The sequence below is a fragment of the Arvicola amphibius genome, chromosome 3, assembly GCF_903992535.2.
Source record: "Arvicola amphibius chromosome 3, mArvAmp1.2, whole genome shotgun sequence".
NCBI classification, from domain to species: domain Eukaryota; kingdom Metazoa; phylum Chordata; class Mammalia; order Rodentia; family Cricetidae; genus Arvicola; species Arvicola amphibius.
In genome coordinates this window covers 166,639,370-166,783,548 of record NC_052049.1, presented here as the reverse complement: position 1 = coordinate 166,783,548, position 144,179 = coordinate 166,639,370, and the positions used below count along the sequence as shown (strand labels likewise).

Here is a 144,179-nt window from a genome sequence, read left to right as displayed (position 1 = left end):
ATTCCAGAGCTTTGCAGAAAAAAACATTTTTCAGTCCCGAAAAATGTGGATAGTGCTGTTTGGCTCTGCCTTGGCTCATGGATGTGTGGCTCTCATCACTAGGCTTGTGTCTGACCGTTCTAAAGTTCCATCTCTAGAACTGATTTTTATCCGTTCTGTGTTGCAGGTCTTATCGGTGTTAGTTGTGTGTTATTACCAGGAAGCTCCTTTTGGACCCAGCGGATACAGATTACGACTTTTCTTTTATGGTGTATGCAATGTGATTTCTATCACCTGTGCTTACACCTCCTTTTCAATTGTTCCTCCCAGCAACGGGACCACGATGTGGAGAGCCACAACCACAGTCTTCAGTGCCGTTCTAGCATTTCTACTTGTGGATGAGAAAATGGCTTATGTTGACATGGTTACCGTGGTTTGCAGCATCTTAGGTGTTTGTCTCGTCATGATTCCCAACATCGCTGACGAAGACAACTCTTTGTTAAATGCCTGGAAAGAAGCCTTTGGGTACACTATGACTGTGATGGCTGGACTGACCACTGCCCTTTCTATGATAGTGTACAGATCCATCAGGGAGAAGATCAGCATGTGGACTGCACTGTTCACCTTTGGTTGGACTGGGACAATCTGGGGAGTATCTACTATGTTTGTCCTTCAAGAACCTATTATCCCTTTAGATGGAGAGACGTGGAGCTATCTCATTGCTATATGTATCTGTTCTACTGTAGCATTCTTAGGAGTTTATTATGCCTTAGACAAATTCCACCCAGCTTTGGTCAGCACAGTACAGCATCTGGAGATTGTGGTAGCTATGGTCTTACAGCTTCTAGTGCTCCACATATTTCCTAGTGTTTATGATGTTTTTGGAGGGGTGATCATTATGATTAGTGTATTCGTCCTTGCTGGCTATAAACTGTACTGGAGGAATGTAAGGAGGGAAGATTATCAGGAAATACTGGACTCTCCCATTAAATGAATACCTGGTTATTATTACCTTGTTAATGTCTAGTTATTAACATGTACATTGCCCTTTTAATATTTACCTGTAGATGTCTTTTATGTTATATAATTGATAGAGTGCTATATAGTATAAATAATTATGCAGATGCAGGAAGATATTCCAGACCAATATATTAAAGCATAAATATTAAATAGATGAAATATGTCATGAACTTTGTGTATTTATAATTATTAATAAAAGTAATTGTGGTAGAAGGGTATCATTCTCCATCACCAAAGACACAAGACTAGGAGTCTCCAGTTGAATTTTTGTGGTTATAAACTTCTTTTTTTATAATTTATTTTAGGTTATAAACTTCTAAAACTTGAAAAATGTTTTTTGTTTTGTTCTGAGAAAGGGTCTTTCTGTGAAGTCTTGGCTATCCTGGAATTTGCTATGTAGACTGGTCTTGAACTCACAGAGACCTGTCTGTCTCTGTCTCTCGAGTGTTGGCATTAAAGGCATGAGCCACTAAGCCTGGGGAGAAATATTTATTCATTTTTTTAAGACAGGGTTTCTCTGTGTAGCCTTGGCTGTTCTGAAACTCTCTCTATAGACCAGGCTAGTCTCAAACTCGCAGAGATCCTCCTGCCTCTGCCTCCTGAGTACTGGGATTAGAGTCACACACTACCATTGCCCAGCTGAATAAAAGTTTACTCTTAATGTTCTACAAATGTGCAGCAAGCATCCTTCAATATTCAAAAATATTCATTCATGAAAATTACACATAGGATAAAATGTTGGACACCTAGCTAAAGTCCATCTTTCCACTAAAACACTAAAGGCCTTGAGTTGAGATAAGTAAGGGGAGTAAAGAAAAGGTGGATTTTCAGTAGCTGGAAAGTTTGTCTTATAGTAGGCCACATTAGGCAATATATAGGGAATGAGTGTAGGGTATAATGAATTCTGCTCCTGTTTATGATTCTATGGTAAGTATGTAAGTAAAGCAGACATGCCACACTCCTAAAAAAAAAAAAAAAGAAAAAAGAAAAGAAAAGAAAAAGCCCAGCAACATGTCCTTTGCACTGAGGAACCAAAGCAGATGTGGTTTCTTGTGCAAGAGCTGCACAAGATGAAGCCAGCCACAGTTGCAGCACAGATGGAGAGGGGCTTTCCATGACCCATGCCTTGTGTGTGTGTTATTGGTGGTTGAGACCTGCTGGGGAGGAGAATAATTTTTGTTCCTATTGGTATATTGTGTTTCAGTGCCGTACCCCACTACATATGGACAGCACTAATTGGATTGGATTTAATGGGTTAAAAAAAGTGTTTTCCAGGATAGCCAGGGCTACACAGAGAAACTCTGTCTCAAAAAAAAAAAAAAAGTCATTAGTTGGGAGGGGGGACATGATAAGGGGAATATGGGCATATGGGGAGAGAGTCAGAGGAGGGAAATGAGGTTGGATATGATCATATTTTATTGTATACATATATGAAATTCTCAAGAATAAAGAAAAATTAAAACTAAATTGTTTTTAACACAGTAGCACTAACCATGTTATAGCAGAAAATTGACATGGTTTCCTGAGAGTCTCCATTAATTTGGGCCATTATTAATTCTGCACAAGGACATGTTGATGTGATACTGATTACTGAGGATCTGTCTCTTAGCTCCCAACCCACCCATCTATACTTTCCTATGTGATGCTAAGGCTCAGACCCTAGACATTTCATTTTTATGGTGCTAGCTAGTGTCTCTCACACTAGGTTTGCCTACAAAGGACATTACCAAGGGGCGGAACCTGCTGGCACACGGCTGTAATTCTAGCTACTTGGGAGGCTGAGGAAGGTGGATCATAAGTTCAAGGTCAGCTTTGGCAACTTAGACAGACCTGTTTTCAAAAAGGGGAAGCAGCTACTGGGACTAAAGCTTGGTGGCATAGCACTTACCTATGAAGTAGCAAGGTGTAGATTCAACCCAGTCCTTCAAATAAGTAAATAAATAAGAAAGCAAAAAGTTACTAGAGAAAGATTAGAAGGCAGAAGAAGGGATTTTTCCTCTATTTGCCTTTAGTGTATGTACGTTGCTGTTTTACCCCAACAGTCAGCAGGAATTAATGTTACCCTTAAGTTACTTTTGACATTATTCCTTCCTATAGCATCATTCCTGCCCACAACATCGTTCCCTCTGAGCAGAAGAAGGGCCAACTGCACAGTTTCCTCCTAGATATCTGAGCTATATCCCAGCTGGGTCATGTCTCTGTGTTTCTGAAATCCTATAGTCCAAGCCTGATTCTCCCTTTCCCTAGCCCTAACGGTGGCGGCTGATCCATGAAGCACATGTCTTTTGTCCCTCAGTGTTCCGTGTCACCACTGGTCTTCCGTCCCTGACCTTTTTTGGGAGGGGTTTGAGACAGGATCTCGCTCTGTACCCCTGGATGGCTTTGAACTTGGGGTGACTTCCTGCATCTGCCTCTCCAGTGATGGGATGACAGGCATGAGGCACCAAACCTGGCTTCAGTTTTTCCAGTCCATTAACACATAATCTAAATCTCCATTGTGATATCTTGTGATTTCTGTTTTCCCCAGTGAAGGGTCCAAATCATCTTCAAACAAATCCAAAGGCTCTAATAAGATACCTAGCTTTGGGGAAATGTTGACATTTAGATTTTTCAGGTATTACTAGACGTTAGTTCCCAATAGACATTATGTAACCTGAGCAGGCATAGAGGTATAAACCTATAATCTTAGCGTCTTAGGAAGCTAAGGCAGAGTGCTCCTAAATTTGAGTACAGCTTAGGTAATTTAGCAAGATCCTACATATCAAATCTTAAAAAGTTGAAAGGGTTGGGTATATAGCCTGGTGTTGAAATGCTTGGGCTGCATACAGCAGACTACAGCAGACTCGGGTGCAACCTGTAGTGGATGCTCACAGATGCAGCACACACGCAGAAATGAAAGCACAGGAAGAGGACCTGGAGGCCAGTGGTGGGGATTGGCACGGAGAGAACAGAGACTGCACTGAGAAGTGCGGCATAAATGTTGCTGCTGTCTCAGAAGAGGAGGAAAGAAAATCAGGTGGGAAAGTTTTGAAGAAATATTAACCGGAATGTTTTCAAATTTGATTCAAGGTGGAAAATAAGTACCAGTGACTCAGAAATCTGGGGAACTAGATGAATGTCTGGCAGGATAAATGGAAAGAGACATTTGGGAACAGTGTGACTTAACAGTGCATCTTTGCTGATGAGGATGGAGTTATAGAATCTTAATGAAATAACCAGAGCAAAAAGACATACCACACAGAGAAACAACAAGAGCTACAGTGAGTGGCTCAGTGGAGAAGGGCTCTTGCCACTAATCCTAATGACCCAAGTAGGATCCCTGGAACCCACGTGGTCGAATGAGAGAACCAAATCTACACAGGCATGTGTACACACACACACACACACACACACACACACACACACACACACAAAATAAATAAATGCTAATGTCTTAGTTAAGGTTTCTGTTGCTGCAAAGAGACACCATGACCACAGCGACTCTCATAAAGAAAACATTTAATTGGGCTGGCTCACTTGAGGGTCAGTCCATTATCATCATGACAGGAGCATGGAGGCATGCAGGCAGATGTGGTGCTGGAGCTGAGAGTGCTATTGATGGAGGAAACGAAACAGGAAGTCAACTGAGACACTGGGCAGTAACCTGAGCATAGGAAACATCAAAGCCTGCCCCTCAGTGACACACTTGCTCCAACAAGGCTAAACCCACTCCAACAAAACCACACCTCCTTAATAGTGAAACTCACTATGAGATTATGGGGGCCAACTACATTCAAACTACCACAGTTAATAAATAAAAGATTCCAAGAATTACAGTTTGGAATTGGAGATATGATTCCTTCATTAAGAACACTTGTTGCTCTTTCAGAGAACCCAGGTTGGGTTCCTAGCACCCCTAAGGCAGCTTACAACTATTAGTCCAGATCCAGGGGATCTGATGCCCTTTTCTGGTCACTGAGGGACCTTCAGGCACACAGTGCACTTAAAACACTCAACACACAAAAGAAAGTTTTTAAAAAGTGAATTGCAGCTTGCTCCTCAGAAGAAGCAATGAAGGCCAGAAAACACCGGAATGATTGCTACAGTACTGAAAACATAGGCAACAACTCTCTAGTGACTTCTCATTCCTCATGGGAGAAACTATAAGCTCCTCAGCTTTCACAACACATTGCTTAAATTCTAGCCACCGTCTGCTCCATCAATATTGCTTAATGTCTTTATATTATGTCACCCCAAACCCTTCCTTTTGCCTCAATAGTCTTACTACACATTTTCCCCCTCACTGTGGCTTAATGCCTCTCTGTCCCTAGATACGACTGTTGCTGTGTTTGGCATATTAAAAATAAATACAGGTTGGTTTAAATCTCAATGCCTGACACTGGTATGGACTCTTAAGACATCCGGTACCTAATGTAGTAGCTACCATAAAAAGTGTATTCTTTCCCATAATAGCATAACCATACTGAATCCAGAAATTAAATTTAGTTAGTAGGTCCTACTAATTTCTACATGACAATATAAAGCCCGTGATAACTTCTTGCTATCAGATAGGTAGGACTTTCTTCCCCCTACACATTCCTGTCTGATTGGTACACTAAACTACATCATTCTAACTATAAGTTGTCAATAGCTCCCTGGGAAAGACCTTAAGATATGGAGGGTTCATATTTTCTTTCTTTATCACCACAAATCTCTTCCTTTGGAGTTAATGGTCATGAGCTGCCTGTATGGTTTTTGTTTGCTTTTGAGACTTGCTCTATGTAGTCCTGGATGCTCTGGAATTTGCTGCATAGATCAGGCTGGCCTTGAACTTTCAGAACTTGAACCTGCCTCTCCCTCTCAAGTGCTGAGATAAAAGGTGTGGTGGTCTGTATGTTTTATTTTTGTTTTTGCTTTTGTTTTTTTGAGACAGGGTTTCTCTGTGTAACAGTTCTGGCTATCCTGGAACTCGCTTTGTAGACCAAGCTAGCCTCGAAATCACTGAGATCTGCCTGCCTCTGCCTCTGCCTCCTGAGTGCTGGCATCAAAAGCATGCACCACCACTGCCCTGTCTTTGTATGTTTTTTTTTTTTTTTTTTTTGGTTTTTCGAGACAGGGTTTCCCTGTAGTTTCTAGAGCCTGTCCTGGAGCTAGCTCTTGTAGACCAGGCTGGCCTCGAACTCAGAGATCCGCCTGCCTCTTACTTTCGAAACTATCAATAGAATGTAGGCAGAGTATCCTTTGCCCAGTTTTATGATATACGTTTCTCAACTAAACTCAGGCTAAGTTGGGGCCACAAGTAATCTGTAGTTTACCAAAGGCAGGCCAACCCATGTATCCTTCAACATGCAATTAAGTTAAATGCAGAAAAGTGAATTTTTAGGACTTACAGGTAGGCTCTGTATTACAATGCAAGGAAGGAGCTGGAGAAATGGTTCAGTGATTAAGAGCACCGGTTGCTGCTCTTTCAGGGGACCTGGGTTTGATTCCCAGCACCCATACACGGTTCAAACCCACCTGTAACTCCCGTTCCAGAAGATCCTATACCCTCTTCTGGCCTCCAGGGGCACCAGGCAGCATATGGCACACAAATACACAAGAAGGCAAAGCACTCGTACACAGAAAAAAAAATATTTTTTTAAAAAGTGAAAGGCAGATGTAGTAATGCTTTGGTTATTGACGATGATGTGGTAGACTTGGAGTGGGGATGGATGAACGCTGACACAGTTCCCCATTTAAGAGACTTTGCAATCTAAGTATATGTTATGGGTTGTAGCTACCCTGGAGGCAAAAAACACACGTTTCAATCGAGTTGCCTAACCTAGAGAGTTTCTTGAGGCGCCACACCTACGCTAAGAAAACAAAGGTGGTTAGGAAATAGCGAGGGCAGTTTGGGTGGCTGCAAGGCTTGTTAGGAAGGAGAACTGATTTAACAGATGCCTTGGCAGGTGGCTGGGGCTGCGCCAAGGCCATGCCCAGCCCAAGGGCAAAGGTAACTGTCCTTTTCAGCAGGGCTGGAAGCCGGGAGTGAAGGCTGCCCAGGCGCCAGGGCACTCGGAAGTTCCTCAGACAGCTGTTTTTGCTCGTGGTTTTAATTAACAAGCATCTTAACATTTTTCTCCCGGGCTTGTTTTTCTTTGTCGCCCCCCTGTCCCTAAGACTCTGCAGCTGGGCGGCCCCTTCAGATGCAGGAACCAGCGCAGTCTGGGATGAACTCGGGGCCAACCTTAATGAGCGATCGTAATGACAGGTTTCAGCAGCGCTGAGAGAGGGCGGAAAGTAAGCAGCCTTGGAGGAAGGTGGGGGAAGAACCCCGCGGGCCGACAAGGCCCAGCGCTGCACACCTTCTCCTAGATGAGCGCCGCGCAGTCTCAGCTCACAGACCACTCAGCGCCGCTCCGGATTGACAGGCCAGTTCGGCCAATCCCGGTGCGGCGCATTCCGCTGTGGCGTCAGGGGCGGGCGCCGCAGGCGATGAAGCCTATCCGATTGGGCGCGGAGCGGGTTTCCTGCCCGATCGTCCCGCCACCGGTTGCTCTCGCCCCGCCTCTCTCTGAGAGCTTCGCGGCGGCGCAGCGCAGGGCCTCGTGCGGTAACGGCCCTCCGGGCAGCCGCGGTGGCGTCGGGTGCAGACCTCAGGCGACGGGAGCTGCGGGCTCGGCGGGAGAGAAGGTGAGGCGGCCCCGCCTGCGTGCAGACACATGCACGGTCCTCTCGGCCTCCCGGTCCGTCCCGCTCTGTCTGTTAGTCTCGGCGCTTCCCCTTCCCCCGGCGAAGTTAGCCCGGGGGCGCCGTCTGCCGGCGGCGGAGCGGAGGGGGGCGGGGAGGCGGCTCGGTGGAGCTCGGGTGTCCGCCGGGCACCCCCGGTGACCCCCGCGGCCTCTTCGCCTGAGCTGGGAGCGCCGCTCGGAGAGGCGAGCGGGCAAGTGTGCGGCGCGCTTCGCAGAAAAGCCCCATCGCGGTCAGTGGTTGTGTCTGTCTGGGGCTGGGAAGGTAGGGACGCGGGCCGGCAGGAAGGGCGCTCTCACCTCCAGCCGCCAGCGGGAGGAAGCCGGTCGGGGGGGGGGACATCCTCGGGGCGCGCCCTCCCCTCCCCCCTACCGCTCCGGAGCTGGAGAGATGGGGGTGACTGGGGGCTGCCGAGTTGGAGGAGGTCCAGGAAAACCAGCTTGCTGGGTCGGTCGTGTACCGTTTCGCACGGGTTTCCGCTCGAGTTCGGTTTAATGTTAACAGCTGGTGAAGCTGGGTTTTTGTTCTTGGTTGAGGACCGTAACATCGTCGCTCGGTTAATGTCGAGCAGAGCTGAAGTCACCCAAAGAAAATTCTCCCCCTTATGTTAGGTAAGAATTCTCAGGAGTTAGGGAAGAATGAGATGAAGAAAACTTCCTGACCCATCTTGGGGTGGGGAGCAAGGTCAGTGCCCAGCCAAACGGGTAAAGTTTTGCAAGAAGAGTGTTCATTTTTAAAAGCTTAAGTTTGGTAGCTTTATGATCAGCCTTAACGATTTCTTAAGCACCTGGAAATCCGTTGTTTGCTTTCAGCCTTTAGTGAGGTCACAAAATCAATAGAGAAATAGTCCCAGAATAAAGTTTTGTTAGGTAATTTTCAGTCTCGTTTTTAAATAGAAAATTCTATTTACAACTTGATAATAAGTCAAAGCATATGCATTGGTTGGGTTGAGTAGTACTTTTTACATCGTGGCCAACATTTTGTGCTTTCTGGAGAAAAATTGATCTGTAGGAATTGGCTAGAATATCGTGTAAGCGTGCATAGTGTTCAGATCTCAGCTGTATGTATGAGTATTAAGTTTTTAAAAGACTTGCCTTACCCTCAAGCATTTTTTTGTTGAGATTTTTCTAGGTGCTTACAGAACCATGTAAATAGTTGACTCATTATATAATGGTTTATTAAACACTCAGTGATAGTTTATGCTGCTAGTGTTCATATTTTGAGAACTTTTCTTCCAAAGTTCATATTTTGATGTGATGTTGTTATAAATTCCTCTCAGAAAAACTTGGAAAAAATTAATTAACCTTGTATAACACGGAAAAAATGCGTGTTTTTCAATGCCAAAAATTTAAATGGTTATTTCACTGATTAGTAAAATTGAAGGAAACACTTGACATTACTGAACATTTAACAAATCAGATGGTTTTGAAGACAATTTGACAGGCCAGGATGATTTTCACTTAAACCTATCTTGGAAGATAAACTTGTAAAAGTCTTCCCTTCAGAACCAATTCCATGTGCTGTCTTTCTTTGCTGATTGCATATGTAACACACTTTGAGTAACCCAGACATAAACCTTAACGTTGACCTATTTTTGCAGTCATTTTCTTTAAAAAAAACTCCTTATCTTTGTATTCTTAGACTGTTTAATTTCTGTCTCTGAGCTGCTCACTAGCTCTAACTGGGTTTTCTGCCTGGATTGCTCAAATATGTTCTGCCTGAGCTGATCTTAAAAATAATACTTTGAAAATATTTTCACTGCTTAGGAACCAGTAATACCTTTCGTCTAGATTCACAGCCTTTTAAAGATGTATTTTTATTTTATGTGTTTGAGTGTTTTGCCTACATAGACGTACACCATGTGTTGTGGGTTCTGGGAACTGAACCTAGATCCTCTGCAGGAGCTCATAACCACTGAGCCATCTGTCCAACCCCAAGAAAATAGTCTTGCAAATTACCAAAGTAGCACATAAAATTCTGTTAACTTTACCTTTTTTCTTCCTTAATTTCCTTCCCCTTTCTTCCCTGCTCCTCTCCTCTACTATCATCTTTTCCTTCCTTCAGTTTTGGGATCGGACCCAGAGCTTTTCATAAACGACTAAGGCATAGCATCAATCCAAAGTTTTATTGTTTTTTTTAAAAACATTGTCTATTACATTTTTGTTTATCGTGTGAGTGTTCATGCATATGTGTGGGTGCACGTCCTTATGGCCCACAAATGGAATCAGTTCTTTCAGCTCCCACACGGATCCTTGAACTGAGTATTCACTTGTCAGGCTTGCAGCAGGTTCTTTTACCTTGAGAGGCATCTCCACCTCCCAGCCAGGGTTTTATGTAGAATTAAAAAAAATTAAAAATGATGAGTATGCGTGTATGTTGAGGGCATGATATGTGCACACAAGTGCAGGTGCCTGGAAAGGAGGCCAGGAAGAGGGTGTCTGATCCCCTGGAGCTGGATTTCCAGGCAGTTATGAGCCTCCTCATTCATACAGGGGCTGGGAATCAAACTTGGGTTCCTTGCAAGAGCAGCACTGTGCCTCTCCAGCCCCCAGAATTTTAATTTTGATCCTTGAGTAAAGTCTGTCCAGAAATTCTGTTACTTATGTTTGCTCTTTTTCTTTGAACTTGTTGTTGTTGTTGCCCCACCTTTCTTTTCTAGTTAGCTTATAGAGTAATGGGTTTTGTGATGCATCTGCATACATATTTATTACTGTGCTTTTTTCTTAAACATTTTTTCCCCAGCTGCCTTTTCTCTTGCCCTTGCTCTTTAATTTTATAGTGAATTTATGTTAATGATATCATGGAACATTGCTTTTAAAGTACTGGGATCCAGCCTTTTGTTTTTTTTTAGATTGCGAAAGTGAAATCCATAAAAAATAATCTCTAAAATTCACACCTCTTGATGTGGCAAGAGCTGAGACTCAGACTTCATTCCATGTCTTTCAAATATTATGTATTCTCTATGCTGGCCGTACTGCTACCTTGTACAGTATATGGTATTTGCTTCATATTATTTGTTTTGTGTACTCCTTCTCATATGGATTCAATACTTTTGAGGTAGGCTTTCAAAGTATTATTCTAATATTGTTGCTCACGTTATGTTCTACTTCCATCTTCTTGAATCAGCCCCCTGGCTGGTTGTCTGGCATATTGATGATTTATTTTGTATTTTTTGGTCTTCATGTATTAGTAGCATTACTGAAGTCAATTGTCTTTGTAGTTGAGCCTGGAGCCCTCAGAAGTGTGTGGTGGTGCTAGGGATGGTAACTGGTGGACAGAGGGCTTAACAGGCAGATTGGATCCTCAGCACTGAAGGGACAGAGAAAAAGTCAGGGGGTGGGGTGGGTGGTGGGTGACTGTCTTACAAGTTTTACTGTGTGAAATTTAGTTTGCTTGATTTATTTGGTTAAAAAGGAATGCCTCTTGGAGGACTTTGAAAGGAGATTGTAATGGTTTGGTGAATGAAGCTTAGAGAGAGGGTTTATCATGAAGACTAAAATGCAATGTACTAGCTAAATGTCTTTTGAGTGTTTAAAAACAGTAACATTTCACACATTTTCTCAGTGAAGTCTGCTTGTTAAGCACATTGTAAAAATCACTTTCCATTTTGTGAGTTAGAACTTTTATTGCGTGTGTGTGTTTTGTTTTTTTTTTTTTGGTTTTTCGAGACAGGGTTTCTCTGCAGCTTTTTAGAGCCTGTCCTGGACACTAGCTCTTGTAGACCAGGCTGGCCTCGAACTCACAGAGATCGCCTGCCTCTGCCTCCCAAGTGCTGGGATTAAAGGCGTGCGCCACCCATCGCCCGGCTTGTTTTTTTTTTTTTTTTTAAATCTAAAGTTTGGTCACCTTTAACAAAAGTTCAGTGGTGCAAGACTGCAAGACCGCCCAGAAAACTGCCAGGTAGATTTCCTGGGGAGGATTGAGACAGGGTCTCACTGTGCAGCCCCTGTTTGATCTGGAACTTACTAGGTAGATAAGTCTGGCCTCAACTCACAAAAGATCTTCCTGCCTCTACCTCCCAAGTGCTTGAATTAAAGCTGTGTGCCACTAAGCCCCATTGAGTGCTTCCTTTTTGGTCTGAACAGGTTAGAAATGGTGTTAGAAGCTGTTTTTCTATTTGTAGTTTGGCTGGTTAATATGGCTTGTTCTTTTATTTCAATAAACTGCCAAATCTCAGAACTCAGTCTGAGGCGGAGAATTGCTAGATTTAAGGTCAGGTTTGGCTACATAGAACACTCTTGTCTTAACAAAACAATATTACAAGTTAATAAATATCTATTGAAATGCTGTGGTCTTAGTTTTTTTATTCCCGAAATTATCTTTAGTGATTGGCATATTGGATATAAATATGGTATATTGGTGTTACACGCCTTAATCCCAGCACTCAGGAGGCAGAGGCAGGTGGATCTCTTGAGTTTAAGGCCAGCCTGGTCTACAGAGCGAGTTCGAAGACAGCCAAGGTTACACTGAGAAACCTTATCTCAAAAAAACCAAACTCAAACCAAAACAAACAAGCCAAAAGAGGTATGAGTGATTGCCAGCTTCTCTTTAGACAGATGGTTACACCAAGGGGAACATGTGGGGTTTGTTTCTTTCAGGCAGGTCAGTAACCGAGGGTGATATTGGACCTCTGGTCTTCTGTCTCCAAGTCCCGTAAGTGTAGGTCATCTTTCTTTGTGCATTGGTGCTGCATCTTGTACTTGAGGTTTTGTTCTTGTTACACAGAAACTCTACCAACTGAACTAAAATCCCTAGCCTGGGAATTTGTTTTTTAAGAATAGGTGTGTCTTAGTGTTTCTATTGCTGTGAAGAGACACCATGACCACAGCAACTCTTATAAAGGAAGACATTTAATTGAGGTTACAGTTTCAGAGGTTCAGTCCATTATTATCACGGTGGGGAGCATGGCAGGGTGCCCCTAGACATGGTGTTGGAGAAATAGCTGAGAGTCCTACATCTTGACTCAGAGGCAACAGGAAGCTGACTTGGCAATATCCTGAGCATAGACAACCTCAAAACCTGCCCCACTGTGACACACTTCCTTAAACAAGGCCCTACCCACTCCAACAAAGTCACACCTCCTTATAGTACCACTCCCTAGGAGATTATGGTGACCAGTTACATTCAAAATACCACAAGGTGCTTCCTAACATTTTTTTTAATTTGTTTAATCAGTCTTCCAAAACTTTTACCACATATTTCTAAACCATGTTGCTGTGTGGAGGCAAATCAACTAAAAGATATAATAATTTGGCACAGTGTGGTACCCTTTATAAACATTCTGGCTCCACTGTAGAAACATTTTAATAGGGCATTGGAAAATTTTCCTTGGGAAATGCTTCATCATTTTCTGTTGACTGAGGGTTTCTGTCCTTCCAGTTCTGCAGCCAGTTAGTCCAAACAATCACACAGAGGTCTACATTAGTTATAAACTGATTGGCCTAGCTAGGCTCAGACTTCTTATTAACTCCTTATAACTTATATTAGCCCGTTATTCTTGGTCTGTGTTAGCCACGTGGCTCGGTACCTTATTTGGTAAGGCAGTCACATCTTGCTTCTCTGGTTGGGTCACGACTCTAAACTGCGCTTCCTTCCCCCTTCCCAGAATTCTCGTTTGCCCGCCTCTGCTTCCTGCCTTGGTCACCCCCGCTTGTACTTCCTGCCTGGGCTACTGGCCAGTCAGCATTTATTTAAAATATAAGTGACAGGGTACAGACCATTGTCCCACAGCAATTTTCAGCTACTACAAGTTTCATTTATTTATTTTGAGTTTTTCGAGACGGGTTTTTCAGCGTAGTCCTGACTGTCCTGGAACTCACTCTGTAGACCAGGGTGGCCTCAACTTAGAGATCCGCCTGCCTCTGCATCTCACATGCTGTGATCAAAGGTATGAGACACCACCACCCTGCAGGTTTTTTTTAAACTTTTTAATGTGATTTTTGATTATTTGTGTGTCATGTTCAAGTTTGCTTTCTGTTGCTTGATATACCTATCACGGTAACTTGGACAGCAAGGATTTATTTGGTTTACATGTCCTGACCACAGTTCATTGAGGAAGGTCAGGACAAAAACTCAAGCAGGAGCAGACAGAAATTACGGAGGCAAGCTGCTACTGGCTTTTTCTCTATGATTTGCTAATCTTGCTTTAATTTTTTTTAATCAAACTAATAACTGAATAGTTTTCCTCTACCCACCCTCAAATTTGTACATTTATTTATTACATGTATGGATGTTTTGCTTGCATGTATGTCTGTCTGTTACATCATGCATATCTAATGCCCAAGGAGGTCAGAAGAGGGAGTTGGATCTCTAGTTGGAGTAGTTAGTTGTGAGCTGTTTTGTTGGTACTGGGAACTGAACCCCGGACCTCTGGGAGAGCAGCCAGTGCTCTTAACCATAGAACCTTCTCTCTAGCTCCTCCTATACTGGCTTTTTTATGTGTCAACTTGACATAGCTAGAGTTATAAGAGGAAGGAACCTCAGCTAAGGAAATGCCTTGATGAGATTAGTAATCAATGGGAGAAGGCCTACTCATAGTGGACATTGCCTTCCTGGGCTGCTGGTCCTGGGATTTTATAAGAAAACAATCCAAACAAGCCAGGGGAGGTAAGCCAGTAAGCAGCTCCCCTCCATTGCCTCTGCATCAGCTCCTGCCTCTAAGTTCCTGCCCTGTTTGGGTTCTTGTCCTGACTTCCTTCAGTAGTGTACAGCAGTGTGGAAGTGTAACCCAAGTCCTCCCCAACTCGCTTTTTTTTTTAGTCATGGTATTTCATCGCAGCAATAGAAACCCTAACTAAGACATCCCTTCTTTGCCCTTAACCCTTATTTTTGTTTATGGGTGTTTTGACTTTTTGTTCACCACATCCATATAGTGCCTGCAGAGGCCAGAAGAGGGCATCAGGTCTGTTCCCTCTCCCCCCCCCCCTTTGCACTGGAGTTACAAATGATTTTTGCCACCCTGTGGGTTCTGGAACCCAAATCTGGGTTATCTGGAAGAACAGCCACTATTCTTCACGGCTAAGCTGTCTCTCTACCCCCCCCATATTGCTTGCTTTCTTCTACAGCCCAGGACCACCTGTCCAGGGTGTCTGTGCTCCAGGGTGGCTGTGCTCAACGGTGGACTAGCCTCACACCCATCAGTCGTTAATCAAGAAAATGCCCACAGATGTGCCCACAGGCTATTTGATGGAAGTGCTTCCTTGAATGAGGTGTCCTCTTTCCCAGTGACTCTGAATTTGTGTCAAATTGACCAAAACTAGCTGGGGTAGGGGGAGTGTACACAGTATCCGCAAAGACCAAAAGAGAGTGTTTAGATCTGCTGTAGATCAGGCCAACCTCGAACTCACAGAGATCCGCCAATTTCTACCTGCAGAGTGCTGGAATTAAAAGTGTGCATCACCACTGCCTGGCTTAGGTTAACATTTAAATCTTAGATCCATTTTGGATTTTTGTATATGGTGAGAGATAGGAACAGATATTTTTCTGCACCTACATATTCTGTTTTCCAAGAAGTATGCATTAAAGAGACTTTCTTTTTTTCAATGTGTGTTCCTGCCCTTGTTGAAAATTCAACTGTAAATATGTGGGTTAATTTGATTTTTTCTTAGTTATTTGTGAATTTATAAAACATTAAGTTTTGTATGTTTATATTCGTCTTTTTGCTTTGTTTTGTTTTTCCAAGTTCCACATGGAAAATTTATTTTCCTATATATTTGTTTCCTTTTGATTTGTTTTTGTTTGCTTGTTTGAGACAGGGTCTCTCTTTGTGACCCTAGCTGTCTTGGAACTCACTATGTACATTAGCCTTTAATTTATAGATTCTGCCTGATTTTGCCTCTTTAGTTCATTTCTTTTTCTTTTTCTGTGTAACAGCTCTGGCTGTCCTAGGACTTGCCTTGTCCTCAAAGGCCTCAGATGTACAGGGATCCTCCTGCCTCTGCCTTCTGAGTGCTGGGATTAAAGGTTTGAGCTACCATACCCAGCAGAATTAATTTTTGTATCCTGTAGCTAAATGATTTTTTTTCCTGTTTTTAGAATCTCTAGATTTTTTTCTTTTTTTTTTAAATATTTATTTATTTATTATGTATACAATATTCTGTCTGTGTGTATGCCTGCAGGCCAGAAGAGGGCACCAGACCCCATTACAGATGGTTGTGAGCCACCATGTGGTTGCTGGGAATTGAACTCAGGACCTTTGGAAGAACAGGCAATGCTCTTAACCTCTGAGCCATCTCTCCAGCCCTCTAGATTTTTTCTATATAAAAATTATTTCCTCTGTTCTGATTACATTTCTGTTGATGTGATGAAGCAGCTCAGGGGAGGAATGGGCTCATTTTGGCTTATGGATTACTGCCATTATGGAAAGGTCAGGGCAGTAGGAATGCTGCTTGATAGATAGCTCACTCACTGGCTCATGTTTAGTAGTTCGTTTTTGTTTTTAAAAATAGCCTGGACCACCTGCTGCCCACAGTAGTTTGGGCCTTGCTATATCAATTACTATTTAAGATAGCTCCCCATAGACATGCACACATGCCAGTTTGGTCTGGGCAGTCTCTGCAGAGCAACAGGTGCTCCTAACTGCTGAGACATCTTTCTAGTCCTTAAAATCTATTTTTCTTGATATACATTGGCACTTGCTATAAACATTACTCTTACTTTTATCTTTAAAAATAATTTTATTTTATGTGTATGAGTGTTTGCCTACATGTAGTGCACCATATGTATGTCCAGTGTCCCTGGAGGCCAGAAGAGGGTGTCAGATTTTTAGAAACTGGAGTTAGCAAGTGGTGTGTACTGCCGTGTGGGTTCTTTTAATGAAACTTGTGTCTTCGAGAGTGTCTTAGTTAGGGTTTCTATTGTTTGGATAAAACACCATGACCAAAAAGCAAGTTGGGGAAGAAAGGGTTTACTTAGCTTACACTTCCACATTGCTATTCACTGAAGGAAGTCAGGGCAGGACCCAAACAGGGCAGGATCCTGGAGGCAAGAGCTGATGCAGAGGCCATTGTTTGGTCTGCTTTCTTATAGAACCCAGGACCAGCAGCCCAGGGATGGCACTGCCCACAATGGGCAAAGTCCACCCCAATTGATCACTAAATAAGAAAATGCCTTACAGCTGGATCTCATCAAGGCATTTCCTTCGCTGAAGCTCCTTCCTGTCTGATGACTCCAGTTGTGTCAAGTTGACACAAAACCAGTCAGTACAAAGAGCTTCAAGTGCTTTTAACTGCTGAACCATTTCTCTAGCTCCAACATTGCTCTTGTTTTTATGTTTATTTATGTGCCTGTGTTTGTATGTGAGTGAATGCCAAATGTGTTCAGGTACTCAATAAAGGCAAAAGAAGCTGTTGAATCCCTTGGAGCTGGAGTTAAGGTGGTTATGAGCCACTAGATGTGGGTACTGGGAACTGAACTCAGGTCCTGTGACAGGAACAAGTGCCCTTAACCATTGTGTCATCTCTCCAGCCGCCACATTATTGTTATTTATGATTAAAAATGATTATTGCATGCATGTCTGATGTGTGGGAGGTCAGGATGGTGACTTAAGGAGTTAGTGCTTCCTTTTTACTTTGACTTTTTACTTTTTTTTTAGGACCCTTGGGTCCTAAGGATTGATCGAGTTGTTGGGGTTTTCATAGCAAGAGCTTTTATTTGATGAACCTTTTTCTTCATCTTTTCAGAGTTTTCTCTGTTGTATTTTGTTTGTTTTTGTTTTTGGTGCTGGGGATTGAACCACTAAGGATATTACTCTATTGCTGAGCTATCTGAATTATATGCCTTAACCCAGGTTCTATTTTAGATAGTTTAACTACTAAATGCTTTGGAGAAGGATTTTTTGTTTTGTTTTGTTTATTTAGAGTAGGCTTTCTGTTTCCCCTCTTCTCCTAAATACACAAGACTGTAAATGTTTGCTTACTTAGTGGTCTCTAAGTCTGGAAGCCTGTCTTTGTTCTTTCCTTTATTGTTTGTTTGCTTGTTTTGTTTATGTCTGACTAGATGATTTCAAAAGGCCTGTCTTCAAGCTAAAATATTCTTTCTATTGCTCCTTCTGTTGAATGTAGTGGGGAGCTGTGGGCCAGCTTCCCGCCGTCTGGGAAACCCCTGGCCACCAGCTAGCTTTACCCCGAAATAATTACACAGAAACTGTATTTTTTTAAATACTGCCTGACCCATTAGTTTCAGCCTCTTACTCACATCTTGATTAACCCATATCTAATAATCTGTGTAGCACCACGAAGTGGTGTCTTACCGGGAAAGATTCAGCACGTCTGACCTGGTGGCTGGCTTCATCGCATCTGGCTCCCTGAGGAGAGGCACCTGGCTCCCTGAGGAGAGGCACGGCAGTCTGGCTCAGAGAGCAGAGGCATGGTGATTTATTAACTTCCCTTCCCAGCATTCTATTCTGTCTACTTCCGCCCACCTAAGGGCTGGCCAATCAAATGGGCCAGGCAGTTTCTTTATTAGCCAATGAGAATCCTCCATCAATTGAAACTCTCAACTGTATTTTATTTATTGAGTTTTCAATGCCAAAATTTGAGGCACTGCTTATGATTCTGCCTGCCTGCCTGCCTGCCTGCCTGTGTGTGTGTGTGTGCATGTTTGAACCTATGTGCTAGGCAAGTGTCCTACTACCATTGAGTTACATTTCCTAGACCTGATTTTGTTTGTTTTTGTTTTTCGAGAAAGGGTTTCTCTGTGTAACAGCCCTAACTCTGCTGGAACTCGCTTTGTAGACCAGGCTGGCCTCAAACCCTAGCCCTAATTTTTTAAAAATGATTTTTTTGTTGAATTTTTCATTTATTAAAAATTTTCTTTTTTTTAACAGTTTGTTGGTTTCCTTTTTTGGTTCTTTTTAAAGAAATATTTTTGTGTTCCTTTAGATGTGTCTTGTTAACATGTTTATGCTTCTGTGTTCCTATGTTGGTATTTTTGTGCATCTGGTAGGTTATTTGCCTCTGCCAATTTTGTTAAGAGTGGCTTTTATAGTAAAACATTCTGTTGGCAGTTTTTCCTAGTTTTGTTTGGGTAGACTGAGTTGGCTTTGGTTTCGGGTGGGTACTTTAGCGTTGTATTATTGTAGTTTTCTTCAGTTATTATTAATTTGAGAATGTCTGTAGATGTTTGGAGACTCTGCACTTTGGGGCTTGTGGGACTACACCAGCTAGAATGTAGCAGGTAGATTTGTTTGCTGCTCTTGGTTTGGTTACATCTAGAAGTTAGTATGGGGTGCCTGCTATTTTCCTCTAATATTTGAAGGTAAGCATACCCAAAGTAGGTTGGTGATATAGCACAGCATAGTTTATAGAGGGTAAGGTGTAGTGCCTCCCAGTGTGTGAGTGCTGTCTGGTGGCTAAGACTGACCAGTAGGTACAGATGAATCATGTATAGGTCCCCTTGTAGGACCACTGCTTGGGGAACTCTGCCCACCTGCTTGCCAGGACTAGAGTTGGCGGGATAGAGCTAAGCATCAGTTCCTTAGGGCTAGTTTTCTGATTCACAAGTGGAGGCAGAGAGAGAGAGCTCATTGGGAATGAATGGCCTTTGAGCCTCAAAGCCTGCCACCAGCGACAAATCTCCTATACTGCCACACCTAATCCTTCTCAAACAGTTCCACCAAGTAGTGACCAAGCATTCAACTATATGGGCCTATAAAGGCCATTCTCATTCAGCCACCTCAGCTTAGTTCCTGTTTTCAACTCTGCAGTATCTTTCCATATCCCCACTGTACTTCAGCAAGTACTTCAAATACTTCAGTGACGTAGTTTTCCTCCGGTACCCCCTACTCAGCCATCCTGATTAAATCATCTTAGAGGCTAAACCTTAGGCTTAGCTAGTAGGAAAAGCATAATGTTGAAGAACTAAATCACAGAATACAATAAATACTGCTCTTTGCTTTGGTCATCTAAATGCAGAAGCAAGAGGCACGTATACTTTCAAGAATGGAGAAGAAAGGAGCTTGGGACAATGAAATATACTTTGAAAACCCACATACTTGGGAGGACAATCATGAGTTTGGGGTTAGCCTGGGTATAGTAATGAGATTCTATCTCAAAGAAAACAAAATAGGGAAAGGAAGCTAGAAGCTGTGGTCCTTGCCTGTAATCCCAGCTGTTTTGAGTGGCCATGGCAGGAAGATCTTACATATGAGGCCAGACAATAAAACTCACATAGTGAGGGAGAAATGGGGGAATGAAGGAGTTGGTGTGTGTTTTGTTGTATTTGGTCTGCACACCCAGGACCTTAAAAGGCTCAGTACTGTTTTGAAATATGGAAGAATGAACTCACTCTTAGGACTCATGAGAGTTTGTGTATCTTTTTTTTTTTTTTTAAACACATTCCTGGGTGAATGCTGGTTGGGAACAAGTGTTCTCACAGCTCCTTCAAGAGCAGCAGTATTTATACATAGGCAAAACAGAGAAACAGTCCTAGTACCTAAAGACTATTTACTAACCTATGATGGGTACACTTTACTGTTTTCAAAAGGACTGGCCAGAACTCTCCTCCCACATAAGTACTCACCATTACAGTCTGTAGAGGATCTGCAAAGACAGCAGAGTGTTAACTAGGCCAGCTTCAGGGATGAGTCTCACAATATTTATTTTTATGATCCAGTGTGTAGCCCAGTTTGTCTGTGAACTTTTCTTCTCTCTCTCTCTCTCTCTCTCTCTCTCTCTCTCTCTCTCTCTCTCTCTCTCTCTCTGTGTGTGTGTGTGTGTCTGTCTCCCTCCCTCCCCCTCATTTATTTATTTATTTATTTATTATTTATTTATTTTCGAGACAGGGTTTCTCTGCAGCTTTAGAGCCTGTCCTGGAACTAGCTCTTGTAGACCAGGCTGGTCTCGAACTCACAGAGATCCGCCTGCCTCTGCCTCCCGAGTGCTGGGATTAAAGACGTGCACCACCACTGCCCGGCCCCCCTCCCCTTATTTATTGTGTATACAATGTTTCTGTCGGCATGTATGCCTGCAGGCCAGAAGAGGGCATCAGATCTCATTACAAAGGGTTGTGAACCAACATGTGGTTGCTGGGAATTCAACTCAGGACTTCTGAAAGAACAGTCTCTTAACCTCTCATCTCTCCAGACCCTTGTGTTCCTTTTCTTGCTGGATTCCTAAATGTTGGGTTTATAGGTTTATTCCTTGATATCTGGCCTCAAGTCATATTTTTTAATAAACTATTTTCATTATTCTTCTTTATTGTTGACATTTGTACAGTAGGAATGAATTGGTTTAGAGAAGAAATTGCTCCAGAAAGTAATGCATCTCTACATCTCTCTGTATAAACACACACACACACACACACACACACACACACACACACACACCACACACAAACTCTTCCTCTCTCTTTTTTCATGTATTTCCCCCAACAGCTGTAAGACCTGAGAGAGAATTAAGTGGACTATAAATCAGCAGAAGAGACAGCAGTATGTCTTTATAGGAGATTTTGTTTTCAGGGGATGGTGAGATGGCTCAGCAAGTAAAGGTGCTTGCCATCAAGTTTATGACCTGAGTTCATTCCCTAGCAGAAGGAGGGAACTGACTCTCACAAGATGTTTTCTAACACTACCCCTTCACCATGAAACGTCCTTCATTTCCCCCAAATTAAAAAAAAAAAAAGAAGAAGAAGAAAAGAATGTACCGACACAGTGTTTTCAGGTAAGCTCCAATGTTAGAAATTGTTGGACAACCCAGTGGAGAAGATTCTGGAGAAAAGGTTCCCTAGTGTAGAAACAAGTATGAAATAGAGGTGGCTTAACCCAGAGAGGTCTATCAGCAGTAGTAATTTGGCTGCAGTTCCTACCATTGAAAAACTGAAGCAAAAGAGGTAGAGGTCAGAGAAGTACACATTATGGGCAGAGTTAGTACAGCACTGGCCATCAGAATAAGTAGCAGTTATATTGAAATAGCAGGGATACTTGATACCCCACTTTATTTGGATATGATGTAAACACAAGTATATGTAGTATATGTCAGACTTAACTTGGCAAGCTTTCTACAGCCTGTCTTGTGTGCACATTACTTTTATAAATTTCCCTGAAAATTATTCTTCCCCTGTATTCCAAAGCTCTCTGTTTTTGTTTTGTCTTGTTTTGTTTGTGTTATCTCAAAGGACAGAGCACTGTTAAGGGCTGGTTTTATTGCGAGGTTACCTAGTGCCAGATGGGAGGGTCTGCTTCCTGTTGAGCTCTGCAGCCTAGACCTCTGGATCCTGCTTGTAAATGGTAAACTGTATCTCAGGAAACAAGTACCACTTTAAAACTTTTCTAGAACGTTTTGCATAACATCTCTAATGGAAGTGTTGATTTTACTATACTTTTTGGGGAATTAATAGAATATATTTTCATGAGTCTTGAATTTGCTATGATATTTATTAAAAAAGTTATCTAAGGTTTTAACAAAATTTACCCCCTCAAAATAGCTGAAATTATAATACCAAAATGTAGAAGCATCTCAGATGCTCATCATCTGATGGAGTTAGTGAAATGTATATGCACACTATGGAATATTATTCAGCATTAAAAAGGAATGAAGTATTGATTCATGCTATAACATTTTGAACAATGGGAACATTGTGCTGTGAAAAACCTCGTCCCAAGACTGGAGAAATAGCTCAAGAGTAAGTGCACTTCCAGTGGTCCTGCCAGGATCAAGTCCTAGCAACCACATGGGGTCTCAAAACTGTAGCTCTAGTTCCAAGGATCCAGCTTCCTCTTCTGGCCTCCATAGACCCCAAATATACAAGTGATATATAAACATAATTGCAGGCAAAACCATTTATATAAAAAAATTAAACATAAAAATTGAGAAAAAAGTCCCCAAGCTACATTGTTTGTTATGTGCTTTAACTTAGATGATCCTTGAAAGCTGTTAATAAAAGTTTCCAACAGATATAATGTGGTGGCTCTGTAGTCTTCCAACAATACTAAAATTATTATATACTTTTTTTAGTTGAATTATTTATTTACATGTATATATGTGACTATGTGTGCCTGTGCATGAAGGCCAGAAGACGATGTTGGACATCCTTCTATAACGGTTTTTCTGTTGTTAGGCAGGGTTTCTCCTTGAACCTGGAGTTTGTATTTTCTCATCTAGGCTAGAAGCCAGCATCAGTTGGAATTACAGGCAGGTGTGGGATGCCCAGTTTATTGCATGGGTGCTGGGATGCTCATGGTTTTACACAGCAAGTGCTTATAACAAAAGTGTTCATAACGACCAAGTCTTCTCTTTAGCTTCCATTGTACATTTTAAATAGGTGAGTTTTATGTGTGAATTATATATCTGTAAAGTTATTACAAAAAATAGCTTCTCATCACTTGGTACAGATGAGTGACAACCTGCTTTAATGCCTCAGCAGAACTTAAAATTTATCCTCCACAAATGGTTTAAATGTATCTTTGGGAGAGAAGATAGGCATTAAACATACTTGAAGACCAAATGTCCTAGAAAAACCTGATTAAATAAAAGTACCCAATACTGTAATCCTTTTTGAGACCTCTTTCTTTTTGCTCCTGGTATTTTGGCATCTAAGTAGTAATTGAAAGAATGCATTCCAGGATATGATTATGCATGCCGGTAATCCTAGCATCTGGAGACAGAAAGATGCCAAGATCAAGGCCATTTTGTACTATGTAGTGATACCTGCCTAAGGACAGGAGAGAGGGGAGGCTTCTTTTATTAATCCAAAGGGAGAAACTAGTTAATAATACTTTTTAGGGCCTTCTGTTTAAATTTAAGCAACAGACAAGGATTGCTAGATATATGAGGAAAGCTTCACAAATAAAACAAAGCAAATAGGAAAGAAATTAAGATCAATTAGAATAACAACAAAAAGCTGTTGAGATTGTGTAACAGGGACAAAACAATAAAACGATGAAGGTTAGTGGTGAACTTTCACAAAGGAAATAGGAAACAGATGATAAAAGATAAAATGTCAGCCAGGAAAATCAACTTCCAAATAATAGAAGTGCTAATCATGTCATTAAAACCAAGAAAAGAAATTATCAGTAAAATGTTGAAGAGTTCACTTAGTTGAAGAATAAGATTTTATATAGTACCCAAACAGAAGTTGTGACATTTAAAAGACAAGTTGAAAATTGGAATATTTTACTTTTGTTGTAGTTAATGAGAGGGACATCAACTGCCCACCACTAATAAATTATGTCTAAGTCATATAGCAAGTACTTTTAGGATGGGGACAGTATCATGGCCATCTTTTTATTTTTTCAACTTTTTATTGATTCTTTGTAGATTTCACATTATGCATTGCGATCCCCACTCATCTCCCCATTCCCTTGCTTCTGCCCTCTGCCTTTGCAACCTCCCCCCTCCCAGAACAAACAAAATTTAAAATAAAACCAAAAACCAAACCAACCCCGACCCCCCAAAAAACCAACAAAAATCTCAGCATGGAGGCTGTAGTTTGAATCCAGTGAATCACATAGTATACCCTTTAGTTCATACATCTTTACTTGTAAATATTCATTGCATTGTGTCTTTGATCTGGTTTGAGGCTGCTGGCTTTCTGGTACCCCCATTGATACTGGGTCCTTATGGGGACTCCTCTTGGATATTCTGTTATTATTCTGTATCAAGAAGCTCTTGTAGCTTTGGATCTGCAGGGGCCCTTTCACATGCTCCAGCAGTTCATAGATGAGGTAGATATTGGGGTGTGCTGACTTTTAGCCTTGGTTCTGGGCCTGGGTGGTAGGTAGGTAGCTGGATTGATTACTCATGGCTATCTTTTAAAAATACAATTTGTCATACCCTGAGTAGTATCCTTGATGTTGCCATTTGAATATTTTACATATGTCTTAAGGTAATTAGGACAAACTCTTATTTCTTCAGTCTTTATGATTTTATTAAATGTAATTTCTCTCTTTACCATGTCTGGCCTGGAACTCACTATGTAGACAAGGCTGGCCTTGAATTTACAGAGATCTGCTTGCCTTCTACCTTCAGAATGCTGAGAATTTGTAGACAGAAGTTTCTGTCTGCCTGGTCCTGTACCTGTTCAGTCCCAAAGAAACACACAGAGGCTTATATTAATTATAAACTGGTTGACCTATTAGCTCAGGCTTATTAACTAGCTCTTACAACTTAAATTAACCCATAATTCTTATCTATGTTTTAGCCACATGTCTTGGTATCTTTTCTCAGTAAGACATTCTCATCTTGCTTCCTCTGCATCTGGCTGGTGATTGAGTCTCTGCCTTTCTCCTCTTTCCAGAATTTTCCTAGTCTGGTTTCCCCTGCCTATACTTCCTGCCTGGCTGCTGGCCAATCAGCATTTACTAAACCAATATGAGTGACAAATCCTTACAGTATACAAGAGCATTATCCCATAGCAGGAATTAAAGGTACAATGCCTCTACCACTCATCATTAAATGGTGTTTCTGTCTGAAAAAATCATGTGCTATACCTGATGCCTTTCTTTTCCTTATTCTAGTCTTCAAATTCATCCTCAATTCTATAAAAATGTATTAGCATGTGTATGTGGGTGGGTGAGTGTGGGTATATGTACATGATAGTTTTGTGTGGGCACATACGCTACAGTTCATGTGAAGAAGTCAGAGGACAACTTTGTGGAGTAGATTCTTTCCTATCTTTACATGGTTGTGGAGTATTGAACTCAGGTCTCTAGGTTTGCATGACAGGTGTTTACCTTCTGAGTCTTTTTGCTGGCCTTTGGAATCTTTTTTTTTTTTTTTGGTTTTTCGAGACAAGATTTCTCTGTGGCTTTGGAGCCTGTCCTGGAACTAGCTCTTGTAGACCAGGCTGGTCTCGAACTCACAGAGATCCGCCTGCCTCTGCCTCCCGAGTGCTGGGGTTAAAGGCGTGCGCCACCACCGCCCGGCTCGGAATCTTACTTTTTGTTTTAGCTTGGGTTTCATAGCCCAGGCTGACCTCAAACTTAATCCAAGATAAAGGATTACAGGTATGTACCACCACACATACTTTTATGTGCTTCAGATCAAACCTGGGTCTTACTACATTTTAGGCAAACACCTCTGAATGGCTGCCTTTTCAGCCAGTGAATTATTTCCTATTTACATGAGCGTACCAGTCAACTGCAAGCTACCACCACAATTGATTGCTTCCCTTGGATTGTTGGGCCTTCTGCTATTAAGGGATTTTTATTTTGTTTTAAATAATTTTACAACCCTATACCTTCCCCTTTTCTTTGAATTCCCCCCCCCCCCCCCAATTAAGCTGGGGTTTCATTAGGCTGGTCTGGAACTCTGGATTCTTCTTTTTTTTTTGTTTTGTTTTGTTTTTGTTTTTTTTGAGGCGAGGTTTCTTTGTGTCTCTTTGCTCCTGGGATTAAAGGCGCATGCCACCACGCTGGGCTTTTGCTTCAGTCTTAACCATTTTTAGGTTTATAGTTTTAGTATTATCAAGTATATTCATGTTGTAGAGTGGTTGTAGGTCTCCAGTACTTTGTCCTATTGGTATGAATACTCTTTATCTATTAAAAAAAAAAGTCCCCACTCTCTCCTAACCCCTAGCAAACCACTCTTTTTCTTTCAATAAATTTATTTGTTCAACTTCGCAGTGGAATAATAGAGTTACTGTCTTTTTGTGACTGCACTTTGCTGGATCATATGGTAATTGTATTTATAATAATTTTGGGGAATTGTAAATTGTATATTGTTTTATAGCTACTGTATTTCATGTTACTATCAGTAGTGTTTCAGAGTTCTAATTTCACCACATCCAAATTAATGTGAGGTGATAACTTCTTGTACTTTGATTTGCTTTTCTCTATTATTTCATGTTAGTTGGACATTTGTGTATATTTAGAGAATATAATTCCTCTGCTCTTTTAAAAAATTGGCTAATATTCTTAATAAGGTTTTTTTCTTTTTCTTTTCTGAGACTAAAGTCCTCTAGGGACCAGGAGGAGGGAATGGGGACTTAATGGGAAAATAACTTTCATACCAAGATAAAAAAGGAGAGACCTACTGCCCTATGGTGTGAATGTATTTTTATTTATTTGTGTGTTTGTTTACTTTAGAGACTCTAGCTTAGACTGACTGTAACTCATTGTAGCTCCTGGCTGGCCTTTAAACTTACTATAGTCAGTCTGCCTCAGCCTCCCAAGTTGATTATAAGCATGAGCTTATAATCCCAACGCCTAGTTAAGTTTTACTTGAAATTTTTTTTTTTGTAAGTTTCTGTTTTTGTTTTTTGAGACAGGCTTTCTCTGTATAACAGCTCTGACTGTCCTGGAACTCACTTTGTAGATCAGGCTGGCCTCTTAATCACAGAGATCCACCTGACTCTCCCCTTCCAAGTGCTAGTATGAAAGGCGTGCACCACTACTGCCTTGCTTTAAGATTTCTATATTAGGTATGATTTGTTACCAAGTCCATCCAGCCACAAATCTTAATGACAACCCAGGAGTTTGCATTACTTTCAGATATCACTGTTCAGGGTGTGGTGTTGGGGTACTTTGTTTCATGTAGTCCCTTAGGGACATGAACAATCTTTTTATGTTAACAACACAGTCAGCACATGGCTTCTGGGATTGAATTGAAAGGGAAATGTGTATAGGAAGATTTAAGGTTACATATTGGAAGTAATGTATATCACTTTTACCTATATTGTATTGGTCATAACTAAGTTGTGATTTCTTTATAGAAATGTGTACAATTTTAAGAAGTGTAATACAGTAGTTAGCTGATGAAGAGAGCTCAGATATTAGTGAATATCTAATATTGTCATAACGGGTATTGAGTTTCCATGCTTAAAATCCTTTAGTTTTCGTGTGTGGTGTGTGTTGTGTGTGTGGTGGTGTGTGTGTATGTGTGTAGGCTGGAGGTGACATTGGATAGTTTCCTTTATTGTTATCTTGCTTATTTTTTAAAAGATTCTTATTACTTATTATATATACAATGTTAGGCTTGCATGACAAAAGAGGGCTCCAGATCTCATAATAGATGGTTGTGAGCCATCATGTGGTTACTGGGAATTGAACTCTGGACCTCTGGAAGAACAGCCAGTGTTCTTAACCTCTGAGCCATCTCTCCAGCCCAGTTGCTTATTTTTTGAAATGGGCTCTCTCCACTGGACCTAGAACTCACTGATTTCAGCCTAGACTGACTGGTCAGCAAGCCACAGAGATCCTTTTGTCTTCACATCCTCAGAACTGAGATTATAAATACTCACTGCTGCTGGGCAATGGTGGTGCATACCTTTAATCTGAGCACTCTGAGAATCAGAGGCAGGTGGACTTCTGTAAATTCGAGGCCAGTCTGGTCTACAAGAGCTAGTTCCAGGACAGGTTCCAAAGCTACAGAGAAACCCTGTCTCAAAAAACCAAAAAATAAAATAAAATAGAAATAAAAAAGAAAATAATAAATATGCACTGCTGTATCCTGATTTCATATGAATGCTGGGGATCTGAACTCGGGTCCTTTTGTTTTGTGCATCTTACTGAATGAACCATCTCTCCAATACCCAATCCTTATTTTTTAATTAGAACATTATATCTGCAGGGTTGTTACTATTAAAAGTTGTGGTCTAATTCCTTGTTTGCTTTTTTACTCTCCTTAGAAGTTTGCTGACTTACCTAAATTAAAGATGTATGGTTCTTTGTTGCTATACCTTCTTGGCCAAGAAATTCTATAGCTGCTTTAAGCTGGTGACTACTGAGGGGAGGACGTTTGTCCACTTAATGGTGGTGGGTAGGAGCATTGGTACCTGAATTAACTCTTCTGAAGTCTACAGTAGGTAGCTGCTGGGAGGGCAAACCCAACATCTGTCAAGCGTGGACCTGAGGAGGGACCTGAGATATGTATAGATGTGTAGTGATGACTACAGAGGCTTGGGGTTGTAAGCCCTCTCTGATGTGGGAGTCCCCTCTGTGTGCTGTGGATTACCATTAATGAATAAAGAAACTGCTTTGGACCTATAACAAGGCAGAACTTAGGTAGGGAGGGAAAGCTTGGCTGAATGCTGGGAGGAAAGAAGGGTGGAGTCAGGAGATGCTGGCAGAGATAGACGTGCTGAAACTTTGCTGGTAGGCATGACCTTATGGTGATACACAGATTAATAGAAATTAATAAATTAATATGTAAGAGCCTATAGTGAGAGCACTTCACTACATTAGCCATTAAGAAGCTAAAGCTAATGGGCCAAGCAGTGATTAAATAATACGGTTTTCTGTGTGATTATTTTGGGGCTAAGTGTCCAGGAACCAACAAGCATCTCCAGCTGAACAGCACCAAAAGCATGCAGCCAGGCAGGGTGTCTGTAAATGACCATGTGAATTGTTTGGTGAAGTGGACACTTTTTGCTCAGCAGTATATTCAACAACATCTATGGCAGATTGCTCCATTATTGGCAAAAATTCTTAACCAGAAGTATACAGACATATGAACACCTGAGTCAATTCTGCTGTGAAACTAAATAAATAGACTTGCTGTAATACATCAGAGTGAATTTATCTGGATACTTGAACACAAAGGACAGCAACTAAAACAATGGGTGTGGGTGTGTGTGTGGGTGTGTGTGAATTCATAACTCCAAGAGTGTTCTCCTATAGGCTATATGAGAAGACACTTGATGGATGCATGTTTTATGAACAAGAAAACATTTTCTAGCAGGGTAGCATAAAGAAATAATCTGTATCAAAACAAGCATCAGTATAAACTGTTTCACATGCTTATTTTTATGTCATTTGTCACAAAATTTGTGACAATATAATTTGATGTCCAACTTTAATCCAGTGTTACCATGTGTGTGTACAACCTGGTGGGGCCACTTCCCCCCACCTTTTCATGGTGCTGGGCATTGAGTTCGGGCTGCCAGGCTTGCAAACAGGTGCTTTAAATTTGCTTTGTGCAATGATTGAAAACTTAATTTCCCAAAACTTAATTTTTCATTTTTATCTATCTTAATCATGGTAGGTATTTTTGTCTTGCTTGCCTTTACCACTTTTATTGTATCCTTGGCTAGCTTGGAATTTGCTATGTAGACCAGGCTAGCCTCAAACTTAAGAGGTCCACTTGCCTCCAAGTTACAAAACTGCTCCCTCCCAAAACAAAATTTAAGTAAATCACTTTTTCTAAGTGATGAAATACAACAAATATATCAATTTTGGTTATGTCTGCCTGTAGTTGAAATTTTGTTTATGTTTTAACAAAGCTTGCCCCGAATATCAGTGTAGAGTGAAGCCACGCCTTGAGTCCCTGGACCCGAGAGACCCAAGGCAGACGGATCTCTGTTAGCTCAAAGCCACCCTGGGCTACATAAGACTGAATCTGTCTAAAAGAGAACAGCTCAAAGAAAGGTGATCCCAGCACTTGGGATCCCACACCTTTAATCCCAGCTCTAGGGAGGGTAGAGACAGGAATGATATGGCTGGGCAGAGAGAGGAATATAAGGTAGGAAGAGACAGGAGCTCATTGTAGTTTGAGGTTTGGTGGAGACAGTTGCAGTCTGAGGCTGCATTCTTTGAGGACAGGATCACCCTTCAATCTGAACATTGATGGAGGTAAAAGGTCTCTAGTGGCTGGCTGCACTGCTTCACTGTTCCTTCAGCTTTCCCCTCCTAATATCTGACTCCAGGTTTTAAGACCAACTAGAATTCGTGCTACATCTGTCCTAACTCATATTGATTAATGACCAGTGGAATCAAAAGCCTTTTAGTTTGATGTGTATTATTTCTTAAGGGAGTGGGTCTAGTGGTAATCAATTTCCTTCACTTTTGCTTATCTAGTAAAATTGTTCTTTTCTGTCTCACTTCTGAAGGTCAGTGTTGCCAGATAGAGGACTCTTAGTTAACATGGTATTTTCCTTTCAACTTTTTCCAGAATCTTGATTGTCAGTCTGGCCTTCAGCTTTTCCAGTAAGAAATCTGGTAATGATCTTACTGAGATCCATTGTGTATGAGGAATTTATTCTCTCTTTCTTTGCTTTTGGCAGGTGATGATGTGGTTTGGTGTAATAATTCACTCCTCAGCTCATTCTGCTGGATTCTTTTGAGCTTATTAGATGAATATGTCTAATCAAATTAGTAAAGTGTTTGATCGTTACATGTTCGGTCTTTTTTTTCTCTCTCTCCTCTCTCTGCAACACACACACACACAGAATTCTCACTTTTCCCATGTGCCAGGTCTCAGCCTTATTCCCCAGGGAAAGGTGAGTGCCACAGCCCCACCATAGCCCCACCATGCAGGACAATCAGATGCAACAGGGAGTCAAGTCAAAGCAGGAACTCAGTTTATTGCTGTGAGCACCAGCTTTATAAGTGCTGTTGTGTGATGTGGAGGTACCTCCAGCCAATGAGAGACAGCCAAGCCTCCATCTGGTTAGAGGGGCACCTACCTAGATTTTTTTCTCCTTCCTCCCCCCTTGGTAGCTTTAAGACTGTCCTTCACACTCAAGCCAGGCTTTTCTCTGTCCTACAGGCCTCAAGGTACAGGCAGGCCCTGAGATAATTTTGACCCAACACCATATCTTTGGTTAGTTCTCTTGATTGTATTATATAAGTCCCTTTCCTTAGCTCACTTTTCCTCAGTCTTTCTTCTTCCCACCCCTCAGTTTATTACCTTCAGTTGTTATAGCTTTTCACATATGCTGATTTTGTTTTATTCCATCTACTCAAATTTGCCTTTGAATGTTTCCAGTGAATATTTCGGCTCCAGAATTACTTTCAGTTTCAATTTATTCTCTGTCTCTTCCTTTTGCCTTTCTTCATGTCTTCCTTTAGTTTTTAGGGTATTTTTGAGGCAGCTGTTTGAATACTCTGTTTCTTTTTGTACTTTGTGCGTATGTGTTTCCTCGAGTATAGCGTGAGTGTCATGGTCAAAATTCAACCTGGGTGTTGTTTTTTAAATTAATTAATAATTAATAACTTCATTTTTTAAAAACTGGTCTCTTGTTTGTTTTAGCTGTCTTGGAGCTTGCTATGTAGACCAGATTGGCCTCAAACTCAGAGATCCTCCTGCCCCTGTCTCCCCTAGTACTGGATTTAAAGGCATGTATCACCATGAACCGGCTCTAGGTGTTATTTAAGTGCCATCCACCTTGGTTTTGAGAAAATCTCTTACTGGACTAGAGTTTGCAGATTAGCCAAGCTTGCCCGGTCACTGAGTCAGTCCTAAGCACATGTACCTTGTGTAACTCCTCAAAAAATTTATTTAGTTTGGGTTTTTTTTGGACAGGTTTTTCTGTATAGCCTTGGCTGTCCCGGAAACTTGTTCTGTAGACCAGGCTGGTCTCAAACTCATAGAGATCCATTTGCCTCTGTCTTCCAAGTGCTGGAATTAAAAGCATGTGCCACCACTTCCTGGCGCAATTTTTTTAAAACATAGGTTCTGGGGTCCAAGTTCAGGTCTTGATGCTCATCACAAGCACTTTACTAACTGACCAGTCTCCACAGCCTTCTTACACTTTTTTGATGTTGAAAACTGTGCAGATTTTATGTGGTGGACCCTAGGAAGTGGTGTGTGCACGGCCTCCTCCATGCCTTCTCACGCGCTTGTCAGTACTCTGTCCATGTGAGCTCTTCTCATACCTTTTTCTGAGTTTCGCACCTTTTCCGGAACATTCACACTGCCTTTCCTAACTCTTCAGTTCATGTTTTCTTTTGAATATCTTGATGTATTAGTGGCTCCAAAAGAAGATAAAGAGAAAAATGAAGGGAGAAGGAAAAAATAAAAGACAATGGTTCTTTAATCTCCTTCAGTTCAAGAGGGAAGGTTTACACTTGGGAGAAACAAAAATATTGGCAGCATGGTTATGCCTGAACGCTGGTGATGAGAAGCTATAATCAGTTCTCCTTATACAGATTTCTAGTATTTGGAGGACAAGATTTTTATTCTCAAATTGTCTCTCACAAGCATGCATGACTGCTGACGTGTTGAGGAGTTGTTGCCTGCCAGAATGAGCTGAAACAGACTCAAAGTAGAGCAGCATCTCATTGCATAGCTTTCCACTGAACTTGCTTAAAGTGGACTAGGAGTCCCTAAGTAGATCAGACCAGGCCCAGATATGCTAGTGCTGTTGTTTTCTAGGTTTAGAGACATTCTTTGTGACTTCTTACTGTGGTGGTTTGAAAAAAAAAAAGGCCTCCAAAGGGAGTGGCAACTGTTAGGAGGTGTGGCCTTGTTGGGGGAAGTGTGTTACTATGGAGGCACACTTTGAGGTCTTATAAGATAAGTCTGGCCAGAGTGACACAGTTTTTCCTTCTGCCTGCAGATCAAAATGTAGGACTACCTCACCTCTTTCTCCAGCACCATGTCTGTCTGCTTGCTGCCACTCTCCCACTATGCCTAATAATGGACTAAGTCTATGAAACTGTAGCCAGCCCTAATTAAATATTTTCCTTTATAAGCAGTTGCTGTGGTTATAGTGTCTTTGCAGCAATAGAAACCCTAACTAAACAGTTTTCTTGTATTCCCCCTCCTCTGTCCTGCCTTCCCACCCTTCCAATCCATTTAACCTTTTTTATTCCATTATTCCTCCCCTACTTACCCTTGTTATTATGTATTCTATCTTCTCTCCCTTTAAACTCACCCCCCCCGTTCCCTTAGTAATTTCACAGTCAGAACAATTTAATTATGGTTATAGTCAATTGTGATCCCATTTTGTTTAATGGCCACTTGGTAAGCTAAGGGTTAGAAGAATAAGTTATAGCTCCTGTCTTAATGAAATTGTTTCGTTACACATTTTTCATAGTTTGTATTGTGATTGTGTGCTCATAATTTACTTTGACATGATTATACTGTTTTAGTGGTTGCTTCTTTGGGTCTTATAAATGTAATACTCTTCAGATTGTAGAATGGGTGTGTTCTTAATGTTATCTTGAATCAATTTATTTCAATTCAAAGAGTAAAATTTTTTGTGATGCTTTGCAAAATTGTAGTCTTTTGTGTTGGTTATAAAATGTTAGTATGTTTGAAACAGGATTATAACTGAGAATCCCTTTGTGTGCAGTATATTTGCACATTTATCTTTCTTTGTTCTCAGAACTAGTTTCTTTTAGCCTACATTTATTCAGTTAACAGTTTTGAATGAAAAAGTGATTTTTATATGCAAAGTACCTATTTTTTTGTTCATCCTTCTTGTTTTCTCATATTGGTTATGTATCCAAAGTAATTTTCCAAGAATGGATAGAATATCATGACATTTTGTTTTCTTATACTTTAAAAATTATTTATATTTTATGTAAGAGTGCTCTGCACATATATCTGCGTGCCAGAAGAGGGCATTAAACCCTATTATAGATGGTAGTGAACCACTATGTGGCTGCTGGGAATTGAACCCAGGTCCTCTGGAAGAGCAGCCATTAACTTAGGCATGCTCTTAACCTCTGAGCCATCTTTCCACCTCTGTTACCCTATCCTTAAAAGAGCCTAATCTTTCTGAACATAGTGATATAGATATAACATTCAGTATTTGGGATTGGAGGTAGGAGAATCAAAGTAGTTCAAAGCCAAGACCATCCTCAGCTACATAATGAGTTTGAGGTCAGCCTGGGCTACATGAGATTACAACTGACCAACCAGAAAATAAAGCCAAACCAAATCCAACAAAATAACTTGATTTTAATTCTCTTTATCCTGATTTTTTTGGTTTGCAAGTAGTGGAATATTTCATTAGTTTTGTTAGTAAGATTATCTAGCAATATAACCTGGGATAAGATGTCATGACTTAAAATGTCGACTATAATTAATCTTGTGAATTGCCTTCTCTTTTTGTTTACTTACAGCATATCAGTTATTAATTTTTTTCTCCTTTCATTGTTTACTATGAGATTTGTAACCCAACCAAACTTCTTGATTTAGTTACTTGAGTATTGTTCTTTAACTGATTCTTATCAGAAACAGGAAATTGTCAAAGTTATGTGTTAAAGTACAGTAGATTCTAAAAGTGCATTTGAAGGTACTGTGTTAGATTTCTCTTTAGATGGTCCTGTCCTCCTCCTCCCCCAAGCACCAGTTTTTTCCAGAAAATAGCATCTAATTTGCCAAAGGGATCACATTGCTCATGATCCTTATCAATGGCAGACGTTACCCTTATCAATGGCAGACGTTACCCTCCTTTACAGTTTCCTATTTAGATGATTTATTTCCTCTTTTGGAGATAGGGTTTTCATTGTGTAGCCCAGCTATCCTAGAACTTTCCAAGTAGCCAAGTAGACCAGGGTGAGATCTGCCCACCTCTGTCTCCTGAGTGCTGGGATTAAAAGTAGTTGGTATCATAGGTGGCTGATTTGACAAACTTAATGTGAATATATATTAGCTATTCCCAATTAATTTATAGAGAGAGGTAAAATAGGTAAGTTGTGGTCTGGTGTATTCATTTATTTAGATGATAGTTGTTTAAGGGATTATAAAGCCAAAACAATTTTTATAGTAGCTTGTTAGCTTCCTTTTTTATTATGGCTATTTAGTTGTCTTCATTAAATATGATGGATATCACATAAAATTTGGAAGGTATACAAAATTTAGTGAGTATATATTGAATAACAATATAGGATCATGTATGGGGAGACTGATTCTTTGTATTATGTATAAGTTACCCCAGTAAATGTTTTGTTCCATATTTAGTTGATTTTTTGGTGTGATTTAATTTAAAATACTTACAAACCTAGTCAAAGAGGCAGGCATGATCATGTTGGGAAGAACAGAGGTCTAATGAAACAAAAATCTCTCCTTAAATTGCTTATAGTAGTCCTAGGATTAAATAGAAAAAAGAATGAAATAAATATAGGCACGAACTGGCAGTTTCCATTGTAACTTTTTAGGCTGGTCTGTCTGCCTTTGTGATCCTTTTGCCCATTAATCTCTGCATCAGCCATGTAAAGCACTAGTTGCTAACTAAAATGGTCTCTAATGTTTAGGAGGGTAGGTAGGTAGTTTGAACCCACCCTAGTCCTCATTTTGAAATGAGGGTGAATAAAGCAAGATTAATGTGTGTTTGAGATAGCATCTTTTAGCCTGAAACTCACTGATGCACTAGGTTGTCTAGTGAGCCACAAGGATCTACCTGGCTCTGTCCTTCCAGAGCTGGGATTACAAGTGCGCTAACATTCCGGCCTTTTTCTTTTCTTTTTCTTTTTCTTTTTTTTCTTTTTTTTTTTTTTTAAACAAGGGTCCTGTAGATTGAATCGAGGTCCTCATGTTTACATGAGGCAAGCACTTTATGTTTTGAACTATTTTCCCCACCCCCTACCATCCTGTTTCTATGAGAATAGGACCATGACTAGACCTCGTCAACAACCCCAACCCCACCTCAGTCTTGAGGTGTTCAGAGCACAGTGTTTTCTATATGCTTTTTTTTTTTTTTTTTTTTTTTTTTTTTTTGCTGTATTGGTACATAGATTTGGTTTAGGATGCTTGGAAGTGTGTAAGTAGAAAGGAACATGCTGATGTCCTGGAAAGGAATTCCATTAATAGAACTTAGGATGCCAATGTTGGAAGGTGGCCAATAGCTCCACCTAGTGGAAGTCTAGGTAAATGATTAAGAACCCCCTTCACATGGCATTTCTCTAGGTTTGTCTTCTCTTGGAAGTGCTGGTACAAATGACTTCTTTCTGATCTTGACTTGACTTCCCTCATGTCAAGCCTACACTGATAAATCATCCTATGCCTTGATCCTTTTCAGTGAGATAGGCATGCTACTATGGATAATTTGATTGATGTTGAGTGTGGGGTGTGTGATACAGACTGTAGTCTGTGTAAAAGTATTTTTTAGCTGAATTTGATAAATAAAAGAGCTTTATAAAACCAGAAGCCACTGCTAAAGTAACTAGATTCTTAGAACAGAGACTGTAGCCAGGTGCCCACACCTTAACCCCAGCACTCAGGAGGCAAAGGCAGGCAGATCCCTGGGATTTCAAGGCCAGCCTGGTCTACCTAGTGAATTCCAGGACAGCAGGAGTTACGTAACAGAGAGACCCTGTCTCAAAACAACAACAAAAAGTTGTACTTAAGTATAATTTTTATAGGCCATACATATAAGTTAATATTGAGTGACCTGTAAAATAAACCTAGTTCTATCAGAAGGCTAAATTTAAGAGAATTTGTTTAGAGTCCTTTTTTATGTAAACCAATAAATTACCTTGGGGTAGGGAAAGCACACTATTTTACATTCAAAATTGCAAGAAACAAATAGAAAGGCATGTTAGGGGACAGTGTCAAAAATTTTGAATTTATTATTTTTTAGAATTTAATTTTCTGAGATTTTAATCATACAGAATTTGTAGAATTTCAATTCAGGAATTAAGCTGTATTTCTTTGTTCTCTTTAGAGTGACATCTTTAAAATTCTTTTATATATCACAGAACATGTGACTGCAAGAATCCTTTTTTTACCAGTTAAGAATACACATGTAGAGATAATAATAACTTTAAAAACATTTTATATATTGTTAAGAATTTCATATGTAAATACTATACTACAGTGTTGTCGTTTTTGTGAAAAAAATATCTGATGTGTATGGGTATTTTGCTTGCTTCTGTGCCTTTATACCATGTGCCTGCTTGGTGCTCATGGAGACCAGAAGGTTTAGGATCTTCCTGGAACTAGAGTTACAGAAGGTTGTGAGCCCGTGCGGGTGCTAGGGATTGAACCCGGAACTTCTGCAAGAAGTGCTTTTAACTGCTGAGTCATCCCTCTAGCCCTCATTTTGAAATGAGGATGAATAAAACAGGATCAGTTATGTTCTGTGCCAAGTTAAGACAACAATAACGATTGACCGTATTATATTGGGGTTACCATGCCTTTTAAAATAGTGACTTTATAGTTTAAATAAACTGCCCTTACACAAACTATTAATGTACCCTAGTTTTAAAAATTATGAACAAATATAACCCCTAATTATTATAAAACCTCATTGGTTAGAGTTTCTCTAAATTATTGGCCTATCCTATGTAGAAATGTAGTAGACTAAATTTAGTCTCTGTAGGGAGGTTTGCATCTAGGTGCACATGTACCATGGCACATGTGTGCAGGTCAGAGGACAGCTCTCTGGAGTTGGTTCTCTTCTGCCCCTCATTTAAGTAGTTAGTAAATTAGTTTGAGATAGGAACCTGGAACTTATATTATGGTGACCTTCCTCCCACCGTTTCCCACATATTGTAATTGTAGGCCAAATTTGTGACGGGGGATGTGCTATAGGAAAGATGTATCTAGTTTCTTATTTTGCTATGGATAAAGACAAGGGAGGGTGCTAGGGATTGGCTTTGATTCTATAAAGAATAAGATTTTGTCCTCAAGGTATGCCCTGTAGACAACTAGAGGCTTTTCACACACACACACACACACACACACACACACACACACACACAGAGTCCAGGTAGTGGTGGCGCATACCTCTAATTCCAGCACTTGGGAGACAAAGGCAGGTCTCTGTGAGTGCAAGGCTGTGGATCCTGGCTAATATCAAACTTGCGACAGTCTCCCAAGTGCTCAGATTATAGGTGTATATACCATACCCAGCAATATCTTCATGTTTTCGTCATCTTTTTTTTTTCTTATGTATTTTTATGGATCTCAGAGCTGTTGATGTGAAGTCTGCCTACTTAATCTTTAGAATTTGCTCTGGTATTTTGCTATTTTGAGATAGGTTTTAGGTACTCCCCTCCCCTTGCATTTCAGGGTTCCACCCACTGACCTACATGTCCAATTGCCAGTATTGCATTATCTTGAATGTGGTGCTACCTCAGACTTCTTGAACATGGGAACCAAGATTCTTTCTATTTTATTCCTTTTAAAATTCTTTCAGCTCTTTCTAGATATTTTGGCTTTCCATATGAGTATAGAATAATATTCTTTCTGTTAGGGTTTTCTATGTATGATAAAACATCATGACCAAAAGCAATGGGGGAGTTATTCATTTACACTTCCATATCATAGTCCCTCACAGAAGGAAGTCAGAGTAGGAACTCATGGCAAGAGCATGGCGTCAGGAACAGAAGCAGAGGCCATGGAGGAATGCTGCTTCCTGACTTGCTTGTCCTCCTGATTTGCACAGCCTGTTCTCTTACACCTTATTCAGGACCACCTCCCCCAGTGAGCTAAGCCCTCCTACTTCAGTCACTTAAAAGCAGAAACAAAAGCCTAACAGGCTTGCTCACAGGAAGCATTTTCTCAGTCAGGGTCCCTTCTTAATTATCCTGTTGTGTCAGGTTGACTGCAGAACACTAACCATATATGTATATGTAAATATTTCGTTACTTGCTTAAACCTGTTCACTGATTTGGGGGAAATTTAATATCTTTGCTGTTTAGTTTTCTTGTCCATGAACTCTTTATTAGATCTTCATCAGCTTTTCAGTATATGAATTCTTTATGTGTTTTGTTAGATTTCTCTCTTATTTTTCTTTTTTATTTCTGAGGTATGATAAATATTTTTGTTCATTATTGCTATACTGGAAATTGAACTCAGCGTCTCACACATACTAGGAAAGTACTCCACCACTTCCAGACGGGGTTTTGCTTGAGTGGTCTAAGCACAGGCTTGAAATGTCTTGCCTCAGCCATCTGAGTAGCTGAGGATTACAAGTGTGTATTGACACACCCAACTTGTGTTTTTAATTTTGGTGTTCTTTATTAGTGTGTAGTGGTTGTTATTAATTCATTCCCAGCTACTCAGACCTGAAATAATTACACAAAACTGTATTAATTAAAACACTCATTGGGGCCAATAGCTTAAGTGCATTTCTTGCTATCTCTTGTAGCTTAACCCATTTCTATTGATCTGGGTATCACCACATGGCTGTGGCTTACTGACAAGGTTCCAGTGAGCTCTGGAGGAGGAGTCTCCTGCAAGTGGCTACATGGCTTTTCTCTGACTCAGTCTTCTTTTTCCCAGCATTCAGTTTAGTTTTCGCCTGTAACATGAGGGTCAGGCTTGTTGGGTTTCTGTCCTGCCTGATTCCCACAGTCGTTAGGTCCCAAAGAATCACACAGAAGGTCTACATAAGTTATAAACTGATTGGCCCATTAGCTCAGGCTTCATATTAGCTCTTATAACTTATATTAACCCATTATTCTTATCTATGTCTGCCACATGGCTTGGTACCTTTTTCAGCAGGGTAGGTCACATCCTGCTTCTTTGGTGTCTGGGGAGGACTGGGGAGGAATGGGCTTCCTCCTTCTCACCATTCTCCTGTTCTTATTGCCCCACCTTTACTTCCTGTCTGGTTGTCCCACCTGTACTTCCTGCCTAGCCAATCAGCGTTTATTTAAAACATGATTGACAGAATACAGACAATTCTCTTGCACCATTCCCCCACCTAGGTCTATTCTGTCTTGCGTAGGCCCAGGGCAGCTTCTTTATCAACCAATGGTAATAAAACATATTCACAGCATACAGAGGGGAATCCCACATCACCTCTCCTTTTCTGTCTAAATAAAAAGGAAAATTTTAACTTTAACATAAACAGGTATCAAGCAAGAATTATAATTAAAATTTATATCTATTTTATCATAACTAGGAAAACTATAACTATGTATTCTTCAACTGCATCAAAGACTCCAGAAGGATGTTAGTATTACCTAAGCAAACAGGAAGTGTCTATAAACAACTTCCAAAACTCTAGAATTGACAGAGACATCTCACTGCCTTGACAGTCACCCAGAGTTCTTCAGTAAATTGCCGGAAAACCCATCTTCAGGCTACTGTCCCATAGTATCTGGCAGACTTTCCTTGAAGCAGGAAATTTCAATAATAGTTCCTGCCTATATTGGCAGTTTGTCAGTCATTTTCTTCTTGTCCTGCAGAATGTCTGGTAGACTTTTTATGAAGCAGGAACCCTGAAGAACTATCTCACCTTTATGGCAGCTTCAGTCATTTTTCTGTGGGTCCTGCAAGTCCAGTCAAGCAGCTCAGGCAAGAGTAGTTTCTTGTGTCCAAAAATGGCTAGCAAACTTCATGAGGAGCCTCTTCAATGCCCATCATCCTCTTGAAGTAGATTGGTGCTGCCAGGAGCAGAGTGTCTCACTTCATGGAAAGCTCCTAGTTCTTAAAACATTTTAAGAAATGCCATATTTTGTAGTCTTTGAAAGATCTGAAGAATATCTATACATCTGAAATATATCTCTCTGTACATCTAGAAAATCTAACCAACATGACTACAAGTTTGACTATTATAGATGACTCCTATTAACCTATATTTCTTAATTATACATTACATTTTTAAATGAACTCTACAACACAATACCTTAATCAAGAGTAAAAATATATACATATAACAAAATTGACCTAAATTTTATCAATAGGCCGAGATCCATACCATGCAAAAGTATTCATCTCTATATCATATCCCCCTTTCAATGTAAACAAACATTTTAAAACAATCAGTTAGGGAATTTGGGCCCAGTTCTCTTCCAAACTGCTTGCTGCTGCTTTTTGTTCGGTGAAGTATTTTGGGGGGTTTCACGGAGACCTTTTCGGGTGGGGGGAGAATCTTGTTTCCATCAAGCCACATTAGTCTGGAAGGAATCCATAGGGTCTCATCTTCTGTGAAAACAAAAGTTGAACCTCTTTTCCATCTGAATCTGTCCTATTGTATATCTGTAATCCGTGCAAAGTGCAAAGTCCAACATGGCAGGGGGTCCATTCACTGCCTCTGAGACTGCTAGGTGGGAGCCACTCTCACTACCCCTCAACTCTGGTAACCAGTTGGCCCATGTTGCCACCAAGTACTTGCAGCATGCTGCCCACAAACCCCATTCAAGTGCTTGGCCTCCTGAAAGTAACTGGGTTAACCAAAGTTCCATCAGGATATCAGAATCACATAGGCAAGCCTGGTATGAGATGGAACAGCTGTAGCCATTCTATCAGCAGGAGGATGAGACCGACACAAAAATAGAAGACAACTTGCTTGGGAAACAGAACCAGAACTGATAATACATGGCACAAGCTGCTCTCTGAACCTCCAGGTCCTGAGATAGTAATGGTAAGATTGTTTACTGTCTCAGACAATCTGGGTCATCTGCTTACTGTTATTTTCAGGTGAGAAGGTCACATTACAGGTAAAGTAACCCTACCAGATAATTACAGTGTACTTAAAAAATTCTGAAGTAATTTAAGACAATATACTACTGTAGCAGAAACATACAATTCAATACAACAAACACAGAGGTACATACAGTTAATCTTTAGAAGTCTTTTTTCCCAATGTACAAGTGAGTTCTAGTTTAAGCTTTCAAAAGTGGAGTATTTGAAATTACTTTTGATCTAAATATTGAAGTGATTTTTGCTTACCTTCTTACCCTTCTCCCCAAACATTTATTTAAAGGTTTAAGGCCAATTCCAAAAGCAAGTGAATTTTTAGTGACTTTCTTTGATAAATCTTTTAAAGCAAATCAATTTAGTTTTCACAAAGTAACTTTCTTTTAGTACTATTTGTTTATAAACACTAAATAGAAGCCATGCTTTTTAAAAGTTAGTATTTCCCTGTTGTGTTTTCCATTTATCCACACTTTTAACTCTTGATGTTCATAGATTTTTTCTTTTTATGATATTAGAACGTTAACTCAGAGCCCTTGACTATGCTAGGCATATACTCTGTTCCTGGACTACATACGTCTCAAGCCCCTGTCTCCTGTTTGTGTATTGGTTTTATGCTCAGTCTGGCCAACTCAGTATGTAGCCAAGGTCTCAAACTTGTAAAGGTCTTCTTGCCTCAGCCTTTTGACTGATTGGATTAACAGGCATGGTTCCTAATATCCGGCCTCTTAAATGTTGAAGCACGTCTGTTTGGAAAAGCGTGTAGACAATTACTACAAACCATTTTCTGTGTTACAGTCCTGCAACTGCTGAAAGATGGCTGAAGAGGTGGTTGGTGGTGGGTGGCCAAATTCGATTATGTGGCACAGCAAGAACAAGAGCTGGATATCAAGAAAAATGAGAGATTAGGGCTTCTGGATGATTCTAAATCCTGGTGGCGAGGTTCGAAATTCCATGAATAAAACAGGTTTTGTCCCTTCTACTATGTGGAGAGAAAAAATAGTGCTCGAAAAGCATCTATTGTTAAAACCTGAAGGACCACCTTAGGTAAGTTTGTTTTGTATTGAAGGGAAAACACCAGCTTTCATTTTAGCTGGGTCTCGGAGCTTAGTTCTTTGAACAGTCTTACAGCATTGTGCAGAGTTAGTTTGACTGGAAAAGGGCAGAACTGTCACATTAGCTAGTCATGTAAGTTGAGAACCTAATAGCTGTTTAGAGACTAGTGAAGATCATGTTCACAACGTCTATAAATCTAGGCCCAGATTCAATGTTTCTGATGAGCAAACTAACTTTGGCTTTCTTGCAACAGCTTCTTGAGTAGTAAATACCTAATGGATTTTTGATTTACAGAAAATTTGGCTTAGTTGAGACAGGGAAGTGTGAGAGATGCAGACTTGTTTCCTGGGGCATGCTGGTAATTTATTTTACATGGCACATTAGTGGACTTTTTTGACATGTAGTGAAGCTGCACTTTGAAAAGCAGATTTTTTTTCTGTCTGAAAAGAGTTTTAGGCCCAGTGGGTTATTGCTGTCCTATCTGCCGCTGTAGGAATGGCACTTTCTCTAATTGTGTATCTTTTGGTTTTAAATTTTTCCTTGGCTTCTATTAGGATAGGGAAACCTACTTTACCCTGCATTGGTTAACTAACGGAAGGAAGTTATGTAGGGGTGAAGACTGACTCCTCCTCTTTCTTAATTTAACTTTCCTTAATGGGCAGGAAGGAATTGGGAGGGACAGAGATTTAATGTTGGTGTTCAAGGAGGACGTGCTATTGCTAAATCGTTCTTTACTTGTTTGTAAAAAGGGGGAAATGTTTTCTTGCAGACAGTTTAGGATTAAATGTAGCACGACTGATTAAATATTATTATATAGTATTTAAAATTCTTAATGCACAATTTATATTCTGGTATTTTAATAATTATTGACAATAAGAGTAAATGTTTATATTTTTAACTGTTTGTAAACTGCATAAATTAAACATGTAGTACAGTTCAAGCAACTTAATGAAGTATTGGACTTTCAGGTCCTACACAAAGATATTGCTGATGTACTCAGTTGTTTTAATATCTGCTGTCAACATGGAGTTTGCCCGGTTAACTTCTTATCTCTTAGTTTTGGGAACCTCTACAGTTATGGATAACTGTACTCCCTGGAGTACACTTGTCTGCACTCCCTAGGGTTTGAAATACTGCATTCAATTAATGATCTTTGATGAAAATAATGTGAATCTAGGTTTTGTATCAAATATCTAACCCCCTTCCTTTTCCCAGAGTATCTGTACCCTATTTTGGTACCTTAAATTCCATGTAATTTAATGAATTTGTTTTACAGTGGCTGTGCTAGTAGAGACATGGTTTGGAAATTAAGGAAAAGGAGGAGTTGTAGGAAAGGAAGAATGTATCTATACATTTTTAACTATGAGGAATTACTAGCTTAAATATTTTCTTTGAAAATGAGTGAATTATAACTCAGCATTTTTTTGCTGCCACCATAGTTACAACACGGGTTATTTTTTGGTTTAAGGAGAAACAGTATTGGAAAAAAGAAGCCTTGGTTTTGAAACATTTCTAATTGCTTGGGTGTGGGCCAGGTCACATGGATTGGGTGTGGGAAGTTTCAGGGTTACAGAGCAGACCAGGAAGTCACTGAAATTATCCCGGAGCGTGTCAACAAAACTCTGAAAAGAGAACACAGATTTTATTCAAAATGGATTGGTTAACATCTTTAAAGGTTTTTTCAGTAAAGTTATTCTGTTACATTAAGTCTAATAGTTTTTCTTGTTACAGGTTTTGATTTGTTTTTTACCTTTTAAGGGGGAAAACTATATGGCGAGAACTCGGTGTGTTTATATAAGCTGGTACTTAATGCTGTATGTGTAATATAAGGTAAATAACTGGTAGTATCTTCAATGCTGTTAGTTTGATCTGATAATTAAAGTGTTTCAACATGAATGCTTAATAAATAAGGAGAGGATATATATGATTTTAATGTGATGTAGATAGTTGTAATTCAGTAACTCTAAAACCTAGCCCAGACGTTTGAAGTAAAGTAAGTCAGTTGTGAACAAATTTTTTACTCTTGACCTTTAAAGTAAAAATTCTGGTTTTTTTTGTTTTTTAAACAAGATTTTACTTAAGCTTTAGAGTAATGTCAAGATATTTAATAAGAGCTCTAGTAAACTACAATTACTGATTTAGAAGTAAAATGTTATGTTAATTTGGCTCTGCTGGTGGCATGTGGTATGATAATCGTGTTCTTGATTGAATCTCTTTGAATATTAACTGTCTGTACAAAAATGAAGAGAGAAATAATCTAGGAGTCCCTTATATACAAAAGCCTAAGAAAACAAAGAGTAACCCAATGAGAGATTCCAAGGGAAAGGGCAAAACCAAAGGAGTAAGCACTTTGCTGGGAAAGAATGTGGTTCATTGTAAGACGTAGGCTCCTTTGTTTCCTTGGTTAGCCTTGAGTGATTTCATTTCGGGATATCTCTTCTAACTCCTAGTTACGATTTAGAGAGCAAATGCATTTTAGTTCTTTGAAGTTATGGTTTTAAAGCTAATTTTCTTTTGAATGTTTGTGTGTGTGTGTGTGTGTGTGTGTGTGGTGTGTGTGTGTGTGTCCCCACCTGTGTACCTGTGGGTACGTGTGTATAGAGGCCAAAGGATAACAGGAGATGCCCATCCCAGGAACATCATCCACCTCTCTCAGGGAGACAGGTTCTCTCATTGGTCTGGGGCATACTAATTAAGCTACATTGACTGACAAGCTAGCCCAGCTCACCACCGGATTGCAAGATTGTTGAGTTACCACACTTGGCTTTTTTTTTTCTTTAAACAAACGGGTTCTGGAGATCCAGCTGAGGTTCTTACGCTGTGAGGCAAGTGTATTACCAACTGAAGCTTCTTCCCTTCAACTCTATTCATTAATTTATGAACCACATTTTTAATGGAGAATCTAATGCGTACTATATAAAAATCAGCTTGATGGGATGGCAAGATTGCTCAGTATTTGCCATTAAACTTGACAACTAAGAGTCAACCCCTAGAACCTGCGTGGTGGAAGGAAAGAACTGTTTCCTGCAAGTTTGTTCTCTGACCACAGCATATTCATGTGCACATACATGCACACACACCAAAATAAATAAACAGTTATTATAATAAAATCATTTTTATTTGTATGAATATTAAGTCTCACAGAATTAGGGAGGTAGATGTTAATCATTGCTTATTAAAAATACAGTAGGCTTTAAATTTAGATAATGGTCAAAGTGATAATTATTAATAAGCCAGAAATGGTATTAAAAGATGACACATACACGCACATGTATATACAGCATCTATTATTGAACAATGATTCAATATATCAGCTTATAAATTGAGTGGCACGAGTTGTTCTCCATACTGGGTATTAGGAATTTAACAGTTAATCTTAATAGCACCTGTAGTCCAAAGGCTAAGATTTTAGTTTTGTAGATAAAATATTCCTTTCCTGAATCTCTTTAACATTCATGTTTATTTTGTTAGCACCCTGTCAGAGTAGAGACAGGTTATTCATTCACCTAATTTCTGAACGTACCTGAAAAAATAGAGAAAACAGCATTACGTGTTCATTGTTTGGTAGCCAGAATACTTTGAAAACAAAATTTAGAGTGTTTATCATCTTAAATAGATCTATTATAAGCCATGATTTATCTCATTTACATGAACAGATGAAGTACAAAATATAAATCTTAATGGGAAGAATAGCATATATTTGTATTTATAATAACTTAATTCTACTCCCAAATAAATTGTGGACTATCCCTGTAGCCTAGTATATAACTGAAGTGTTTTTAATTCCTGTTTTGGGTAAAAGAGACAGTTGGGCAAGACTTACATGATCCTGGAAAGTACCTTCAAACTCTAGAAGTCTTACAGTCTTGGCAAAAGAATGAATGGTCTTAGTGTGTCATGGGAGTCAGGGGAAGTCCTCAGGGAGCCATTGGTTTTGAAGAGCGAGAGCATGAGAGCAGGATGAGACGGCTCAGGCGTCAGGAGTCAGAAGCGGCAGCAGTGCTTTGTTCCCTCTGTTCGGCGTTTGCTTAGTGACTGAGATGAAGGAAAGCTGATGTTGAAAGCAAAAAGAGGTAAGGGTCACCCTGGGAATGGCTGGCATGAGGAAAGAGTTTAGTAAGAGCTTGCTGTGGTTATGTAGGTGCAGAAATCCTTGGTGACCTGGACTCACGTCCTAGTGTTGAGGTGAGGTGATGGAGTAGCTTCCTCACGTGTTCTGGCCACGTGAGATCGGTGCTTCCAGGTTCATCATCAAGGTTTTTAAGGATTTGAAACCAGTTCATGTAAGGAGGAGTTACTGGTACAAAGATAATACTTGAGAAAGGTAAACACTATCACACAGAGATTGTGTTCACACTGCTTACTGAGGTTCTTAAAAACTTTTTTTTTAAAGTAAGGTGTCACTTTGTAGACCAGGCAGGCTGCAGACTCAGAGACCTGCCTGCCTCTGCCTCTAGATTGCTGAGATTAAAGGAGTGTACCATCAGCCAATTCTTAAAAACTTTTGAGGAACTTAGAAATGCATTGTTTCTAGTTAAAAGCAATGCTAGTTGGACTGGAGAGGTGACTCAATGATTGAGAGCACTGCCTGCTCTTGCAGAGGTCCCTGGGTTCAATTTGTAGCACCCACGTAGTGGCTCATAACTGCCTAGTCCTGTGGGCTCTAATGTCTCCTGGTGTGCAGACACATATACATAGATAAAACACCCATATACATTTAATAAATAAATAATCTTTATCAGGACATAGTGGTGCATACCTTTTAATCCCAGCAACTGGGAGGCAGAGGCAGGCAGATTTCTGAGTTCAAGGCCAGCCTGGTCTACAGAAGAGTTCAAGGACAGCCAGGACTACGTAGTGAGACCCTGTCTTAAGTCTCCCTACCCCCAAAACAAAATTGCTAGAGGCGTAGAGAAGGCCAAATAGATAGAAAAGAGGGACAAGAAGCTATAGAAACATTTTTAAGGTAACCAAAAAGCAGACCCAAGTTATGTACCTTGTTAGTGCTTACATGTTTATTTCACTCCCTGCCCTGGCCAGGTTGGTCCAGCTGTGTAATATAATAATAAAAAAGTTTATGTAATTATGGAAAATACCAGGAAAACTATTAAGTACTATCTATCGAGTGCCTACTTTGTGCTGCGTATTATGCTAAGCACTTACATATACACTTTTTTAAATTTTTTTTACAAACCTTTGTAATATAGACATTTACCTATCAACATTTCGTAAAGGAAGTGAAGTTTAAAAATTTAATAATGTGTTCAAGATGACAAGGGGAAAATACAAATTTAAGCCTTGTTTGTTCAAGTTTTCATAGTAGACCCTCAGGAGTCAGGATCAGAGCAAGAGTAGCAATGGACTAAAAGAATTTGGAAAAAGACTAGTTGAAATTCGGGTGATCGTGGTGAACTGAATACTAGCTCAAGATGTGCTGTGATTGTAATATTTCTGTCTCCTTTATTTTATTTTTAAAAAAGCAGGATCTCACTGTGTTGCCAAGGTTGTCTTTAAAATCCTTGGTTAGTGCAGTTCCTCCCTTTTGAGATTACAGACATGAGGCTAACATCCATCAGCTATGTCTCCTAGAATTTACATGTTGAAACCTAATCATCAATAGAGTGTATTAAGAGGCAGGGAATCTTAGGCAGCTATCGGCTTATCATGACATTGTAAAAACAGTTGGAAGCTTGCTTATTTGTCTTTTCACCATGGGAGTACTCATCATTAAGAGATAGGACCTTGCCAGGTGGCGGTGGCGCACGCCTTTAATCCCAGCACTAGAGAGGCAGAGGCGGGCGGATCTCTGAGTTTGAGGCCCAGCCTGGTCTACAAGAGCTAGTTCCAGGTCAGACTTCAGAGCTACAAAGAAACCCTGTCTTGAAAAACCAAAAAAAGGAAAGAAACCAAAAAAAAAAAAAAAGAAAGAAATAGGATTTCACCAGATGTAGTCTGTCGGTTTCTTTAGCTTGAACTTTCAGAACTATGAGAAACAAATTGTTGTTAAATATAAATTACCTGACTTTTGCTCTTATTTTTTGTGTTATAATTAGCATCTTGAACAAAGACAGGAGGAATTTTGGAAAAAAAATAGTAATATTGATTCTGATGAGCATCTAAAAGAAAGGCTCTAATTATTGATAGTTACCATATAATTGACTGAATGAATGGCTTAATACTTTTAAAAAATGTATTTTTGTATCAAGTTTTGTTGGTAGCAGAAGATTGGGATATCCATTTTGGCACTAGAAACAAAATTGTAAAGCAGGGGAATAATACAGCCTACCAGCTACATGTGCATTTGTTTAAAAATTTTATTGCGATTATTTATTGTGTGTGTTCAGACGTGTGAGCACTTGCCATGTGCATACCACAGCACCACCGGACCGATATCTATGTTAATTTAAGCCTTATCCAATATCTATGTTAGAGGACAACTTGTGGGTGTTTTTCTCTTTCCATTATGTGTGATCAACCTTGGGTCATCAGGCTTGGTGATAAGTACTTTTTTACTCACAGAGCCATTTTACCTACATTTGTTCATTCTCCTGATAAAGATTAATGGAACATTTAATATGGGCTAGGCACTAGGGATACAGAGATAATGGAGGAAAAAAAAAAAACAGTGTTTGATCTTAAGCAAGTAGTGGCACACAGAGTACTTAGTGTCAGAGTAAAAGTGTGAAACTGTAATAGCACAGGAGGAATCAGTGAACTCTGTGAGGAGGGAAGGAGATCTTCAGTGAGTAAAGAGCTGTCTGCCACGTTTTGAAGAATGAGATGGAAGTGTTTTAGGTAGACGAATATGTACAAATTTTAGTCTTGAAACCATAGGGTTTTAGTGGTTCTAATAAACTTGCTCTGGCTGTGGTGTGTTATAGCAGCAGTGTCCAGAGAGAAGATGGCCTGTCGTTGAAGACATGCGCACAGAGATAGATATGGAGGGTTTCTGTAGTATAGAAAACAGGTATCTTCTGCTTTTGCTTTCCTTCAAATATTTCTTGTCTCTAAGGTTAACACAGATTGTGGTCGATGTTTTCTCACTTGAGATAATTAGTTGTTGGGTTGTCCAATTAATGTCTTATTTAACAATTTTAAGTTAATTCCAACTTGGTTTGGATAGTATATATAACTGTTCCTTTATATCATCTATTATCATCTATTATCTCTTTATATACTGTTTGTTTACTGAGATTGAAGTTGTAATTTTATGTATTTTTAAATCATATAGGGAAAAGACTAACAAAAAAGATAAACTATTAGTGGCTTTATGTTTACCATCGTTCTTTAGTTCTTTCTGTTTTTAAAATAATTTTTTGAGATTATAATTACATTTCCACTTTCACCAAAGCCTCCCGTGTACCCTTACTCCCCCCTCCAATCTCTTTTTCAACTACATGGCCACATTTTCTTTAATGTTGTTGTTGTTGGTGGTGGTGGTGGTGTGTGTGTGTGTGTGTGTGTGCGCGCGCGCGTGTGTGTGCATACTCCTTCCTAAATACCTAATGCAGCCTACTCAGTCTATATTGTATTATTTGTGTGTATGTTTCCAGGGCTGACCATTTGGTATTGGATAAGTAACCTACTGGTGTGCTCTTCCTTGGGGAAGACTATTTCTCCTGCTCTTAGCATGCCTTAGTTGCCTGTATGTAGTTTTTTGTCTAGGGTTGAGGCCTCCTGAGCTTTTCCCCAGTGCATGTTAGCATTTCAGTTGGTGGTAGCCTTTTTCTTTCTTTGTATGACTACAGATTTCTTTCTGGTGTCTTTTGATTTTTGTCAGAACTACCATTCACTTTCTTAAAGCACAAGTTTATTGGTGATAAGAATGTCTGTGAAGTCTGTACTCTTAATCTGTTTTCTGCCTAGTATTTTGACATCGTGTCCTTAAACATACAGAGTCAAAAGAAAACGGGGATGGAAATCTCCATTATGTATTTATTTATTTATTTATCTATCTATTTTGTTTTTCGAGACAAGGTTTCTCTGTGTAGCTTTGGAGTCTGTCCTGAAACTCACTCTGTAGCTCAAGCAGGCCTTGAGCTCACAGAGATGCACCTGCTCTGCCTCCTGAGTGCTGGGATTAAAGATGTGTGTCTTATCACAGTAATAGGAAAGTAACACTGCTTTTGCTAAAAATGCAGTGACTTCTGGTGCCCACAAGTAAGTAAAAGGCAAGATAAAACCTGGTATCTCTGCTTTTATTTTATATCTGCCTTTTTTACTATGGTTCAACTCTGCATGTAAGCTTGTTAATCAAGGAGTGTCGGTCTGAAAACTTATGACCTAATCAGTTTCATCCTCCTTTAAGGCTTAAGGCACAAAGATAAGAATTTAAAAGTTCTTTGGTATTAGCTTTTATAATATCCTGTTCCAGATCTCCTAAAAGGTGACTGAAAGTCTGTAACCATTGTCCTAAACCTACAGTCACCTTTTCTAAGAACAGTGAAGTCAAACAAATAATCAATTCTCTTCTTAGTGGACTTTACCCCTCACCAGGAAAAGTAATCTCATGAGAGCCAGATTGTTTTCTTAGGCAATAAAGAGGCCCTGCTGCAGATCCAGCATTGGGATAATGATCATCCAAACTTAAATTGACCAGTCATTTTGTGTACCCCTCAAACCTTGCCCTACTTATTTCTTCAGTCAAACTTAAAGCTTATATCAGTTTTCTAGGCTGAGATGTATGATCTCTATTTTCCCAACGTAACCATTCTGTTTGAAAGTTTTTCCTGCTTTTCCATTATGTGTTTTCTGTTTGATATCTGGGAGTGCTGGTCCAAGTTAATTTGTTACATCCCACCCCCAAATCAGGGTTCTTGCTTGAAAGCCTAGGTACAGTTGTAATCAAGTAGTTTTAATATATCATGGTAAAGAGAAAAAGAGAAGATTGTGTGGGGTTGTCATGATGGCTCAGCGTGTAAAAACATTTGCTGCTGAGCCTGATGACTTAAATTTGATCCTTAGGACTCGCATAGAATGAGAAAACCTCATTCTGGAAGTTTCCCTCTGAATTCCAAACATGCTTTGTGTTGTGTGTACAACATTTTAAAAGGGGGGTAGTGTGTAAGCAACAGTTGAAGAAGTTGAAAAGTAAAAAGAGAATTTCAAAAGAATAGCACAGTGTATTCTGAGCCTGTGTTCAGTCTCTGAAACTGCACAGTAGGAGAGAATGAACTCTCAGAAGTTGTTTCTGGCTGTACGTGCTAGGCTAAGTAAATATATGCAGAAATAAATGTAAAAATTACTAAAAGAATAGGAAAGTCAAATAACTTTTTTTGATATTGAAGTGATTTAAGAATTTTTTTAGATAATTGATAAGTCTATGTAAAAAAGAAAAAAGGTAGTGTGTGGTCTCTGAAGAGAAAAGGTGGTTATTAAGAACTCTGAAGGATCAAAAGTTGGGGCCTTGACCAAACAAAGAATGAGAATAATAAGGTTGTTTTTTGTTTTGTTTTGTTGTGTTTTAAGAGTGTAGAAGGAAGCCAGGTCGTGACGGTGCACACCTTTAATCCCAGCATTCTGGAGGCAGAGGCAGGTGGATCTCTGAGTTCGAGGCCAACCTAGTCTACAGAACCTGTTCCAGGATGTCCAGGGCTACACAAAGAAACCCTGTTTCAAAAAGCAAACAAACAAAAACCAAAAAGAGTGTAGAAAGAAATTTGATTAGTTTTATGTCCTAATTTTTCAAAGTAAAAAGCAAAACATCAGATAATGCAGTGGGAAATGAGCAGCCCTAAAAAAAATGCCTGAGTGCACTTGAAGTATGCATTTCTGCTTTCATTTTCTCACTTCTTTCAATAAAAATACTTAAACATTCTATGTACTAAGGACCCTTCAAGATCCTTGAGATTTTTATCTAAGCAAAATGAACAATCTCTGCCTTTTGGGAGGTGTTATGTGAATTGGGATGAAGAGTAAATAAAATTTTAAATTGAACAGATACATAGACTGATCTGGTTTTGGAAACTAAGAAATTATCAAATAAGATTATTCAAATAGAATTTAATATTGTGTATCAGGTGCTAATTTAAATAATTGGTTCATTTTTATGCAGCTAATTAGAAAATCTAGATGAATAAAGTAAGATGTCAAGTGTGGGATCACTGGAGTGTTTGTTCTTAATGTAGCTAGGAGAGAAATGAGCTGTGTTAACACGAGGAATTTCAACATGACATCTTTATTATGTAGTTATTTTTTGGTTCTGGCAGGAGAAGAGGAGCTAAACTATCACATGACAAGTTTATTTGATTGGCTTTGGAAAAAGAACTTCTATTTTATTTCCCAAAAGATGATTGCATCATGTCAGTTTGTTTCCTACATCCAGAGGCTTGGGATAAGTGTGCTGAGTTGAAGCTGTAGTCTTACTGCCTTCTCTTTATTTAAACAGGCATTGGAAAAGTGAAAAGAAAACCTAGCGTTCCAGATACTGCGTCTCCTGCTGACGATAGCTTTGTTGACCCAGGGGAACGTCTCTATGACCTCAACATGCCTGCTTTTGTGAAATTTAACTACATGGCTGAGAGAGAGGATGAACTGTCATTGATAAAAGGGACAAAGGTGATCGTCATGGAGAAATGCAGTGATGGGTGGTGGCGTGGCAGCTACAATGGACAGATTGGATGGTTTCCTTCAAACTATGTAACTGAAGAAGGTGACAGTCCTTTGGGTGACCATGTAGGTTCTCTGTCAGAGAAATTAGCAGCAGTTGTCAACAATCTGAATACAGGTCAAGTACTGCATGTGGTACAGGCTCTTTACCCATTCAGCTCATCCAATGATGAAGAACTCAATTTTGAGAAAGGTGATGTAATGGATGTTATTGAAAAGCCGGAAAATGACCCAGAGTGGTGGAAATGCAGGAAAATCAATGGCATGGTTGGCCTGGTGCCAAAAAACTATGTTACTATTATGCAGAATAACCCATTAACTTCAGGTTTGGAACCATCACCTCCACAGTGTGATTATATTAGGCCTTCACTCACTGGAAAGTTTGCTGGCAATCCTTGGTATTATGGCAAAGTCACCAGGCACCAGGCAGAAATGGCATTAAATGAAAGGGGGCATGAAGGAGACTTCCTCATTCGTGACAGTGAATCTTCGGTAAGTTGATTTTCAAAGGTAAATGGACATAGAGCTCCAGGCTTTTAAAAGTAAGGTTGCAGAGGTTGAATGGCTTACTTAAACCTAACTAAGTTGTAAGCTGGGATGTGTTCTTCCCAGTGAACCTGTTATGAATAAGCCAGGTGGGGCAGTGACTATGTTGTATTAATGGGATTTCTTCAGTTGTCTTGAATTTTGCATTTCTGGAATATTCTCTGTCCCATTAAACTGAAAATTGGGGAAAACTGAGCATTGGTTTCTTTCTTGAGAATAGAATAATGCAAATTAAACTGCTGCTAGATGTAATATAATAAGAATGCTATCATTGTAGTCCTTTTAGGAATTCTCTAACTATAAAAAATTATGTCTTCATAAATTAATTGTTTACTTAAAATGCCTCCCTTCCTCCTTATCTCCTCCCTCCCTCCTTTCCTTCTGACAGTGAGTACTTACTATGTAGCCCTGACTGCCCTGGAACTCACTGGGTAGACCTCACTGGCCTTGAACTCAGAGTTCCACCTGCTTCTGCCCTTGCCTATGTAGGGATTAAAGGTCTATGACCCCATACCTGACTCTTTTGGCTTTTTATTCATCTCAAAAACATTATTATTATTATTATTATTATTATTATTATTATTGGTTTTTTAAGACAGGGTTTTAATTGTGTAGCCCTGGCTTTCTTGGAGCTCAATCTGTAGACCAGGCTAGCCTTGAATTCAAAGATCTGCCTGCCTCTGCCTCCCAAGTGCTGAGATTAAAGGCATGCATCACCAGTGCTCAACCTTAACATGTTTAACACCATTTGAAATGTATTTTCAATAAAAGGTAACATATTTCAGTACTAGCTAGACAATAAAAACACACAAATTGAAAAATGACATAGCTCTTTTAAGTGTTGCTTTATATGTTAAAATTTGATAGTTCTTGTTTTTCTAAAAACTTTTTCCTGATAAACGATATCACTACTTTCCTACTTATCAAATCATGGTTAAAACTGACTTCTGTGAATGTATTGTATAAAAAATTGAAAGAAAAAAGAAAATAATTTTGTGTATGAGGCTGAGATGAATTGAACTTCCTGCTATGAAGTTGGGGAAAATGGTTCCTTTAACGTCTCAGAAGACAGTTGGTTGTTACTAGAGAAGAATAGTGGAGTCCATTTTTGTTAAAATCCTGATATGCAGCACACCATGTAAGTCACTGTTCTTGACTTGACACAGATTGTTCAGAAGTAGTAGGTTTAAAACAGTAGCTGCAGCTACCACCACCTAATTAAGAAAGAAGAGACTTAAATACATAATGCTATTTTACTTGTGTGTAGAGTATAAATACTAGCCAAAATATGTAATTATTTTTAGTACTGTTGTTTTTCAGCTATAGACCTTAAATGTTTTTGTTTGGCCTATACATTTAAAAATCTAATTTATTGTCAATATTTAAATAGCAAAGGGTTTTAAAAATCCAGGCTTTGGAGCCAAATAGATGGGAAGTGCTTGCTGTTTTTTCAGAGGACCCCCGTTGAGTACCCACCACCATGTCAGGTAGCTTACCTGCAACTCCAGCTCTGCCTCTGGGGAATCTGATGCCTCCTTGAACATCTGTATAGCCTTACATATAATCCACATACAGACATACAAACATCCACTAATTTTAAAAGATAATAAAATAGTCTTTTGAAAATGTAGGCTTCAAATTTTCCCTTTAAAATTTAGACCATGTTGGAGAGGTGGCTCAGTGATTAGGAGCACTGGTTGCTTATTCAAAGGACCCAGTTTTATTTCTGTACCCACATGACAACTCAAACAATCTATAACTAGGGGATCCAGTACCTCCATTCTGGCCTCCACAGGCACTGCTCACATGTGATAACGCAGATGCAGGCAAAACACCCATACACATAAAAAAAGTTGCAATAAAAGACGAAGGCCAGTCCACATGGGAGTCTGTTTCTGCAAAGCAGCAATCACAGATGAGCAGTGCATCTCTGTAGGCTCGCTGCATCCTCTTTCCTCTGTCTCCTTTACTTATGGTTCTTTGTTGGCCCTTGTATGAATTTGTCATAGTTTATTAAAGTTCAGTTGAATTCTTAGTTGTCATTTAATTTTGAAAATTCAGAATATTGTGTCTTAAGTTAGGTCCTGTCAGCTCTGAATTGAAAGGGCGTGATGGAGTGGAAGTCTGAAATTTTCTCATTTTTTTTTCTCCCAATGGATTTTCTGTTTGTGCTGCTTTTTGGGCACTGTGGGTGTTAGGAGACTCTAGAGTCCGGTCTGCCTGTCCGTTATCCTGATACGTGATCCCAGGCATACTCTCCGAGCTTCGCTTTCCTCACTCATAAAAGGGTTTCTTATGAGGAATAGAGATTATGTAAATAATTTAGCGTAGTGTCTTGCACTTAGTTAATGTCCAGATTTTAATAGTTGTATTTTATTTTAGATTCTTATACATGGCTTTCACAATGTTTACCTCCCCTCTCCTTTCTCTTTTAGCCAAATGATTTCTCAGTATCACTAAAAGCACAAGGGAAAAACAAGCATTTTAAAGTCCAACTAAAAGAGACAGTTTACTGCATTGGGCAGCGGAAATTCAGCACCATGGAGGAACTTGTAGAACATTACAAAAAGGCACCGATCTTTACAAGTGAACAAGGAGAAAAACTGTATCTCGTCAAACATTTGTCTTGATACTCATCAGCAGTGACTGCTACACAACTTTAACTCGTAACATAATTGAAGACTGAGCGTGTTGGGCCAATTTTACTTGCTTGGAAAGTGCTGTTTCTAACTGTATGAGAACTGACTGTAATACATGAGTATTTTTGTTATAACTCAACCCATACATATATCTACATATGCAGTGCATCTATATAGAAGAGTTCTTTATTCTTGGTCTTTTATCTTATTGTCTTCTTTCCTATTTTTCTCTTTCCTTCTAACAATTAAAGTTTTGTATTAAAAAAAAGAATAATTTGGTTCAAAAATCTTTATATGGAAGAATTCTTTTACTGGTGTTACTTTATTTCCTTGTAAAGGTATCCTGTCCTCCCATAGTTCTCTTTACATAAAATCATATCTATATGGCATATGCTGAAATTCATTTCTTGTAAAGTGTTAATCTTTTCTGTGACTAAACAGCAATAATAAACAGAAAACTAGAAATTATTTTCAGATATTGTATCTGTCATAAGCCATTGTAAATATAAAGTATGTTGTTTGTTGTGCCTTCATTTTAAAATCCATTCATTGTATTCAAAAGGCCCTGGATATTGGTTAGGAAACATAATTTATAACTATTTAAGCAAAAATGTTAAGACTTTAGGGAGTGTCTTTTTTTTTCCTTCACTTGGTTGATGAAGGGAACAGAGCAGTCCCTGACAGTTGGTTGTTGAAATGAAATGGGTGTCTCTAATGTTCCTTGACCAAAGTATGTTGTAGTAGGTGATGCCATATTTCCACCAGTTTGGGGGAAATAGTAAACAATGAGATGTGAAGAAATTTTTTTCTCAACAAATACCAATACTAATTCTCCTTTCAGAATCCTAACCTCTCCTCCCAGTGTCTGATCAGATTTACTGAAAGCCATTTTTTGACACTGTTGCATATTGAACCCTAAGTTACACATGGTAGCAGGCGCTCTGCTGCTGAGTTATACCCACCCCCTCCTTATCATTTAGTTTTCTTACGTGGGACGCTGAAATGATGTGCTGTGGGGAAATGTACTGTAGTTGGGTGTGTTATTTAAATTGTTTACTTTCCAGTTAGTACTTCGTATGTGTGAATGAGAGACTAAAGTATTGAATCTGCTGTTGGTCACTCTTCTTCTCGTTCTGTAAATGTAAGCATACTAACAAAAGTCCCTAATGATGTGTAAGCAGAAGAACATTGCTGTTCTTTGCTATTTTAAACACTAATGTACCAAAATAATAGCTGGTAAGAATCAAAGTTGTGTAATTTCACTTTTTTCTTCGGTGTAGTAGTTAAAAAAAAATTTTAATTTAGATCTTAAAATCACCTGAAGGCTGATGTTACCACTGGGTGGCAGCCCTGGCCTCTCCCACTAACTAGAAGTCAACAAAATAATTGAGGGATGTATGGATTCCCCATCTTTATAACACCTGCTTTCAGAGCTTTTTAGTTTGCATTTGTCTTGGTGCTCTGTTGTTTAAGATAAATGGTAGTAGATTAATGTGAATAAATATACATGCTTACCTTCAGGGCTGTAAAATACTATGAATTCTAAGAAAACCAGTTTAACAGTGGTTTGCAGAATGAGTAGGTAGTAAACAGTCTTACATTTTATGATACTATTTTTGCTCTCTCTCTCTGTGTCACCCTCCCTGCTATGAAGCAATAGACCCTTATAAAAAGGAATGGTTAGACCTTGTCATGGATACAGCTGTTTCTGGAAACTGTCTACTCCACAACCGACTTTGTAAAGGCAGCTCTGGAGTAGTGTTGAGGTGGGTCGCATACATCCTGCTGGAACTAGAATTCATAGAGGATGGATGTGCTCCAGTAATAGCTCCTGTGCATTCTCACACTGGAAGAAACTCAATGGTGCACTGTTTTACTGTGTACTTCAACATTTGGTCAGTTCTTAAAAACCTCTTAAACCATACCATCTCTTCAATCAATGGTTGTTTATATTGTAACCATGAGTTTACTTGAAACAGTTTTCTTAGAATAACCTAGAAAATAGCTGCATAGCTAGGTAGTGACAGACTTGTATTAGAAAAAGCCTCAACCTAGTGTTGTCTGTGTCTTGACACTGCCCTTCGTGCTAGTTTTAGACTAGGAGGTGGGTCCTGGGGAAAGTACTAGTACAGAAGTTTTTGTCTCTACAAGAGCTGATTAGTTCCCCAAATTTAAATATATGTTGTACCCATAATCCTGTCTGGCTTGTGTCTACAAAAACTCCTCTAAAGTCTTGGAAGGGGTGGTTCGTTTTGTTCTTAAACATCCTTATATATGCATGAAAGCTTAGCAACAAAAGAAAAGCTGTAAATGTTATGTCTCTTTGGTCATAAATCTTAGAGTTGAGTTGAATATTTAATGTGTATTGCATAGTCACTTCATTTTAACATATACACTTAAGACTATTAAAACTGTTTGACAAATACCACTAAATAAAATAGGAAATACCCTGTTCAGTGGTATAAGCCTGTAATTCTGGCTGCTCAGGAGGCTGAGGAAGATAATGGGTTTAAGGCATGCCTGAGTAGTTTATCAAGACCCTGAAAAAAGTAGAGTTGGGACCGTAGTTCTGTGGTAGAGCTTGCATGAACTCTGTATACTTTCTCCAGCATCAGCAAACAAAAAAGGGAATCTGCGTATTGCCAGAATGAAAAGGCCTAGCAATGAGCAGCTTAGGTAATTAGAACATGCTTGTAAATCATACCCAGCTCCAGTGATCTGCCATGTAATCTAGAGGTTGCAAAAATGATCTCTGAGGTGCTTTTCTGGGAATTAGGAAAATGCATCGTCTCTACCCCATCCCTTGACTTGTCAAAAAGTGTAGAATTTTACCCGCTGGTCGTGCTTTATTCATGATGCAGCCAAATATAGAAGTATTGTTCAACTTGTGTAGTATTCAACTTGACAGCACTTAAAATGGGAGATTTCAGAAAGCATTGTAATTTGTGGTTTCTTTAAAAATAAGCTGACAGTGTGAGTTGAATTCCCGAGTTAAATGATCAGCTGGAACCTGGTGTGGATGGTCCCATAATGCACATGGTGAAAGATATTCAAACAATAATAAAGTCTCTCCCGACTCTTACCCCATAATTTATAGCCAAATTGATATATTGTTTCTCTCTATTTTTCCTGTTGCTTGGAGTTTTTGGCTTTTAATATGAGATAACCATTTTTAAGAAACTTCCTATCAATGAATTAGGAGTGTAGCATTACAGCTTTTGCTTTTTCATTTTAATATTTTATTAGGAAAAAAACCTTTATATAGCTCTCTTAACTGTCTTATAAGTCTTCACAACTGTGGTCACTTGACTTTTGTTCAACATAAGACAGTGTCATTTTCTGAATCACATTCAGGGGATTAAACAAATTCTTGATTCTGATTCTGTTGCAAGGTAGATATGCTTGTTCTGTGGCGTTCAGCAAGTTTGTGACTCAGCTCTGCTGAATTCTAAACACTGCTGACAGCAAAACAAGCAGCGCACACTTCACACCCTAGTTTCTTGCTGTTACATGTGCGTTTCTAGTTTACTTACAGGAGTCTCTTGACCTGAAAGCACATGCGGTTTGTGGAGATTGTTGAATAAAGTAGGAAATTAACTGCACTTGCTGAGGTAATGAGGAAGAGTTTGAGTTATTGTGTGTGTGTGTATATGCGCGCGTGCACGCGTGTAGAGGGGGTTAAACCAGATAAGAGTGTCTTTCTGGCCAGAACACTTTGGTTGTATCCATTTCAGAACTGGTTTGATGCCCTCAGCAGCTTAGCAGGGACAGCTAGCTGATGTAGTTATTTTTGTAGTGCTGGACAATGGAACAGCAGCTGCCTCATGCACGCTAGGAAAGTAACCAACCAACTGTGCTTTAAATATTTCCACACAGATTACATAACTTTACAGCACAGGGAAAGCTGGTCTCACAGTTGCAAAGTTTTATTTATTACTACAAAGGTTTTCTCTCTCCTTTTGTACCTCATTGACAAACAGGAAAACATAAATAACATTTTGAAGTAGTTATCTAAGATATATAGGAAAAAAGATTGTTTTAAACTGACTTTTGGGCTCAGATATATCTTAACCTGTAGGTATCTGTCTTTGGAAAATTGTTGAGACAAAAAAGATGGATCCAGAAAGAGACTAAATGTCTAAATGTAGGCTAAACACAGGAATAGTTGAGATAACTTTGAACACTTACATAAGAAATTAGGAACTCCTGAGTAAGCATAGCTTCTCTAGAGCAAGTGATGTCAAAACAAGTGTTTGCTTTCTGAACTGTAGGTAGGCAAACAGGTTATAGAGAACAAATTCTGATTTCACTGAGGCATTATTGCTTAGTTTCAAAGTTAAAATTCTAGTTTTGGGCTGTTTATATAGTTTGATCTTGCATGTCACTCAAAGCCATGTGTTAAATTTTTGGTTTCCATCTGGAGCACTTTCTCAGAAGGTGGTAAAACCTTAAGGAGATGGGGCTTTCCCGCCCCCCATTTTCCTTCCATTTCTCATCTTACCCTAAAACAATCCTACCTTTTAAGTTGATTCTTTCGTTACTCAAGCATGAGACTGCTCTCACCCTGCATTACAATGGAAAAAAAAAAAAAGCCTTAGGCTTTGGTGACATTCGTATTCTAGGGATGCAGTACCTAAATGGAAAAGATATGTACAAGACAAGCGGAGCACATGGTTGCTGTTAACAGGGGAAGGTCTTCAGTAAAATCAACTTAGATGTTGTGGGCTCCACTTAGGGCCACTGGTGATTGAAAAACAAAAACAATTGCCTAAACCATTAGAATCATGTAGATGTTCACTTACAAAGCATGTTTCTCATTTCCAGAATTTTAAAGTGGTATTTGTTTCATTCAAATATGGAACTTTTAACTACAAAGGGCTGTTCAGAATAAAACCCAATTCTCTGTGTTCATAGGAGTTATTGGGTCATGTTACATAGATACCAGCTATAACTACAGGAAGATGACAGTGTTACAGACATAAAGGTTTTAACTCATTGATTCCATGAGATTAATTTCTTGATAGATTTAAATGACTGTTTAAAACTTTTTACTATTTTTTTAAACGTGTGTGGGTATTTTGCCTGCGTGTCTGTCAGTGCTCTTGGAGAGAGGCCCAGGGCACCAGAACCCCTGTGAAGGGGTTGTAAGCCACCATTGGGGATGGGGGGGGGCACTAGAATTGACCCCAGGTCCTCTGGAAGAGCTGATGGTGCTGCTAACCGCTGAGCCATTTCTCCAGCCTCTCAGCAAGTTTAGAAGTCAGACAGGTCTGAAAACTGGATTTTGAAAATAACAGCCAGAGGAGAAGTGGTGGAAACAAAAGAGTCTGAAAGGAATTCCACTGTTTAAATTCTCTGTGTGACTTCCAGGAAAAAGAAATGAGAGCTAAATGTCAGATGTTCTTTTTTTTTTTTTTTTTTTTTTTTTTTTTTGGTTTTTTCGAGACAGGGTTTCCCTGTAGTTTCTAGAGCCTGTCCTGGAACTAGCTCTTGTAGACCAGGCTGGCCTCGAACTCAGAGATCCACCTGCCTCTGCCTCCCGAGTGCTGGGATTAAAGGCGTGCGCCACCACCGCCCGGCTCAGATGTTCTTAAACACAAGCCTAAATATATGGGAATCTTTGTGCAAACAGAGTAAGTGAAGAGTACAAGAACAGGATAAAATAATTGGCCCTTTGGCCTGTTCCTGGATTCTTTCAGTCTGATGAGTGAGACTCAGATTGGGGGTAAAAAGTATGACCCTTTTCCCCCCTCACTGTCTTTACATAAAGTTCTTGTTTTTTTCCTAACAAAAATACCAAAGAATTAAGTAGCAAATGGGGGGATGTGCTATATTTAGGCTACCCACTTATCTATCCATTCAACTGTTCCTCTTCAGGCCTGAACCATCCTCCAATTCTGCAGAAAATCCCAGGAATTCTGACAACATGGCTGGGCTGTAGCTCAGTTGGTAGAGTAGTGCCTAATATTCACAGGCCTCTGGGTTTGATTTCCCGCACTTGTGGATGGAGGCAAGAGGATCAGGAAGTTAAAGGTCATCCCAAATTGCTTACATAGTGAATTCGAAGTCTTAACTCCTTCAAACCTTGGGTCAACAAAAACAGGATAAAGGATAGTTTGATTTGGGCATATTGCATAGACAAGATGGTTGAAGTAGTATAGGAGGAGGATTGACAAAGCAGAAGAGAAGCAAGAGCAGAGACGGGAGTATCGGGTGGTAGAGTTGAGCAAATGAGGCATAGTCATCCAGAAGCCCTTACCTAGTGTAATGGCCCAGGCATAGGCAGATCATCTGAGTTTTTTTTTTTTTTTTTTTTTTTTTTTTTTTTTTTTTTTTTTTTTTTTAAACAGGGTGATGACCCAGTCTTCAGAAAGATTAATTCAAAAGCTAGGTTAGGTTAATGACATTACCTCTCACTGCCCAGTAGGTGTGTACTGAGCCCAGGACCTAACTAACTCTCCTTGTAATCGGGCTGGATTGTCTTGGTATAGACTCATGCCATGCAGAGCTATTTTAGGACCCTATGGCTCAGTGGTGGACTGCCCCACAACTCAGCTGTGTGAGACTTACTCTTGATTGCATTTTTTGTTTACCTTTTTTTTAAATCCCCTGATTCACTTTGTGTTCTCAAATTCTCAAACTTTCCATCATTGGGCTTTGCTCAAGTTATCCTCTCTGGATTGCTGAATCGTGAACTCATCTAACCCCTTTTGTTCAAACATAGACGGGTATATTCCTGGAACTCCGTTCTGTGGCCCACCTCCTGCTTATTCTCTAAACCGTTGTTCATTTCAGGAGTCACACCCCTACAGTGTTAACTGGGAAGCTAGCAGTTGAGGGAAGTGAAAAGAGGTTGAGGTTGGGCATATTTCTGATGGATTTCCTCTCCCCATTCTTGATTCCCACAACTGTTTTGCAATGCATTACTGTATTTTCTTTGTAAATGAAAAAGAAATGTAAGGCTAATGGAGTTGTTTTCTTCCTCTTTGCATAAAGTGGCCATTAGTTTTTCCATTTACTCTTCAACCCACAATGATCTAGGTTTTGATCCAAGGCTTCCACAGGAACTCCTCTTGCTGGGATTACAATGACTTTCCAGTTGTTACATCCAGGGAACATTTTTCAGTGATGAACTCACTGGGGACTCTCTTCTGCACTCTGCCTCAACAATCACATCATGCCTCATTGTTTTTAGAACCACTTCTCTGAGCTACCACTCCCACTTCTGTCTTGTAGTTCATGTTCTTGCCTTCTCTAGTCTCTCTCTATGTCTGCACATCATTCTTAGTGGACAAGTTTTGTTTGCACAAGCTCACCCACTACCCATAAAACCCCCGTAGGTAGGGGAGAGGTATTATTTCCTTGACATCAATTTGAGATAGGTATTTGCATAATGGGGATTGTGCCTGCTCACGTAAATGCTTTAAATCTAAGTGCATGAGGCTGAGCAAATGCAGCCTCTTTCTGCAGACCCCTGACCCTGCCTGCCCTGGCCCCGCCCTACTCTGTGCCTTTCTGTTCTTTGAGGACTTGCTGTCCACCCAGTTACCCAAACCAGAACCGGAAAGTCGTCTTTGGCATCCTGGCCCTTCCCAGTCCTTCCTAGTCCATACAGTATGTAGGAGCTACTATTCTAAGCCCTGCATTTTGAGGTGTTCATTTCTTCCCACAGACCTGGTGAAGCCTAGCATAGGCTGGCAGTATCTCTCACCCTGATGCCTGGGAGAGCCCCCTCTTGTCTGTCACTTTGCTTTCTCAGAAACCTTTAAAGTCTGAAATGCAGAGAATGTCACCATCAGATTGGCGTTTGAAACCCTGCCCTTGATACTCACTGCTCTAAGGATAAACTGGAAACCACTCAGAAAACACTGTGAGCTCTCTGGACCCTTGTTTCTTTCTGTATGCCTTGCCACGTCTTCTCATTCCAGCCTTGCTCACTCTGTCTAAAAGTAGGATTTTTCTAAACACCATGTGTGAGTTCTCCTGAGTTCAATACTCTGCCAGTCTCCTCCATAGGAAGCCTTCTAGAATCCCGGAAGGTGGATTGGGTGTTTCTCTTCAGTACCCCAGTACCCTAGTGGTTCCTCCATTGTATTCAATATTGCCCCATGATTATTTCTGTATGCATCTTCATTAGTTGGGAAAGGATAAGAACTTATTGAGTTCCCAAATTTCGCACATAGTAAACTCCTAGGGAATGTTGGATGACCCAAAATTATCTTGCAAATAAGCTAAGAAACTAGAATTAAAATATGTTCAGTTCAAAAATCAATGTGCATTCTCAAACCAATGCTCATTTTACCATTATAATTTGTGCATTGGGGTTTTTTAAGTCCTCAAGGAATTAAAGTTTATTGGATTTTGCTTAAAATTTTTAAAAATTGGTTTTAACTTTCAATAGTGAATTCTTGATTCAATTTTAAAAGATTAGAGAATCTTGTTCACGTTTTCCTAGTTCTTCTACCACAAGGTGCCAATCTTGTTAGCATATTATGTCCTAGATTTTCTTTTTTGCAGACTTGCAAATATAAAACTATTATTGTCTACCTTTTGACTTTTAGAATGGCATTTAAAATTGAGGCCACAGAACTTGGCAGTGATGGCACACACTCCTTTAATTCCAGCACTTAATCACTGTGAGTTCAAGGCCAGCCTGGTCTACAGAGTGTGTTAGGACAGCCAGGACTACAAAGAGAAACCCTGTCTCGAGAAAAAAAAAAAAAAAAAAAAGGAAAGGAAAAGAAAAGAGAAAAAAAAAAAAACCACCTGAGGCAACAGCTGTGGGTTGTAGCTTAGTGGTGGAGTGCTGTGTAGCTTGCACAAAGCCCTGGGTTCAACCCCTAGCACTAGAGAACAGCAGTAATAGTAATCATTTTGCTTCTCTACTTTTCCAGAAGTGTGTATTAGCAAACAGAGCTAATTAGCACCCAGCTTGAATGAATGGGCAGGGAGGCACTTGGCAGAGGATGCTCCTCGATGAGGAGGGAAAATAATCCTCGGTGTTCACTGTCTTCTGGGAAGAGCCAGGCCCTCCACAACTGAGTCTGCCTGCCCAGATGTCTCCCTCGGGCAGATGTCTCAAGCTCCCCAGTTATCATTTCTCTGGAACTCTCACAGGCCGCTCCCCTTGATGCAATAGCTGGGTTTGGGCAGAAAGGGTGCTGCAGAGTACGCCCATTCTGAGCATTTGGGCCAGCTCCTCTTTCCAGAACAATTCAAGCTCCATTGCAGCTCTGACCTCAGCACCAACATCTGCTTCCTGAAGCAAGATGGCTAGGATGGACAGAAAACTTCACTCTGGAAGGAAGCAATGACCGGTCACACTAAGTTTGCCAGAGACCTTCACCCTAGTCACAGGCCGGCACAGTGGTTCTGCGAGGAGTCTGGACAAGTCTTGTCATGTGGCTTTTCTGCAGCTTGATCTCCTGTTTTCTCACAGGTAATAAAAAATTTAAATACATCTGAGGTTTGAGACTTGAATACAGTTTAAGAAGGTGACAGTACTTTCCTGGGTTTGGGGTTGAATTAAAATGTTTTTGGTTTGCTTTGATTTAGTCTTTGGTGTTTTGCTTGTTTGTTTCTTTGAGACAGGTTTTCTCTGTGTAACAGTCCTGGCTTTCCTGGACTGCTCTTTGTAGACCAGGCTGGCTTTGAATTCACAGAGCTCCACCTGCGCTCTGCTTTCCCGGTGCTGGGTCTAAAGGAATGCACCACTGCCCAGCATAAAATGCTTTTTAATACCTTTTTATCACCATCCTCCACATCTTAAATGCCTGCATTCTATTTGTAAAATTTCCTAATATCCCCCAGACATCTGGAAAGATGTCATCAAGATAGTTTACAGAGTTCTATGCACTTTGCTTTTTATTTCATTTGGTATTTTTAGGGATAAAGTATAGTTATTGCAGTCATTTTTCATGTGGCAATTAAAATGATTAAAAATTCTGACAAGCATAAAGGATATAATTTATAAGCTTCATATTGGGTGTAAGATTTATAAAATTAGATTTTTCTTGATCCTCACAGAAAAAGGTACTTCACACTATTTATAAAAAGATTTGGTCTAGGGGCATTTTCTCTGCCAGTAAGGTTATGGAATTTTCTGTTCCACTCCTGGCTCCTTGTAATTACCTCCTTTATTGTTCCCAAACTGCAGTTCCTTACCTGCTAATGCTTCTTCAAGTCAAACCGCATTTAAGAGAAATTTCTAGTTTTACTCCTCCAAGGTATTGGTTACTTTGTGGTGTCAGTGGGAGCCTTGAGTACTTAAGCAACAAATCAGAACTAAGACAACTTGGAAACGTTTAGCCTACATGGAAACGGATGGTATTCCTGGCCCCAAACTTTCACAGTTCCAAACGTTCAGCAAACGATGCCAAATTCTGCTCACTTCTCATCTGTGTATTCAGGGCTCACCCTGTATTATTTGAGCCTATTTCTTCCTACTTTTAGGAAATAAATTTAGATTGCAGGCCCCCTGCTGTCTTTACAGTTGATGTATTCTGTCCTTACTTTCTTGCCTTAAACTTTGTTGTTATGATTCTCCAACAGGGGCTGATGACATGGCTCAATAGGTATAGGTACTTGTTGCCAAGTCTGATGAACTAAGTTCAATCCTCAGCACACAGGTGGTAGAAGGAGAGAACCAGCTTCCTCAAGTTGTCCCCGACCTTCACACACTTCCTGTGGCAAATGTGTTGTGTTCACACCTGCTCCTACCCTGAGTCCTTTCTCTCATTCTGTGTGTCTGTGTGTGTGTCTGTGTGTCTGTGTCTCTGTCTGCCTGTCTGTCTGTTAACTATTCTGGTCTTTTGGCATTGCGAATGGTAGTGTCAGAAAATAATTGCTTTAGTTAAGGTTGCCTCCAAGTAATTGTGAGCATTTGCTCAAGACTGTGTAGGTGAACTTGGCAAGCGCAAAATGAGCTTCTATTGCTTACTAGATCACTGGGAAGATAAATAAAGGTGTCTTACTTTGTCCCTTCTAAGGACAAATAATAATTACTAATTATTATGTACTAAGAATAACAGTGACAGCCACAACTGACCCCTCCCTCAACATTTCTCCCTTTCCTTCCTTCCTTCCTTCCTTCCTTCCTTCCTTCCTTCCTTCCTTCCTTCCTTCCTTTTTTCCCTTTCCTGAGATTGAACCTAGGACCTCATCATGCTGGGGCAATTGCTCTACTATTGAACTATATTCTCACAGCCTTTGTTCCCTAGTTTTAGGTTTTTTTTTTTTTTAACTTTTCATGTTTCAGATGAGGGTCTCCCCAAATTTTCTAAGCTGCTTTGAGCTTGCTCTATAACTCAGGAAGGCCTTGAACTTACAATTCTTCTGCTTCACCCTTCCAGGAAGATGGAATTGAAAGCCTGTACCACTAAACATAGCTCACATTCTGAGTACATGGTGCTCTAGCAATAGATGGTCTTCAGACATTTCACATCAGTCTGCAAGGCAGGTCTGATGGTCCTCATTTCAGGGCAGGAATCAAGACTCAGTTGGGGTTTGGCTCTGATTTAGCCAGCTCCGGAGTGTGTGCTTTGTCCTTCTGTGTAGAAGAAGGGGAGACACGGATGTAGCTAGAAAAGGGAGGCTTGACAAAGGGGAGGGATTAAGAGGGTGCCTTTGCCAGTGCGTTTACCTTAAAGCCCGTTGGAGGAAAAGATAGTGGAAGAACCAAACACGATGAGGTGACCAGTGGGGTCCAGGCAGGAAGAGATGCAGCAGTCTCAACCTGGAAAGTGAGCCCAGTGACTTTATGGAGGGCAGTCTTCCTGCAAATTCCCTTGCACCTAAGATCTTAGGAGACATGAATCTCAGAGCAACTAGAAGGACCAAGATGGTGGAGAGATTAGGAAACCCACAGGCCTAGGCTAATCTTATGGGAGTCAAGAAGCATGCGGCTCACTTGTTCAGTTTCCCTCATTGTTCCTAAGTTCCTTTTCTATGACAGGCTCTGCGCTGGGGGCTGATTTGAGATGAACAGAGTTGGCCTCTGCTGCAGTAAATATAAACTCTACCAGAAAATATACAGAAACCCCCCAAATTGGGAACTATCACATTTCAAACTATTCTTATCCACCAGAAGTAAATTCTAGATCAGTGTCCCTGTCTCAAATGAACATTGGAGTCACTGGGGAGCTGTTACACATGTAACTGCCAAGGCAGCCAGAGATTCTAAATTCGTCTGGGGTACTGCCTAGGCACTGGGATTTTTGAAAGTCCCTGGGTGGGGCTCTTTAGAGCAGTGGATGCTTACGGGACTGGGCAGGAAAATGCAAGATGAGACAGGAGCATCTTGTGGTAAGCAATGAGATGCTTAAAATAGGATGAGGGCCTAAATGTAGCATAGTATCTTGGGTTGGATCTTGGAATGGAAAAAGTTGTTAGTGGAAGAATTGGCAGAATCCAAATGAAGTCTAGAATTTTGTTATGGTAATTGATCCTCATTGGTCCCACAGTTTTGATAACTGTATCGTGGTTACATAAGATGTTAGCATTGTTTGGAGCTTATATTGTCTTTGAAATCTGTAGATCTAAAGTTACTGTTTTAAAGCCTATTGATAAGGTTGAGTATTGTGACCCGTGCATTTAATCCCAGCACTCAGAAGCAGAGACAGGTGGATCTCTGATTTTGAGGCCACCCAAGGCTACATAGATCCTGTCTCAAGAACAAATAAACAAAAAACAATACAAACTGTGGTGGCATACACCTTTAATTCAAGCATTTGGGAGGCAGAGGCAGGCAGATCTCTGAGTTCAAGGCCAGCCTGGTCTACAGAGCTAGTTCACCAGGACAGTCAGAGCTACATAGAGAAACCTTGTCTCAAAAAACCAAAACCACAAAACCAAAAAAACAGCAACAACAAAACAATACAAAACAAAATCAATTGAGAAAATTAGAATGGAAAAAGAGTGGGAGGTGGGCAACAATGAATCAAATGGATACAAGACCCAACCTGAAAGAGTTTTAATAGGCCAAAGCTGGAACAACTGAGTATCAATAATAGTAGCATTGGAGTTTAGCCATAAAATGAAATCAGTACCTATGAGTCTATGCAAATAAGCAAATCTCTGAAAACATAACAAATCACGGAGGAGGAATGGCTCTTCTTTTCAGGAGCATCCCAATTCAATGAAAAGAGACTCATAACTGCAGAGATAATGTGAGAAAGGGTGAAAAGGATTTGCATACTCTCACATATCCCTCCCAGTGTGTTTATTAACTAGCAGGTAAATTGCAGCTTTGCAGATCAAGATTAGCATCACTGGTAATTACACATATTGACACCATGTTCTTCTGTGAGTACAAAGCAAAATACGTATTTTGCAACCAGTTGCTTGGGCTTACTCTCTTCTGACGTACGTAGAAAGAGTACACAAGGTGGAAACGAATGCCCTCAGCAAGAATGCTTGGGAGACGGTGCCTGAGCATGTTGATGCCCACAGGAGGAGCATATTTGGCCTTGGGTTGGCCCTGGGGACAGAGACCTTTGCTACATTAAAGCACACAGCAATCACTCAGCCAGAGTGTGCACAGTCTCAGACTAGACTCTAGTCACTGTGCTCAGACTTCAAAGAGCAAAGCAGTAATATATGGCTTGGAGTGTGGGGAGTCTTGAGTCTTACTAGCAGGTCTAAGGCCAAGAGCTGTTGCAGCCTGTCTGGAACCAGCCCCTGGCCAATGCTGTCCTGAGCACCTCTCTCACGGTGCTGTCACATGGCTGAGACCTGTCTCCAGCTAGCATGCGGAAAGGGACAGCCTAAGACTGATCTCCCTTGGGAAAGCAGGATGGGGGTGGGTGGGTGAGCAGCTTCATCAGCCTTTGAGAAATTCATGAAGGATACTGAAGGAACTGAAATTGGTGCACCATCCTGTCGCTCTCAGGCATGTGTCTGGGGGAACGTTCCCAAGTGTAAGATGGTGCTGTGGTAACAAAGACATCGGATAAAACAAGCTACCCTTTAAAAATGTGTAAATTCACTCCATTCCTGTGAAATCACACAGACCCAAACTGAGAACAAAGCTATAAAACAGCCAATCAGTGCTCTTTAGAAACGTCAAGGTCATAAAAGACAAAGACAGACTGAGAACAGACTGGAAGAGACTAACTAGGTATGACAACTACATGGAGAGTCCTGGACTGGTTCCCGGAAGAAAGAAAACAAAGCATAAAAGCGTAAATAAAGCACAAAGCTGATAAGACTGATTAGCCTGTGGCACCGCAGCGACCGTCGGGTTTTCCAGTCACGCTACGTCTGTGGACATAGGAAGGACGGACAAGGGAATCCGGAAGCTCCCTCTGCTGCTGTGCATCTCTGAAAGTCTGAGATAATTTCCAGTGGAACTAACTTGTCTCCTGAGTCATAGGATTGCATTATGTTTGCGGCACTGTGTCCCTTCTGGAGGCTCTTGGGGTCTCGCTGTTTCCTGGCCATCCTAAGCCACTAGAGTCCTCCTGGGTTCCTTGCTCATGACCCCGTCTCATTATCTGCCCGTTACCCTTTGTCTACCCATTTACCTATTGGAAGACACTTGGAGCAATCCAAGTTCAATTTTAAACATTCATATTCAGATCTTACGTGGCAGAAGTTTCTGTTTCTCTAGGCTAAATGCCCAAGATCACAACTGCTAAGTCAGATAGTAATTGCATATTTAGTTTGAAAAAAAAAACTGCCAAATTTGCCAGAATCAATGTGCCAATTTACAAGTCTGTTGGCAGTGTATGAGGGGTCCATCTTCTCTGTCCCGTTGCCAGAATTTAGTTTTGTAACGTTAACTACACAGCAGTGCTGCTTCATTGTGGTGTTAATTTGCATTTTCTCCTTAGCAAATGATCTAAACATCTTTATAAACAAAATATGCTTCCCTGTGTGGGTGTTTTGGCAGCATGATTTCCTAGTGCCCTTGGAAGCTAGAGGAAGGTATTGGAGCTCCTGAAACTGGAGTTGCAATGGTTGTGAGCTGCCATGAGGGTGCTGGGAATTGAACCTGGGTCCTCTGGAAGAACAGCAGGTGCTCTTAGCCACTGAGCCATCATACCAACTCCAATTTAAATATCTTTTCATGTGCTTATTGCTCTCTCTGTATTTCTGTTGGTGAAATTTCTCTTCATATCTTTTTGTGTTATCTCTTAGTTTTTTGATGCCCTAACATTAAGTTTAGAGTGTTCATTACGTATCCTAGACAGTTGTCCTTTGTGAGGTAATGGTTAAAATTCATTTTAGGTTTATCGTTATATGTGAGGTTTAGTTGAGTTTTATTTCCCAAGCACATACCAAACTGTTCCACTATTATTTGTTTTAAAGTTTATTCTTTCCTCTACCGAATTGCTTTGTTTCTTTATCAAATCAAACTTGAGCATACATGAGTGGAGCTCTCTGAGGTCTTCCATTTTTGCCTTTTGATCTGTGTTTCTTTATCTTTCCTACTACCACAAATTGCAGTCTTAATTACTGTAATTCTTGGAATGTATGGATTGGTTCTTCTGCTCTAACTCTAAAAAATACTTTTATTATCGGGAGCAGCAAATGCCGTGGCACTCATGTGGGGTCCCAGGACAGCTTTGTGGAGAGTTGTTTCTCTCCTCTCACCTCTGCGTGGGTTCCTCACCTCTGCATGGGTTCCGGGGATCTCATCAGCTAGAACAGCAGACCCTTTACTGTCTGAGTCATCTCATGACCTGCTCACTTTCAAACTTGTTTTAGTTGGGTTGTGGGTTTTTCTCAGTGATACAATACATGTTTATGATATTTACAAAGTCCTGGGTTCAAATCTCAGCACCAACACATGTGTACACACTCGCAGATACACATACACAAATACATAGACCACATAGACACAGAGAGACAGACCCACTCATAGGCTCACACACACAAACACATGCCACATAGACACATACAAACAGACGCATACACAAATATACATACTACACAGACACAGATACACACACAAAAACACACACATACATAGACACACACCACACAGACACACACACATACAGACACACAAGAGTTTTAGTTATTCCAGTTCATAATCTTTTTTTTTCTTTTAAACAATGAGACAGGATCTAATACGGTAGCAGCCTGGAACTCATTATGTAGCCTAGGCTTTTTCTTTCTTAATCTCCTACCTCAGCTGCCCGACTGCTGAGATTATGAATGTGAGTGACCAGGCCTGACTATTCCAGAGCCTGGGGGCGGGGAGAGCATTACTGTGAGTTTGACACCAGGCCAAGCTATATAATGAGTTCCAGGCCATTACTGGCTTCATAGTGAGACCCTGTCTCAAGAGAATAAAATCATGTCATTCAAATAAAAATGGATGAAACCTGAAATCATTATGTTGAGCAGAATGATTGAGACTCAGACACGTGTTATTTTCTCTCATATGTAGAATCTAGGTTTGTTTGTTTTTATTCATTTTAAGTATTAAGACATAAACGTAGAAGGGTGGCTTTTGTGACGGAAAAGTGGACCACTAGAAGCAGGGAGGGAAGCAGAATTGGGTGGTGTGGGTTATGATCAAGAATGTGCTGTGCACATTTGAGAGGTTTTGGTTTTTATTTTCAAGACAGGGTTTCTCTGCGTAGCTTTGGCTGTCTTGGAACTTACTTTGTAGACCAGGCTGGCCTCAAACTCACAGAGACCCACCTGCCTCTGCCTCCTGAGTGCTGGGATTAAAGGTGTGTGCCACCACCGCCCAGCAGACATTTGAGAGTTTTGTAAAAACTCTTCTTTTGTACAATAAACATAAGCTAATAACAAAATTATGAACTGAAAAAATAAAACGAGAAAAAGACGTTATGGCTGGAAAGCCGAGAAGCCCCCTTGCGGGTGCCCCAGGTCTTTCTTTCCAGGCAGAGTGAGTACATTAAGGAAGAGACGAAGGCTCATCACCAGGGTCCTATGCTAGAAAAGAGGCAAAGTGCCAGCACACAGGATGTTTCAGGAGCCCCCCTCTCCCTCGTGGTCATGAGGCTTGATGCCTGATAGCAAACAGCAGGTGCCCATCTAGAGGCAGAAACTGAAAGATCCTAGATAAAGGGCCCAGCTGTCACTCTGCCTGCCATGACACTACTAGATACCATCACTGTAACAGTAACGGCAGAGGAGCAGGTGCTTGGCACTAGAAGAGAGCGTGTGAAAGGGGAGAAGAGCTGCATAGGTCCAGATGGCGCCTCAGGCCTCCATGCAAAGCTGAGCTGCCTGAAGTTCTTACGAGTGCAGGTGCAAACTGTAGTGCCACTGTGGGTCTGTCCCGGACACACTGCCTTTATCCATAGAGTAGTCTCCTGTGCCCCACGTGGGTGCTCGGGCTTGCAGTCTGTCTAGGGTAGAGTCTCTGAAAGGTTTTGGTACCCCTCTTTGCTGGACTTTGCCCACAGTAGACCTGAGTCAGAGCTTTCCACCTGGCCACTGATGCCCCATTTGGCCTTGCTGGTCACGAGCTAATGTGTTCTAGTGCCCAGGGATGAAGAAGCTGGAGATGGGCATGTTGAGAAACTGGCAAGAGCCTAAGTGCATTTGCCATGAAGGAGGCTCAGGTTATTCTGGTTCCATAAGATAGCATAGTCCAGGGTTGAGTCAAGGCCTGAATCCAGGTCAGCCTGGCACCAAGGCTATCACGTAGACTCTATAAGGAGCCCAATAGTAAGTCAATAAATAAACCGATTGAAAATGGACAGTAAAATTAAATAGACATTTCTAAAGTACATGATACCAATGACCAGCAGATATATAAAGTAACGGTCAGCGTTGTTAATCATCCCAGCAAAATAAAACAAAATAAGATTATCACCTCACCCTCAGACTAGGAATGTAGCTCAAAAGAAGAACACTTGCCTAAGATGTATAAACCCCTGGGAGTAAATCCCCCAGAACCACAGTAAAAGTGATTTTCATTAAAAAGTTAAAAATAGCAAGCCAAATGCTGGTACATACTATTACCGAGAATGTAAGCTATTATAATCCTTATGGAAAACAGTGTGGAACTTCCTCAAAAAGTCCAAGTGCAACCACCATCTAGATGATTTGTCTACCCCACCACTGGTTATATAATACATCGAAAGGAAAATTAAATAGCTGTGTTGAGACATCTGCTGCACTGTTTACAGAAGCCAAGATGTGGAAATAACCTAAATGTCCATCAGCTGATAAATAGATAAAAGTACCGACATACAATGGGATATTGTTCAGCCATAAAAGGCAGACGTGGGCGATCTGGAAGATATTATGTTAAGTGAAATAAACAAGGCACAGACAGATAAATATTGCAAGTCTCACTCCTAGGCGGAATGTCAAAGAGTTGAGCTCGTGTGTTTAGAATGGAATGCAGTGGTGACCAGAGGCTGGAGAGGAGCGTGGATCCACAGAGAGGACAGGGCAAAGACCGGTTAACAAATACTAAGTTCCAGTTAGAGCTTATTCTGGTGTCCTATTGCATAGAAGACTAACTATAGAGGAAAAAAAATATATTTCAAAAGGCCCAAAACATAGGATATTTGAAGGCTTTGAATTAAAAAGAAATGATAAATGTTTGAGATACATAGGCTTGCCTTCATTTGAAATAACACATTATATACATGTGCTACAACACCACATAGCTACCCATAAATGCAACGGGTACATATTTTATATGTTTATTAAAATAAATAGGGCCAGGGAGATGGCTCACCCAATAAAGATGTTTTCATGAAAACCTGCTGGCCCAAGTTCGAACCTGGTTCCCATTGGTGGAAGGAGAGGATCCTAAAGACACCCATATATACACCATGGCATATATACATTCACACTCATACACATACTAATCATACATACACACTAAAGTAAAATTATAAAAAACATATCCATGAACAAATAACATGCCTCTGCTTTGTTTGTTGTTTATATAGTGGGGGAAATTATGGTTCTTAAACTCAGTAGGGTCATGAAAAGCCAGGCGTAGAGGTGAACACCTTTAATCCCAGCACTTAGGAGGCAGAGGCAGGTGCATCTCTGAGTTCGAGGCCAGCTCGGTCTACAAAGGGAATTTCAGGACAGCCAGGACTGCACAGAGAAACCCTGCCTCAAAAATCCAAAAAGAAAAAAAAAGGGAAAAAGAAAGAAAAGAAGAAAAGAAAGTTAAATAGGATAGTTCTGTAGCAATCTAGCAATGACCTATACAGAATATGAACACTATTCACTGAAGCGGAGCTGTAATCACTACAGATATGCCCTGCTGCCACAGAGGCAGAGCTAAACCAGGGAGGGCAAGACCTAGCACTTGGACAAGTGAGGAATCTGAAGCTCCGCCAGCTCTCACCGTCTCTCTTAATTTCGTCCCAGGCGGAGTGGCCCTTCTGCCTGCCCCGCAGAACTTAACTGTACTGTCAACCAACATGAAGCATCTCCTGATGTGGAGTCCAGTGGCCCAGCCCAGGGAGACAGTGTCCTATTCTGTGGAGTACCAAGGGTGAGTTTGCCTTGCTTAGTAATTTGTCTTCCTTAGACAACATGTCTGAGAGGGGTAGATAGCCCTTCCTTCTCTGCTCCAGGAGGCTTTGAGGCCTGAGAATAGATGCTGTTCCTGGTCCACCCCTTGGTGTGAATGGGTGTGGAGGGACATTTTGTTGTGCCCATTTTCAACAGCAAGCCAACTGTCTGGTGGGTTTGGGCCTGACCTGCAACATGGAGAACCACTCCCTTTGGGGTATAGGAGGTCACAGTTTTCTTGACTCTGCGTGTATATCTAGAAGCCCAAGTCAGTCTTGACTCTAAAGTTCAGCTGGCCCAGGGGTGAACCTGATTAGTTTCCTCCAGCTGTCCTGGCTCTAGCAGACTCTGAAAAGTGACTGCAAAGTTGGTGCTCAACATATTTCTTTAGCAATAAGCACAAAGCTAGTCCTGCATGTGTAGTCATTCTTCTAGGCCCTGGGGAGGACACAGAGGTGCACACTTCTAGATACAAGGAAATTAGCTTCTAGAGCAGCATTTCTCTATCTGTGGGTTGTGACACCTTGGTTCACATATCAGATATTTACAGTAAGATTCATAACAGTGGCAAAATTATGGTTATGAAGTAGCAACAAAAATTTTTTATGGTTGGGGTCCCCACACCACCACAAAAAACTGTATTAAAGGGTCGCAGCATCAGGAAGGTTGAGGACCACTAGAAGAAGATACTAAGTACACGGGCTGTGTGCTCTTCAGTTTTACAGCCACTAGCTACTAGTAGCTATTTAAGTTTAAATTAAATTGAAACATGCTTTGAGTTCCATTCTTCTTTGTTTACATACTCTAAAGCCACAAGTGGCCAGTGACTACAGGATGCAAAACCTTTCCATCAGCATAGAGTGACTAGGCAGCAGAGCTCTGAGCCATACGTAGAGTTTTGAGTCCCAGTAGGAAGCTGTGAAGGCAATGGAGTTGAGTTTGCAGCTCCTTTGTCTTAGGTGGTGGCCTCCGGAGGAGGTGATATTTGCACCCTACCTGTGGGATAGCAGAGGCAGAACATTTGAGACAATGATGATCTAGTCAGAGATCCAAGGCAAAAAGAGATCAGCATTTCGAAGGGGAGAGCCACAGGTCACTGGGTAGAAACAACATCTTTAGGGGGTAGGATGGAAGAAGGCAAGAGCCTCGCAGGAAGCCATTAGGAACAGAAGCATCATGGTCTGCTGTGTGGAGTGTTTGAGGAATGGGATCTCTACAGTAGAGTGTGGAGAATGGGAAATCACCACAAGCAAGGCATGATGGTGCCTGAGAGGAGGGTGGTGACCACGGACAGATTCAGGCTCATGCGGAGGTTCCCGAGGAATAAACGAGAGTGGTGGGTGGTTGGGAAGCAAGTAGAGGATCTGGAGTTGGGGAGAGAATGCTTATCCTGCTGAGCCCCAAAAGCAGAACGGAGGCAGTTACAGCCATCTCTGAGTCCGTCTCAATGGGTATGTGTGATTCTGTGCTTGCTTCTCCTTGACCAGGGAGTATGAGAGCCTGTACAAGAGCCACATCTGGATCCCCAGCAGCCAGTGCTCACCTACCGGCAGTCTGGGGTGCGACGTCACTGATGACATCACTGCCACAGTACCATATAACTTCAGGGTCAGGGCCATGCTGGGCGCACAGACTTCAGCCTGGAGCACTCTGGAGCACCCCTTTAACCGAAATTCAAGTAAGGCGCACCTCCTCCCACCCCGCAGGAACTGCCTTTACTTAGATGTTCAGCTTGAAATCAACTGGTGTACTGATAAACACAAACCACCCTTTCTGACATGTTTGTAAACTGCGGACTGTCTCACATGCTGTCTTTCTCCTTCCCCACTCCTGGAGAAGGCAGTCCTGGCTGTCCTTGTTAGGGTCTACCTGTATGGAAGCTCTAGCCTTGGCACTAGGATTCTTACTCTGAAATGCCTCCGTAAATCTCTCCCATCTGGAGCCTCATTAACCCCATACTGCTGAGAGCAGTTTGGTTGTTTAAAAACATCTGCATATTTAACAGCTACTAGAAACATTCCTCTCTGTGGGTGCTGACAAATACCTTTGCTATTGCAATTATAATAGGAAAAAAATTGGAAGGGAAGAGAAGACTCCAGGCATGTGGATAACTGTGGCTGAGTGCAAGCCATGGCTAGAGTGTAAAGGAATGTGTGCTTTTGGGATGAGGTGAGGGATGGATGGGCCGTGGAGTAGAGAAGCAGCTGCCCCTCTAGTGAAAGTTCATCCAAGTCAGTGGATGGGAGTAGTGGAAGAAGATGGGGTCTGGGCCGCGTCTTTCTTACAGAACAAACACTATGGCCCCTGGGAGGAAAGTGAGCTGAAGTAGGTAAGCCTGCAGGGCAGAGGAAGAACGAGAGGGGAATTGTTACATTCAGCTAAGCCAGGACGGATTCTGGTTTGTAGAGTAGGAGGGGGATGGTGTGTGTGTGTGTGTGTGTGTGTGTGTGTGTGTGTGTGTTGGCTAGGCTTATATCAACTTGACACAAGCTAAAGTTATGTGGAAGGAGGGAACCTCAGTTGAGAAAAATGCCTCTAAGATTCAGCTGTAAGGTATTTTCTTAATTGGTGATTGATGGGGAAGGGCCCAGCCCACTGTGGGTGGGGCCACCCCTGGACTGTTGGTCCTGGGTTCTGTAAGAAAGCAGGCTGAGCAAGCCATGGGGAGCAAGCCAGGAACTAGCGCCCCTTCACGACCTTAGCATCAGCTCTCGCCTTCAGGTTCCAGGCCTGCTTGAGTTCCTGTCCTGTCTTCCTTTGGTGATGAACGACAATATGAAAGTATAAGCTGAATAAACCCTTTCCTCCCCAACTTGCTTTTTGGTTATGGTGTTTCATTGTAGCAACAGAAACCCTAAGACAGGGAAGTGGATGAATTCAGGAGATAGGGATGCATTTAAAATGGACCAAGCTTGGGGACCAGTTACTGGGGATGGAGTGGGAAAACAGAATCTAGTTTCTTACCTGGGTTGGTGAGAACCTAACAGGAGAAACAGTTCTTGAGAATAGGAGACACTCTATGTGTTTTTGGTGCTCAGGTTCCTGCAACATGGCATGCTATGAATGCATAGCAACCGGAAATCAGGCCTTGGACTCTTGGAGGTGAAATTCAAACACACAACAAAGGTTCCTAGCTATAGTCCTGGAAATAGATGTGAATGTCCAGGGACAAGGTAGGGAGGATAAAGAGAATCCAGAACAGGGTCCCAGAAAAACAACAACAGGGTTTCAGATGTAGACAAAAGGCTATGAGGAAGTGGCTGGGTAGGCAGAAGGAGCAGAAAACCCCTGATAGGCTCTAGGAGGTCCCTGGGTGGTGTTTGAGAAAGTGACTGTGGTTGCAGCTGCCACACATAGAGGACTGGGTGGTGGTAAAGGGATAGCTCCTTGTCTAAGGTGGGAGTCGGGGGAGGGGATGTCAGAGTTTGGTGCTAGGGAAGGGCAGAACCCTCAGTGGCCCATTTTCTTCATGTGACAGAAGATCTGCTTGTGGGCTCGGCTCAGGAACATTAGGTCAGTATCCAGTACTAGTCAAGTTATTGAGGACAGAGGATGCTGAGTGAAAGTCAGGAGGGTTTAGATAGCAAATGATCCCAAATTGGCCCTGAGGAATTATGAAGGTTGGTTTAAGTCCAGCTTGGAGCTTGAGAGCTGTATGCGTGCAACATTTTGCTTTATGGGATAGTTAGTTGAGGGGATCGCATGAAACGCTCAACACAGTCCAGTCTATCACAGCTCTCAACTTTTGTTAGTATGAGTAGTGTTGCCCTGGGGATGCTGGAGTTGAGAGTCAGGGAGCAGAGGAGGAGACCAGGACTGTTGGGATGGGATACCAGGGAGCCTTTTGTTGCCTTCTCTGCTAGGCATCTTTCCCAGGCACCGGGGAGACATGGGGAGACGTGGCTGCAGCGGCAGGACCCCAGTGCAGGCACCTGGAGGTTTACGACCACTGGAGGACCCAGCAGCTCTTCCTCTGCCCACAGAGTTCAGGTAGCACCCAGCACTACTTCCTCTGGCACCTGGGAGCCTGGGGATCCAGCCAAGAACTCCACTGGGGTCTGGCAGCTCTCACTGGAAGGAAGGTCAGGTCAGATAGAGATCAGGGAGTGCCAACAGTTATTTGGGAGGGGCCGGACAGTGAAACTTGTGCTTAAGAGGCCAGCATAAACAGGAAAAGGCCTTGCTGCAGGGGAAGCTGAGAGGGGAGTTTCAGGTGCTGAAGAGGGCAGGGTCTCTCTCAAGAATCCTGTGGTCTTCATGTGTGGTGGAGTCAGCGATCTAGCTGGGGTAGTTTTGCGCCCTCCTCCCTTTGGTTTTTCAAGCTCTGGCTGTTCTGGAATTCACTCTGTAGACCAGGCTGGCCTTGAACTCACAAATATCCACCTGCCTCTGCCTCCCGAGTGCTGGGGTTAAAGGTGTGCGCCACCACCACCTGGTTGGCACTGCCACTCCACCTGCCTTTTCCATAGTGTGTGTGTGTGTGGGGGGGGGCTCCTCTGATTTCTCTGACACTTGAAAAAATTGTGCCTTAGTGTTCTCCCACGGAGCTCTCTTATTCTTAAACTTAGTGAAGGCAGACATTCTTAAACTCAATTTCATGTTATAATCACATGGAGCTTAAAGGCCACCCGTCTGGGGCCATTCCAGGGGTGTCTGATTTAAATGATGTGTGAGCGCCCATCTATTTGGAACTTCAGATTCTACCCAGGTTGTTGTCATGTGCAGCCAGAGCTGTGACTCTCTCCTGCAGCGGACAGAAACCTTACACAGCACAGGCTAGAAATGGAGACTGAATGGGCTTTAATTCTGGCTCTTGGCTATGTGACTCTGGGCAACTTCCTTAACACCTCTGTTCCACAGGACTAGGGTTTACCTTCTGAAGTTTCTTGGTGGGTCAGGTGAAAGAAATATAGAGTGTGTAGGGCAGAGGTTTCTGCCCCAATGCTGGGAAAGAAAAAGAAATAAAAAAATAAAATTCTCTAAATTGAAATTCAGGTCATTTTGTCTATCAAAAAGACTGGGCATTCAGAGGCCCAGATTCCAATAACATGTGATTTAAGAGTGGAGGAGCGGGCCTTCTCTGTGTGTCTCAGAGAGGCAGTGATGTTGCGTCTGGACTGCTCTGTTTGCACAGGTGGCCTGACTTACCAAGTCCTTTTGTCCGTTCGAGAGGGATGTTTTCTCCAGTGAGGATGGCAAGGGAAAAATACTTTGCCCTCTGAATGCTCCCTCTAGGAACTGCCTTTCTTCTCCACACCCCTTGGGCCCAGATGCAAAGGGTTGTAGCCCATGACGCATCCCCTCCTACTTCCCAAGCCGATACCAACCGTCACACTGGCCCCTCTGGTCCTTGAGTTTCTAGACTGATATTGAGGGGCAGGGGGGGGCAGCCTGTGTGGACCCTTCTGTTCTTGGCCTCTTGGTGGAAAAGTGCCCCTAGGAGCTGCTGGCCTCTCTGGGAACCTGCACAGTGAAGATGGAGCTTGTAATTTCTAGAACGGATTGTCTTCTGACTTGCTGACAGTTTCCATGTGAGATGAAGAATCTGGGGGTCAAGAATAGAAGGGCCAAGCCCCCCAAGTTGCTAATTTGCTGGTGTCTGCAAGGCACCAGATACCAGTGTGTGCTGGTGCTCTGTGTAACAACAGACGCTAGGGTTGGCCCTGTCAGGCATGTCCTTTCCCAAGGAGCAGAGACCAAGCCAGCTGTGCCCAGTAGAGTTTAGATCAGGCATGTGTTCAGCAAGCCTTAAGGACCAGCGTCTGATCACAGGATGCACTGAGGTGAAGAACAGAAAAATACGGCCATGGGGAGAGAAGACAGAGCATGCGCCTTCAATGGGACAGTGATGTTTTCTTGAGTCCTTCATCCCTTCTCTTGAGCCTATGCTCCTGGAGAAGGGACAGAGTTCTTTGGAATAAAGAATGGATTGTAGTAAGTCTTTACCGTTTGCTTTCCACTCAGTCATTATTCAAAAACCATTTTTTATGAGGGCCACCAAGATGGCTCAGCAAGCAAAGCCGCTTGCTGCCAAGTGGGAAGACTTGAGTTTGATTTCCAGAACCTACCTGGTGGAAGGAGAGAAATGGCCTTTATGTTTTATAGGCAAGTGCATGCATGTCTGCGTGTGCACATGCACATAATTTTTGAAAACATATTTTAATATAAATAGAATTTTAAAAGATTTCATGAGCACCCGTGGAGTGCAAGAAACTCCTTATGTGCACGACTCCACATCCTAGAACCCTTTAGCAGCTCCTCTCTCTCCCTTGGCCATAGGGCTGCTGTATTTCCTCTAATGACTTGGTCATTTTACCCCAAGAAAATCAGTTCGCTCCGGAGCTGGCTTTGATTCTTTCTTTCTCTCGTTAACAGCGGTCCTCACCCCACCCAGGATGGAGGTCACCGAACACGGCTTGCACCTGGTTATTAAGCTGGAAGACCTGGGGCCCCTGTTTGAGTTCCTTGTGTTCTACTCGAGGAAGGAGCCTGATGCCACGGTGAGGCTTCCCACTGACCTTGGCCTTTGAGCCAGGCCTCAGAGCAGCACAGCTTTCTGGGGCTGAGGGAGTCAATCCCAGCTTTGTAGTGCTTGTGGCCTAAGTGGCCCGATCTGGGTGAAGTGGGAGAAGGAAGGGATGAGAGAACCATCTGCCAATCCCTTCCTCAAAGATGTAACTTTTGCTCATCCTCCACCTTGACCAGGACACTTGGGCCCTCTTCAGGCCAGGTCTACCGAAGTCTCAGAGGACTCCTCCCCTTTCTCTAAGGCCCCACCTCACTGGACTCCCTAATGCCTTTTGGATGCCTTAGTTTTTCCTCCTTCGTCAGCTAGTCTTAGACACTTAAGGGCAGCAGGCCAGGATGTTCCAGCTCAGGGTGTTCCGGATGATTTCAAAAGCACAGGAGGTGGGCACAAAACCTCTCAAGGGTGTGTGTCTTGGCAGAGTGCAGAAGGGGGGGCTGCGAGCCAGGAGCTGGCTTATGAATAAGCCTATCTAATTATGATCGGGCGGGTCGTGCAGAAAGCCTGGAAGGGAGCTGCCCTTCCCCGTGGGAAGGTTGCTGTGGTCTGGGGTGAGTGGGAGGCTGGCCCTCAAAGAAGGAGGGTCAAATAAACAGCAGCAGTGGTGGCGGTAGCAGCAGCGGGGTGAAGCTCCAGCAGACACAGTGAACACCATTCCCTGTGCAGCCCTGTTGAAGCTGATGTAATGACAAGGTCTGATGACCTACTCCAGGGGACCCAGGAAAAGCTGGCTTTCTCAGAAGGATCAGTATGGGCAACAGAGACCCTCACCAAATCTGCGAGCAAAGCAGAAGTATAATCTTAACTACTCAGGGACCCTGACCTGTGGAAGCCTTGCTGGTCTCTCCCTGAAGGTCTTAGTGTAGCTTCTCCCCTTCACTTCCAGGTCCTAGACATGCCTATTACTGTGCCCCCCTGAGTCCTCCAGGCATCTCAGACTGACCCCCCCATCCAGTCTTCTCCCTTTGTCCTCCTGTCCAGCTTGAGGTACTGTTTCCCAAGACCAAATCCTCCAGGGGTGAATCCCATTGCTTGTGCTCATCAGTCCGAGCTCTGTGGGTTTCAGGCAGCCAGCTGAGCTCTGTGGGTACCCTTCTCAGGCCTGGGTACCCAGTGTCACCTAGTCTAGGGGCCGTGTACATGCTCCCGTGTACCCTTCCCTGAATGGGACAGCTATTCTTGGAACATGGTGTGGGCAGGTGGGCCAGGATGTAGGCCATTGTTTGCCCTGCTGGGTCAGGGTATACTGGTAGGACACCGTATTGCCAGCCAGGCAGATGGAACAGGGTGGGAGAAAGGCTGGGGCTGGACAGGAGGAAGCAGGCATCAACTTCATAGTCTTGGGGGGGGGGGCGGAGCCTATTCCCCACCCTCATATCTGGGAGGCTCATTGCTGAGTGAATACCCTGAGTCATCTGGGCTGGGTCCTACAAGTTTCTACAGGCTCCTCTGCAGGCCTGGGGCTTAGAGTGGGAGTTGAAGGGTGGACAGACAGGTGGATAGGCTCCGCTCAAATGCTATTTGGCTGGAGAGGCTGTTTCTAAACACCTGTTTACCCTTGTGCCTCTGCCACTCTCCTTGCCTTGCCCTGCTTCCTCTTCACAGCCCCAATCATTACACGGAATGTGTGTATGTGGTATTTCTCTCCTGCGCGCAAGCTCCCATGCTGTGTGCCTATGTCAATAGTACAGGCTTAATACATATGAATGAGTGGATGAATGAGGAACGAGATGCCTCCGTGTGTGCACGAGGAGGAATGTTCTCTGCGGTCTGGAAAAGGGCTATCTGCACTTTTCCCCCACCTGGCTCTCCCCACATATTTACCCCAGCTGCCCTTAGGCAGTGACTGTGTTTTGATTTCTTAAAGGAGCATTTTAAGGTGGTGAAGAGTGGGGACAGTCCACTGCACCTAGGAACCCTGGAACCAGGGGCCATGTACTGTGTGAAGGCGCAGGCGCGGGTGACCGCCATTGGGAGGCTCAGCGCTTTCAGCCAGACTCAGTGTGTGAAGACGCAAGGTAAGGGTAACTTGCCTGTTCCTGGGTCTCTGCACTTGGCAGCCCTACCAATGGTTCCAGGTCTGTCCCTTGCTTTACAAATTTGCTTTCAGGGTTGGTGGGTTCTGAAGTAAACTCCAGTTCTCCCCAGGGGTAGGAGCCTACCCTGGGGGCTGGGTGGGATTTCTTGAGCAGCTGCCCACAGCAGTTTCTCCCAAAGCCTCCTCCTCTCAGCACCTTACTGGACTAGCTTAGCTGTTGGCAGAGTTGGCTGTAGGAGAGTTAGACCTTGGAAGGAGGTACCACACTGTAGAGCAATATCACAACTTCCTCTGTCTGGAAGGGATCTTACAGTCTATAGAATCCTCTTTTTTGACTAAAATTTTTTATTTGAATTAAAGCAGTTAAAATGTGTGTGTTGCCTATGTACATGTGTGTAGGGATATATGTCACACATGTGGTGTCAAGGACAAAGACTGATATTAAGTATCTTTCACTATTTCTGTTATTTTATGAGAAAGGCTCTCTAATCGAACCCAGAGTTTGCTCATTGGCTAGACTGCCTGCCAGCGAGCCCTAGTGACTCCCAAGCACCAGGGTTATGGGTGTACACAATCACTCCGGCTTTTACGTGGGTGCAATGGACCCAAACTCAGGTCTTCATGCTTGCATACCAGGCGCTTTACTGACTGCGACATCTCCCTAGACATTTTTTTAATTTTTATTTTTTGGTCTACAGTAATTAAAAACTCTTTGAAAAGAAGCAAAACCCATATTATTTTGAATATATTAGTCTATTCATACTGTCCAGAAAACATAATAGACATTTAAATTGTCTTCTCCATTTAGGTAATTCCTGCACCTTTTCCCTTCAGTATGAGTTTCCTATATATGAGTTTTCCTATATATGAGTTTCTTCTGGAGGCTTTTAAAACTCATATACATGCAAATGAGGACATGTATGTATAAGTATGTACATATATGTCATCTTTTAAGCAAAAGTGATATCATATGCACTGTTCTGAATCTTGTTTCTATGTATTGTGTAGATGTTTCTAAATGATAAAGAAATCCTGTCATCACTTCTTCATTACAAAATCCTACTTCATTGTGAGTGTGTGTGTTGGCTAATTTAGCTGATTTATGATTGATAGAAGTAAGATTCTCCCCACACTAAAATACTTTGCTATTGCAATCAATGCATTCATTTTCTTGTGCATAGATGACATTTGCTGATATACCAGCAAACACATACACATATATATATATATATGCACACACATATATGTATATATGTGTACACACACACACACACACATATATATGTTTGAATGATATATAAACTCCTGGAAGTAAGGTACCTTGGTCAATAGACACATACTCAACTTTGACCCTGCTGTAAAGTTGTCCTCCAAAGATCCGCGACCCTTCAGTCGTCATCCGTGTGAAGACTGCACTAGCCCTCGATGACATACATATACCTGGTTGGTTGGTTGTTTTTCTTCGTAACATTATCCATGCACACTTTCTGAGTAACATGGTACTTAAAATATTATGTGTCAAGCTTAGGAAAATCCAAATAATAGCTCAGAACTATAAAAAGCAGGAGTTAAATATCTTACCCTTCCCCATGCTGCTCAAGAGAGCCGCTGTTAGTTTGGATGTAGAATGCCCCCAAGGGCTCATGTGTTTCCACGGCTGGTCCCTAGCTGGTGGCACTATTTGGGAGGATGGAGAGCCTTTGGGAGCTGGGGTCGAGCTGGAGAAAGTGAGTCTCAGGGAGGTGGACCTCGAGGTTTAAATCCCAACCCCACTTCCTGTCCTGTTTCCTGAGCCATGGGGATGTAAACATGCAGCTTCCTGTTCCTGTGGCCACAACTGACAACTGTCCCTACAACCATAGCTCCTCTGCCGTGACAGAAGGCATCCTCGAGCATGAGTGGAAATAAACTTTTCCTCGGGTTGCTTCTCGTCAGGTGTCTGAGTCACAGACATGCTTCTGCTGGCAAGTCCTTCATTTATTCTCCCACATTGTCTGTAGCTTCCAGTGCTTCCTCCACTCAGGGACCCGAGTGTTCCCACACTCTTTACCTGGCTCAGCTGCACTGTGTGGCATGTTGCAGCCAGCTCCCAGTGTCGGCGTGGGTCTGCCTTCCTTTTTTTCCCCTCCTTTGAGACAGGGTCTTACTATGTAGTTCTGGCTGTCCTGAAACTCCCTCTGTAGACCAGGCTGGCCTTGAACTCAGAGACCACCTGCTTCTGCATCCCAAGTGCTGGGATTAAAGGCGTGCACCACTATGCTCTAGTTGTCTTAGTTTTTAGAGATACAACTTAAGCCACCATATCCTTATTGATGGCAATACTATGTACTTTCCAAACTTGCTCCGTGATTAGTCAAACTGCAATATGTCTATCTTATTCTCCTAACAGCTGAGAGGCTAACCTACCATGCCAATGTTCCACAATACCTTAGATCGGCCCCTTTTCGTTTGGCATTTAAATCACTGCTATTTGCTCTCGAAGATGCGGTTCTTCTATTAAATAAGTATTTACAGAACACTGACTATATGCCAAGTCCTGGCCTGTCCACTGGGGCAGAGAAGAGAGTCCCTGCCGTCCAGTTGTGGAGACAAACAGCAATCTAATGAGCTCATGAGGTGCTTTCCAGTGTGTGTGTGTGGGGGGGTTGCTGTGCGGAGAGTCACAGCACACAGGGATGTATGAGTGGTAGGAGACCATTGGGCGGATGGCTGGTGACAGCCTGTGACTCTTGTCTGGATATTCCTGTGAACTGACTGATGCATGCACTTATTTCCTTCCTTGAAGTGATTTTCTGGACCGGACATCACAGGAGTGGACCAGAAGGTTATTGGCATTGTTCATCTCTTGATGGCTACTGCCAAAATATTTTCCAAAAGTGAAACAGTAGACATGCCCCACCCCGCAGGCCACAGCCACGTGAGCCAAGGCACTGCTAACATTGTGAGCAAACGGTCCAGGCAGGAAGTGATAAACGTTTGCAAGTGGTTAGATAGAACACAGAGGTGGGAAACTAGCTCGTCCCATCCTCTGCATCTCCAGATGCTCAGACTTGGTGCTTCTTGCTGTATTTGTTAGCAAACTCAACATGGGCTTTGGAGCTATCCCTACCTGTTTGTCCTGGGTAGGCCATTAACCCATCTTGAGCATAAATAATATCCTCTTCAATGACAAGGATGCTCACTGTGAGGAGCAGGGGCCCAGACCTTAGCAGAATGCTGGGAGATGGAAGTAAACCTAACGCACGTAACAGGGGCTTCATCTGTGAGTTTAATGGGACTGTTTGGGGACTTACTATTTTCCTCCATCATAGGAGTCTATGCCAAGAGCAAATTGTGAAACACTTTGTTTTTGGTTTCCGCCCAGCCCTGTTCTGGGCTGTTCTGCTCCAACACCTCCCCCTCATCCTGTCTGGGGCCTGGCAGCCTGCCTTCCTCTGGCAGTAGTGCCAGGTACAAGCTACCATGGGCAATGCCTTACGTTCCTCCCCCACTTCCCAAGATTGAGATGGCAATCTTCCCTACGGCTTTCTAAAAACCATACTTATTGCGATTCCAGGAGAATGGTAGTAACTGCAGCCCTTTGGAGGACACACCAAGTCTCAGGGTGCTGGCACCCGCTGTCTTGACCTGAGTGCTGCTCTGAGAAGCCCTCAGAGGTGTGGGCCTGGTGGTTTCCTTTCCCTGTGGCTCCTAAGTCTTCTCCTTTGCTTTGTACCCAGGAGAGTCCCTCCCGCTGGCCCTGGCGCTGGTCGCGTTTGTTGGCTTCATGCTGGTTCTCATGGTCGTACTGCTCTCCATCTGGAAGATGGGCCAGCTGCTCCGCTACTCCTGCTGCCCATCTGTAGTCCTCCCCGACACTTTGGTAAGAGTATTATCTTACGTCTCAGTGTGACGTTGACCAGATGCATCGTGGGCTTCAGTTGGGCTTGGACACATTTTTCCGTGCTTTATGCAGACAGGCAGAGAGAGGAGAAAGTACTGATGAGGTGTTATTTATCTTAGTCTCTGCTGCTGTAATAGAACACCACACACTGGATAAGTTCTAGAGAATAGAAATTCATTGGCTTCTGGGTGGTGTTGGTGGAGTGAGGTTGAAGGGCCTTATGGGTGAAGGTCTTCTTGCTCTTACAACATGGCTAAAGGTATCACCTAAGGGATAGAACAAGTTATCAAACACGCGGCCTTCAGGCCTTATAGCCCACATTCATGGAGCCGAGGCCTTTCCAGCCTCATCATGTCCCGCAGTTCCTGACCCAACATGTGGTTTGGGGGATCCACTCAGGTCACAGTAACCCCCGATCAGAAGGTCTGGGTGAGTCCTCCCAGAGGCTCTGCCGGGCCATTCTGCTTTCCCACAGGACCTGACATTACCAAGAGGGTGGCTGTGTTACTCAGCCCCCGGGTACTTAGTGATAAGCTGTGTGGTCTTGTCTTCCCCAGCACCTTCTGAGTTCTCTTGGCTTCCCTAGTTGTAACAGCAGCTATAGCCAGAAGCAGGTTCTGACTCAACACACTCAGTCTGTACGCCAAGGGTCTCATGCCTCTCAGGTTTAAGACCATGTGGCGTGGAAGGTGCTTTGCCTCGGGTGGGCATGGAGTAGGCAAGGGCAACGGTGAGGGCCTTCGTAGAGACTGCTCAAGGAGCTGTTCCCCTCGGTGGGTGTAGGCCCTGTGTGTCTGTGCCCTGGAGGGGGAACGAGCAAAGGCAGGCCTCAGCAGCTCACACATGCCTCATCTGTGGGTCTTCAGAGCACCCCACCCTCCCCGGGCTCTCAACCAAAGAACAAACAGGAACCAGAGCAACCCCCTCCACCCTTGTCACCCTAAGGTTGTCACAGTTCCCTTCTGGTGGGGAGTTAGCAGGCAGTTGCTCTAGTCAACACACTGCCGGGATTCCTTAGCAGTGTCGGCAATCACAATGAAGCCACTCCTGTAACACCGATGAGGTTTGCTTTTGCCTCTGCACAAGTGGAGGAAGTCTCCCTTTAACCCAGTATTCAGGATGCCCTGCCACCCTTCTCTCCTAACGCCAGCTCTCCTGTCCCTGATACGTCCATGTGGTCATAACAGTGTTAGCCGACCCTAGCACAGAGCTCAGTGCGTGGGCGGTGGTGAGGGCGCTGCTGTGTGAACTCGGTTCACTGGGGTTGCTCTGACTTCTGTATGGTAGTTCTACAAGTTGATTGAGAGAAGGGTGTAAAGACCCTAGCCATGGATGTAGGTAGCTGCATCTGTTTCTTCCTTTATGCCAACTTTTCTTTTTTTTTTTTTTTTTTTTTTTTTTTTTTAGAAAGGGTCTCTCTGTATAGCCATGGCTGTTCTGAAACTCACTAGGAAGACCAGGCTGGCCTTGAATTCACAGAGATCCACCTGCCTCTGCTTCTGAGTGCTGTTTATGTGGCACTCAAGATTGAACCCAGGGCCACTGTACATTCTAGGCAAGCACTTTACCAACTCAGCCCCAAGTATATACATTTAGAATTCTTATTTATTTATTTATTTATCATGTATACAATATTCTGTCTGTGTGTATGCCTGCAGGCCAGAAGAGGGCACCAGACCCCATTACAGATGGTTGTGAGCCACCATGTGGTTGCTGGGAATTGAACTCAGGACCTTTGAAAGAGCAGGCAGTGCTCTTAACCTCTGAGCCATCTCTCCAGCCCCCTAGAATTCTTTTTTATCTACTCTTTTGGTTATTCTTCACATAGATTTTTTTTATCGTTGTTACAGGAATTATCACATACATGACTGTCACAGTTTTTAAAGTATGAGTATTTGTATATCCGTCAGTATACCATGTGCATGCAGTGTCTACAGAGGCCAGGAGAGGGCATCAGATTCCCTGGGACGGGATTACAGGCAACTCTTAAAAAGAAAGCATTTAACTGGGGGCTTGCTTGCAGTTTTAGAGGGCCAGTCCCTGACCATCATGGTGGGAAGCAGACAGACAGGCATGGCGCTGGAGCAGTAGCTGAGAGCTTTACATCCCGATCTGCAGGCAGCAAGGAGAGAGAGAGAGAGAGAGAGAGAGAGAGAGAGAGAGAGAGAGAGAGAGAGAGAGAGAGAGAGAGAGAGACTGGGTCTGATGTGGGCTTTTGGAACCTCAATGGGAGCCATTCTCATTCAAATCATTACAGAGAGAAGGGGTGGGGACAGGGAACAAGATATATCTTTCTAGGGACCCTTGGTTCTTAGTAACCTACTTCTTCTAATGAGCTCTCCCTCTTTTTATGGCCTCCAACTATGTCAAATTGTGACCACATCAAGGGATTATTCCATTGCTCTAATCACTTGCCCAAAGCCTTCTAGAACCAAACCCTTGTACATGAGCCAACGGGAGATGTTTCAGATTCAGGCCATAGCAGGCTACTTAGTAATGGACTGTCTGAAAAGTCACTCTCTGCCTGTTTAAAATCAGCTATGATTGTGTGCTGGGGGCTCTGGGAAGAGCTAGAGGCATGTAATACAGGAGTAAGAACAAGCCTGCCCTTGTGATCCTCTGTCTGAACTGGGCACTGCTAGATCTTATCCTAAAGCCTCACAAAGTGGGTCCTTCTCAGAGCTCTCTGGTGTAGAAGGTTGGATACTACCTCCCCCATCCCCCCGAATTATATTTGAGTTTTTGTGGAAATGATTTTCACAGAAAAGCACTGACCCAGCAGGGCCATGTGGGAATTGCTAGACAAGGACCAGGAGAGATCTCAGCAGATGCTGGGAGCCTCTGACCTAGAGACTTGGATTGTCCTGGAGGGTTTTGTGGCTTGAAAGTTAACTAGGACTGCGGGGATGGATCAGCAGTTAAAAGTGCTTGCTACATAAGCACCCAATGTGAGGACCAGAGTTCAGATCCCCAGAACCTATATAAATGCTGAGTGAGTGATCAAGGAAATCTCTCAGTGCCAACCTAGGACCTGTACATGAGCACATGTACCCACCTACACATGTGAGAACATGCATGCGTGTGCACACACACACGTGCGCGTGCGCACACACACACACACACACACACACACAGAGAGAGAGAGAGAGAGAGAGAGAGAGAGAGAGAGAGAGAGAGATCGTTCAGTAGTTGAGATTTCAGTCAGGCGTGATAACACACACCTTTAATTTCAGTACTTGTGAGACAGAGACAGGCAAATCTGTGAGTTCGAGGCCAGCCTGGTTTACAGAGCGAGTTCCAGGAGAGCCAAGACTACACAGAGAAAACCTGCCTTGAAAAACAAACAACAAATAAATACTTGGGATATCTGTGCTATTCTTTTTTGCAATTACTAATGAATGATTTTTGTGAAAATGAATTTTTAGAAAGTCACCAGTTCGTCCCGGAAGCTGATCAGCTGCAGACAGGAAGAGGTGGACACCTGCACTGTGGCCCCCCTGTCCTCGGAGCATCTTTTCGGGGTCTGGTTGCTCCAACACTGCAAATGACTGGGTGATTGCCAGGTAGCCAGTTGTCTCTGTCATCTGCTGCACGTTTTGGAAGCTGCTTGCCTCTTATGATTTAGCCAAGCCATTTCTAATACAAGACTTAGACTCCTTAAGATAGAATGATTATTGAAACATTTAGCATATGTTTCTTCCTTAATATTGTTTATACTGGTTGTAATTCTAATTTTTATACTTGATATCTGTTTTTATTGTATATAGTTTTGTATTGGGTTTGGAACTCTCTTAATTAGAGAAAAGGGGGAGGTGATGGGGAACCTCCTTCAGCCAGTGGCCTCTGAGAGGCTGGACCAGGTTGAGGCGTTGGCTTTTGGGTACCAAAAAGCCACGGTCCCACCCTGCTCTGCCTCTTCTTCCTGAGAGCCACTCCTGGATGTTGACCCCATTCCTATTTCCTTGTTGTAATAAGTGGGTTCACTTTTAATAAAGAAAAACCTCAAAATACTTTATTCGGAGTTAGCTTGGGATTATTTGACTCACATTCCCCCCATTTGACGCGTTCTGCGTCACACATGGTGCGAGAGATTGTGTGACTTGAGAGCGTGGTAACTTGGCAACAAATCCTTTGGGGTGGGCTGTCTAAAACCAAATGTATTCAGCGTTTGTACTGCCTCTATTGATAGTTCCTTCAAACGTTATTTTCCTGAGCTATCAGATGAAGCAAACAAATAGTGTTTATTCTGCTAGGAGCCTGGCTTTTGGGATCAGTGGACTGGAGGGCTAATTGTAGACCTCAAAATTTGCATAAGAACAGTGTGTTGTTATAACCAAATCTTTGATGGCTGCTGGTATGTCAACTTCACATAAACTAGGGACAGCTGAGTGGAGAGAGCCTCAACTGAGCAAATGCCTTCATAAGACTGGGCTGTAGGAAGGCTGCAGAACATTTCATTAACTTGTGATTGATGTAGAAGGGCCCAGCTCACTATGGACAGTGTCATCCCTGCGCTGGTCACCCTGGGTTCTATAAAAAAGGCCGGCTGAGCAAGCCATGAGGAGCAAGGCTCCTGGCCTCCGTGGCAACTCTCTCTAGGTTCCTGCCCTGACTTCCCTCTGTGATGGACTGCAAGTGTAAGCAAAATAAACCCTTTCCCAAGTTCCTTTGGGTCATGATGTTTTATAACAGTAATAGAAATCCTAACCAAGACAAAAAGCAAACAAGGGACTAGGAAGTCATGCCTGTATAAAGTGCACAAGCATTTTGAACCACCTGACACGGAAAGTCACACCATTTCGGCACTTGTAGGCAGATAGTTTGGTGTTAAAAAAACAAAGAGCAAAGAGTACTTGTTTTTCCCCTCTGAAATGGCAGGGTAGAACTGCCACCCCAACAATGCACACCGATGCCCACATTTCGGGTCCTAGTGTTGTTTGTTTATCTTTCTAGAGTCAGTGTTAAGGCAGTGGCTCATTACATGTCTGGCCTGGGAATGAAGGGCACGTGGGAATTTTAGAACATCCATGCCTTGTTCAGTCAGAAAACAAAGCTCTGGACAATTGGATCAGTCAAAACTTAGCATAAGCAGTCTAAAGAGTCCCTACTGACCAAAGGTGGGGCAGTGTTGAGCACCCAAACGAGGAATGGCTGGTGTCAGTTGATACTGGCCAATCGATACAATAGTGTCAATTGATACAATCTATCTGAAATCATCAGTCTACAATGACACCCCAAAAAGAAGTCTGACAAACTGATTCTCAGGATGAATTGAGTCCAGGGGAAGGCCCTGGCTGAGGAGACCTAGAGACCTGGGATCCACCCACCCCGGGGAACCGCAGAAAGGTCCAAGACAGAATGAATACCACAGAGATGTTCCCTGACAAGCACCAAGTGGGATAAGCAAACACCCTCCACCTGTACACAGGACATACAAAAACGGAAAAGCAGCAACAGTGTGTATTCTACTGTGAACGTGTGAGGTCTCAGGAAGTGCCCATGTCCAGAAACAGCAGTGTTGGCTCAGCTCAAGGTGCACTATGGGAAGATTTCTGGTGTTTAGATAAAAGCCAGTATTTCTCAGGAACTTGTGAAATGGGCTCCCCTCTGCCAGGAGTCATTTCCCTTGCCCCTGGCAGAGGGGACAAGCGGCTCCCCATTGATACATACCTATGGTTATACATCAAAGCCCATGCTGGGCTCCAGGCTCCCTCAGCCCCTACTACATCTCAAAGCCCAGGCCACCCTGGCAGGCCATTCCTTCTCTGTCTCCTCCGCTGTGCTAGCTCCCAGCCTGCTGCAATTCACAGGCCTCCCTTCTAGATACCCGATAGCTCTCTCTATAATGTTCCTACCCACCCGGCCCGTGCTATTCTCTACTATCTCTTTTGCTACTCTGGTTATTCTCTATGCTATCTTCCTGCTTCTCTCGGCTCCCAAGAGATAGATAACCCTGGCCATGTCTAGTCCTCGGCTTGTTCCCTGATCTGGACTCTTCCAAGGACTTTTGGAAGTTCTCTCTCTCTTACCGGCAACAAAAAACCTTCCTCTAATCATGGGCAACCATTTCGGCGTCTTTATTGTGTCCTCACAGTACTCATTTGAGGGCTTATCGGCTCACTCATTTTTATTAGTGAAAAATACCAGCAAATGTAAGGAGGTTAGGCACAAGGCTTATTTCTCCACCACCCGGCTCCAGACACCACCTGCGCCCACCTGCAGGCTGCGAAACAGCCTCTCGAGCTGCCATCTCCTGCCTCCCACTTAACTCTCCTGTCCTGTCAAGGAGTCTCCTGGGAAACTTGGTTTCACGGAGGAATTGCAGATGATATATGGCCTCCGTGCTACGCCTCCCTATCTCTTTAAAACAGGCTTCTTGCCGGGCGGCGGTGGCGCATGCCTTTAATCCCAGCACTCGGGAGGCAGAGGCAGGGGGATCTCTGAGTTCGAGGCCAGCCTGGTCTACAAGAGCTAGTTCCAGGACAAGCTCTAGAAACTACAGGGAAACCCTGTCTCGAAAAACCAAAAAAAAAAAAAAAAAAATTTAGTAAAACAGGCTTCTTTCTTGTTTCCGTGGGCCTGTTTTCTTTTTGGGCCGGTGTGACTTTTCTGCGGATCTGTTTCCTTTGAATCTGGTCTGATTTGATCGGGTAGTCCAATTCCTCCGTCCACCGGGAGGGAGCGCCTTCATTGCGTGCGCGGGTGTCTGGTGCCACCTCGTGGTGAATTCCGAAATATCTTTCTGTTCCCACTAGCGTTGACTCTCCTTGGGCTTCCGGCTTAGGGAAAGGGAAAAGCTCAGGCTGGTTTTCGGGGAACCAGGAGTCTACTGGAGAAAGTCCCCAGGCTCCATCGTCGCTTGCAGAATTAGGCGGTCACCATGTCCTCGATCTCCATCTCTGACACCAGAGAGTGCGCCCCGTGGCTCGCTCTCCTTTCTAGATTCTCTACTCTTGTCTTACTCTGCTGGCACATGCTCGGAACTCAGCTCTAGGAGGACTCAAGTTCGGGGTCAGTCTGAGATACACAGAGAGCCTTTGTTTGGGAGGAAGGAAAACAATGGTGATGATGGACGCTTCAAGGGGGAGGCTGCAACAACCAAACCTAACCCAAACCAAGTTATCCCTCTTTCTTTTTGTTGTACACGCTATTTTTAGCCTGCTCTTGACCAGACTGACGTTCTAGAGGTGCTCCTCAGGCCAAGGGTCAGCAGCAGTGGGGATTCCCACTGCGGCCCAGTCATGCTAACGCGCTCAGCACACTGTGAGGTTGGGAACAACATCAGAGTTTACCCATACTGGAGATTTGGTTTTGTTTTTCTGGCTCCCGGGGACCCTCACATTTCCTTGCCAGAGCTGGAGGTTCACAAAGGAAGACTCAGTGGCCCCTCCTTGTATCCCATAGCGAGCGAGCGGTTGCCAGCCCTAGGAGAGGCTGTGAAGTCGCATTCCACACTCAGGAGGACCTGAGCAGGAGACCTCTAGGGACCTGAAACAGCACAAGGTTAGCTCCTACCTTGCTCCAGAACTGCTCACCTAGCGCGTGATTCCGGATCGCCTAGGGGCGGCAAGCAAGTTTTGCACACTCGCCTCCTTATACGGTCGAGCCTGGAAAGCAAGCGCAAGGCCTGAGTACACTGGTGGAAGGGGGCAGAGGTCAGGCCTTTTGACTCCCTCCTGCGGCTCCAGTCGGGTGAAGTCACTTCATTCGCAGAACTCCGCTGACTCAGCTGTCCGGCCTTTGCAGCCGGATCAAAGGTAAACAGTTCCCCTCTTGGGAGATGCCTGGACTGTGGGAGACCGCGGTGACTTTACTACGGAGGTTTCCTGTAGTAGAGGGCAGCAGGAAGATGCTGAAATGCAAGTAATTTGCAAGGTACCCTTTCAGATAAAAGGGTTTCCCCACATACAAAAAAAAAAACAAAAAAAAAAAAACCAAAAATGGAAGGCTCTAAACATTTGAAATGATGTACCCAATTTCAAGTCCTGCTCAGAGGCATTAGGGTGTTAGCGGCTGGAAGGATGCCTCTGGACAGACAGCGGAATGTAAAGGATGAGAAGTGATTGATTGGTTCTGTTGGTCTTTTATTGAATATGTTTTATTCATTTTTCACACACACACACACACACACATTTTGAGTCTTTGGGATTAAGTGGTTTGTCAGTAACTTTCTTTCCAGTTGCTTTACTGTTTTCTCTCTCTCCCCTCCCCTTCCCTGCCATCTCCGCCCCTCCCATGTTACTCTTCCTCCCACCTCCCCTCCCTCTCAGGCCCTCCTTTTGTTTCCCACGCTTCTAAGTTTTAGACTCGGAAGGCAAAAGCCTTGAGCTGGAAAGTTAGGAAAAGCCTGGTTTGAGGTGTGGCTCTAAGCATATAGCCGAAAAGCTTGCTTGACCGGTGCTGCATGAAGTGGGGCCCTTTCTTCAACACCTTATTTTACAACCTAAAATAATTTATTCTCAAGTTGGGATTGCTAAACTAATGTCATTTTAGACATTTGAGAGAACATTATAGTTTGATAACTAAAATCACACGATGCATCTGTTTGCCTCCAGTTCAACATTTTAAGTCTACTCTGAAATCATAGATGAAGCTCTGAGAGAAGGGAGACTCGGGGGTTGGGACATTTTGTAATTGATTTCAGGGGGAGGATTTGGGGTTCTCTAGGGACAGAGCACAGCCAGAGCCTCCATGCAAGGCCACTGTGATTAGAAACACTGCCATCTTTCTACATGATTAGAAACTGTAGGAGTCTGTGGAGAAATTTCCACTTTCAAAAAGGCAATGTTTTTATTGCTTTGAGAATATTGTACAAAGTGCTTAGATCACATCTACCCCTCTCCTAATTCCTCCTGCAAACACCTCTCCATCCTCATTCTCCCACCCACCCACTCTGGAGTCTCCTCCTCAAATGAGTCCAGTTTGTGTTGCCCAACCCCTCTTGGGAGTGGGGCCTGCCCTGGAGTGTGGTCGACCTAGCAGGGGTCACATTTTAAAAGGAACCTGACTCTCCCTCTCGCTAGCAAGTCCCAATAACCTCTCAGCTAAGGGTGTGACTTCTCGCCCACCTTGGCCAAGCTGGGGTTTTGTCTGGCTTGAGCTCACACAGGTTTGTGCAGCTGTCACGATGGCTGTGAGTTATATGTGCACCTACCCTACTGTGCTCAGGAAACAGCTTCCTTGAAATCATCCACTGTCTCTGACTCTTAGAACGTTCCTGCCTCCTTATCCTCAAAGATCCCTGAGCGCGGGGAGAGTGTGATACCTGTATTACATTTAGGGCTCAGCACTCTTCAGTTTCTTATTTTCTACACGTAGAGCAGTTGTGGGTCTCTTTGTCAATTTCCATTGACTGTAGGAAGAGCTTATCTGAAAAGGGATGAGAGACAGACTAACCTATGACTATAGTGATAAGTCATCAGGAGTCATTTTAATACATTTAGCAGAATAATAGTGTTAGGTTCTCCCTTAGGGCCTATGACCTATAATCCATAGGTTCTTGGCCCTGTTAACATACATGGTTTCCATCTCATGGGGCAAACCGTAGAGCCAACAGAAAGTGGTTGGTTACTCCTATACTATGCAAGCCACTGTCACACCAGTGGGCGTGTCTTATGACACCAGTCATTATTGTAGCTCACAGGATTCATAGTTGGGTGGGACTGATGATTGCGTTACTCCTTGGGCAGCAGGCATAGCATTTTCCAGCACTATAGGAGCGAGTCAGTAGGGAGGAAACTTCCAGGTCAATACCATCTTGATTTCTCCATGCTCTGGGAGTGTGTGGTGTCATCAGCAACAGTCTTACTGTGAAGTTGTGGAAGGTAACCAGGGGCAATAGCAATAACCTATAATATTTGAGACTGATCAATGACTTAAGAAGAGATAACCCCTCTAAAAAAGCTGCAGAGAAACCCTGTCTCGAAAAACCAAAAAAAAAAAAAAAAAAAGAAAAAAGAAAAAAAGAAAAAAGAAGAGATAACCCATTCCTGTCCTGGGGTTTTTATTAGCTAGAATGTGGTGTTGAGTTGGGGTATTGTTCTGCCCCCATCATAGGGTAACTTGTTAGTCACTTTGCTGATGAAGTTTCTCCTTACAGAGGTAAAATGCTCTCTCTCCTGGTGACTGACAAACAATCTTTCTTCTTTTTCTCCTCTTCTGTAACATGAAGGAAGCCAGGCCTGCTTGTTGGGGTTTCTGTCCTACCCAGTACCCCACAATCAGCAATACCCAAAGAAATAATACAGAGATCCCTATAAGTTACAAAGCTGATTGGCCCATTAGCTCTAGCTTCTCACTGGCTAACTCTCACATCTCGATTAACCCATTTTTCTGATCTATGTTAGCCATGTGGCTCAGTACCTTTTTCAGTGGTGCAGATCACATTTTGCTGCTTCGGTGATCTGAGCAGGAGTAGGAGGAATCACCTTCCTCCTTCCCAGAGTTTTCCTGTTCTCATTACATCATTTCTACTTCCTGTCTGGTTTTTCCACCTATACTTTCTGCTTGGCCAATCAGCGTTTTATTTAAAACATGATTGACAGATTATAGACAATTCTCCCACACCACTCTTCCTCCTCCTCTTTCTTTTCCTTCTCTCCTACCCCACCCTGTGTGTGATTGCATGCAGGTACATTTGTGTTAGACCTTCCCCTTTCTAAGACCTTTGGCAGGCCAGTTGTTTTGATGTCAGGGTCCTTAAACTGAAAACAAAGCAGGTGAGTCAACTTTCCATATTAGGCAGATTCATGGAGCCAAACAATGAGAGACTAAGAATGACCCTAGAGCAAAGAGACTTTTCCAGATCCATAGCGGAGTGGGGTTAAAGCAACCCCAATGAAAGCATTAGGAAATTAATCTTTACTTGATAATTGGAGGGTTTATTAGACAAGGTTGCAACTTTCTTTTGGAACTACTTTCTTTCCAGATGATGGGGATAAGAAATTAGGTTTACTTGTAGGGAATCTAATTGTGTTGTTGTAAGAAAAACTCCAATTAGAGAATCAGGAATTTGAGTAGGAACATGTGTTGTTGGAACTGGATAGGAAACATCAATATGAACTCATACTTTGAAGAGAACAAAATAGTAAATTAAAAATGCATATTTTTTGTGGGTGTGGTGGCTCACACCTGTAGCCCTAGGACCTGGATCAGGTCAACCTGAGCTACAATGAGACCCTGTCTCAAAAATCCCAAACCCAAGACCAAACAACTCGAAACAACCAAGCAAACAGCTTTCATCCTACAATCAGACACCAAACATATTTTTGTCTCTGTGTCTACTGAAATGTCCAGTAGCCTTGTTGGTCCTGCCTTTTGGTCACTTGTATTCTTTCCCACTTGTGAAACCAACAAACACTCCTGCAGATCCTACCCTGAGCTAAAAGCTTAAAAATAAAAGTGAGCATGTTGAACCAACAGGCCAGGAAATCATGGAGGCTCACATGAAGTAGTCAAATCCAAAGGAAGCAGGGAGATTGGAAAGGGGTCCTGCCAGCCGGGGTTGAGATGATGTGTCTGTCACGGTTCAGTAGACTTGGCAGTCGCGGGCCTAAGATGGGACATACACAGAGACTGTGTCAAGCTGCTGAGGAGAAGAGGCAAGGAGCTGTTGACCATGTTGGTGTCATGCTCTGTCACCCTTCAACTATAGACAGAACAGAACGGAGGAAGCCTGGTCACTCACGAGGGACACAAGTGGACTAACTGTAAGTTGTGACTTTGTGATAGATGTATGTGCTGGAGCTCAGTGGTTGTTTGTGGGTGTATGTGAGGCCCTTGGTTTGGTCCTTGGTGCATTGGAATCTTCTATCAGGGCCATAAAACCAATGCGTGGGCGCCGAGATTTGATGGCCCTGGCTTCTGGCTTGTGGAAAGACTTCTTTATATCTTTCTGCACACAGCTGTTGAGTTCATAGCAAAAGTGCTGTTGAAAAATAAACTTGATTGGAATCTGTATCTCATTTTCACAACATTGATTCAGAAGAAGTCACTTTCAAAGAAATAGTGCAAATCTTGTAATAAGCCCTGAAGGTGACAAACTTGTCAGTGAGTGAGTGCCATCAACTTCAAAAGTAAGTGTTCACCTTTAGTCATGGTACACACCACACACACACACACACACACACACACACACACACTGTGAAGTGCTCTGAGAACTTGGAAACTTGGATTTTTTTTCTGAACCTGGTTGGGAGATGGCTCAGTGGATGGCTCAGTAGTAGCCGCTACACAGTTGTAGGGACTGAAGTTTGGATCTCCAGAGCTCATGTAAGTGCTAAGTGGGTGTGGTGGCCTGCCTGTGTTTCCATTCCTCAGAAGGCAGGGACAGAGGAACCAGCTAGCAGGCTAGCTAAACTAGCTGCATGTGTGAGCTTTGGGTTCAACTGAGAGACTCTGCCTCGATAAATACAGTGGGGAGTGAGCCAGGAAGACTCTGAACAGACACGTGCACACACTCCTCCCCACACTCGCACACACAACTGGATAAATATACAAATAAAGCAATAAGAGAGATTTTATTAAAAACTCACCAGCAGTCCTAAATGTGCACATAATATCGGTCACTATGAAAATAGTGGCAACGCTTCTGAACCATCAGTAAGAAGGTGACTTTTGATCACCTCTGCTAGGGGAAGGACTAATTGCCTTCCTGTGACCTCTAAAGATAGATAATGACTACAAAGCCAGCACAAGCAGTGGCCGAAACCACACAGGGCTTCTGGGTCTCTGACATGTGCAGTTAACCAAGTAGCGTGTACTAGTAAGATTCACTTTCAGTGTGCAAACTAAATGCTCACTTCTGGTCCCAATTTTGCAATCAGAGTTAGGATTCTTTCCTAAGCTGGTGCCCACCTATTTAAGCCTCAGGTCTGAACAGGCCCTGGATGGCCTTGCTGGGTCACCCTTGTCTTTGGGAGCCAGCCCAGCATTGTTCCTCCCTCTGTCTGTGTGGCCTCTGATTGCCGTGGCCGCTTCATCTTCTCTCTGAATGGGTTGGTTTTTTGTTCTTTCTCCACAACTCCTGAGGCTCTTACTGACCTTAGCTCACCCTAGGTCCTGAGCTTTGTGACGGTCTTCACTCCAGGAAACAGCGTCTGGATCCCCGGTTTAGATTCTGTCAAAAGAGAATCTGTTTGAGTCGGTGCTGAGTGGGGTGCACATCCTAGGGTCAGTAAGTAGCTCAGTGCAGAGCTTAGGGTTGCGACTGAAGCAATGGGACCAGGTCCACAGGGAGGGTGGAATTGCCGAGGTTTTTCCTCCAGGGTCCATTGAGACCCTTTTGGGTTCAGGTGAAAGTCGTTTTAGGGAGAATGTCTGCAGTTACCTCACCTCAAACCCTGAGTGGTGCTGTTGCTCTCTCTTGGGGCTCCCCCAAACCAGACAAGAGGCAGACAGAAGCCTGGGAATGATGAACTGGGCTGACAGGGTCAGGTAAAATCACAGCAGCAGGGCTTTTCTAGAATGCAGATAGGACAGAGATGTGGCCTGAGGGAATGAGAGAATTCTTATGACTTCCACCATCAGGCCAGGGGCACATAGGAAGTGTGGGTAGATCTGGTCAGGACCAGTTTCCAAAGCATTTGGCCAATGTGGCTGAATTCAGAGAGCCTTCCTTCTAGCTGGAGCTTGATGCTCTGTGGTTACTGTTCTGAAATCTCTAGTAATTTCACCTTTGAATCTATGTGTTCCAAGTGAGGTACGGTGGCACAATGGAGCGTATGCCTGATCCTGAAGACCCAACTTGCTTTCATTCCACTGTGTGAGTCCTCGTTGAGTTCTCAGCTGCCTTCTCCCCTGTCGTCTAATTCCCATGTCCAGATGGATTCCCCTTCCCCACCCTTGGGTGCACACAGGCTCCCTGCAGCTCACCGTCTCAACCCGGCCCAGCGAGAGTACGGCATGGCTGTGACTGGCCCCACTTCTGGCTTGTATTACAAAGACGTGTCTGTGTCTTGTACTCAGGTATCAAGTACACTCTATAAGCAGGTTTATGGGACTGTGGGGATCACCCACATTTTGTGGGTTGGAGGTGGTAGACCATGTGACAGGAAAATGCTGGTTTGACTTTTTTAGACCATTCCTATCAGGTAAGGTGATGTGGGATTCCCCTCTGTATGCTGTGAATCCTTCTGATCAGTTCCCTTTGTGATAAATCTTGACAAAAGCACTGTATGATTAGGGGTTAGCAGAAAGGCCCAGTGGGTCAAGCTGCATATTACCAAGCCCTAGGACCTGAGTTCAATACTTGGACACTACATGGCAGGAGACAACCAACTCCCAAAAGTTGTCTGCTGATCTACACAAATGTGTTATGGTGTGTGCATACGCAAACACAAACACACATACACATACACACACACACTAAAGTGTGTTTGTATACCATCTAAATGTTTTAATGCTTACATTTAAAATAATATTACACAATTATAACTGGAGGTCCTATAGCCGCTTTTAAAATAACCACCCAGAGGCTTAATATCAATTACAAACTATTTGGCCTATTAACTCAGGCTTATTATTAAGTAGCTTTTACAATTTAAAATAACCCATTTCTATTAGTTTATATATTACTACGAGGCTTGTGGCTTGCTACTTCATGTCTTGCTTCCCCAGGGGCTGCTGGTGTCTCCCTTGACTCCACCTACTTTCTCCCTGTATTCAGTTTGGCTTTCCCGTCTAGCTATATTCTGCCCTGCCATAGGCCAAAGCAACTTCTTTATTAACCAATGATAATAAAACATATTTACAGCATACAGAGGGGCATCCCACATCATACAATATAATGATGAATAAGAAAATTTGTACTGATAATTTTCTTTGCCCCCCCCCCCCCAATTTGGAATGTCTTTTCTTAAAGGTGAGAAACCCAGAAAGATGTCATAAGAGAAATGAAAGAGCTTGTCATGTGCTTGTAATGACATCCCCCTCCTCCCCACTCTATGCTCAAGAGACTCTGCATAGTGTGTGTTTGGTCCTGCCTGTGGTTGAAGTACTAGTCAATGAAGGAGATGGAGGCTGGGTCCTGGAGACAGGGATGATGAACTTGATTGGGGAATGTGTTGGTTTGGAGGTTCTAGACTCACAAGGTAGTAGAGGGAAGGGTCCTGGGGCAGAAATGATTGTTAGGGCCATGTCAGTGGTGGGTGCAGTGGAGGGTGGTGGCTTACTTCTCCCAAAAATAGGTACAGGAAGAAAAGAAGCAGAGCAAGGAAGTTAAGGATAGAGTAGCCAGAGTCACCTGGAGAAAAGCTGAAATGGACAGTCCAGACTCACAGAGTGCACTCAGAGATGGTGACTGTTGTAACCTACCCTAAAGAGAAAGAAAGTAGCAGAAGCAAATGACAAGGAAAAGAACCAGGGAGAACAAAGCTCTGGGCTGGGCAGGGAAGTGTCTGCTCCTGTTTAGAGGAAGATGCTGAGGTCTGGGGTAACTGGTTCTTTGCTCTATGACTGTGAACACATCACTGCCCCATTGCTTGTACTTGGTTCTGCTCTAGGGGACAAAAGGGATTGAACAAGTTACCTCGAAGGGTGCTCCTGCTCTGATTCTACCCGTGGAGATCTCTTTTTCCTTACATGATTCAGGCCTTGCTCCATACCCTACTGCTCCTGTAGGCTGTGGCCCAGGTGAGACACAGGCTCATCTTTGATTTGGGATTCCCCTGTGTATGCTGTGAATACCATTGGTGAATAAAGAAACTGCTTTGGCCTGTTGATAGGGAAGAACTTAGGTAGGTGGGGAAAACTAAATAGAATGCTGGGAGAAAGGAGGTGGAGTCAGGCCATGTAGCCTGGCGGGAGACAGATGCTGGAACTTGAGCCAGTAAGCCACAGCCACGCGGCGATACACAGATTAATGGAGATGGATTAAATTAATATGTAAGAGTTAGCCAATAAGAAGCTAGAGCTAATGGGACAAGCAGTGATTTAAATAATATAGTTTCTGTGTGATTGTTTTGGGGCTGAGCAGCTGGGGACCAACAAGCAGCCTCCATGCAACACATCTTATCTTGCCCAGATCATGTGCACACCCTTAGGGTGGAGCAGCAGCTCAAAACACTGGAGAGTCATAACACCAGAGTCAGTAGAGCAGAGGCACCAGTGCTACTTCCGGGCTTAGGCTCCCTGGGTCTGAGTTCTGGTTGAGCTATTTGATGGTTTTATGGTCTTGGGAAAGTCACCCCAGACTTTAATTGTTCATCTGAAAAATGGAACTGACCATATCTCCCATATCGGAATGGCAGAATTAAATGAGATAATGTGTACAGTAACTGGAGGGTGGCTACTACTCAATAATCTCAGCTGACTAAAACTTTTGTAGATGGGCTAGCTGTTCTGCTTTCAGTCATAGCGAAACGACCTTCTGTCAATTAACACAGTTCCGGAGACAGTACCCAGGCCACCTTCTTGCTTCTTTAATTTTGAATTAGTTTCATTTTATTTTATGTGTATGGGTGTTTTGCCTGCATATATGTCTGTGTACCACATGTATGCATGCTCCCTGAGGAGTCCAGATAGCATCAGATTCCCTGAAACTGTAGCTGCACATAGTCATGTGCCATCATGAGATATTACAGATGCTTGTGGGTCACAGGGCCCCAGGTTCACCATGAACTGTACCTGGATCTTGTGGAAGAACAACCAGTGTCTTAACCACTGAGCCATCTGTAAAACCCCACTCCTTTTACTTTGACCCTCAGGGCTTCAGGCTTGGATTGGCCAGCTAAGCAGGCTGGGCTGACAATGTAATCACAGGAGAGAATAAAAACTGGTGATCTGCACCCTTCTTTCAGGGCCTTGTGAGCCTGTTGGACAGACTGGCAGTGTGACCTCACTATTTGCACCCAAGACTTTTTTATCTAGACTCTTAGGTATTTTACTACAACAGGGAACAGATAGACCCAGGGCACTGAGGTTTTTCAGGCTACTGAGCCAGTCTTCCCTACATCAAGTGTCATGGAAAGAGTGCAATGGTCTAAGTGAAATGCTGCAGGTCCCTAAGTGGCGGCAGTGGGCAGTGGGGCCATGAGACCACACCACAGGTTCCTGAGCAGCAACAGGCAGTGGGCAGTGGGTCCCAAGACTATGGTAGGCCACTAAGGCAGCCGGGTCCCAGGCAGGAAGCCTGGGGAAGAGCAGAGAGGGAGAGAGGGAGAGAGAGAGAGAGAGAGAGAGAGAGAGAGAGAGAGAGAGAGAGAGAGAGGGAGGGAGGGAGGGAGGGAGGGAGGGAGGGAGGGAGGGAGGGGGAGGGAGGGAGGAGGGAAATGAAGGGACTCAGGCTGGAAGCTGAAGACCAGCTTGCAGGGGTGGGGGGTGGGGTGGGGGGGGAGAATGGGAGAGGGAGGGAGTGGGCTCTCTTAAAGGGACAGGACAGACCATTACAATGCTCCCCTCCTACACATACATGAATGTGTGATCTTTGAAAGCCAAGCATAGTGACACACATCTGTAATCCCAACAATTGGAAGGCTGAGGCAGGAGGACTGCCATGAATACCAGACAAGGCTTCAGAGAAAGCATCAGTCTGGGCTATAGTCTGTCTCAATGAAAAAAAAAAAAGTCAATGTAGGCCAGACATGGTGGTACACACCTGTGATCCCAGCACATGGAGAAACTGAGGAAGCAGGACGATCATTCCAAGGCCACCCCAGAGGTCACCCCAGACAGGAAGAGGTGGATTTCTGATAAGCACACAAGCAGAGTCCTCCTATCACCTAGAAAACCGTACCATTCTGAAATGGGCTCGCCTACTCTGCTGGAAGACTGTGAGAACTGGGCTCTGGTCCATTAGCCTTGCTTGTCTAACTTAGTAATGCCTGAGAAATGACTGTAGTTACCTGGTTAAGACCAAGATTTGAGGACACATGAAGCCTTTCTGCAACAACCCCCAAACTCAGGTCATCTTGTCTCATCTCCTCCCCTCCCCTTCCTCCTCTCTGCCCACCTCCCACAAACTCATAGTTTTTGTACTAAAATGATGAGAAGAGATCTGGGGAGATACTCCATCAGCAAGCATGAAGATCTGAGTTTGACTTACAGAGCCCACGTTAAACCTCAACAATAAAAGCCTGGTGGGGTAGTGCATACTTTTAATCCCAGCATTGGGGAAGTGGAGACAGGTGGAGCCCTGGGGAGCCCACTGGCCAGCCAGCATAGTCTGCTGGTAAACTCCAAGGGATCCCAGCAAGGGATCCTGTCTAAATAAAGAGGTGGATAGCTCCTGAGGAATGACATGAATAGGCACATACATAAACATGTGCACACACATGCATGTACCCCCCCCCCCAAGAATGAAGAACCAAACCCACCAGGTAAACCGATGAAAAGCTGAGTCATGAAATAACACATATACCTGAGTCTTATTGCTTGAAACACATGTGTCTCTGTGTAGATATATCTGCATTTACCCAGAATGCCAAGCTTTGCTATCTCAGGAAGCGCTGCAATGATATTCTCTGTCTCTGTCTTTTTCTCCTCTTTCTTCTTCCGTTCCATTCCGTTCTGTTCCATTCCCTTCCCTTCTCTTCCCCCCCCCCCAGCTCCTCTCTTCCCTCCCCTCCCCTGCCTCCTCTCCTCTCCTCTCCTCTCCTCTCCTCTCCTCTCCTCTCCTCTCCTCTCCTCTCCTCTCCTCTCTCCCCCTCTTTCTCCTTCTCCACTCTTCTCCCTTCTCAGCTCTCTTTGTTTTTCTCTCATTCTCTCTCTTTCCTCTTCGTCTTTGGAGTGATCATCCTGCTTCCTCAGTTTCTCCAAGTGCTGGGATCACAGGTGTGTACCACCATGTCTGGTCTGCATTGACTTTTTTTTTGTCTTTGAGACAGACTATAGCCCAGACTGATGCTTTCTCTGTAGCCTCGACTGGTACTCATGGTAGTCCTTCTGCCTCAGCCTTTCAAGTGCTGGGATTACAGATATGTGTCACTATGCTTGACTTTCAAAGATCACACATTAATATATGTGTAGGAGGGGAGCATGTGCGTTGTAAAATTGGGTCTCATTTGTCTCTTGATTCTGTTTCTCTATTTCCTTTTCTTTGTGACCAAGTTTTGTTCAGAGATAATTAAAACTTCAACTCTCCTTTCTTTTGCCAAGATAAAATATTTAATCACGATGTTATGGTTCATTGATAGATAAAGAGGTAGTGAAAATAAATTTTTTTCTTCTCCTTGACCTCTTTTTGGATATTTGTAAGTGACCTGGATTTGCTATATTTTGCTTTTTCCAAAGTGCCTTTGGAGGGTGAGCCAGAGTCGGCTGTCATTCCAGAAGCCACCACTAGGTGCCAATAGAGGTCTTAGTTGTTGTTGGATCAGGGCGGAGGTTGATTTGGTTGGGTCTCTGCGGACACCCTGCGTCCTCTCCTGCAAAATAACAAATGTCCGCGTTGCAGAGCACTTTTTTCATGAAGTACTCTAGGGAGCCCAGGAGTTTGCATATGAAGTCGAGGAGGAGCGCGAGGGCCCTGGGCCCTGCTAATGATATTCAAACGCCAACCTCAGTCGCTCCTAGGCAGGCCCAGGTTCTCCAGCTTTGATGTATGAGTTTATTACGGGAAGGAAACGCGGTCAAGCAATGCTTTCAGAGCATGCTGAGTCCTGCGTGGGCCGTAGAGATGTCACTGCAGAGAGGGGACCCAGTTGGGGGAGACGGGTGTACAGCCCAGACCAGGCCTGGATGGGAGGGCTGGATCCTCTGTGTGTGCTCAATGTCACTCCTCCCCCAAAACCAGGCTGGGTGAAGAAGGCTGCGCCCTCCAGGGGCTGCAGAGGGGTTATCACCCGAACTTACAGACTCCAGGCATCTTTCAACTCTTTAAAAAAAGTTGTGTCCAAATTCTTCTATTCTCCACTCCGTTTGAGCTGCAAAGCTATGCTTTTAAAAATTCCTGTTACGCTAAAATACACCATCAGTTTGTGTCTGTCACTAGCTATTTCCTCCTAATAAAAACATTCCCTCCTGGAGAGAGGAATGAGACTCAAAAGACTTAGAAAGCTGGCAAAATTTACAAGAGTCAGAGAACTCAGAAAATAATATCCACAAGGCCCCAGTTCAAGGTTGTAACCGCAGGAAACAGTAGCCAGAGAAACTGGCTTCAGGGAGGAAGGGAGGGTGCCTGCAAGCTTTGCAGATTGCCTTTGTGAGCTGCTGCCCACGCTAGGGTGCCACTGCCTTGGAGTTCTCCCTTCCTTCCTCCTCCTCCTCCTCCTCCTCCTCCTCCTCCTCCTCCTCCTCCTCCTCCTCCTCCTCCTCCTCCTCCTCCTCCTCCTCCTCCTCCTCCTCCTCTTCCTCCTCCTCCTCCTCCTCCTCCTCCTCCTCCTCCATTTTAGACAGGGTTTCTCTGTAGCTTTGGAGCCTGTCCTGGAACTCGCTCTGTAGACCAGGCCTCCCAAGTGCTGGGATTAAAGGCTTGTGCCACCACCACCCGGCTTTCCTTGCCTTTCTAAGTAACTCCTTACCTACACTCCTATAAGGAAACCCAATAAACTCACTGGTCCACCAAATTGGGCTTTGCTAGAATCATTATTTTAGCCTGCTATCTGTTTCCTGTCTGGAGTGAATAAATATTGTGTATGTTTCCCCAGGAGAAATCTCACACAACACAGTGTGTGTGTGTGTGTGTGTGTGTGTGTGTGTGTGTGTGTGTGTGTGTGAGAGAGAGAGAGAGAGAGAGAGAGAGAGAGAGAGAGACAGAGACAGAGACAGAGAGACAGAGACAGAGACTCAGGTAACTCAGACTGGTCTCCAACTTGCTACCTATCAAAGAATGACCGAGAGTGCATTATCTTCTTGCATCCAACTCCCAAATTTTGGCTTTACAGAGGTGAGCCTCCATGTCATATTTTATGTAGTACTGAGCATGAAACCCATGGCCTTTTGCACGCTAGGCAAACCATTGGACTAGCTGGGTTATGCCCGACCCCTTGGTCTTAAAACTGTCACATCTGGAAACAGACACAGACCGTGACAGTGCTTTCTCTTTTCTCCCAGCATCTTTAGCTTAGACTGACCGGGCTGCCCTGGCTGCCCTGGATGCATTCATTGCTGTCTGTTATCTTGATTCAAGTCTTGGTGTTCCTGGGCCCCTCAAAACGGGGAGATGATGACTCAAAACCACCAAGACAATTTCCTGTGAGTTTCCCAGAGACGTAGAAATGCCCAGAAGAGCCGGGCAGTGGTGGCGCACACCTTTAATCCCAGCACTTGGGAGGCAGAGGCAGGCAGATCTCTATGAGTTCGAGGCCAGCCTGGTCTACAAGAGCTAGCTCCAGGACAGGCTCCAAAGCCACAGAGAAAGCCTGTCTCGAAAAACCAAAAAAAAAAAAAAAAAAAAAAAAGAAATGCCCAGAAGAGGGATGGGATTGTTGTTTCCCTAACAGTGTGATTTGGGGTTTCCCCTGTAATAGGTAGACTTCTAGTGGAGCAAATACTAGGTTGGTCCACCTTAGCTTCTCAACATTGGATTGGTTCCAGGATATTAAAGAAAATATGGACCAGAGGAGATAAGAACATCAGCTTCACTTTTCCATTGCTTCAGCAGATAGAGCTCACAACCAAATCCCTCCCACCCCAGCTCTTTCTCCCCCTCTTCTTCTTTTGAGTGGGGAGGGTCACCCTTACACATTTAAACAGTGGTGATAGAGAGAACCCTAACCCACGTACTTAGCTAGTTCATTGAGCTCAGGTATAGCACCCTAGAGGTACCACAGAGTCACGCTCAGTTACGGAAAACTCCATTCTAAACCCCTCCACGTTAGAATGCTGCCGTCTGGATGCTTTAAAAGTTTTAAACACAGGGGAAATATGTGGTATGGGTTTCCTTTCTTTTGCACCTGCTGTAAATAACAATTGACATCCTGAGGTCTCTTTTTCTTTTACATTTTTTTTTTGCCACAAGTACAACACACACCGCTAAAACAGATGTACATTGCATGTAGCCGTGACAAGAGCCGTGGCAAAGGCAGTCTGAAGTACATTAACAACAGACTTATCTGCAGAGCCGCACCTTATGTAAGATGCATTTTCCTTCAGAGCCAGCTAGCAAAGAATTTGCCTACTCAAGTAGATAAGTGGCCCTTGGGCTCTCACAAGGTCTAGTGCCAGCCTTGTGGCAGGGAACTTCTCACCTACCTAATTGGCATGACAAAGGGATGCTTTCTGTTTAACACAACAGAACCTAACATGCAAATTGGAACCTGCTACTCAGTAGTCTGGCTGTACTAATGTCACCTGTGAGACCTAATATAATTTCAGTGACATATTTGGTTTCTTTAGGGGAGAAGAGTACTTTGTGCTGGTGTCCATTGACAAGCCTGGATAGGTTGTGCTGGTGTCCATTGACAAGCCTGGGTAGATACATGAATTGCAAGCAGAGATACATGCTTGGGGTAAGCCAGTCAAAATATTTTTTTATAAAACCACCCTTCCCTGCTGTGGGTTAATGCTTTTGTACACTGTAAAGATTTGTCACTTGTATTGGTTTAATAAAATGTTGTAGCCAGTAGCCAGGCAGGAAGTGTAGGTGGAGCAACCAGACTAAGAGAATTCTGGGGAGAGGAAAGGCAGAGATGCAGTCACCAGCCAGACACAGAGGATGCAAGATGAGAATGCCTCACTGATAAAAGGTACCAAGTCACATGGTTAAACATAGACAAGGTTTATGGGTTAATTTAAATTGTAAGAGCTAGTTAATAATAAGCCTGAGCTAATAGGCCAAACAGTTTATAATTGATATAAGCTTCTGTGTGTTTATTTGGGACTGAACGGCTGCGGGACTGGGCAGGACAGAAACTTCCATCTACACTTCTCTCTCTTATAGGGCTAAATAGTGATGAGAAACCAGGGTGAGGCCATTGGAATGCCACCTTGCCTGTCCCTTCCTCGTGGCCAGAGGCTCACTAGGGTACACAAGCCAAAAGAACACTCAGAACAGCCTGAAGTGTCATCTGCAGAGTTATGTGGCAGTAAACGATGTGATGGTGATGTGACATGTTTGTGTCTGACCTCTCCACCTGATCACAACTTCCTCTTCTTCATTCCCACACCCAGTGGAGCAGCAGTGTTATGTCTGTAGCCTGGGTGTTCTCTCCCCCCTATGTATAATCATGCTGTTGTGATGTTACTGGAGCCTCTTCTCTGGCCCCAACTCTGGGCTACTGTCTGTCATCTCCATTTTATTCTCAGTTCCGGATTTCCCAGCATCCTTGGCAGCTCAGCCTTTCTACCACACTCTCTTAGCAGCTTATTGTGCTTAGTCTAGTAAGCATCCTGCTAAAGACATCCTGCCCAGTGTCTCCACTGTTGCTCTTCTCTGCTTCTTATCTCAAGCCTCTGGCCTGTTCAGGGGAGTCATGCATTTGGGTCAACATCTAACCCAGACAGATACCTTAGAATCTGAGCTATGCTTGTCTCCTGACATGGCCAGGGTGGTTCTCCCATCCAAATATTAACCCAGCTTCATCCTGCTTAGCTTTAAGATTGGTGATCATGTAGTATGGCTGTGGGTCCAGGAGGTTTTTACCTCTAATTTCGTACTTCATAGACTCTGACATTCTTTCTCTTGATCTGGACTGATGATCCCTCAGCTTATAGAATTTTCCTCATCTTCCATAGCTGACCTGTCCAAAAAGTGGTCAGCATTTCTACCTTTAAATTAAAATATTACATTATTTATTTACTTGTATGCCTATCTCTGTGTGTGTATGTACGATATGTGTGGACCTCAGAGGATAATTTACGGGAATTGGTTCTCTCTCCATCTTGTAGGGCCCAGGAGACGAAACTCAGGTCATCATCAGTTTTGGTGGGAGTCACCTTTACCTGGTAAGCCTTCTCATTGACCCTGACAAAAACACAAAGCAAAACAACAGAAACCAAACCAAAACCCCAATCAACGAAACACATGGAAAGTCAAGGAAACCTGTGATAACTCTTCAAAACAAGAAGGACAAAGTGGGGTCTGGTGGCGCACACCTTTACTCTCAGCGCTCAGGAGGCAGAGGCTGGCAGATTTCTGTGAGTCCAAAGCCAGGCTGTTGTACAGAGTAAGCCTGAGACCATCCAGGGCTGTGTAGTGAGACCCAGTCCCACAAGGAAAAACAATGAGAATGAGGACTGCCAGGTAGACTTGGTCCCCGTGTGTTCCTCAAGGCAGAGACATGAGTCTCGCTCACAAAGCCTCTCATGGTGGCATAAGCATTCATTTCATTCATTGTTTGTGTCTAACTTTGCTGTGCCAGCCCTGTAGCAACACTCACTGTAGACACTGGATCAACGAAGCTGTTTCTGTACCATATTCTGAACAAGGCACATCTAATAATGTCAGATTTGCTTGTCTGGCAATTTTAACTTTCAGAATGCATGGGAAGAAAAAAATGTCTCCCCCTACCCATAAGACTGCTTTCTACTTACTAATGAAGGAAGACAGATTTTGAGCAAGTCTTGAATTATGTCATAATGAAAACAATTGAAATAATAGTAAACAATTAGAAAGTTGTTCCTTACACCTTTTACTTTTTCTTTTTTTTTCAGTGCTGGGGATTGAACTTAGGGCCTCACACATGCTGGGCCAGTGCTCTACCCGAATGACATCATCAACCCTCCTTACTAAAAACAACTTTTTTTAAAAAATTATTTGTTTATTATATATACAACATTCTGTCCCCATGTATGCCTGAATGCCAGAAGAGGGCGCCAGATCTCATTACAGATGGTTGTGAGCCACCATGTGGTTGCTGGGAATTGAACTCAGGACCTCTGGAAGAGCAGCAGGTCTCTTAACCATTGAGCCATCTCTCCAGCCCCTAAAAACAACTTTTAAAGAATTAGAACTACACTGACAGGGACGATATGCCCCTGACTGAAGGCCTTGCCTGGAATCTTTCTGGTGATCAACACCGACTCCTTTGTCCTACAGAGAGATCCAACTGGGACTTTCCTCTTTGATGGTGGAAAACGAACTCCTTCCATCTGTGGCTCATTTTGGCAAAAAGAGAAGAGGAACTCTTTCCCAGTCCCTGCAAGCAGCAGGGGGAGAGATCTTGCAGGCAGCACACTTGCTGTGTTCTCTGCCTGCTGGGGGCCCTCCAGCTGGCCGCAGCCTGGCTTTTCAAGAGAGGCAATTAGGATGCAGGCCGGCTCACTCCTGAGCTTGTCTCACCTCTGTCCCTTCAACTCTGCCTCGGCCCCTTCTTGAGTGTGAAAGTTGGGATTGTTCTCCCAGCTACGGAATCCCATTCCTCGTCTGTTTTCTTTGGCCCTCATCCTCACATTTTCTTTGAGTGTCCTTTCATGGGACGCCTTGATCTGTTCCCACAGAAATGCAATTATCAGAAATCAACCTCTCTCACCCAGTTCCGCCCTAAGCAGCTTTTGCCCACTGGTGAATTCCACATTGTACTGGGAAAGTCAGCAACTAATACTAATAACAATAAAATATGTTTGTATTTTAGATGACTTTTTCCATTGGGGACTCCCTGGTGAGAGCCGGCGCTCGGCAGAACGAGGGTGTGTATGAGCTGGAAATAGGGAGCAGGAAGAGACTGGCCGGCTGAAGGCTTTTCTTGACAGCTAATTTCCATTTTTTGGTATCAAGGGGTCTGTGCCAATAATTGGCATGCAGATTGTGTCTGATGGGCCTGTTATACAGAATAAAGGAATCTGCTAGTTAGAATAAGCCAACCCCAGGCTGATGGATGGGGCATAAGGAGGTCATTGCAAAAGAGAAATTGTGTGCGCGCGTGTGTGTGTGAGTGTGTGTGTGTGTGTGTGTCGCTGTGTGTGTTCCACAAGAATTCATGCCGCTCCTCCCCCTCTTTATCCAGCAAACTCTAATCTTTCATATTGCGCTGAGACAAATGTCGCTCCACTTCTTCCCCTCTCCCTGTTTTTCCTTGAAGGGATATTTGATGGAACCTACTCTAGGTTTTAATAAAGTATGGGGGCAAAGGAGAAATTAAAGTGGTGTCATGGTTTGTTAAAAGCTCAGGATCGTCAAGGAAGGGCCCAGGCTACAAATTATCCTCTGGAATTAATTGGTGAAAGGTAGTCCTCCTGTCCATCATTCTTAGTCCGGCAGGGGTGGGAGAGCAACAGGGGACTGTGTGCTGCCGTCCTCCGTGTCTTCTCTACTTTGTCTAAGTCAGAGCTCTGTTCAGCTGGGTGTTTCCTCCATCCCCACGCAGGCGTTGGTTATGCAGGCATGTGCCGGTCGACTGTTACTTCTTAGGTGAACTTACCAGTGCTAGGTCTCCTTCTAAGGAAAATGCTCCCAGTTTGGGTACCCACGATGGATCATAGGCGCTATCAGCTATACTTCCTGGGCTGTGGGAAGCTGAAAGAGACGTCAGCTTGCTTTTACACAGCTCTGAAAATCAAAACCGCGACAAGGTCAGCTTCTCTTGATACAATACCTGTGGTTTAGATAGACTGCCCTGTCTGGGCTGTCCATGGTTCCTTTGTAGCAAACAAAATTAACTCGTTCTTGACTTTGAGATCTGCTGGAACATTGGTTGCTATTGCATTTTATGGTTTGGGAAGCTTTGGGTTGTCCTCCCATACAAAACTTTCCTGCAGAGCCCACACCCCTGCCTCGATGGTACAAGGGAGATTTTATAATGAACAGAACTGGTTGTGTCTTTCCTGGACACAAAAGAGAAGCATTCCTTCATGTCTAATCACTGAAATCTCCAGAACAGATCTTTACACACTGGAAAAGCCACTTCCTTCCTGTCTAGCTCGGTTCTCTCTAAGTATGGAACCTGAGTTTATTTCATTTTTTGAGATGACATTTCAAGCTTCTATGGACACTTTTTGAAGCCTCCTTATACTTTTCTGTTCTGGTACTATGAGTTAGAAATTTTTACAAGTTGTGTGACTCTTAGGAAGACTTTTCAGAACATCTTAATACTTTTGAAATTTATTTTAATTGATCCATAAAACATAAAATTATGCCTATTAGTTGGATACCATGGGACTTTCTGTTACATAAATTCTTTATATCAAAGTTTAACTCAGGTTAAATGCTTAAAAAACCTCTCATAGAAAGGTTTTTGCTTTCTTTTCTTCCTCTTCCTTCTCCTCCTCCTCCTCCTCCTCCTCCTCTTCCTCCTCCTTCTCCTCCTCCTTTTCTTCTTCTTCTTCTTCTTCTTCTTCTTCTTCTTCTTCTTCTTCTTCCTCTTCCTCTTCCTCTTCCTCTTCCTCTTCCTCTTCTTCTTCTTCTTCTTCTTCTTCTTCTTCTTCTTCTTCTTCTTCTTCTTCTTCTTTCAAGACAGAGTTTCTCTGTGTATCTCTGGCTGTCCTGGAATTCATTTTGTAGACTAGGCTGGCCTTGAACTCACAGAGATCTGCCTGCCTCTCCCTCCTGGGTGCTGGGATTAAAGACATGCAACACTACCACCTGGCTGCCTTATTTTTTCTTAAGATAAATTCTGTTTTGTCACTGAGGACCCCAAACCCTCCTTTCACCTTCTGAACTGAGGACTTTTTGATATAAGTGGTTTCACTTTATGTCTGTGGAAGAGGACACCATTTGAACCCACCAGAGGTCAAAATTGACTTTTTATTTAATTATTTTTATATTTTTGTTATCTATATCTATATCTACATATACATCTACATCTATATCTATATCTATACATGGTCATACATGTGCCATGCTGCAGATGTGGACATTCAGGGCGACAGTTTGTGAGAGTTGTCTCTCTCTTTCCACCTGTGGATCCTGGTGGGTCATGCTTGACAACAGACACCTAGCTAAGTTTCCAAATTGTGAAAAGGAATTAAGAAAAGCTTAGAGCTGGGTGTGGTGGGGCACACCTTTCATCCCAACACTGGGAAGGCAGAGGCTGGTAGATCTCTGAGTTTGAGGCCAGCCAGGGCTGCAGAGCAAGTTCCAGGACAGCCAAACCTAGGCAGTAAAGGACAGGAAGCTGGTGAAGATGTAATTGAATAAGGGGGCCATGTTCCAGTCCCAGTAAGCAGCAGAACTTGGTAATTTCAGCCATGTGGTCCTGGCTTTAGAGTTAAGGATAGAAGAAACTGGTATGGAATTTGCCTCTGTGTCTAAAGAAAGCCTCTGAGGCCAGGCAGGTGTCAGGGGTGTCCCTGAATGGAGGCCCAGCAGAGAGGCTATTGCCTGAAGCTATAAAGTTGAAGCCTGGATTACCTTGGAGGACCCAAGATGTTAGAGATGACAGAGTCATGGGATACCTGCCAAGGAGAACTGCTAACAGGGAGTGGAACCAGTCCAAGAGAGAGAGCTGTGTTGCAGTCAACAAAGCTGGAAGGAGTTGGAGATCTGAAGAGTGTTTTGACATCAGACATGGAGATAGAGTTTGGAGTTTGCCCAGCTGGCTATTGGTCTTGTTTTGGTTCAGTATTTTCTCACTATGCTTCCTTTCCTACATTTTGGAATGGTAATATATTCTGTGACATTATATGTTGGAAGTGTGTGATCTGCTTTTTTATTCTGATTTTTTTAGGGGTTTATAGTTAAAGATTGCATAAACTTTGGACTTTAAAACATTGTTGAGACTGTGATCGACTATGGGGACTTTTGAAGTTGAGTTAAATGAATTTTTAATTATGATATCATTACAAGCTTATGAGGACCAGGGAGTGGAATATGGTAGTTTGAATGTAATTCGCTTCCATAATCTCATAGGGAGTGGTACTATTAGGAGGTGTGGCTTTGTTGAAGGAAGTGTGTCAGTGTGTTTGAGGTTTGCTTTGAGGTTTCCAATGCTCAGGATACCACCCAGTGTCTCAGTTGACTTCCTGTTGTCTGCAAGATGTAGGACTCTGAGCTCCCTCTCCAGCATCATGTCTGCCGTCTTGCCACCATGCTCCCTGACATGATGATAATGGACTGAATCTCTGAAACTGTAGTTTGTCACCTCAATTAAATGTTTTCCTTTGTAAGAGTTGCTATGGTCATGGTGTCTCTTCACAGCAATAAAAACCTTATTATTTATTTATTTTTCTGCCTTCTTAAATTGCAGAGAAAAAAGAGAAAAGATTGCTATGACATCTTAACTCATTTGGGCAGACAGAGCAAAACTCCATAAGCTTGGGTGGTTTATAAACAACAGAAATGTATTTCTCATGGTTCTTGAAGGTAGGGGACCCAAGTTTAGAGCACAGGCATTATTGTTGGTATATAATGAGGACAAGTTCTTGACCAGAGAGAGTGTTTTATCCCTGCATCCCCTCATAGCAGAAGAGGTGAAGGAGCTTCCTTGGTCCTTCACTAAAAGGACACTAATCCTACTCACGGGGTCTCCTTCTTATGACCTGGTCACCTCTCCAAAGGTCCCGAATCCTCCTGCCATCCCCTTGGGAGTTAAGATTTCAACCTATAAATTTTGGGGGACATAAGAACCCAGATCAGAGTATTTGAGAAATAGGGCCACTTATCAAAAAGCGTGGCTCCCTTCTGAAGCATATTGCAGCAAGGCCGCTGCAAGTACTGCCTTGCCCTGTTTCTTTAGAGGATGGGCTTTCTGTACCCCAACTTTGATATCCATACTTGTCTCTGTGCATACCCCAATTTTGATGTCCAAACTTGCCTCTGGACAGGAAGCCTCCTTAAAAGTCCTTTCTCCTGTGTTCTTGGAACAATTAAAGCAGTGGCCGTAGCTCTTCAAGGTTTAGGCTGGCCTTCCTTTTAGGCTGTTGTTATTTCTTCACATTCCACTTGGCAACTTTTGGCAACCCTAGACAGAGATAGATAGTCTACAAGTAATAGAAGCAACTTTGGATGACCTATGAATAAGTAAAAATACAGGATGTCCCTTTCTTGGGGCACTGCCTATACAGGGTGCCCAGGGCAATGAGAGATGAACAGGAGCTGCCTTCCACCTTCTCACCTGTTGGGGAGGCTGCCGTTGCCATATGATGGCCATACTGCATTTTCAACATTATTTTTTAAAAATTTCCTTTGTGGCCGGGCGGTGGTGGCGCACGCCTTTCATCCCAGCACTCGGGAGGCAGAGGCAGGCGGATCTCTGTGAGTTCGAGGCCAGCCTGGTCTACAAGAGCTAGTTCCAGGACAGGCTCTAAAAAAGCTGCAGAGAAACCCTGTCTCGAAAACAAAACAAAACAAAACAAAAACAAACAAACAAACAAAAATTTCCTTTGCGTTAAAAACTTACACAAAAATTCCCTTTGTGTCCTTCTGAGGTATATGTTTTTAAGACACAGCATCCTAAGATAGGGGTTTGTTACTGTGTTGGGCATTTGCTTGTTTGGGGAGTGGGGAACCCCTTTAGTTATGGCAACAGGAGTTTAATTTAGGCAGTTCAGCAGGTGAGGGAAGAACTGAGAGACAGACAGTAGATGCGGCAGTCTAGAGGTGTCATTCCTGGAAACACGGGCACCTCAGAATGGGAGAACAGAAGGAGCATCTGGTGTCAAGGGCCAGTCATCTTACAGATATAATACCGTGAGCATGAGGGCTGTCTTGGGGTTTCTATTGCTGCAACAAAACACCACGACCAAAGATACTCGGGGAGAAAAGGGTTTGTTTAGCTACTGTTCCTCACTGAAGAGAGTCAGGACAGGGACTTAAATAGGCAGGGTTCTGATGCAGAGGCTGTGGAGGGGTTCTGCTTACTGGCTGGCTCTCATGGACTGCACAGCCTGCTTTCTTATAGAACCCAGGGCCACAAGACCAGGGGTGGCCCCACCCACAATGGCTGGATTCTCCTCCACCAATCACTACATAAGAAAATGTCCTACGGGCTGGATCGCAGCCGCCAAAATGAAGTTCAATCCCTTTGTGACTTCTGACCCGAGCAAGAACTGCAAACGGCATTTCAATGCGCCTTCTCACATTCGGAGGAAGATCATGTCTTCCCCCCTTTCCAAAGAGCTGAGACAGAAGTACAATTTTCACTCGATGCCCATTCGAAAGGATGACGAAGTTCAGGTTGTCCGGGGACACTACAAAGGCCAGCAGATTGGCAAAGTGGTCCAAGTGTACAGGAAGAAATACGTCATCTACATTGAACGGGTGCAGCGAGAAAAGGCTAATGGCACTACTGTCCACGTGGGTATTTGGGTATCCACCCCAGCAAGGTGGTGATCACCAGGCTAAAGCTGGACAAAGACCGAAAGAAGATTCTGGAAAGGAAAGCCAAGTCTCGACAAGTAGGAAAGGAGAAGGGCAAATACAAGGAAAAAACAATTGAGAAGATGCAGGAGTAGGGGTGTCTCATACAGTTTTCATTAAAGACTGCTTGAGTAAAAAAAAAAAAAAAGAAAAAAAAAAAGAAAATGTCCTACGGGTTGTCCTATAGCCCAGTCTCAAGGAGGCATTTCTCAGTCGAGGTTTCCTCCTCTCAGGTAACTCAGTTTGTGTGTCAAGTTGGCATAAGACCAGCCAGAAACAAGGGCCAAGTTCAGGATCAGAGCACGGAATTACAGAAAAGTCTTTGTTCCCCAGGAGAGGTTCTTAAATCTGGGGCCTTGTAAACATTGGCAGCCATCAAAGGCTTCCAAATGTGCAGACATCAAATATTAATACAAAAATTTGAAAATTAGCCAAAAATTACTCTGAGGTGTTTCTGGCAGCCCCACTCATGCGGCATCACGTGAGTTCGCTGCAGCTTTGGTCTGAACACACAACGCGTGCACTTTGTGCTGCATGAGCATCCAGCCACAGTGCCAGTGAATTCCTTCAGGAACCCCTCCGCTCAGGCTTGAGAGCTCATGTGCTGCTAACTGCAGTGTTTTACTGTGAGCACGGCATCCTGCTCTTGTGGAAACAGAGTGGCTCAATCATAGAAAGTGAAGATTTTTGATCTTATTCCTATGATCGTTCCTTAGCCTGTAAATCTCAAACTAACTTATCCCTGCTTTGGACTGTGTTAGACAAACAGGCAAGTCCATCTCATTAGCACGCAGGTTTGTCTGTCTTTAATGAATGGTAAATTTACACGTGTAACAAAGAACTGTAAAATAAATTCATTTATGCTTGATTGTCAGTAAAGTTTGATTTACATACTTCTTTTATGTAACTATATTTCTGGGGCTGTGTAAAAAATTGTTTGGTGGGCTTAGTAGGTAAAGGCACTTGCTGCCAACACAGATAATCTGAGTTCAAACCCTAGGGTCTACACGGTAAAAGAAAAGAACCTTTATGAGAGCACATATGCACACATATACACACACATGCTTAATAAATAAACTATAAAAATTATTTGTTAAAAAGGAGTGGCAAGTGGAGAAAGCTTAAGAAATCTTTCTCTGTAGCATCCTTAGATTGCTAAACCAACCCTAGCTCATCTTTCTCCCATGCTCTTGTTACTGAATAACGAACGTAGAATTTGTTTGAATGCTACTTAAAATTTGTTACTCACTGCTAAATACTACTATAATATTTACTCATGACCTAAAAGTCTATTTATGTTAATAAAATGACCATATTATAGTAAACAACTGCATTTATGCTCAACCAACCCTTGAGGATGACCCTTGGGCCTGGCCTGTTGGGTTCACATTCATAGTTGCCAAGTTGAACTTGAATCCGGAAGTGCTGTTCAGAGCCAAGAAGCAGAACTGGGGAGAAAGCACTCGGAATTCAGTGCCAGGGTCTCTGTCGGGATCCAGTATTCCAACGGTCATTCTGCAAACTTATCCTCTGCGTTCCACTGAACTGCCTCAGGGTTCCCCGAGGCAGTCATTTCCATTTCTTTCCGGCCAGCAGGCCAGTCCACCGGGCTTTCTGATGGGTCTATGGGATACTGTGGTAGTTTAAATGTAACTGGCCTTCATAATCTCATAGGGAGTGGCACTATTAGGAGGTGTGGCTTTGTTAAAGTGGGTATGGCCTTGTTGGAGGAAATGTGTCACTGTAGGGGTGGATTTTGAGATTTCCTATGCTCAGGATATTGTCCAGTGTCTCAGATAAGAGTTGCTGTGGTCATGGTGTCTCTTCACAGCAACAGAAACCCTAACTGAGACAGATATGAACAATTATAGTATTTGTCCTGGGAACTCCCCTGAGCCTTCGAGAGCAGATCTCTCCTTTCTCCTGGGTCCTGTGATGCAGGACCCAGGAGATAGAGAAACAGGAGATTCCTTGAGACAAGACCCATCTTCTCCTTCCCTAGTGGTTTTTCTATTGGGGTTGGTTTTGTTTGTTGTTGTGGGCTCCAGGGAGGAAACCATGCAAGTGTCTCTTGCAGACGTGATGGAACCAACATTTGTTACAAAACCGTTTAAAAGCCAGGTCATTTTGTGATACAATCAGTTTTTGCTTTGCACAAAGTAGGCTCCAATGCTCCGTAAACTGGTGGGAATTGGCTTCCCAACAAACCTCAAGTAAACACTTTTGGCTGAATTTTATCTTTCCTTGCACCTTTTGTGTCCTGTAAAGCTCCTTATAGTTTGCTTCACAACCATTTTCTGCGTTACATTTCATTAGCACAGGGCACAAAAGTTAGGAAGCCTGTGTAATTAATTGTCATTATCATCATGGAAGAGTGTGCACTATGTGCCAGACACTCAACTAAGAACTTTACAGAAACCAAGTCCTTTGACTCCACAGATAATTCTGGGAGCTGATTTGTACTCCAAGCCCTTAGTACCTCAGAATGCAGTCTTGTCGGGAAGCAGGGTCTTTAGAGAGGCCATCCGGCTACAGTGAAGTCCTTAGGATGCCGTTGCTGCTCCACTGGAGAGGGAAGCCACCATCATCCCAGGAGAACCTGGAGCACCTCCCTCCTTCACAGTCCCCAGAGGGATCCAGCCCTGCTAACACCTCGATCTCAGGCGTCTAACCCCTTCCACCGTTAGATGATAAGTTTGGTTGTTTAAGTCACTCCCTTTATGATGTTTGGTTGGGACAGCCACGGCAAATGGATGTCGTAGGCATACTACGGCTACCTGTCATTCTCACTTTTAGATGAGGGTGCTGAGGCACAGAGAAGAGAAGCGACTTGCTGAAGTTTATAAAATTAAGTAGAAGACTGTTTCCCTGGCTCCCTGTGGGGAATGGTGGTGGTTCTTCCTTCCCGATACCCACAGCATTTGGGAAAGTCAAACAGAGCATGCGCATCTCCTATGCTGGTGACCATCCTTCTGTGGGAGAGGAAACTCTGAGCTCAGGCATTTCCTTTACCTAGTCACGTCTTTTTCCTTGAGGCTTTTATTCACAGCCCATGAACTTTTGATGGAAATGGGTCTGGTATTTGCTTGACTGAGAATAAGGGCGGTGTTAACAGTGAATGCCATTTTGCTGTGGCCCAGCACCTCCAATGGCCAGAAGGCTGTGGTTAAGATGTTCAGATGTTTCTCGTTGCTTCTGCCTTTAACCCCCAGTAGGCTAACAAGACAAAGGCATCTCCATGTGCGTGCACACATCTACCGCTTCCTTAGACACACATTAGCATGGTTCCTTCAATCACACTTGTATTTATAGACAGAAACATAAGCATATCTGGACACATAAGCATATCTGGACACAAAAGCATATCTAGGCAAAGTATGCTTTCACCCCAAAATATGCTTAAACTCACTCTCAAGCAACACACCTACCCACTCACGTCCTTACACACAAGTGTGCCTATTCTCACACCCCTTTCCACATGCTTGTGTATGTTCATACACACACAGAAGCCGCGCATGGTTGAACAGCTCTCTGTCTCATCAGAGAGACAAACTAGTGTTGTCTTAGGTCAAGCTGCCCAATAAACAGACCCTGATATACCATGGGGTATGGATGTGATCCACAGGAAGGGTGTTTCTAGGGGACACCAGTGATGGAGAAGGTCAGCAATAGGCAAGGGAGAAAAAGTTTGATGTAGACGAAGTCACAGCCTTGCCTGACCTTTGATGCACTTGAGGTCAGATCACCTCACCCATCTCTCTTCAAGGCAAGAGTGTTTTGGACAGCCTGGGGACGAAACTCCTATACGCTTCTATGCATCACTGTAGCTGCGCAAATGATGCTGAAGCTAGTCACCCTCGGGATACTGCAAGGGGAAACCTCCCAGAAACAAATACCCCATAGGAGGAGTTGAAGGCTGGCTCCTGGACCTATGGAAGGAGATCTGGTGAGGCACAGGATGTATGCATGCATGTGTTCAGAGCAAGGAGCAGAGGGATGGTGCATGGATGCGGGGAGGAACAGGGTGCATGGATATTGTTCCTGGCTCCTAAGGTTAATTGAATAGGGTATGGACAGATAGCTCAGGGATGTAGCTTGATGGACAGAGGCTATTGCCCTTCAGGGGTCTTTGTGCTTCTTTGTCCAAGATATAACATCAGTGGCAACTGCACACCTCGTGTGTGTGTGTGTGTGTGTGTGTGTGTGTATGTGTGTATGTGTGTGTGTGTGTGTATGTGTGTATGTGTGTGTGTGTTGGGGGGCAGCCCACTGGAAGTATTGTCTATACTCTGGAAGAGGTAAACAAGTCGAGGTTCCAGTTGTCTGGCTACCCCCAACCCTGTCCTTTATTCTTATAATCCAGACTCGAATCCCAGCCATCAGCAAACTTGTCAGCTTCTAGCTGATGGCTGCGGAGACTGCCTGTACTGGTATCTGTGCCTGGGAAGGGGGCTTGTCGAGGGAGCACACAGGCTCTGGACAGGGTCGTCTCTGCTTTTCGTCAGTCTCTAGCAGATTGGGAGTCAGTTGGTCTATGCAGCATGGCAAAGTTCTCCAACCCTGAGGGAGGGCACACGAAGAAACTAGATATTTTTTTTGGGCTCCTCTAGTAGGCACTATTTCACCCATTTTGTTGATGAGGAAACAGAGACAAGTGAGGCACAGTGAGTCGCTCGGTTTCATGTGGGCAGCGGTGGCAGAGGGCTTCTGACTCCTGCTTGTGCCCTTAATGGTTGGTGAGCTGGTTGGCTTTTGTTAACTCGATACAAGCTAGGATCACCTGGGTTGAGGGAACCTTAAATAAGGAATTGCCTCCATCAGACCGACCTGTGGACATGTGTGGTACGTTTTCTTGATTAATGATTGATGTGGGAGGGCCCAGATTACTGTGGGCAGTGGTACCCTTGGGCAGGTATCCTGGGTTATCTAAGAAAGCAGGCTGAGCCAGCCATGGGAGCAAGTCAGTTAAGAGCATTCTTCCATGGTCTCTGCTTCCGTTCCTGCCATGACATCCCCTCCTTTATACTGTGACCTGGGAGTTGTGAGCTGAAGTAAGTCCCTCTCCAACTTGGTCTTGGTCAGTGTTTTTTTTCACTGCATCAAAGAAACAGACCAGGACAGCTGGGTTGTGCCAGGGTTTCGGGACTTCCAGAATGGAGCAGTGACAGCCGCGGGGATGGAGCCTCAAGTGCAGGGTCTCAGCTGGCCAAGCCAGGGATCACCTACCTGCTCAATCTAGATTATTTCCACAGAAGCAGAAGGTAGCCAGGACTGTGTCTCACTGGCCTGGGCTAGTCTGGCAACTTACTGGGATAAAAAAAAAAAAAAAAACATCAGGGAGATTTAAACAAATAAAAACAAAATAAAAAAACAAAAAGGAAGGATGTATTTCTCATGAACCAGCAATAATTTTCAGGGACAGAACACTTAAAATTCATATTTTAAGGTACTTTATTTGCCAGGACACAGTCACGTTGAAATATAAACCAGGTTTTCATTAGCGAGCAGAACACATCCAACTGTCTGAAGCATGGCTGGTTCTAGGGCTGTTCCTAGAAAAAGGAAGACATTGCTTTATCTCTGTCTGAATGGCTAAAAAGGTCACCAGGGTGGGACCCGTGGACAGACAGGGAAGCCCACCCCACGAGCAAATTCCAGCTTCAACTCCAGGCTGCAAAACTCACTTGGTTACCCAAATGACAGCTCCACAGCTTCAAAAATTAAACCGGGCCTGTAGCGAGGGGAAGGCGCTGTTAGCTGAAATGTATTACTTTTCTCTGCTACAAGTTGTTGACCCAACAGCCAGTGCTGCTTTCAAGCAAGATTGCTTGTGGTCCTTAATGGATATTTGTTAATTTGTTGACAAAGTAGAGCGTCTAAAGTTGCCTTTGGCCTTCTCAGTGCAGAAGCTGAAAACGGATTCCTCAAACCAAGAAAAGATGGCAATGAGGACTTCCCAGCCGTGAGCCTCTTGCTTAGAGTAGCGGGGAGCTAAAGACGAATCTAGTGCGCCCCAGGCTTCTAGACTTTTGTTGGTGGTTCAGGGTAAGAACTTGGAAGTCTGCAGAGTTCAAAGCAAACATTTTATGAGAATGTCATGCATCTTAAAAGTGGTTTTCTCTTCGGAACTTTGTTTTGAGGTGGTTGTAGTTTCACACGGAGGCGAGTCCTACCTCCTGCCCCTGCATTTCCTTTCCCCTCTGATGCATATGAAAAGTTTTGTGTTAAGTCTTTCTAGTTCCCAAGGACTCAGGCGTGTGTCTCGTGACACAGCAGATTCTCAGCTGTTCTGCACCAGTGTCCAATTGTACGAATAAATGCTCTCGCTTCCCTTAATGGTATAGAGGCAGGAGTTGACCACATATTTTGGAAGTCCAGGCACTAAGGAAATTGACCTAATAGGTGGCCGCAAGACAAACTACGAAAAAATGAAAGGGCTAAAACAGTGCTGGAGAGATGGCTCAGTGGTTAAGGGAACTGACTGCTCTTCCAGAGGATCTGGGTTTGAATCCCAGCACCCACATGGAAGTTCTCTGGGCAGTGAGATCTCATTCACTAGGCATACACGTGGCACACAGACATACACACATACAGAGCACCCATATACATAAAATAAACAATAGAATGTATCAAAGGATACAAGAGCATATTTATATGTATCGATGACAGAATATAAGAGTTGTGATATTTAAAGTAAGAGAATGACATCATCAGAAATGATGTGAATTGAATCAGTCATAAAAGGATTGTGACTCTGGCAAGTGAAAAACAATTGAAGTGAAAAATTAGAAAATTATTCAAGCTATTATGAATAAGGCTTGCAGCTCCATATAGGTAAAGAATTATTCAGCTTTTATTTGGATTTTATTTGACAACTTATGAAGGATATGAAGAATTTGTTCAAATATAATGAAGCATCTTTCATACGCAGCATCTTTTATTTCTACACTTCATCAGCTACACTGCACAGGGCTCGTGTCACCATATTACCATCGTGGATAGACCTGCTCTGTGGAAGTCTGTTTTTCACGTCGCTGTTTTGAAACAGTAAATTGGCGCGTCGGCTCAGTGGCTAGTGTTTGCCCTCCAAGCGTGAGGTTCTGAGTTTGAGCCCTGGGACTTGGTGAAAGACGGCTGTGGTAGCATTTACCTGTAACCCCAACGTTAGGGAGGTGGAGACAGGAAGATACTAGGGTTTGCTGGCTAGCTTCTGTGAGTGTCCCGTCTCAAAAAGTAAGGTGGAAGGGTGGAATAGGTAGCTCAGTGGTTAAGAGCACCAGCTGCTCTTCCAAAGAACCCGAGTGCCGGTCCCATCATGCATATTGGGTGGCTTATAACCAGCCTATAACTCCACCTTCATGGGAGCCGATGTCTTCTGGCCCTCTTCGGCACCTCATTCACACATGGAATGCATGTATGTGCATGCACACAACTCAGTTTTAAAAATAACTATATGTTAACTTAATGTGTATGAGTGTTTTGCCTATATGTATGTGTGTGTGCCACAAGCACACTTGGTGCCCATAGAGGCCAGAAGAGGGCACTGATACTCTGGAGCTGGAGTTACAGGCAGTTGTGAGCTACCATCTAAGTGCTGGGCACTGAACCTGGGTCCGATGGAAGAGCAGCAAGTTCTAACCACTGAGTCTTTTCTCCTAAACTAGGTGTGGTGGAGTCTTTTACCTTAGCAACCAGGAGGCAGAGACAGAGGTAAGATGACAGCTGTAAGTCCTAGGCTAACCTGGTCTACACAGTTAATTTCAGGTCAGTCAGAGCTACATAGTGAGACCTGTCTAAAATAATAAGGTGGGAAATGATTAAGGAAAACACTCAGCATTGACTTCAGGTCTCCACATGTGTATCCACATATGTGTATATGCACTTTCCCCATACATGTGCATACATAGGAACATACACACAGAAAAGAAAACACTAAAATGTTCTAAAAAGAATCCAAAATCTGAATAAGATTAGAGAAATACTCATTTTAACAGCTATGGAGTATTAACGTTATATTAGTCAAACTAAATAAGATATACAAACACCTTTGATTTGCAAAAAGAAACCACTTGTATTGATGGCTATTCTGTAATTGTTCTTGTCCTTAAAGTATAAGCTGGAGACTCATAACAAGAGCTATGCAACCACTCACATCCTCTGACTTGGTCATCCTTCACTGGGTTTCTTTCCTAAGGTAATAATCCAAGTGAGAAAATAAAGTCATTTGTACAGGATATATATGGCAGCATGTCCCTTATAGGGGAAGATGAAAACTGCCCGAATATCCAGCAGCTGAAATGGTTCCGTGGCTCACGATGCATCGGAGTCCTCTGTGACCACTAAGATAGGACGGTGTGTGAACTTTTCACATGTATGGAAACATGCACACAAAAGCAGAATGCAGAGTCAAGCAGCTGCTCCCACAACTTCACAGAAATGGGGTCTGTGCTTTGATGAGTCTGGAAAAAAAGTACAGAGAGCTGGGACTTTTATATTCATAGAATTCTTCTGTATAAATTTATTTAAACATTTATGGAACATCTATTTGGTGGAAGATGAAATGCTGGTTTAAAACGCATTCCTGTGGAAACCATGCAGTAATCTAAACGTCTTTCCTAGCACACAGGTTGTGCCAGCCCCTCTCAGAGAGCTGACCTTGCTGTTTCTTAGCTGAACATCATGGGTGGGATAGCTCCTTGCCTGCCCAAGAAGCCATTTAAGGATGCTCCCATAGTCTCGGGTCCCCTTTTCTTCAGTTACTGTCTCCTCACTTTTCCTTTAAGCAAATGCTGTCTAGAACCCCAAGGAGGGACCTAAAGTAAGACAAAGGGAGGGTAGGACTCTCCTGGTCACCTGAGGGGCTGACCCTGGGCCTTTGGTCTTGCAACCTTCAAATCTTCTAATGTACCAGAGGGCATTATCTTAGGCGACTTTCCTGTTTTCTTTTTCCTCAGATATCTATGTAGCCCAGGCTGACCAAAACTCATGGGCCTCCTTCCTCAGCTTCTCCAGTTCTGGGATTACACTGTACCTAGCACACTCAGGAAACTTTTAACATTGTTTCCCAAGACAGTTTCAGATGACTACAAAATGAAACAAAACGAAATGAAAGGAAACAAGACCCAAACAGAAACATGTTGGCAGAAGCATGGTTAGCGGCCCTAACAAGCAGATCATAGACACAGTCCAATCCAGGCTGCTTAGTTCTGTGGGTCTAAGTGTTTCCATTTTTTCATTCTGCCAGTCTCAGAGTGACAACTTTGTCCTTTGCTAGCTTTGGTTGTGGTCCCTGCATGGTTGCTGGGATTTCAACCCACCAGGACCGTATTTTTCTCTTTCCTTCTAAAATCTAAAAATTCTTTGCCAAAAATCTTCCTTCTGTTGCTGTCACAATCCTCCACTTCTCATTGGGTGGAATAGCAGGCCACATTCATGTTTAAACCAATCACTGTCAAGGACTGAGATGTGATGGTGTCTTAGGTTAGACTTATCAAGTCCTTGTAAAGAGGGCTGGGGGGCAGGTGGGTGTGTGGGTAGGTTCTCCTTACTTCCCAAGGCTCTCCATTTTCCTTCCTTTGTCTAGAAAGCTGGGGTTGGTTTCTCCACTCTACCCCACTTCCGGGGACCATGTCTGTACCCAAAACCACATGGCAAATGAATGTGAAGAGAAATTGAAGCTATAATGAGGATTCTCTCCACACTATGAAGACCCGGCCAGAGGTAATTGCTCTCCCCTTAGTGTTAGCTGTATGCCTGGCTACAGTTACCATCTTGGTGGGAACAAGAGAAAAAGAGGTGAAGATCAAACAGGGGTTATCCTGTGCTCTCTCCTCTCTTTTTCTCTTCCCCTTTTCTTTCTCCCTATTTCCCTCTTCCTCTCCCTCCCTCTTATTTCTAACCCCTCCTCATTCATAGATTTGACCCTGATTTTCCTCCCCAGTTGACCTGAAAACATTTACTTCTCAGAGGGCTAAGAAGGCACTCCATGCATTCTGTCCATAAAACATAATCTAGGGCTGTGGCTGTGGGTGTGGCAAGTGCTGTCCCATCTAGATTTCCATGGGGAAAGTTTGCCTTGCCTGGAACTGGTCAAGATATCCTTGCTCCATGAAGACAGAGTCAATATTTCTTACCTTCGTGTTGCCTTTGAGTTCAAATTTAGCCTGGTCAACCTCACAGCTCTCTTGTTCCTTTTTAAAGGTTCACATTGCACAGGGTAAGACACTACAAAGACATGCCCCTCTTGTGCCTCTCTTCATTTCTTTGAGATTTACCCTTTATTGGATAACACGTGCTTACAGATCTACCGGAGAGACAGAGCACTGAGGTCATTAATCCCAGCTCCGTCTTTAGTCTGGTCTGTTTCAAATAGTCCATCTATAACTCAGGAATACACAAGATAAACATGTTATCTCCTCCCAGAGAAATAATTATGCTCTTTTGTAAGTTATTTAAAGTTTTATTTAAATATTAAAGCAAATAAACTTACACTACAGAGTAGCATAAAATTAGCATGAGTTTTAAGGTTCATTTGTAAGACAGGATGAGCTTGAGGTAAGATAGGATGCTATGCAGAACTTTAAGGATCCTAGCTGAGGTCCAGGGATGTCAGCAATAATTGCTGTAAACAGGCTGACTGATGTGAGGACAATTACTGAGTCATTGTTCTTCCTTACCGTAGAAGTTTGTGCCTTTGCTCTTGGTTTGAGGAATCAGGACAGGCATTCTCTAACAACATTAATGTTGGAGCTGGTTCTTGTTTGGCGACTGTGATTGGCACTCATCCCAAACATGACTTCACAGAGAGGCCAGCACTCACTGTAGAGGCTGAGGCTGCAGAGGACATGCTCTGAAGCCTGACGCCTTTCAGTGACACTTGGCGATGTCTCGAATGTGGGCAAAGAAAGGGAAACAGGTTCTTGTTGCAGTACGAACTGTGTTCCTCCAAAAAGATGCATTAAAATCTCAACTCCCACTCCTCAGAGGACATCTTTATTTGGAAACAGGTTATTTAAGAATTACATTCTTTTTCTTTATTTGGTAAGTGCATGTGTGTGCCACCATGCACACTTGGAGGATGAAGGAAGATATTGGAGCAATCTCTCTGTAAAACACAGACCCCAGCCAACCACCAGGCACCAGGAGTGAGTACAGGGTAAATTGTGTCCCCCAACCCCCAGAAGGTGCCACTGTGTTGGCACTGTGCCTTTGGATGCCTAGTTGCTCCAGCTATGAGGCAGTAGTTCATCCCGAGAGTATTATCCAGGTACTGTTTAGACCATCTATCCATTCCCTGCATGATGGTCTTTCCTTTGCAACCACATTAACCCCATCATGTTCCCAGACCCAGACTCCATGCTGGGCAGTACTATGATATGCAGACTTGCTAAACTGTCCCCACCACTTTGTGCTTGCCCAAGCAATATTAATCTTAATAAGCCTTAAAGAGGTGCTGGTGTCACTTGATAAGGATTATGTAGACTATGAAATTCACATAAACCTCTCCTGAAAATCTCAACTGCTGCTGCTTAGTGGCTTCTCTTTTTTTAAGAAGGAAGAAACTGATACATCAAGGTGCAGACCCAGCTGAAGGTGTATAGAATGAGAGCAGCTGGTTACAGGGGTGTGAAGTTAGAGCTATCTTATGGCAAGAAAGAATTCTCGACAGGACCTTCTCCTCTGGTCCAGAGAGCTTTGAGTTTGTCCTGTAGCTGACATAAAGGTCTTTGTTTCCTTTTCGCATTATCTCTCTTTAAAGCAGGCTGAATTGGGAGCTGAGAGAGTTCAGTTGATAACATTTTTTGAATCACAAGTACAAGGACCTGAGGTCTATCCCTAGAATCTTTTTTGTAAAAAAAAAAAAAAAAAAAAAAAAAGCCAGGATGATGACAGGTACTTGTAATCCCAGCAACAGGAAATGGGGACAAGGGTTCCCTGAGGCTTGCTAATCAGTTAGGTTAGCCTACTTGGTGAGTTTCGTGTCACTGAGACCCTGTCTAAAAAACGATGGATAGAAACCTGGGGAACAACACCTGAGATGGTCCTCTGACCTCTATGAACACGCAGACACATGCACCTTCATACACATGCATGCATATGCATCCTCATACATGTGTACCCGCCCCTACACACATGCTGAGATGAGCAGATAATTCCTGAGAAAACTCTTGTGTTTATGAGCTGCACCAGAGTGACTGTGGGCTCAGGCTAATTATGGGAAAAAGCAATAGCGGGCGATTCATTTACCCTAAATGATGGTGACACTTTGGGTTGCCTGAGAACTCTGGGTATGGTTGACAAAGCAATAGTATCAATCCACAGGGGTCAGAGGGAGATACCAACCTACCGAACTCTGTAGAGGGGTGTGTGTGTGTGTGTTTTGTGTGTGTGTGTGTGTGTGTGTGTGTGTGTGCGCGCGTGCTGTGGCTGTGATTGGGAGGTATCATCTGCCTGAAGGGCTTCACACCGACCCCAGCTTGGGACTGTCTGCTTTCTGCATGGTTTCTGTAGCTTTCACTCTCCCTCACAGACATTAGTTCTGGAAGGGGAAGGCAAGGGCATTGGGTTAATAACCTGTGGGCATCCATACTGTGTGCCAAGCACAGAGACTTTGTACATAGAGCCTCACTTAATCAGGGTAAGACTTTCTAAAGAAAGTCATAGGGAATATGCCTTTGATACCAGCACTTGGGAGGCAGAGACAGGTGGATCTCTGTGAATTTAGATCCAGCTTGGTCTATGTATATAATGGATTCCAGGCCAGTCAGTGCTACAAACAAACGAGCAAACAAGCAACAAAGTAAATGACTAGAGTTTATATGAAGTTTGTGTAATGACTATGACTTTCATAATCAGTGAATAAGACTCAGGACGAGAAATGAAGCAAAACGTGATATAATTTAAACATTAATTAGCTCAATGTAATCACTCCATAATATAACTGTATTTCAAAACTTCATGTTACACATTATAAATATGTCTATGATGTGTACAATGAACTGAAAAATAAAGAGGGGAAAAGAAAGGAACAAGGCTATGCAAACAAGAACTTTTTCAGAACAGGAAAAAAGAAATAAAGCCATTATAACCACACTGGTCCAGCTCAATGGATAGGCACTTCTTTCACACCGACGCTCTTCCTCTTCTGCTCTGGGTGTCAGCTGTTTTCCCTCCTTAGTCCTGTTTACCTTCTTTAGCTGTCCTCTGCTGGCGGAGGCTGCCCAGACCAGAAATAACCACTCAGAAACTGTATTAATTGCAGTACTGTTTGGCCAATAGCTTAAACATATTTCTAGCTAGCTATTACATCTTAAATTAACCCATTTCTATTATTTTATATTTTACCATGAGGCTTGTGGCCTACTGGCAAGGTTCTGACTGACAGCTCACGTCTATATCCTCTGGTGGCTACATGGCATCTCACTGACTTCGTCTTCTTTCTCCCAGCATTCAGTTTAGTTTTCCTGCCTAGCTCTATTCTGCCCTATCACAGGCCAAAGCAGCTTCTTTATTAATTAACCAATAAAAGCAACACATACACAGAAGGACCTCTCACACCAGTCCTCAGTTTCTGTCATGCACCTGGGGGCTCACTGGCCATCCAGCAGAGCCTCTGTGATGAGCCCAGGTGAGAGACTGTAAAAAACAAGGTGGGTGGTCTCTGGGGGAATGACACTTGAGTTTGAGCTTTGGCCTCCACACACATGTGCACACATATACATACACATGTACCCCCAAAACACACCCTGAACACACAAGTATACACATAAAATAATTCTTTAAAATTTTTTTTGTGTTTGCGTACACTCATGCACACATGAACACACCCATGTGTGCCAGCGAAACCACACATAGGATGTTTTTCTCAATTAGTTTCTACTTTTTCTCTTCCTTCCTTTCTTTTCTTTTTTCTTCTTACTGAGACAGGGTCTTTCACTAAACCAGGAGCTCACTGAGTTGGCTAACCTGGATAGCCAGCAAGCCCTAGGGATCCTTGTAACTCTGCCTCCCCAGTGCTGGGATCAGCGGTGTGGGTTACCAGGCCCTGTCTTTATGTGACTGCTTGGGACTGACTCAGGTCCTCGTGCCTGTACAGCAGACACCTACCTCACAGGCAACAGCAGACACCTCACAGACGACATCATCCCTCCAGCATGAAATCTTATTTTTGGAAATAGGTTCTGACAATGTAGTCCAGGCTAGCCTTGTGGCTCTGGGGTGCTCTGGAGATGTCCAGAGCAATCCTGTTTACACTGCAAAATCCTCTTAATCATGACTGACTGGGAGAGGGAAACATCTTACCTAAGTTTTGATAGTCAGATTCTCTGCTCCAGGAATTTAGACTTGAACCTGGGAGCCAGCTGGTTATTTAGTGTCCTTTTGTGTAGCTGCGATGTGATACCTTGTGAACTGTGTGGGTTGTGTCATTCATTGTACAGTGGGTTGGTTGAAGATCAGGAGGCTCCAGTCCGCAGAGAGAGCCCGAGATGAGAGATGGAACTGAGTTATAACGACTTTCAGCTCCTCCTTTAGCTCTTTCTTGAGGAAGGTTGCGTTCTTCCTCAGTGGCTGCTGTACGATAAACAAATGTGTTCCCCCATTTCTCCTTTCAAGCTACACCAAGTGGGATTCAGTTTCTTGCCATCACAGAAAGACTGACAGGGACGTCACTCACTAGAAATCTATCATTTAGCGACACATAGGATCTCTTAGGTTTTCAGAGGATGGGGAACATGGGAACCAGGGGTCCTGGACAAATCCAAGTCCTCACGGGAATTTGGAGGGGTTCTGTGTGGGTGGATGAATATGGGCAGAAACCCCCTGCATCACAAGTAGACCCCTGAGACAGGCTGACCAGACTTCTGGAGTCTCGTTATTTTCCTTCAAGATTTGATATAATTTGAAGCAGAGCAGATAACTAAAAGTCTAGCCAATGCAGACTCTATTTAACTGCGCTGACAGGAGGACCCCTTCTGATGAGTGTTTTCTTTCTGGTCTCTAGCATGTACTTTGTGGGCTCTGTTTTAAGGAGATTGAGTCTGTATTAATTTCTAATGCTCAGATTTCTCTTCCTTTCTGCTGCTCTGTCTGACCCGATATGGTGTCATTTGGGTTGTATTAGACATTTCTTTCTTTCTTTTTTTTTTTTAAGGATGAACATTATACATTTCATCCCAAAATGCTATTTCCGGGTTTACAATTCATCTCTGCCACTGCATTTTCCTGGTTCCTAAAGGACTCTGGTACAGATGTCCCCTCCCTTCACCTTGGACTCAGCACTAAAAAAAAAAAAAAAAAAGTAAAGGGCATTAATAAGGCGGGAGATGCTTCATGCCACTGGGTATAGACGATACTGCCGGAAATGAGGGATCTTCCTCCCGAATGTTGTCAATTTGTTACTTCTCTGAGTCTGCTGGTGGCAGCTCAGTGTGGGGCTGTTATCTCCCAGCCCAAGCAGCTGGCTTTGGGCACCTGTCTGGAGTAGGAAAGATTGCTTCATGGCCCCACTGGGGCATTTCACAATTTCTTTTTCCCTGAATAACTTTGAAAAGCCACCTAGGCTCTGCTACCTGTGTTTTCACTTAGAGCTCCTACCACGTGACTAAGTTCAGGAAACAGGGCAAACAGATCCCTCACTGTCGAGTGTCACCCTGCTGTGGGCTAGCGTCTGGGACCAGGGTGTATTGGTTCCAGGAAGCAGACTCGTTTCATTCCAAGAATGCACATTTGACTCCTGCTGGGTGAGAACAATTATACTAGGGCGAGTTGATATAGAGATCAATAGGAAAAGTGCCTGGTCTAATGATGAAGTGGAAAAGCAAACATACAGAGGTAACAGGTAAGCCTAGGGAGTGCAAGCAGCACAAGGAGAAGAGGGATGCTAAGGGCCAATAGGAGTCCAAGGATGTGGAATGGATGCTGGAGGAAGCAGCCATCTGATATGGGTCTCAAAGAACAACTTGCAGCAGCCGTGAATGAAGTCACATGACTGTGGCCCTCCAGAGTGCATCAGCAGTATGAGCAAACAAGGAAATGTGAAATGTTTGGGAGAGAAGTAGCTCGCTGAAATTTTCAGCCAAGAAGGGGGCTATGAAAGACAGGGCTGCCGAGGTAAGAGACAGCTGTGTGCCTCACTGCAGGGCAGGGGAATTGGGTATTCTCTTCTAAGTGCTGGCCACCATCAAATCAAGCTGTTATTGCATTGACAGAGGAGTTGCCCTCTATGAGTAGTCTGAGTGGGGAGGCGTCTCCAGGACTCCTGGGAAGTGTATGGTGGTGAAGGCAGAACTGAAGGACTGGTGACGGTTGGCCGGGTATGGTGAGGTGCTAAGGGTCTGAGCAGGAGAAGGGCTGTAGGGGGCAGTAGGTACACAGATAGGCAAGGGGAATCAAAGTTGGGTGATCAGGCCTTGAAGGTCCTGGATGGAAAGTCTCCCATGGATGTCAAACTCTAACACAGAGGCAAATATTCAGAATCATAACGAAGGACTGGAGTGATAGCTTAGGGGTTAAGAGCACTGACTGCTCTTCCAGAGGAACTGAGTTCAATTCCCAGCAACCACATGGTGGCTCACAACCATCTGTAAAGAGATTTGGTGCCCTCTTCTGGCCTGCAGGCATGCATGCAGACAGAACACTGTATCCATAATAAATAAATCTTTAAAAAAAATCATAACAAGTCTGAATAGTGCAGATTAGGTCAGAAGTTAGAGGCCAACTCAGTGGCTTGCGCAAGAATGTTGTGACCCTGGTTACTTTACCAGTCAGCCCTATTTAGCCAATGTCAATGATACGATTCCATATGTTACAAGATGCCACAAGAGTCTGTTAAGTGTTCTCAAGAATTTATTTAGGTATAAAATAGGGGTAAAAACACACACTAATATAGAATGAGTTAGATGCCACCGCTGTTCCATCTGCCTTCGTCCAGTCATTCTGTCCAGGGGTGAAGAGCAAGCCACCGGCTCCACTCAGACCTCCCACGAGAGCGCAGTAGCAAGAGCGTGAGAAAGCCTTTCATCTTATGACTGTAGTCCTTGTGGATTAGGGTCTACTCGAAAGGTCCCTCTTTAACCTAATGGAGCCTTTAAAAATCTAGTTTCTGAATAAGGTCATCTTTTGAGGTACTGAGGATTAGGACTTCAGTTTATGGACTTTTGGAGGAGCATAAAATAGCTTCTAACAGTGAAATATCCAGGAGCGAAACTTTTGTGAAGAAACTCAGCTTAATGTTGAACTTACTAATTCTGAGGTCCCTTGAGACACATGGTAGAGATGCCGGGCAAACAATCATAGACAAAGTATGTGGGGTTCCGGATCAAAGTCTGGGCTGGAGAGTCAAGTTTAGGATTGTTGATAGTTTTCCATAAGCCACAGGAATCCCTTCAACTGTGTGTGTGTGTGTGTGTGTGTGTATTTGTGGGTAAGGCACTTACTTGCAAGAAACCAGAGTCCCAGTTGCACAGCCTTCAATTCCCCAGAAGTTCTCACCATCTGCAAAGGGCCCACATAAACATATAAACCGGCAATATAAGCCAGTTACAATGTAGACATTAGGTGCCCAGGGAAAGGACTTTTCCACACAGAGATTTATTTACAGCAAAGAATCCTAACCACTACATCTTTGAAATGCTGCTCATGGTTGGTTAAAAAAAACTCAGCAAATTAAAAAAAAAAACATAATAAAGGAAAGGGGAAAAATTACTCCACGCTTCATCTTCTGGGTTAGTTCTCATTTGAGCTCTGTCTGTATGGCAAATGACCTTGTGCAGCCTTTGACGTCCTTCCATTACATGGTAGGTACCAACATGGTAGGTGATGTCACCTGCATGGTAGGTGGGAACCTGCTTTGAACCCTCAGCTAACGGGCTGCAAGTTGGCAGACAGACATATCTCCATCTTGATCCTTATGGGAAAGGGAATAACAGTGAGAATCCTTGTTCATTTCCTCAGGAGGAATGGTCCCTGATAACGCTCGATTCTACAGTGCCTTTGGTTGGCTTTCTCTCCCTTCCAGGCTCTACAGTTCTTGGTCTCTAGAATGAATTAAGTTCCCAGCACCTTTGTTTCAGATCACTTAATCTAGGAAATTTGTCAAACCCTCACCTCAGAAACAGCTGTCCTCAATATAAACACCAATCTCAAATCTCCCTGTGTCAGGGGCAGAAATTAACTTATAGAAGAAGTTAATTTTTTCAGCCTCGAACAGCATGCAAAAACAAATCCCAAGGCATGTGTGGGATGAGGGTAGAATGAAGTAGCTGGGGTCATGTCCAAGTGAAGAAGCCACTTCTCAGTCACACACAAGAGTCAGCCTGTGTTGTTCACGAAGTTCCTGTCACAAGAAATTCAGTGTGGTTCCCTGATGACTGCATTCCCAAAAGGTTTTTCAGGATAGGACCCATGCTTGCCAAGTAGAGACCTTTGGATTAGGGCATTTTGTTCCTTGTACCACTTATGTGGGTAAGCAAAGATAGCAGAGGGCATAGGCTATGGGGATAGAGGAGTGGGGCTCACATCCATCTACTGTCTATTATGTATGCAGCCTCAGGTATTGCTGCCAACAGTTTAGCTGTGGAGAGGGCTGGGCAAAGCATGCCCTGTTGCTGAAGTCTGCTCCACTGGTCTGGTTATAGTCTTTTCTTGTGACTTGAGTATTCTAAGCATTCCAGACCATCGCTTTAGTTTTGGGTAAATAGGCGCATCCTGGACTCAAAGAAAAGATGCCTGGTGGACCAGAGGAGGTGTGGGTCAGGAGAAGAAAGGTAACAGCTGTAGCAGAGCATCTGGGGTGGACGCTGCTCTTAAGCCCTTTGTGACATGGTTTGTAAAGATGGGGCATATGCCTGCTACCCAGCGTGTAAACCATCTTCTTACTCCATTCCAAAGACCCCAATGTTCTTGAAGATGCAGGACCTCATTTCTGCAGATGCAGTGCCTTCAATGTTGTCTTATTTCCCAAAAAAAGCAGCATGAGTTGGGCATGAAGCCAAGTTTCTGTTCCCCATTTCTCCTAAGCATCTCCTCATTATTCTTGACTTTGCCATGGCTGATGTCTGTGGGTCATGGGGTTGGAGTTATGCACAGAAGTGTTGGCCAGGGATGCTGGCTGCTACCACAGAGAAGACATTGACATTTTGTTCCCTCCAGTTTTTCCTCCTCTTGCACACAAATGCAATTATCTGATTTCAGCCACCACTGCCCCACAGAACTTTTCTTACCACCACGTTCCTGCTTAGAGATCGCTGAAGCAGTGAGCACTTCTCACCTGGAGGTGACCAAGCAACTGCTGAATGACCTGGCAGTCAGGTCGAGAAAAGAGCATATAGACACTTTGTGAATTGTTAGGCTTCTATGAGATGAGGAAGGGGCAAGCTCATCTGTCTGTCTGTCTGTCTGTCTGTCTGCCTGCCTGCCTGCCTGCCTATCATCTATATCTATCAATCATCTATCTATCTATCTATCTATCTATCTATCTATCTATCTATCTATCTATCTATCTATCTATCATCTGTCTGTCCGTCCCTCCGTCCGTCCGTCTGTCTGTCTATCATCTATCTATCTACCCCTCCCCCCCCCACATCTATCTAACTATATGTCTTCCGAGTGTCTGGCCTTGTGTCAGGAGACTAGGAGACTATATATACTAATTTTTGTTCTGGCAATTACTCCAGGAGAAACTGTCATTGTTCGCTCCATTTTATCGAACAATCTGAAGATCAGAAAGGCTACAGGGAAGGTAAATGATGGAGCTGGGCTCAGATTCTGGAATAGTTCTCCATCGGTGTTCCCTAGTCAGTGCAATCAGTCTCACTTAGCACCTTCTCAGAGGTACAGGTTCTGAGAGCTCATTTGAGAACTACTGGGTCAGACTGGATCAGAAACTCTGGGTGTGGGGCCAGCGAGCTACACATCTGAGAAGTCCTCGCAGTGACTATGATGTTCACTACAGTTTGAGACTTACAGTCCAAAAGAGCTTTGCACTTTATATGGTTATGTGTATGGGAAAATATTAGGAAGAACACTTCCTTCAAAGTTTTGGAGACTTTGAAAGGAGTGTATATGACATCAACATCCATTCTGCTGCCCTCTTCATGGGAGGTCTGGGTATCCCCAGCTCCCAGAAGATTATAGTCCTGCAGATTTGACCCGTTAACTTGAAACCAATGCTGGAATTATACTTTCTTGTACCTTCATGTATTGTTTTTGAAAGGAGCAACATGAGCCTGGACAAAAGAAAAACAGAAACATTCAGAACAGGTTAGTGGCCGACTTAAAATACGAAGACAACACAGCAGTATCCCTAGTAGCCCCTTTTATAGAATGAACTCAATAATGGCAGGAAAATTTTGTGTTTTGAAAAAAGCATCCAGATGGAACTGCTGTTAGTATGCTATCATTTATTTTGTTAATTCAGCAACATTTCAAGTGAGACCCAGACACCACAGCATTTAAAAATAATGCAACCTTGCTCCCAAAGCAAATGGCAAGAACGAGAGGTCTCTATGGGGCTTTGCTAAAGGGAGGAAAAGAAATTAAAAACCGTCCACTAATGTGCTGGCGAGTAACGAAATAAGAATCTGACACTCGGTGCATTGAAATGCAAACAAGATGTCTCTGTGTTACCCTGGCAATTCATCATAAAGGCCAGTGCGCTTCTGTTTGTTATACATGAAGTGCCGTGAATTATTACCAGCTGGATTCTTCTAACAAACTTTTTAAACTATGTACACAATAGGGTCAAAAAGAGATTTATATAAATGTGTGTGTGTGTGTGTGTGTGTGTGTGTGTGTGTGTGTGTGTGTGTGTGTGCGCACGCGCGCGCATGCATGTTCATGCCAGGAAATATATACAGAAGACTTTCTCTGCCTGTGAGAACATGAAGCTAGATATTCTTGGATTATAAATAAGAAATTTAGGCAATGGTCCAACCATTTGGAGGCATTCTATTTCTCTGTATGTGCGTAAATGCATGTGTGAATATATATTTGAAATATGTACACTGTGTGATATATCCGTAGGTAAAATGATCCAAATTGATTAGGGGAAATGTGTTGCAAGCAGAGTCCTGATGAGTTAGGAGTGTAGAAAACCTTATATTGAATATACAGTAGGTCAGATGCATGCTGGGATATGTATCTGTCTATTCCCACCCCCAGTGCAAAGAAAGCTTAGCCTTGGGGGGACATGAGGAGAAAAAACAAAAACAAATGTGATGATTCTTTTGGTTTTCATATTTTTAAAACAATCTGTTTCCTAGAGCTATTAACACATTTATGGTGTGTGTCTACATATATGTGTAAGGTTATAGGTAAAGCTTTGGTAAATCTGGCAATAATAATCCCAGAGATTCAAGCAAGGAGAACATATGTAGATGAGAAGGTTGTGGAACAGTAAACATTCTGGATGTCACTTATCACGCCTTCCAAAAAGTTGGTGCCACTGCCACTGTCAGCATTGGAGCTGAGATGGGGAAATGGAGGCCCCGGGGAAGAGTGAAGCAATCAACTACAAAATGCTGTAGCTGGGATTAGAACTCACAGTCAGCCTGCTTTCAAAGCTTTCAGGGCTTCCCAGAGGAGAAAATCAGAAGAAAAACAGCTCCGTAAGCTGTGAGGAAAACATGGGCTGGATCGTAGGCAGGAGGACTGGCAGGTAAGTTGGCCCTCTCGGCTTTTTGAAAGGGTGAAACAGAAAGGTTTATGGGGTTTGCAGTGATTTCTCCATGAAAAATTTCTGGTCATGCCTCCTAAGCCAATTTTATGTCAGAATCTGGCTTAAGGTCAGCACTTAAGAGGAATAAATTAATATAGGTTCAAACAGAACACACCGAGAATGTTTGGAAGGCTATGCAACCAGGTTCTAATAAGAGTTGCTACTGGGGAATGAGATTATGGATGCATGTCTTAGGGTTACTATTGCAGTGATGAACACCATGACCAAAAGCAACTTGGGGAGGAAAGGATTTATTTCACCTGACAGCATGTCGTCCCTATCCATGGAAGCGAGGGCGGGGACTCAAGGAACCTGGATGCAGAAGCTGATGCAGAGGCCATGTTGGGTGTGCTGGCTACTGGCTCTCTATGACTTGATTAATCTGCCTTCTTACAGTAACCTGAACCCAGGGGTGGCACCGCTCTCAGCTGGCTGCGTGCGCCCTTCCCCATTGATCACTAATTAAGAAAACACACTACAGACAACCCCAGAGGCCAATCTTATGGAGGCATTTTCTCTATTAAGAGTCCCTCTTCCCAGATGACTCTAGTTTGTATCAAGTCGACATGAAACTAGCCAGCGTGATAAAGGGGAGAAATGAAGGCTTTTTATGCCTTAGGTTTTAAAGATTTTCTAGTTGTGGAAAGTTTCAAATGTATACAAAAAGATGATGGTACAGATGATGACAACAATAATATAGAAATAAAATAGAATACTCAACAATTATTAACTGTGGTTAACCTTGTTTCTTATGAGCAGAGCTCCCACCATATTTCTCAATTGTCCAGCTTATTTTAAAGTAACTCCTTGCATGACATTGTAGCCCTTTACTAGTGCATTAATTTCAAAAAGAAAAATTATCCTCTAATATAATATAAATGATAGAAATTGATGGAAATCCTCAGAAATTTATATAACATAGGAGTTACTATTTTGCAGTTAATTTTCTTCTGAAGCATTGATTCTCACCTCTGACTGTCTGCTGGAATGTCCCAGGAAGTATTTTAAGCACATGAGTTCCAGAATCAACCAGAACCCAAGAAATCAGAATCTTTACAGTGGTCTTGGGATCTTTCTGATTAAAAAGTTCTATGTATGATTATCATGGTGTACCACATTTGGGAACACTTGGTATACTTGAGATAAATTGTTTCAAGAACCTTCCAGCACTTTGGAGAGACTTAATTCCATATAAGCAGTCGATACACTAATTACACATTTGCTTATCTAGTCATTAAATTAGCTTCCCTAAGGACTACTCTGAATCTTATGGATTAAAAGAGTAGTTGAATGTAGTTAACCTAGTTATGATTAGAATATAGCTATAAAATTAAAAAATATACAACTCATACTTATTATATCACTGTTATACTAATCTTTGTTATAATTTGTGAGAGAAATGCTTTGCGTTGCCAGTAGATTCCCTAATTTTAACAAGAGAAAATGCAAATCTCAAAGCAATTAAATAAATTTGCCTTAGGATACATAGCTGGTAAATGGATGATTTAGGACAGCTGCAAAAGCTATTCTAAGTTGGAGACATGGGTCAGTGATAAGTAGTACTGGCTTCTAGTACTTAGCACAGGGTAGTACTGGGTTCTAGTACTTATCACAGAGTAACACTGGGTACTAGTACTCAGCACAGAGTAGTACTGGGTTTTAGTATTTAGCACAGAGTAATACTGGGTCCTAGTACTTAGGACAGAGTAATACTGGGTCCTAGTATTTAGCACAGAGTAGTACTGGGTTTTAGTACTTTGCACAGAGTAATACTGGGTTCTAGTACTTAGCACAGGGTAGTACTGGGTTCTAGTACTTATCACAGAGTAACACTGGGTACTAGTACTCAGCACAGAGTAGTACTGGGTCCTAGTACTTAGGACAGAGTAATACTGGGTCCTAGTACTTAGGACAGAGTAATACTGGGTCCTAGTATTTAGCACAGAGTAGTACTTGGTTTTAGTACTTGGGACAGAGTAATACTGGGTTTTAGTACTTGGGACAGAGCAATACTGGGTTCTAGTACTTCAGACAGAGCAATACTGGGTTCTAGTACTTAGCACAGAGTAATACTGGGTTCTAGTACTTAAGACATAGTGAGGGAATCAGGTTCTGGGCAACACTCTTCATCAGCAGACTTATGATGCTTGAATGAGAATGGCCCCATAGGCTAATATGCTTGAGCACTTGGGCCCCAGATGGTGGAACTGTTTGGGAAGGATCAGGATGGGGAGGAGCTGCATCAGTGGGGTAGACTTTGAGGTTTCTCTTTTTCTCTGCCTCCTACTTGAGGATCAAGTTGTAAGATCTCAGCGGTTCCTGTTGCCTTTGCTCTGCTAACATGAACTCCAGCCTTTTGAAACCGGAAGTCCAATTAAATGTTTTCTTTTATAAGTTGCATCAGTCATGATGTTTTACCACAGCAGAAAAAAAGTAGCAAGACAAGACTCAAGATAACTGTAGCCAAGGTGAAAATAGAAGCAGTACATTGAATTCCTTATAAAAACTCAGGAGTCCAGAGATTAACTTAATTTCTCTGTTGAGCTCTTACTCTGATGAGAAATGAATATTTTCAGGGAGTATTTATGTCTTAGCCTTCCCCTTCCATGGAGTTACATTTGAGTTCAGGAGAAAGGAGTTGGGCATCAAAATGTCAAAGATGTTAAGGAATGAGGAGTGGATGATCTACTGTCATCTTGCACCTGGTATCTGCTGAACCTCATTTCTGGCTGGTTCCATGGGTCACGCATGTACACTGCAGTTGTGTTTATTCTCCCGACCTCAAGCTTTCTCTAGTCTGGGTTTTCCTTAGCTGCTCTACTTTTGTGATTATCTTAAAGAGAGGGCTGTTCTGTATACGGTGCTTAGAGGTTGAAACTCTAGGTAGCATCTTCAGTTTTATCTCC

The 144,179-nt window shown here is 42.9% G+C and overlaps 3 protein-coding genes and 1 pseudogene across 3 annotated transcripts in view; all 4 read left to right on the top strand.

Annotated features, from left to right (window-relative positions):
* Window positions 1–973, top strand: part of Slc35g2 (solute carrier family 35 member G2) — a 1,239-nt gene extending 266 nt beyond the window's left edge. Inside the window, exon 1 of the mRNA XM_038324353.1 lies at window positions 1–973. This exon is cut by the window's left edge and continues 266 nt beyond it. Coding sequence (XP_038180281.1) covers window positions 1–973 — 973 coding nt within the window.
* Window positions 974–45,543: 44,570 nt separating this feature from the next.
* Window positions 45,544–57,063, top strand: Nck1 (NCK adaptor protein 1). The gene is made up of 3 exons (XM_038322709.2): window positions 45,544–46,810; window positions 53,125–53,837; window positions 56,327–57,063. The coding sequence occupies exons 1-3, from the start codon at window positions 46,792–46,794 to the stop codon at window positions 56,519–56,521; spliced, it is 927 nt and encodes a 308-aa protein (XP_038178637.1). The 5' UTR covers window positions 45,544–46,791; the 3' UTR covers window positions 56,522–57,063.
* An 8,271-nt stretch (window positions 57,064–65,334) lies between these two features.
* Window positions 65,335–92,112, top strand: Il20rb (interleukin 20 receptor subunit beta). The gene is made up of 7 exons (XM_038323343.1): window positions 65,335–65,969; window positions 75,857–75,983; window positions 77,491–77,681; window positions 82,379–82,503; window positions 84,397–84,547; window positions 88,287–88,429; window positions 91,876–92,112. The coding sequence occupies exons 1-7, from the start codon at window positions 65,930–65,932 to the stop codon at window positions 91,996–91,998; spliced, it is 900 nt and encodes a 299-aa protein (XP_038179271.1). The 5' UTR covers window positions 65,335–65,929; the 3' UTR covers window positions 91,999–92,112.
* Window positions 92,113–119,193: 27,081 nt separating this feature from the next.
* LOC119810284 lies at window positions 119,194–119,653 on the top strand (annotated as a pseudogene).
* The last annotated feature ends 24,526 nt before the right edge of the window (window positions 119,654–144,179 follow it).

Bases quoted from the DNA above. Each gene is read 5' to 3' on its own strand.
- Nck1 (XM_038322709.2), top strand. The intron at 53,838-56,326 runs GTAAGTTGATTT...TTTCTCTTTTAG, and splicing joins TTCGTGACAGTGAATCTTCG to CCAAATGATTTCTCAGTATC.
- Il20rb (XM_038323343.1), top strand. From the start codon at position 65,930: ATGTGGCTTTTCTGCAGCTTGATCTCCTGTTTTCTCACAG. The intron at 65,970-75,856 runs GTAATAAAAAAT...ATTTCGTCCCAG, and splicing joins GATCTCCTGTTTTCTCACAG to GCGGAGTGGCCCTTCTGCCT. The intron at 88,430-91,875 runs GTAAGAGTATTA...ATGAATTTTTAG, and splicing joins TAGTCCTCCCCGACACTTTG to AAAGTCACCAGTTCGTCCCG.